This window comes from Halichoeres trimaculatus, unplaced genomic scaffold, assembly GCF_033239565.1.
Source record: "Halichoeres trimaculatus isolate MK-OKI-2021-1 unplaced genomic scaffold, fHalTri1.1 fHalTri1_scaffold_11, whole genome shotgun sequence".
NCBI classification, from domain to species: Eukaryota; Metazoa; Chordata; class Actinopteri; order Labriformes; family Labridae; genus Halichoeres; species Halichoeres trimaculatus.
Window position 1 is genome coordinate 21,411,609 of NW_027437189.1, and position 144,179 is coordinate 21,555,787.

General features: G+C 39.9%; 2 protein-coding genes across 3 annotated transcripts in view; one reads left to right on the forward strand and one right to left on the reverse strand.

Annotated features, from left to right (window-relative positions):
- Nucleotides 1-9,935: 9,935 nt before the first annotated feature.
- cpne5a (copine Va) lies at nt 9,936-108,194 on the reverse strand. Of its 2 annotated transcripts, XM_074681220.1 has the most exons (21): nt 107,647-108,187; nt 96,844-96,884; nt 95,012-95,058; nt 88,109-88,212; nt 86,957-86,996; nt 86,048-86,062; nt 85,801-85,877; nt 64,014-64,077; nt 60,107-60,210; nt 59,756-59,860; nt 53,429-53,470; nt 53,049-53,124; nt 50,062-50,115; nt 48,397-48,458; nt 30,763-30,809; nt 26,968-27,149; nt 24,997-25,124; nt 21,064-21,166; nt 15,601-15,658; nt 15,369-15,442; nt 9,936-13,648 (listed from the first exon to the last, which is right to left on the reverse strand). In XM_074681220.1, the coding sequence occupies exons 1-21, from the start codon at nt 107,754-107,756 to the stop codon at nt 13,460-13,462; spliced, it is 1,722 nt and encodes a 573-aa protein (XP_074537321.1). In that variant the 5' UTR covers nt 107,757-108,187; the 3' UTR covers nt 9,936-13,459. The 2 variants fall into 2 exon arrangements, with proteins under 2 accessions (XP_074537321.1, XP_074537322.1); XM_074681221.1 differs by lacking the exon at nt 86,048-86,062 and having other exon boundaries at nt 107,647-108,194.
- A 34,539-nt stretch (nt 108,195-142,733) lies between these two features.
- lhfpl5b (LHFPL tetraspan subfamily member 5b) overlaps nt 142,734-144,179 on the forward strand; it is a 1,796-nt gene continuing 350 nt past the window's right edge. The window contains exon 1 of the mRNA XM_074682112.1: nt 142,734-143,142. Coding sequence (XP_074538213.1) covers nt 142,734-143,142 — 409 coding nt within the window. The remainder of the gene's footprint in view (nt 143,143-144,179) is intronic.

Genomic DNA, 144,179 nt, shown 5'->3' on the forward strand with positions numbered 1-144,179 from the left:
AACAGTTTAGTAAACAAATATTTGCAATAGTCAAACCAGGTATGCAATGTAATTTTTGCCGACTACACTCTTTTGTTTGAGAGCTTTGATTTTCCTGTTTCAGAGTGAGCTTTAAAATCACCTTATGAATAAATCATACAATGTAAATGTATTGTTTGGTATGACTCACATACCAGCATGGGTGTGATGCTTTTTTTTCCTCTTTGTTACAACTGTGACAGGTAAAGTCTTACTGACTGAACAAGACAACATTATTCTTAGCTGAAATGTGTGCATCCTGGTTTAGTGTGCATGTTTCTTCTGCACTTCTCAAATGCATTATGTCGACTTAGAACAGAATAACTAATCTCAAACAGCTTATAACAAGGTCAGCTGAGAGTTTTGTTTCATTTAGCAGGTGTTTTTGTCCAAAGCGACGTACAACACAAGCCAGAATTTAGACAGAAGGGAAACCTTAGTTAGTGCAACAAAGTGCTATAAGTTATTGGTTTGCAGGTGCTGCCATTAAGGGAAAAAAGTGTTTTTTTTCTCCATGTAGTGTAGCTGTAACTAGCCACAATTAACCACTGCAACAATTTGGTTCAACCTTCAACAGCATTCAATGATCAAAGCTAAATATTCACCAAGAGCAGGGTCTGAGATCTTCTGACTTATTTTAGATTAAGTGCCTAAGTTTTCCCTGAACAGATGAGTCTTCAGGCATCTCTTAAAAATAAAAAGGGACTGATGGATCATATAGTTAGAGTTAGTTAGTTGAGAGAATTAAGCAATCTGTTTATTTTCTCGTCAATTAAACTATGTGAACTTCTCTTCACCTGTTCATCTATTTATAGCGCTGGGTTACCGATAGACTCACACTTTGATCACCGCTCCTGTTATTTAGTGAGATCAGGGTTGGCAAACCTGCAGCTCGTGAGCCACATGTGGCTCTTTGCCTTTCAGTGTGCGGCTCTTCTATCCACTATATAGTTATGAGTAAGGGTGTGATGATAAATCTAAAATACTGATGCCAAAGTTGGGATCACTATTGATCAATACTTGGGAAATGAGATTGATACTTAAGTTTCAGTTTCTCTTCTCTACATGTGCTCCTCTCATGAGCTCATCTATCTATCTCTGATCCGTCTATCTACCAATAGATAGATAGATAGATAGATAGATAGATAGATAGATAGATAGATAGATAGATAGATAGATAGATAGATAGATAGATAGATAGATAGATAGATAGATAGATAGATAGATAGATAGATAGATAGATATAGATTGATAAACCTTTGTCTTTTTGACACTCCAAATACAAATTTAAACACTCTTAAAAACACAATAAATCCCACTTTGAAAATTAGAAATGTATTGATTTTCATTTTATGTCATTTCATATATGTGTGAGAGACCACGTGTGTGATGTGGCTCTTTGTAGTACCACAGTGATTTTTGTGGCTCTTGGTCTCTGACTGGTTGGCATTACGTAATGTGAGCTGTGTTTACAAACAACCAAAATAACATCCTGCTAAAATGAAGTATTCCCTGATGATTTCATAATAATAATAATAATTATAATAATAATAATAACAACAACAACAATAATAATAATACTAATAATAATAATAATAACAATAATAATATTTTATATAACAATGCCCAAATTGTATTTTAACAAATAATAAAAATGAACATTGATGCATGAATAAATAATAGCGATGATAATAATAGGGGCTCCTCTGCTGCTAGACGTGTTTATTCACTCGTCTGTGGAGGCTTTTGTTAAATCTGCTGGTGGTGTGCTTGCAGTATAATAATATCATAACCATTTAAATGTAAGGCTTGAGTTATTGAGGCTTTTACTAAAAGAGGAGCACCCTGTATGGAGCAGAATGTCATGTGACTTTTTTCAGCACCATGGACAGTACCCACTGAACTTTATCACCTCTCTTGAATAGAGATCATTCAATAATAATTTCAGCCTGAGGCAAGATTTCAGATCTATCTTTGAGCAGGGAGAGGAGTGTGTGAAATAAATATTCCAAACATATATGTTTTCCAAAGAGTTTGCTCCAGAACATTCATCCATGATGCAGACAGAGTCCTGACCCACATGTAGCATCTCATCTTAACTGCACCAGTTGAACCAGATGTACAAGTATTACAGACTTATGCTCTTAAAAAAGGTGAAGCCAGCTGGAGCTTTTTTAAGAGGAAGACCAACATGCAACCAAGTACCCATCAAACTCAGGCCTCAGAGAAAACTCTGTTCCTTAATTCATTTTCACTTCAACATCCCAAGAAGTGCAGTCTGTCCGTTTTTAAGGGTTCTTCAAAGACTTTCAACTTTCTGGGAGCTCGACAGCAGCTCTGAGCTTGGTGCAGGTGAAATCAGAAGAGCTGCAGAAGCCGTTCGGCAGGATGAAAAAGACAAAAAAGAAAGCCGTTGGTTCTCTGCACTTTGTAGTGGTTTCTCTCTCGACTAAGATGAGCTGTGTCGCACCCACACAGCAACAGTGGCTGTTATCTTTTTGCTCACATTCTACAGCTATTTCTGCCTCAGCAGACGTCAGAGGAAATGCACACACACTCAAAATGATGTGTTTGTGTCTTCTTGGGGAGCAAGTGCTCAAGCAGTAGAAAAAGTAAATACAAAGGTAATTATTTTGATAAATGTAAAAGTTTCTTTTCTGCTTTTGAATAATGTAATTATTCTCTAAACATCATCATTAAAAACTGGAAATCCCAAATTCCTTGGCCTTGTACTGGAATCTGCCATTAAAGGGTATATTCAAGATTTCTGCATCCATCAAGCTTTAGAGGCTCACAAGAAGCGACAGCTTTGTTGTGTTCTCTACAACTCATTCATCACGTTCCTCCACATCAAAAGAGTCTCAATCAGACAGCCGTGAAAGAGTTTTTTTCCTCTATTTTCTCTTCATCCACGGAACAGTCATTCATCACTTTCTCTTTGTTAATATCCCACAAGACCCAAGGAGGGAGTATCTGCTGGCTCGCTGCTTGTGGATGACTCACAAGACAGTGTATTCCCCCCTCCTACTGTACTCTTCATGCTTTCTCTCCTCCTCGCTCTGCTTTTTCTCCTCACCCCGTTCACTCTCTAATCTGCTTTTCTCCTCGCTCCAGCCTCCCACCATCTCTTTCTGTCCTCCCTCCACCTGCCAGGCCAGCTTTTCTTTCCATCTGATGCCACTCTCTCTTCTAAAAGTCACTGCTCCTCTTCTTCATTGCTCATTCTCTCCGTTATTTTTTGCTCTGACTACCAGCTCCTCTCTTTTTTCCTCCAGCCACAGACTGTGCTCTTGTTCTAAATAACTGAAGAGGTAACCAAGGAGTGCAGTGAACACATGTAGAGAGCAGTTTCTAAAACTGTACTAAATATTCCAAAGCTTTCAGTTTTGATAATTTGAAAAGTCTCTTTTATTCTTTGCATGAGGTAGAACAGGGTGTTGGTTTCATTTTCAGTTTCCTGCTAAATGTCGCGCACCAACCTGGGAATGGGTTATAACAGCTGGCTGCACCAGCTCTTGGAGACATATCAGACATTTAACTTGATGTGTGTGACACTGAGTCAGAGAGGCTGTCCTACAGGAAAATCAGTAGGGCACTGTAATTTATTCTTTTCTATTTTGTAAAGCCATGGAAGTGATGAGATTCTCAATCTTTCCCTCCATACGTCTTAATGTAAGATTATTCAAGCCATTTGCCATCATAAACATAAATATGTTTTCCATGGGAAAAACATGATCGCTATGAAACAGGCGGCCCTAGGTGGCCCTACTCTTACAATAAATATAAAAATTATAGACCAAATCATAATCCAACATGGGAAAGCACTTGGAAAGAGAAAAGACAAACTTCCTTTGAACAGGCAGAAAACTTCATGATTCATGATGAACAGCCATCTGCTGTGGCTGGACCGGCCAGGACAGAGGAGGATGTAGAAAATGAGAGTGGATAGAGACCATCAACAAATAACATGACAACATGAATCACTGTAACGAGAGCGATATAATACAATATCAGGGGTTGTCTCAGTCGCAATCAAGTTGATAGGACTGTCTTTACTGCCCGTTACAATAACCATATCAGACTGACATTGATTTTTAGCTCTGTAAGTTTTACGTCATACCGATAAAAGGCAGAGAGTATATCACTCAGAGAATTCTGTTCAAATATGAGGCTCACCCAGTCCTCACAAAGTAAAAGTTCTTAATAGCACTCTGATTATTTCTCCTTTTGGTCATCTATCACATTAGAAATAGATAAAGTAGTGAAATCACCAGAGTGTTTGAGAGGTTGATGAATCAATCCATCACAAATTATCTCCTTGGTCAATTTTTGCAACAAGTCAGAGAAATCCTCTAGCACGTCTATGTTTGGGTATCCATAAAAATAGGTGAGCTCACAGAATATGGTATGAGCAACTGAAAATCCAAATGATAAGGAGAGGATCAAAAAGATAGGTGAAAGCACAGCGAGCTGAGTCAAAATCTACACCTGGTATTCAGGATGAACAAAGTCTGGCAGTGACACAGTGACATGTTGAGATCAGATGTATACAGGGTAGAAAGTCAGCAAGAGGACTATGAAGTGAAACTGGCAAGAAACAGGGGTGATGATCATGATGTCTTCATGAAATGGTAGTAACATGTTTTGGTCCAACAAGCCAATAAATAAAGCACAGCAGCATTGTTTCCAGGCTCTCATAGCCCCTCTGTTCACAACGCTCTGATTTAGTGGGCGTGACCTTCATATGTAAATGAGCCACCGCTGATACCACCCCGCTCTTCCACGTCACTGAGAGCGGCACCACGAGCTCTGAGTGTGTTGCGGTGTGTTCAGTGTACAGTCAATAAAATCTGCATTAACTTGGTTCAGACATGGTTATTTACTCTCTCAGTGTCCTGTTTTCTGCTGCCATGTAGACTCACATAAAATCTCCAAATTATCTCTGACATTTTCAATTTCTGCGTTGTTTTTGTCCATAATGAGAATGAATTTTTATGTGGAGCAGGCTGGTCCGGCATGCAGCAAACAGTAAATCAGGCTCACTGTGCCAAGATGTGATATTATTCAGCATGCTGGCCTCCTCTCTTTGGAGACAGGGCTATCATATGTGCTTTCCCAGCTCCTCCCCATATCTGATTTGTTGATTTCATCATATGAGCACGGTCAGTGTAACTTTGCCCTGTAACTCTTTTATGTCAGTTCTCATACCTAGCAGGCAGGAGATGCTATATAGCTTGTTGTGATCTATTCCAGCCAGTTTTGTATCTTCACTGTGACGTTAAACTCAAATATTGAATAAATAGGTGAAGAACTGAGGACTTTTTTAGTGACTCTGACACAATAATCAACATGACTGATCATGATTGTTTTCTATATGAACAGTTATCCCAGCTGACTAATCTCCCACACATTATCTTACAGGAGCAGTAATATGAAACCACCCACTGCTCCTCCCTGGCTATATCACTGTGCTCCTTAGACTCATTCATTCCTCCAATACATGTCTTTACTGGGAGCTTAATGAAGATTTATAGCCAATACAAGTGCAGCTAGTAAATTGTGCTGGTAGGTGTATTCATGCTGCAGAGGTAGACCTGAGTTTCAGCCCTGAGGAGAGTGGAGATCATTTTTGAACAGCGCAGCAGAAAGGTAAGAAAGAAATATAAAGTTAAAGGGAGCTGTGGTGGTAGATATGACAGCAAGCTGTCCTTTAGTCCTTTAAACTCAAAGTCTGAGGATTGTCATATATTTCCTGCTGATCTGAGCTGTATAAATTACTGGAGATAGTTCCACCAGCCTGACATCAAACAGCCCACACCGCTGCCGGAAAAACCTGGATTCTGTTTTAATTGGGCAGGGCAGGTAGTGCTGTGACACACCTGGAAAGATCTGGTTCTGGTTGGATTCTAGGTCAATACTGAGTCCGCAGTCCTCCCTGATCTCTGATTAGAGAAGGAGTAGTCTGTGCACATCTCCCCCCTCGCACTATTGGCTGTGGACCTGATTCAGCCACAATGCTGCACACAAACTTTGTAGTTAAAGGAAGAGAGTTTTTATTTCTCTTCAAAAACAAAGCGTTGCAAAACACTGCAAGCAATCCAGATGACTGATATGTGCTGTCTTCTATTCAGTTAATAATTAAGTCCCTGTGTTTTTTAAAAACTAGAGAAATGTGTTTATTCAAGGCAACATGTGGGGAGTTATCTGTAGCAGGGTCAGTTTTTAGTTAGCTTAGCGAAACCATGAAATGTGGACGTAGTGTCTGTAACATCACCTTTTTTCTTTCCTGTTGCAGCTTTGAAGCCTATTGTTGACGGGGCCACAGTGATTAAGAAAACTCAACCCAGCTTTGTGCAAGTTTGGAGGAGGTAAAGAGGCAGGCTTTCAGCCTCTGTGCAGTCTTGTTAATTTGATAACTCAGGAAAGATCTTTGAAAGAGTTTTTAAAAATTCATCCTTGTTCAGTTTGTCCAAAGAGAAATGTGATATTCAGACTCAAGACAATTCTTTTTAACCAGACTGTGAAATTATTGTTTCTACATTTTTTTAAAAAATTTTCTTTCCTTCTTTATTTATTGATTTATTTTCCTCAGTGCACTTTTTTTTCTTGGCCAGCCTCAAGCATTATTTTTAAAAACTGCAGTTTTCAGCTCTTCTGCATGGGTTTCATTTATGAAGTCTAGAGGTTTCCACTTGAGCACGAGCGACGGACAGAAGTCTCTGGTGAAGCCATTCTTCTGTTGGTATGGATATTTGTTTTGGGTTGTTGTCGAGCTGAAACATGAAACTCTTCCTAATCTTTAGCTTTGTAACAGAAACCTGAAGGTTTTGTGTCAACATCAACTGATATCTGGACCTGTTTATAATTCTCTCCACACTGACTAAACATCCAGCTATAGAAAAAATAGCCCCACAGCATGATGCTGCCACCACCATGCTTCACTGTGTGTTCTTTGGTGATTAGCAGTGATGTACTTGCACCAAACATACTGTTTGGAATTATGGCCAAAAAACTCCTTGTATTCCTCAGACCAGAACACATTTTCCCACAGTCTTTACGGAGACTTTCAAATGTGTTATTTCAATATTTAGCCAGGCTTGGATGGTTTTCTTTGTAAGAAAAGGCTACAATTTTGCCACCCTACTCCATGGCCCAGACATATTAAGTGGAGTATATGTACGACTCAGCCAGTACTCGCCAGAAATTTGTGTAACTCCGTAATTTTCAGTGTCGACCTCTCGACAGCCTCCCTGACTAGTTTTCCTTCTGTCTTTAATCAGTTTTGGTAATGCAACTGTTGCCATGCCATATTTTCTACAACTGCCTTCATACCTCTCCTCTGTCTTCACTATGTTCCATGGTAAATATAAGACTGTGGAAATTCATTTGTACTCTTCAATTGACTGGTACCTTTAACAATAAGATCCCTCCAAGGCTTTCTGTGGACTGTGGCTTTTTGTGTATGATGCAACTAAGAAAATATTGAGTTAAGCTGATCAGAGCAGCTGAACTTTATTTTAGTTCTTTACTTTTTAAGATTTCACTTTGTTTCAAAATTGTGTTGAACAGGATATATGTTACATTACAGATGAAAAAAGTTCAGAGTTGGTCTCTCTCTCTCTCTTTTTTTTTACATCATTAACACCTTACATATTAACAGGGGTGTGTAGAATTTGAATATCCACTGGAGGTTGAAAGAAACTGTAAAAGTCTGTGGGTATGATGTAGGAGATGTAGTGGTAGCTTGTCAGCTTCTAACAATTTGCCAGATAATTTATCCATGGATCAAACAGTTGCAGTTAGCTGCTGTGAAATAACGCCTTTATTCTTTTCCTCCTTGATTCGAGTGATTAAACATATGGAGCACAGTCTCATTCAATGAGCTTCAAATAGGCTGGGAAAGGAGATTTTGCCACCTTTTGACTGATCCAGGACACAACAGTTCCCTCAGCTCCAATATTTATACTAGACTAAACTATCTGAGCTGGTCGTGGATTTATGGTTAGTGTAGAGGACTGACAGAGATGTAGTCTTCTAATCTGTCTCTGGATCTGCTTCTTCAACAATCTTTGCCATAAGACCGCTATTGACTCTCTTTGGCTCACTGTTGTGTATCGCTGCCAGATCTTCAGAGTAATTGTTGTAGTTAGTCCCCAGCAGATCTCTGTAATGAATGATTTTTGCATATTGTACATGTGAAATGTTATTTATAAGTAGAGTATAATTCTATATCATTAGCAGTTGATTTTCTTCCTGACTGCCACTCTGAGCTTATTGTTTGAGCAGTTGGTGGGTGGGACAGGGAGGCATTGGATCTCTCCCAGGTTGCTAATTTATGGCTCCAGCTGCCGTCTCCCTCTCTCCAGGTGGACATGTTGCCTCGTCAGCAGTTCATCTCATTAGGGAGAGAAAAACACACTTCTAAAGGAGCCGGTTCTGTGAGAGGACAGCGCTCACAGCTGATTGGACTCCAGTGTCTCTCAGTGGGATAGATGTGTAGACACAAATCAACCATCATGTTCTAAAAAAAAAGGCAGCGATACAACCTCATGCCAGCAACTTTTTTTAATTAACGACCACACAGTGACAGCTGGATTTATTTGGAAAGAGCAGCAGCAAACGTAAGTGAAGGCGACAGCACTTAAGGGGGAATCACACTGATTTTACACTACAGCACCATGAAAGGTTAACTTTTTATCTATAAAATCTACAACAAATTTATCCTCCCCAGTTTCAACAAACATGTGAATTATTACCCAGCTTTATTAATAACTTGATTCTACAATCAAATACAAGTGTTCTCTATTTTAACCTTATAGAGACTCTGTAACAAAAGGGAAAATAATGCCACCAAAATTGCAAAAACTCCCCCCAAAAAACACCAAAAGAGGCAGCCATCTTGAATTTAAAGGTTAAAATAAGGCCAAATCGTAATGTAACCCTGAGATATGTTTTTCTCAACAAAAAAGGTCTGAAAACATGTATTGTCCATCATTGTAGGACGAGCCTTTAAAAAGATTATTTCCACAACAGCCATTTTGGATATTGGACTAAAAAAAATTTTCCCGCCATTTTATAAAAATACACCCCGGCTAAATTGGTTTTTTAGCCCTCCTAGACGACAAATCCACTGAGAAACCAAAATGACCCAACTCTCTGTGTGTGTGTGTGTGAGTGTGTGTGTGTGTGTGTGTGTGTGTGTGTGTGTGTGTGTGTGTGTGTGTGTGTGTGTGTGTGTGTGTGTGTGTGGAGGGGGGGGGGGGGGTTGTACTTCCTCGACCATCGTTAGAGGATAGGCTTCAGAACGCTGCTTGAGAAACAAATAGGTGACTGTAATCCTCTGCAGTGGATTTTCTAAAGTCATCTTCTTCTAAACAGAGTGGTTCCCATGGTGGGACAGTGATCTGTGCTGAATTTATCTTCTGAGGTTCACTCAGTGGTCAGCTGTTGTAACTGCAAGTAAATTTTCTCTGACTCCAAGACGATCGCCAGACAGCCACATGTGTCGACCCCTGCTAGTATATCTATCTCTATATATAAGAAGAAGAAGAAGAAGAAGAAGAAGAAGAAGAAGAAGAAGAAGAAGAAGAAGAAGAAGAAGAAGAAGCAACGTTCGAGTAATATTACTTTATTATTTTTGAAAAAAGGTTGTTTCAAATAAGGAGTAAATTACCATTAACTCTGTGTCTACTTCTACCAAAAACACACACTATTCAAATAATTTTAACATTAAGTTCATCCTGTTAATCGCTCTAGGTCCAGCAGCATCATCTACATACCCTCCCTATAATCCCCTCTCAGCATCCGTCAGTCACACCAGAGGTCACTAATAAAGTTAAATGTCCAAAGTTACTTCTCCCCCACATACATAATCTCTTTAAAAAAAAAAAAACACTCACAGAAATTGCATTCTGCCAAGTATTCAGTATTTATTAATCTTCAGTTAAGGCAATCCATTACAAAGCATTTCACAAACCACAGTATAACGACAATATCATGTCCAACACCTGGTTTGGAAATTTTTCAGCATGCAAGTCAGAGACCAAGAGAGGTATGTAAACAACCTGGGATAAAACAGGAGTAATGGAGAGAAGAACCCATACAGTAAGTGTCTCAGGAACGGGATGGAAAGCAAGCCAGACATGAAACATGCTAGAGGTGACTATTCTTTGAATATCTCCAAATAACATCTCAAGTATGAAACAAAGCCCATGGCTGGTTTACTCATCATGTACAATGAAGGCAGAAAAACAAACTTTCTGCCATTTGGCACTAACATGCACGTTGTCTAGAAAGGCCAAGTTCAACCACTGTTGAACACAGTTTGGCACAGAGTATTCTGTATGGGGTTTATGTACATAAATAGAGTTCAGCCTCAAATAAAAGTTAAATGAAAGAACAAATGAAGCCATTTACAAACACACAAGAAAAAAAATACTATAGTTAAAAGACACCTTTAAGTCATCAAAATAAAGCTTCTAATAAATGTATGTTTCAAAGTTGCATAAGAGTCATCACTGTTGTCGCTTTACATTATTATTTGTTCTTAACTGAGGGGGGTAGATTTTAATTTCTCTGTGGAGGGAATCTCACAGAAAACAGGCCTCCAGGGAAACTAAAAAGCTAAGATCTCTGAGCCATGTCACTGATTTTGATTAATTACATAAATATGTATGAGAAATAAACAAAACATGCAGTTCCAACCAAACTTTACTTTTTAATTTACTTTTTTTTTTTACACATTTGCCGTCAAACTCACAGAACATGAGCAACATTTTGATGCTGACTTGTCGTCAGCCAAGTTGAAGCCTCTTCAACTCAGCTGCTTTCTATTGATTTGGGATTTAAAAAATCAAACAATACTTTGAATAATGCTTATTAAATAGATATATGACATACTAGATATTTTGATCAATAGTGTCTATATATTTTTAATAATAGATGTCTTTCATATATATTTATAATTTCATTTGGTTTAAATGGCTTTTTCAGAGGTATTCTGGTATTTATGTGTCAAATAAATGAACTTAGTAACCTCATTTCACTCCTTGTGACTAATGAATTTGGCTACAAATAAAATGAGCTTCGTCTTCTGAGAAAGAAATGTTACAATTGATACAACAGAAAAAAGAAAAGAAAAAAGGATTTTGGCCTGTTACAGAGGGAGTTCGCTGCCTCTGGACTGAGATTTTGCTCCATCATCAGACTTTCTTCTCTCTGAGCCAATCCTAGCTGGTAAACATTGGATATCTAACAAAGAGCACGAAGCAACATGAAACATGTAAACACTTTGCTCTAAAAGCAAAGCAAGATGCAAAATATTAGGGTTTCACATTCTCGGAGAACAACATGACAGTTCTTTGTAAACGTTAGTCCTGCTGTGTGGTTCAATGAAGCGCTGTAAGTACAAAATAAATGCACAAACATGTCAGATCAGAGTTAAAACCACTTCTCAATGAAATCCATGAATGTTTACTTTTTCCTTGAGGCGATATAATGAGCCACAGTTTAATTGTAAACAAGTCTTGACTTTGAATATTGTACAACAAGGCTTAGCAACACTGTTCACTTTCATTATTTCAAAGGTTGGTAATGACGTATAAAAAATACAGACACAGGTAGAGACAGCAATCAGCCACTGCAGCTGTTAGAGTCCAAATCTTGTGACACTTTACTTTTCTGTGTGTACAAATTTAATATGAGACCTGCTGCTGCTGGCAGAGTAACACCTGGGTAACTGAATTTGGATATGTTTCCATATACGAGGCACATTTGGATCAAGTTAGTGAGTGACTGAGGATCTTCAAATGAAAATGATGGCCTTTATAAAGAGTTCAATGAAGATGCACACACCTGGGCCGAATAGGCTGTAACTGTCTTAAAACAAAGGAGAAAGAAAGAAAAAGGAAAGGAGAATAAAGTTACACCAGTGTCTGGTTTAAATACAATCATAAAATTAAAATGGGACCTTCAGTAATAAATAGTATCCCAATGTTTGTAAGAATGAAAAAATGGACAAAAGTGTGAAACTTCTTTCTTTCTTTCTTTTGAAGCAATCACAATTGGAAAGAGCGGACCACAGTGGGGGAAAAAAAAAGAAAAGTGTATACTCTTAAACAGGTAGTGGTAACTGTTGGTCACTTTGTGCAATCAAAGTTGCTTTAGATGTGCTTGTTCGAAGATTTGTGATTGCTTTGTTGTCATTTTGGATGAATGAGTGTTAAAGAGGAGATAAGAGGTGGGTATTAACTGACATCAGTGTTTCTAAAGTATATTTGTGCGGTCCTCTAAAATCAAACCTAATGAACCGTCACCACAACAACTATAATGGAAAGAAACAAACCACAAGGTTACCAATGAGATACAGCAGCAAGACTGTTGTAGTATTTTTACCTCTGCATACTCAAAGAAAAATCAAGCATGTGCTTTCAATTAGTCTTTGATTGTTTTTAAAACATACACATTTCTTTTTTTTTTAAATTAGTTATGTTGGTACCATCATTTTCTTTTAAACATTCTTCCTGTTGTAATCTTGCATTTAATTGATGTTGGAACACAATGTTGAAACTAAGCTGAGAACATAATGTGAGGTTTTTCATTATCTTTATAACGGTAGCTGTTGAGTCTGTCACAATAGTGGTTTCCAGCTTATTAAACGTCCATCCTTTGTGCTTTCATTTGGAATATAATTAGTGCATTCTGTAAATATAAATATTAGAAACACGTATAAGATGTGATGCTGGAAAATCAGCGTACAGCAGGTCCTCCATGTAACAGCTTGAAATCAAGATTATCAATAACTGAAAATGACTTATGAAGTGACTATTCGGTTTTATCACATGCTCTTATATTACAGTTCTTATTAAAGTAGAAATTGGATTTTTTTTCCTCCACTTTTCACAAAATATCTGAAGGTAAACTACAGGGAAAATATGACTTTAATCCAACCCTCATAACCCCCCTTAAAGGAATGAATTATTTCTGCAATAAAGAAACATAAACATAAATAAATAAACCTGTATACACACGATGCCCTAGTTTAACACACCAATTCCAAAAGGTATCACAAACATGATACACACTGGCACATTCTAATATATGTATGCCTCCAATCAGGCTCTCTCTACAGGTTCACTTGCTATCCATTACATCACCATTTTGACAGGTTTGACAGCAAACAACTAAAGCCTCCTCCCACACCAGGCTCTTCTCCATCCTCCAGTACTCAGAGAGAGAATAAAACTTCCAGATCATCCCACAGGTTCGCCTTGAAGTAGTCTCATTGCTCCAAAACAAATCAGTGTCTCATCACCACTTTATTTAACTGAAGTGTCGCCCCAGGACCTCAAAGCAGTTTCCTGTTTCCCAAAGGGTGTAGTTGTAGATGCAGGTTCACATCAGTCTGGATCCTGCCCCACATTTACCGTAGGCTGTGAGGGGCTCAGACAGGATTGGTCTGGGGGAGGTTGTCGACTGAGTAAACTGGTGGGACGGTGTTGGGTTTAATTGCTCTGCTCTTCATGTACAAGATCAGCTGATCAGGGATCTCAGCCAGTACGTCTTTAGCCAGGCGAGCCATGCTAAGCACATGATTGCCTGTGCGGTCCATGTAGTCTCTGAATGGGACAAACTGTTGACAAGGTAAAGAAATGTGTTACACAATGAAAAGGAAAAAGATGAGTTTATCAACTTCTAGTGGTAACATGGTAGATTGATAGATCGATCAACATGCAGATGATTTTATGATTTATCCACTAAGGGGAAGTCTGGTCCACGGGTTTTAACCCACTGAGGCCAGGTGCGCAGCCAAACTACACTGAGCTTCCACCCCTTTGGTTCATTTTCTAAAGGGGTCAGGTGCAACATCAGCCAGTTAGCATTAGACTGATTTACCTGCTCTACACGACTCGTTCTTGGTTTTTGGCTTATAGAAAATACATTTGGTAGATAGTTGAAAGAATTTATGATGATAACTTTTACACTCGGTCAAGATGCAAGGTACCACAGATAAACTACAAGAGGTCACCAAAAACATATAATTCCTCTCAAGAGAAAATAATCTGAGCTAGATTCAGGAAAAATCCGTGAATGTGAAAGCTCCTGCAGTGAACAAATTGATTGCTTGATTGATTATTTGATTTATTGATAGATTGACTGACTAGAACTGTAGGTGTTCAGATATGTCTTGAGTGGAAAAAATGCCACCAATAAGCACACACACAAAGATAGATTTACAGTTTTTAGCACGGGGGAGGGGGAGGGGGAGCAGTCGCCCCCACCCATTTAGCAATTGTTTAAAAACATGCGCAAAAGTGCCCTCTTGGGATGCAAAACACAGGAAAGTGCCCTTTGGGAGGCTAAATGTAGGGATGGGAATTAAAAACCGGTTCCTGTTGAGAATTGATAAGAAGTGTTTCAATCCATTGATATCGTTAGCCTTTGTGCTTAACGATTCCCTTATCAATTCTTTACATTGTGCCAGAGCCGTTGGCCCTACGTCAACTAGTCTGCTGCAGCTATTGTAGCTTAGCAGTTAGATAACGCTTCCCAAGAAAACTCTGATTCAGGATTTTCAGCTTGAAGTTTTACTGAAGAACTGACTTCATAAAGAAATGTGCATTACTCTCTCTCAGGAGATTCATATTCAGAACATTTAAAATGGTATAAATCACCTTATTAACCAAAATAACAAAATAGTGCAACCTGATGCTAACGTATATGGAAAACTGCATTAATTTGCTAGCAGTTAGCATACATCAGTGTAACTTCAGCTTCAGAATAGAATTTCAGCTTTAATCACAGAAACATATCACATCAACGCTTTGTAAAAAATACTACGAATTTCAAATGTCAAAAGCTAACAGCCAATTGAAAGGCTCATGGCTGACTTCATGACTACGGAAAGCTTCCAAACAACTTAAACCATTGCTATAACCACTTTGAGACACCAGATGGCGTACTTGAATTATTGATATGTTACATCACAGTACATCAACGTCACATTATGTGCAATTTTACCTGTTTTTGTATAATTATGCCCAGAAATATCCAGACTCAGGGACCAATTACATTTTATTCACTTACAGTATAAACTCAATTAAATGTCGTTGACACAGAAAACCTGTAAAGCTACTTTTTGTATCGAGAAAATTCACAACAGGAATTGATAAGGGAATCGATAAGGAATCAGATCGATAAGCAGAATCGATAAGGGCATTGGTATTGACAAAATCTTATCAATTTCCATCCCTCACTAAATGTGCCTTTTTTTGCCCGTGCCCTACAAAAAGTCTATGCACACCACTGGTTTAAAGTGTTTTTAGTGAGATACAACGTTTAAAGTGGCTCACCTGAACAATGTCTCTCTCTGCCAGCTTTCCTCGTGAGGAAATCCTGATGTCGTCTCCGTCAAGCTCAACCATGGCTGAAAAGAAAAGATATTCAAAGAACCATTGTGGATCATTTTTTTTCCCAAAGCTGAACACAAATGCACAGATTAAAGGTTAAGGGCAAATTATCCAACAAAATCCCTGATACAAATAAAAAGCAGATTTCTCTGCAAAAAGTTTGTACTTCACTCACCATCAAACTCAGCTTGTCCAACTCCAACAATGATGATAGACATTGGGAGTTTAGCAGCCTGTCATAAACAAGAACAGTCAGTTATCACATACTTGGAAGATCACTTCAAGTTTAAGCTAATACAAAATTTCACATCTGAGCATATTATCTGGTTTTACTTCCAGTTATTTGTATTTTTCTCATTCTGCAAACTCAATATTTATCAACGAGCAGTCCTCAAGAGATGCTGGTTTAACTTAACTATAACAGACAAGATATAATAACAAAACAATGGAAACGCATAAACACAGAGTCATAACAGTTTCTTGACTGTTTCACTTCACATTATGTCACATAGAACAGGTTCTCCAGGGACAAAGAAGGCACATGAAAAACATTATTCAACCAAGGGGCCCATGGGTCTTTACAAAGCCATACCGCAAAATATTTCCACACCATACTGTACAGTCTAGGGCTACAACTACTGACTATTATAGTATTCGATATTCTACTGAAAATCCCATCGATTAATCAAGTAATCGGATAAAATACATTTTTGTTTAGTTAAAGAGCAGTTATTTTTCAAATGAAAAAAATTCTCTTTAAGAAATAGAATTTTCTGATACAGCATGTCAGTAAGAGCACTTGCTTTGGTAGCTCCAAAATTTGTAAAAACACTTTAACACATTTTTTGTGCCTTTTACATCTCATCAGATGTTGGGGACCCAAATGGCACCCGTTTCGTAGAATGACCCATTAGTCTCCAAACTCCAGAAAAGAAGCTAGATTTGTTGCTAGTTGCTATTTTGTATAAGAGGTAGCTTGAGGGGTCTGAAAACTCTCTTATTATGTCCTCAGCTCTATTTGAAATACCACTCTTTGATCTTTTTAAAAATTAAACGATTCCTCGAGGCGGAGGAAATTACTCGATTAATTTTTGTAATCGAGTACCTCAAATCATTCGAGGAGTCGTTTCAGCTCTAGTACAGTCACTGTGTTTGTGCATTGACTTTACAAGATCTGGAAAAGTTAAGTTTATAAGTCACAATATTACTTCAAAACATCTAACTTGGGCATGAAATTTTAAAATTCATTGTCTTAAACTGTGAATATCAAATACCAGAGAGGCTTTAAGCTCATATGTAAAACTTTTGGATTGGTCAATTTTTGCACTCCCACTGGACAAAAAAACCTTCATCTCTGATCATGAACTGGATTTGAGAGTGGATCATGTCTGCAACACTCCTTGTCAGCAAAGTAATTCTTATGCTTGTCATGTCTTTCTCAAAAAGCAGAGAACAGCAAAGTCCTTGATTCTGCTTTCTGTGTACATGAAACTCTGAGAGCTGAACCTGTGCATATTATGTTGGAGTTGGAGCCTATAATGTTGAGCAGCATTCGATTCATAGAGAGAAGAAAAGAGAGGCGACGCCTGAGGAGATGAATGAATGACTGCTAATTCAGCGTACTTGTCAATACTAGAAATGTTAAAATGCAGAAAATTATGATGCCACCGCGCAGATCAATCCAAGTGTTTACAGTCTGCATTACATCTCTGTGTGGTTTATTTTCTGAGGAGATCCACATTGGAATATGTGTGTAGGCTTCTATAGGGTGATGCAAATCCATGGTGTAGATTTGACACCTCAGTTTAAATCAGGCTGTATCTTACAGACAGTTTGTGGTGTAGACGTTCCCCATGTTGTGAATCTGTACCACAGTCCTGATGTCGAGAATGTGAAAGCTCTGGCATGAATGAATGATATATGCTTGAAGTAGAAGTGCATTTACTGGGGTAAAAGTAGGTCAGCTTCCTGGAAAAACCTCCTGAGGGGGAGGGCATTTCACAGATAGGAGCAAGTAGACAGGAGAGAACCACCCTCTCCATGTTTTTTATCATTATTCTGCACCCATCTCCCCTCTCATGCTATCTTTCCCTCCACCAGGTTCATTCCTCATGACCCCTCACTCACATCCTCAACACACGCACTCTGTTGGCCCCTTTCCAGCAGGAAGAAAGACCCCACATGCAAACTCCTATAAATACCAGATCAGATCTAGTATCCAGAGCTGAATTATTCAGTCTACATCATTTGTTACTTTGACTATAACATAAAGCCACTTTGGTCTGGTATAAATCCATCAATCCCTTCGTGCATACTTCCTTTGTTATTGTACAGACCCACAATAAAGCCACGAACACTGATGGCAGATGATTGTTCTTGTAATAACAGTTAATTGGTTTTAAAGACAAGCTTTTTTTGGCCCCACTAGTCTCATTAACAGAGAGAGGAGAGGATTAGAACCAAATTAGCAGCCACAATGTTCAGTTAATGGATTTTAATACTTGAAACTAATTTCTTTCTCCAGTTCCCATTAAAAAGTTAAAGAAAATAAGCAGCTCTATATTATGTAGCATGATGTAATGCCATGTAAGATGAGAATGTATAATAGGATGCAGAAGATTTAGCAGATATAAAATGTCATAAATCACTTCTTTATGCTTCACTCTACAACTTTATAAGCCAACTTTTTATACTATTGTTTCAAAGTGTCCTAAAACATTTATAGACCATTAATAATGTACAAATATGATCTTGTACACTGTCAGTGAGCAGGGATAGCGTAGTTACTGAGGAGAAACTCTGAGCTGATGTCCAGTTAGTTGTACAAGATGCCAAAGAAGAAAAAGTCATCAGTAAGTGCTTCTGACAAAGAGCCACCAATAAGTACATTAATTTAAGCCTGGTACTGACATTTTTACCCAAATCTCTCAACAAAATCTCCATAGTTCAAATGGGTGATAAGAATGTTCATGAAATTATGACACACTCCTCACATTCATTGCAGTTTAGGATAGATGGTTAGTGTTTACCTTGATATGAGATTTGTGACAGAACCCAAGTCATCTTAATAAATTTATGAGAAACAAAAAGAGAGTGTTGTCTTAAAAGTAGTGGTAGGACTTGATAAAAAAAAAATCGAATTAATTATGCCATTTGTAATTAATTAATCGTAATTAATCGTATTTTAATCATATCAATATACAACATCAGAAGCAACACTTTTCATGCTAAACATATTTTGGTAGAAGACTAAATCATTGAATATTCTCATACACAAGTTTAAACCACAAAATCCTGTTTATTTTGGATAGAAGATGTTTTTTTTGTAGACACTACTTTCAAGTACATTCATCAGCCATAATGTGGTAAATAATACTGTCAGGAGATTAAAAAATAATCAAATTGTTTACAGGATTTGTTATTAATTGATCTAATTAATCACATTTAAATCGTATATCTGCTCAAGGTCCCCACATAAAGAATTTGAACTGTAGGGCATTACAAAATTATAGTGCATGACTAATCAAATGAATTCACGAAAAAGAGAAGATTTGCAAATCCTTTTTTGTTTTTTTCAACCGGACAATATAAATTAAAATGTCTGTGTTCCCTACCATTGACATTGGATTACTGTTTACTGCGTCTATAGAAGTAAATTATATTTTTCAGCGGAGGGGTCTGGTGGAGCTTGTCAATCAAAATCCTGCTCGTAAACTACTGTGGGTGGTGTGCTCTTTGGATGAGAGCTCAGCATGGATATGAGGAGAAATGTGAGATGACAGAGACACAGAGAGACGCTGCAAGTCAGGAAAGTTCAGGCAGCTCACGCTGACACGAAGATGTGTCACGGTAGTTCAGAGAGAAAGAGCGGCGCCATCGTGAGAAAAAACGACAGAGATCATGGAGAGGATCAAAAGATGGAGCGCCCGAGATGAGCACAATCAAAAAGTTTGATATTTCAATTTTTTTGGACCAAAAACAGAAGGAGAGACATAAAAGAAGAGAGTCCACTCTTCTTAAGTAACTTTGGTGTTTACATGGTCAGAGAAAATAAGATTATTTGGGTCTTAAAAGATCATTCAAGATGCTCTGAAAATGGCTGGTAGCTAATGAGTTAATCTTGCGTTGATTTTTATAACGCGTTGATGTGCAGTGTAATTAATTAATCTAATTAACGCGTTACAGTCCCAGCCCTACTTAAAAGGTTGCTCTGAAATGGTTTTATCCACTATACTCATCAGAAATCAATCGACAAATAACTCAGGTTTATTTATTTTAAAGCAAGTTTGGCTCTGCAGCAAGAGTAATGAAAGGGAGACTGCAAAGGTCAGACCAGTGAGAGGAAGAAGAACCTGAAGTGGCCTTTAAGATGAAACTTTGACCATAATATACCTCAAAATATATTGGCCTTCTTAAGACTTCACCAAAAGCTTTCAAAAGTTCAGTGTCAGGTTAAAGCAAGGTATTGAAACATGCTGCTCTTTAAATAAATCTCTTTTAAATAAAAAAGTATCCATGGCTTTTTTTAAGATTGGTGCTTATTTTGAAACAAACTGAAACAGCAAACCAAACCCATCACCTGGGGAACATTTTATTTATAGTTTTGCCTACCAGGTCTTATTGGACCTTTTAATCATTTCAAATCCTAAATAAAATTGGAGCTTAATTTAAACACATCAAAGACGGAGATCGAAGACAGGCCCTAAGGCTGTTCTGTTTATGAGTGGACATATTACTCACTGAGCGAAGAGCTGTGCCAGTTTGGAGGAAAGCAGAATAAACACCACATACACAGTCAGGGGATTCAACCTTCCCACAGATATCTGTGATTTTCTTTAAAGTTATTACCAGAGTGCATCATAAGGCATCAAGAAGAAGAAGAAATTAGTTTTCCTGTTATCCTTAAGTTATGGCACATTTTTCCACGGCAAGGGCGAAATGCCAGGTGGAACAGGTCATGTGGTCTTTCAGTCTGAAGGCAGGTGGATGAGCAGCCAGGTGGTCACAGCAGATCCGGTGTGAGCAGTGCAGAGCAGCAGACAAGATCTTAAAAGGAAGGTGTGGCTGTTCGAATGGTTTGATTAACAGTCGCAAATTCCCTTTAAACCCAGTCTGCTGGGGGTCAGAGCTCCGTGCTGCTGTGAGGGTCGCCCAGGTCCATGATGATGATGGTGATGAGCGCCACTCCTGCAGTTTGTTTGTCTTTTATTTTTACCAGTGCAGACATGTTTCATATTTGACGAAGCTCGATTAAAACGCAGAAAGCAGTCAGGGAAAAAGAGAAACACAAGGATTGACTTGAATCTGAAAAAAAGATGAGGCAGATGGTGGGTTGTAATGAAGTGAACCTGTTGACCTGAGAGTGAAGCTCAGCTGAGTCCATTGGCCTCCAAAGGGACTCAATAAAAAGGAAAAATATTGGACAAACAGTGCCCAACACATGGGGAGAAGCAAGTGGAGCAGAAAACACCACATAAATCCTCAAATCTTCTTTCTCTCGTTTGTAAACCTCTGGAAGTAACAGAAATATCTGTAGAGGTACTGCAGTTAACTAAAGGCACTTTCAGTGTTCGAAGCCTGCAGAGCAAAAGGGAATGCACAGAGAGAGGTGGACATCCTCGAGGGAAGCAGCACTCACATTCACTATGGCTTCCTTAGTCTGAGCCATGTCTGATATGACGCCATCAGTGATGATGAGCAGGACGAAGTACTGAGACCCGTCCTGCACTGCGGCAGCATACCTGAAAGAGAGGAATCAAAAGCACAAAGACACACAGGTTATGTGTGTGTAGATTAAAACAGACGCATGTTCCCTGACAACAGAAAACACAGAGATTGTTTTGCAAACCAGAGGGAACATTTAAGAGCAGCAGGGCAGCAGACACTCTTTCAGAGACAAAAAAGAGAACATTAAAAAAAATCTTAAAAAAACAAGCCCCCCTCTGCCCAGTTGGTGACACAAAGCTCTATAAAGATGTGTTAAGAAGTAAAACATGCTGTATAGCTACTGGTGTCTCGGAGGTCTATCCATGCACCATTACAAAACCCATCAGAGACAGCAGAGAGAGAGTGTCCTAGTTTCAATTGCCCATCACTGGCTGCTCGATGAATAATTTATTGAACTGTTTATGCAAGTGCTGCAGTCTTATTCTTTCAGAGCTGTATTGATTGCCTAGCACTCATCTGACCCAACTTGATGAGCGAGCAAAGAAAAAAAACACGACAGGTAATCGTGGGAGCCAAGGACAGGTCAGAGATCAGCCTTTCATCTCACTTTCAGTTTGTCAAATTTGGCTGTGAGCGGTTGGCATTGTAATCAAAGAGCGTGACCTGTCACTGATGAAAGAGCAGAGGCAGGTGTTCAGGAGACCAAAGAGATATTTATCTTCCTCACCTGCAAGTGTGGGCCACACTCACTGAAGACATCTGACCACATTAGCAGAATAACAGCGGCTCCACTTAGACCCATTTTGTATAATAACCGTGTAGCCGTGGATCAAACAAATGTTCAAAATAAAGATCTAAGAACCAAGAAATAACACATTACATTAAAAATGTCATATCCTACTTCACATATATTAAACACCATGTGGGTTTCTGCTATTGAGGCAGCCACCACATTTAACCACGCAGTAAATGTAAACATTAAAAGACTGACATCTTGTTATGTATGTCATTTGTATAATCTACAGGTTATGAAGCAATCTGTTTCTGTTCTTGTTAATAATTTGCAGCGCTTGAGTTTTACTGCATCTTTAGTTAAACTGCACACTCTGGGCAAGAAGAGCAGGTTTTATAAATTTATACAAATTTCAAATTATCTATCCAGAACACCCAAACCATTATGTGACATAATTCATTGAGCATAAATCCCTAATAAGAATTTTATTCTTTAATCATTTCATTTCTTTTGATCATGTAACACGTCTGCAAAGGACTTGTTTTCATCGAACATTTCTTTCCTATATTTTTTTCTCTTTGAATGTCAGTGCATGAGTTTAGCAGAACAGGGGAGACTGTATGTTTCCTCCTTTTTCAAAAGGTTAGGACATGAAATAAAGATTCATAGTAAAATTTGTTGGTGTAACTTTCTTTTAAAGCATTTAAAGCCAAAATTTCAATACAGATCATTTGTTTCATGGTGAATATGTATGCTCACTTTAAATTTGATGCTAGCAACAGGTTTCAAAACAGCTGTGACAATGGCATTTAACTTTATGTTGCATCAGCTCCTCTTTAACCAACACTCTGTAAACATTTAGAAAAGCGAAAAGAGCAATTTCTGGAGTTTTGACAGTAAACATTGTTTTTTTAGCAGCTCAACAGTTTGTTGTCCCTTTTGTTTATTTACACCATGGTGTTTTTTATTGGGTGACAGGTCAGGGAGGCACACTTGTTGAATGTAATGTGTGAAATTTTAAGTTTGGCAGTGTCTTGCTGTGTTACACAAAGAAATAGATGGCAGGTCTGGATGGCAGAAATATTTCTCATTACATCAGTAAGCTACCCAGGCCTTTGCTTACTGACACAACCCTGTATCATTAAATATGGCGACTTTTGAGCTGTGTTCTTACAACAAGCTGAGTGTTCCCCTAAAAGGTATGACCATTTTTTTGCTTTGCCTCAGTCCATCACAACTGAGCTTGGGCTCAGAGAAGTTGCTGAAGACAGTGGTTTTTGGACTTAGTTTTGAGGCCATGCAGTAAGTTCAAATACGAAGTCATGTCTTCTTTAAATGCAATGCTGTCCAAATATCCAATGAGTACATGTTTCCTCAGATTCTTTAATCTTTAAATGATGAAATCCTAAATATTTCTGCGCTAAGGAACACCATGCTGGAGTTGTTGAACTATGTGCTCACACAGACTCTCAGGGAGTGGTGAACTGTTTCACAGCTTTACCCATCCTTTTTGGAGTGTTTTTTAAAACCAAGTTATGCAGTTAGCCTGTTGAGAATTGATGTAATCAGTTTAAAATTCCTCCAGGTGTCTCTTTTTTAGTATTGCACAACTTGTTCTGAAATAGGCTGTCACAGCAAATGTTATGCATTTATATTTCTCATAAAACCCCAAACATTTTATCTTTTAACCCATGATTTTCTTTTAGTACTACTATGTCATGAACTTGGGGTTTATTTGATTTTCTAACATCACATTCTGTTATTTATAGATATTACTTTACACAGCATCACAGCTCTAATAGGATTATGGCTGGCCATCAAATACAGGTGTGCTTTGATTATCAGATAGAGCTCTGTGTTTCAGTGACCAACATTATCCCATTGTTGAGCAGCTACATCTCTCTCAGTGTATGTTAAGGAATGACTTTGCTAAGGACTGTAACTTCTGCAGTTGACACTCATAGTAAGACCAAGTTAGTGCTATATATCATGACGAATACTTTTGAACTGTGGACATTACTAAACTTGTTCATACAAAAATGTCTGTAAGTATTCTTTTTAATGATGACATGGTGTGTTATAAATCATTTTAACAGTGCAATAATTGTTTTTGAATTTGAGGAGCATGGTTTTCAATAAAGTGTTTCCTTCAGGGAATACTTGTTGACTGAGGTTAATTACGCAGGAAATCTAATCTAAAGTTGAGTTCAGCACTGCAGTGTACAAACCTGATACAAAGGGTGAGTCATCAGTATTCAAGAACAAGCAAAGTCATGAATCATCATTACTGGGAGCAAAGTCCCAGAATGAGTCTTTTGTTCCCAATAATAATTCACAGGTAGGGGCTGGACAGTTTACACCTGCGCCTTATTATAATTTCACTGCTGTTTTAATCTTATGAAGACTGTTTACAACGTGTCTGCTGTGTATTCAGTGTGTTACACCCACGTATGTACCATTAGATAAGCCCTTAATTTCCGCCTATGAACTTCCTCTTCTACAGAAAGTTTGTAACGGAAATTCACATAACATAATGAGTCTTCAGGACAAGACTTAAATCTTAAAGGACACATGACTGCAATTTTTATATGAAAAAAAGGAGTCATAAATTACGTAACAGCGTAACGGTAACGGAAACACAGATCTAAATCATAGTCATGTTGTAAATGAGCGCAGAAAGGTAGTTTTGGTAACTTTTTTAAGTAAAGATTTTAGTAAATATATTCTTTCAATGCAGAAAACACTTATTTTAAGAAATTCAAAACAATTTAGATGTTATTCTTATCCCACAACTTCTTGAAAATAAGCAATGATTTTCAAAAAAATATGTGTCTGTTAAATGAAAGCAGCCATTCTGGAAAGGGATAAAATCAAGGTTAGGAGCCTCTAGATAATTTTCAAGGGGGTTAAATACTTTTTTATACATTTCAATAGGCTTTTAAGGAAACTACTTATCTTGATGATGAGATAGAGGTCTTTGAACTCGTGTTTCAAATAAGATAAGTTCAGCATTATATGGTCAAAGTTACAAAACACACACCTGATTAAATAGATATTAGACAGGAAGCCAGTTTTTTCTCTTCACATTTGATACAGAAAAACCATCACTCTGATGGTTTTTACTGTGTACATGAGAGGAATATACTGGACAGTGACTTCTGGTGTTTTTACCTTGCCACGTGATTCACAACTGGAGCAAAGTTGGTGGGTCCATAGAGCTGAACCGTCTTAAGGCTTTGGTGGTAAGCTTCAAGGATCCCCTCCATGCCGTTACAGTAGGGGTTCTCAATGTTTCCATTCTGAGAAAAACACAGAAAAACATGGCTTTATTGTAGACTGAAATGGTGCTAGAATTTCTCATTCATCTCATGTAGCTCCAACCTCTAAGCATTAGTCTTAGTTGAGCTCATAAGTGTGGTGTCATCACACCCAAAAGTGACATTACAGTGTTTTCTCAACCATTGAGGACACTGCTTCCTCACAACAACAAAACAAAAATAATCCCTCATGCATCAAAGCAATAACACATTTCAGCAACTGATGATGGTGTTAGACACTTCAACATTCACATGTAGTAGGAGGAAACCATAAACTGTATATTTACTGGACGCAGTCTCTGCAACATCACCCGTCTGTTTCTGAATCAGATTTTTGAAGCAAATCTGCTGACACGGCCATATTGGAAGCTTTGAGCCCCCACACTTACAGCTGTAGGGCGCCCGTCAGTCATGTGAGCTGAGCTGTTCCTCTGATTGGGCAAACTCAGGATCTTAATATCTTCTAAGCTGCCAAGGTGGAAAGAAATTCACCTCCCATACAGTGGGCGCCGATAGTGAAATAAGTGATTCAGACAAGAGACTTTTTTTTAAAACTGTGTAATTAGGTTAATTTTTGCTGTGAAAATGACTTTTTTGGCTTGATGTGTATGTGACAGCCTCAAACAGACACTCAAGAAACAGCAGATTTTAGCAGTTCCGTATTGTTGCTGCTTGGCAGAAACTAGCCCTTTCCTATTAAGACATCAGAGTCATCTCAATTTCTTTGCATCAAATTCAGATTCAAATCACGTTGTACCTGAAACAAAAATATCATATTGTATCATGGGCTGTGCAGGGTTTAATGATCATCAGTTGAAAATTATACCTTTTAATGTTAAATGCAATGATCCCACTAACTATCTAAAGCATTTTATGACTGATGCTCTCTAATTAGGAGAAAACTACCATCATGCATTAAGCAGATGCAAAAAAAGGGATAAAAGATGAAAGTAAGGAACGCATATCATGATGAGATCTAACCCGAGACACTGTATTCCTCTTGAATTTCTTAATGTGTGTAAAAAAAGACTTAAAGTAATGAATGTGAATGAAGTGTAACAGCAGGCTAAAGCCTCCAGGCAGAGGGAGGCTTCCAGCATCTGTTCAAATCAAACCCAGTTGAGTTTTATTCACATATATCTGAGTTTATAAGTATGTTATGTCTCTGAAATGAATCCAACACCTACTTTCTGTTTCTAGAGATGGAGACTTTAAATACATAGAGTGATACAAACATAAATGTGATAGCTCTGTGTATTTTCTTTGAGAGGTTTGAACAAGATGTAAAATTTCTTTCCGCTCCTAAAAAGGATGTGTCATCAAATCTTGCCCCAAACATGATGATCACTTCAACCCGGATCATAAACTCTTCCATGACCAAAAGTGTGAAAGAATGAAGCTTCAATTATACACTGAGATGAATCTTAATTTGCTAATTTCAGTGGAAACATGAAGTGATGCAGACGTTACCCAGAAGACAGACTCCTCATTATGCTGTACTATGCAGCAGCAGGAGCACATTAACTGCCGGAGAGGAGCCAAATTGATTTAAGAATCCTTCACCCGAACAGAAGCTGATTTGCACTATAGAAGGTAAATGAAACTGGTTCTGAATTATGCATGTCAGAGGTGTAGCAGCAGTCATCTTGATATACACATATCCATATTGCTCATGAAAATATACTTGTTCACACATGTTGCAGAGAGCATAAACACACACACAGATCTGAGACTCAAAAAATACTTCCCAAAGGATGACCACAACCAAGGTTGATGACTGGTATATAATCTAAAACCCCAAAAGAACCCCCCATAATGGACTTACCAGTGGGAACTCATGGGAGACCCTCCCATCAGGGGGTAGCTTAGCACCAAATCCCAGGGCAGGGAACATCTTATCACTGTCATAGTCCTGGATGATCTCTCCCACGGCCTTCAGAGCCATGGCATAGGCATTCATCTGGTATGGGTTCATGTAGTGCAGTGAAGTGGACTGGGATGGATTTCCTTTCAAGACAAGAGGAGACAGATTCAGTGATGCAAACCTTCAGGCCAAGAGCAAACTGACAGCTGAAGCCAGAGGAACACGCGGGAACCAGGATTAAATTGGGTGTTTTGAATTAGAGATGGAGCCTTATGCTACTGTAGGAGTCATAACCAATACCAGGTTTAAAAGCTTTACTTTTTGTTTGTGGTGTAGAAGTTGAAGCAGTAGATAAATGTTTCCTAATTAATGAATTAATAATAACAAATATGCTCAGTCTCAGAACTTTGCAACAGTCATTATCAATCATTGCCTGACAAAGCTCTGCAATGAGCAATGCAATACTTCCAGGATGATGCAAATGTTCTCAGGAATTGAACAGTAGCCAGAGGCTAATGTTCATAAATCTCATCCAGATATATCCATGTTTCCATGTGGTATCTACAGCCACAACGGAAGCACCAATGTTTCTTTGTCCATTATACTTCCTGCTCATCTGTTTGAAGTAAACATCATTTAAACAGGAGGCAGAACTGTTAAAAAGAGCAATCACTCCGGCTTGATTCAGAAGGATGAGCGCCAAAAAATAAAACAATTTTCTTGTGATTCGCATAGAATCAACAGAATGTATACATCGTTCTTACACGTTTGGCGTTGGCTGCCGTGATACCTGTGGTCAGAATCATTTTAGTATCATCAAGGGACTTTCAGTTGATTGCTTTAAATGGATTTGTGTTTCTCTAAAAAACCTAAACCACCACAAATACTGAGAAATGACATTTAGAAATAATAACCCATTTCTGCTATATAATTGAGCAGGGATGGTTTTTGGAACGGTTTTGGGTATCAGGCCGGTACCAGCCGTATTTCAAGGTATTAGTACTCGGGAAGGCTGCCAACTACAGCAGCCTATGCTCAAGGCAAAAAAACTTATGTCACGTAAGTCCTCCTTGCCAGTAGTTGGCACTACATTGCTGCGGTTTGACAAGACAGCAAATGTGTGCCAGGACCAAGCAGTAACATCAGATTTAGAAAAATGAAGCCTTTGCAGAAGAGCTAAAAGTTGCTGTTCATTGAGAATCTGCTTGAGGCTGATAACAGAAAGACATTTAGTCAAAAAACGGTCTTTTACAGCATTTTAAAGCGTATTTACAGCCTGGTTAAAAAAAAACAGCTTTTGTCTGCAACGCTGATTTCGCTATCGACACACACTGTACAATGGGTGAAACTCTGCGGTTTTGAAGTTATTAGGATCGTTTCATTGTCCAATCAGAGACACAGAGCAGCTCACATGACTGACGGGCACCTCAAAGCCATTAGAAAGGAAGCTCAAAGCCGGTGTCATAACAAATGTGGCTGTGTCCACAGATTGGCTTCATGTCACGGTATCAGGAACAAACAGGTGACTCAGAGACTATGTCCATATTTTACTCAGTCTGTGGCCAGGTCTTTTTCAGATAACACAAATGAACCAGAGAGTTAAACTGTTTGATTTTGCACTTTAATTTTGTTTTAAAAGATACCGAAACTCAGAAAGTTTTTAGTTTTATTTTGAAGTTTTATTTACAAATTAAAAACATTGTAAACTCAAAGCATTGTTTGTGTTTTATTTTGGACTTATTGGCAGAGTGACTGTTCTGTCTTTGTTCATAAAGATCTGTCACCGTTAACTGAAATTTTATGTATCAAAAGTACTCGTAGTATTGGTATTGGTACTTGGTATCGATGAGTACTCAAAAGGGAGTACTCATTGCGGTATCAGTCTGAAAAGAAGCCCCTGTTACTTAGGTACCTTTGGCAAATTCTCCAATGAAGAACAATAAATAGCATGTACTTCCAAGTAAGTAAGTATCAAGTTAGGCACCAAAACAGAAATTGGGATTACTTGGTTCTCTACTTTGTGAAAATGAAAGAAAGAAAGAAAGAAAGAAAGAAAGAAAGAAAGAAAGAAAGAAAGAAAGAAAGAAAGAAAGAAAGAAAGAAAGAAAAAATAAAAGAAAGAAAGAAAGAAAGAAAGAAAGAAAAACAGAAAGAAACAAACAAAGAAAAAGAAAGAAAGAAATAAAGAAAGAAAGACAGAAAGAAAGAAAGAAAAAAGAAAGAAAGACAGAAAGAAAAACAGAAAAAAGAAAGTAAGAAAGAAAGAAAATCAGAAAAAAAGACAGAAGGAAAGAAAGAAAGACAGACAGAAAGAAAGAAACAAACATAGAAAAAGAAAGAAAGAAAGAAAGAAAGAAAGAAAGAAAGAAAGAAAGAAAGAAAGAAAGAAAGAAAGAAAGAAAGGAACAAAGAAACAAAGAAAAAGAAAGAAAGAAAGAAAGAAAGAAAGAAAGAAAGAAAGAAAGAAAGAAAGAAAGAAAAAAAGAAAGAAAGAAAGAAAGGAAGAAAGAAAGAAAGACAGAAAGAAAGAAACAAACAAAAAAAAGAAAGAAAGAAAGAAAGAAAGAAAGAAAAACAGAAAGAAACAAACAAAGAAAAAGATAGAAAGAAAGAAAGAAAGACAGAAAGAAAGAAAGAAAAAAGAAAGAAAGACAGAAAGAAAAACAGAAAAAAAGAAAGTAAGAAAGAAAGAAAAGCAGAAAAAAAGACGGAAGGAAAGAAAGAAAGACGGACAGAAAGAAACAAACAAATCAGGAAAAAGAAAGAAAGAAAGAAAGAAAGAAAGAAAGAGAGAAAGGAACAAAGAAACAAAGAAAAAGAAAGAAAGAAAGAAAGAAAGAAAGAAAGAAAAAAAGAAAGAAAGAAAGGAAGAAAGAAAGAAAGACAGAAAGAAAGAAACAAACAAAAAATGAAAGAAAGAAAGAAACAAACAAAAAAAAGAAAGAAAGAAAGAAAGAAAGAAAGAAAGAAAGAAAGAAAGAAAGAAAGAAAGAAAGAAAGAGAGAAAGAAAGAAACAAAGAAAAAGAAAGAAAGAAAGAAAGAAAGACAAAAAGAAAGAAAGAAAGAAAGAAAGAAAGAAAGAAAGAAAGAAAGAAAGAAAGAAAGAAAGAAAGAAAGAAAGAAAGACAAATTGTGCAAATTGTGCACAAATACACTGGATTAAAAATATATAAATACATAGAATAAAACAGCCTCAAAGAGCATATAAGAGAAGTAACATAAACAGTATGTACTACTGTACATATCTTCACTATTTGAGCAACGCCAATTAATAAACACATCCACTACTGTAATAAAATCAATGTGTGATCACAAGTGGAGGGTTAGAGAAGGACAATGGCATATTAAAGTTGGATTTTCTTTAACATAATATAATATTAAAAAAGTCTGTTTTAAAGTTCTGAATTAATGTGCATTACAAGATTATTGTACTTCTGCTTATTTCATTACATTTGTTAATTTTGTTTCAGGACTAAATGAGCAACCTTGTGCTTTGTAGTCTTTTCAGCCAGATGCTTTTTCTTTCCTCGTTTGGATTCATTTCCTACTTTACTATGTCTTTACTGTAACACTCCCTTACAAACACAACCTGCACCTGCCCCTTTATAAGAAGAAATTTAACGAGACAAGAGAAAGAATATTAGAGGCAGGCAGAAAACTTTGGTTTGATTTGTCTTTGATTCATGAAAACTCCACGGTCGTACATCAGAGGACAAATGGAAGCAAAGCAGAGCGATGGTAGGCGAAACACTCACCATTTGACGCCGTGAAATCAATGGCCACTGTGAAGTGAATCTGAGTCCTGAAACAGATGAATGAGGGATAGGAGGCTGTTAACAACAGAGAGGCAGGAAAGCTTGATGTGGCAGTTTGATGAGGCTCTCCCAGGTTTCACTGTTCTCTCCATCTCTCATCTGAGAGAAGGTGAGACAAAACAAAACCCAGAACACCTGAGATAATCCAGATTTATTATCCATGCAACATTTCATCTTGCTTTTATTATTCAGTGTTAAGATACAGAAACACATACCCTGTGATCAAACAGTATTCACAGCAGCTTTTTTGAATTTTTGTTTGAAATCTAGTAGAAAATCACTCATTCAACAGTTTATAAATGTGGCCTCTTGGAAATCATCCAGGAACACAAGATGAGTTGCTGCAGTTTACATTACGACTTGAAATAGCTGAGAAAGATATTGTTTCTCCCCCCCCCAAAAAAATGAAAATTCTTGACGAGCTATGGAACCTATCTATGGAAACTATTTCTATTCTCTCCATCAATCTGAAAAAGCAGCCTCTGCATTCTTTCCAAAAATCACAGCAGATGCTTTATTCATGAGCCCATAATGGTAGCCAAAACCTTGAAAAGAAGCTAAACATGGCCTAACTAGTCTCTGCTGGATTTTTCCGTTTCCCCCGAGACGGAAACGAAGAGCTCAGGGAGAGAGGAGCTTTAGATCAAAGGTGTGCTCTTTCATTGTGATTAACACTGATTGCCTTTTCTGACTTGGGTTCCAATCTAAATTCCCACAAGTCCAGTATCCAAGATAATGGTGGCTTCCTCCTGGGGAGACTCTGACCCAAGCTCATTAATCAGCATTGAACTGGCCCGCTCGGCTGACAAAGGGGAATTGTTACAATGGCGTACTGCCTCAATTTGGACGTCTCTGCTGATTTCTATAGTTAGCTTCCACTGTTACGCTAGAAAAGCAAGATGGTGAGTTCGAGTAAAGGAAAAGTGCAGGACAAGAGAAAACTGTCAGTCAAACTGCCAATTACAGTCAGGTCATCAGAGCATTACTGGGAGTTTCATCCTCAAGCATTAGCTTAGCTTAGCTCTGCAGTGAGTGGAGCTAGCATGGGCAGTTTCATATTTACAGCATAAACAACCCAAGCTCTTTGTAAAACAGCTGCTTTCAATGACACAGATGGCCAACGTGTCCACGTCATTAGACCCCCATCCAGGTGTTTGCCACCACTGCCCCAAATAAACAGTCTGCAGTTAACTACCAAAACACTTTTTATGTTTCTGAAATGGTTAATCCACCAGGATGTGCTAGCTTATCAAAATGATTTATTTCATGCTAATATATAATTATTGTCATTAAGCCATTACATTTTAAGACTCAAAAATGTTGAACTACAATGAAAAAATGTTGCATTACAAACAATGGAGTAAGACTATGGAACAGACTGAGTGTGGAGCTGAACTGTGTCCAAGCATCAACCAGTTTAAAAACATATATAAACAAATGATTTTCAACAGATATAGGGAACAAGGAATATAACGTGTGTGTATGTATGTATATATATTACTTGTCTATTTATTTTATAGTTTCAACAGATGATAATATGATTTACGTTTATGGAGTTTGTGATGAAAACATAAATCAAGGTAGATTTATCATTAACTAGTAATAAATAGGAGAAGGGGTAGAATTAAATAAGCTGATGCTTCTTCCCACTCCTTTTCGAACAAGTCAAAATTTTTTCAATTGTTTGGGGGGTTCTTTTTGTTGTTGCTGTTGTTTTGTTTTCCCTGTTTTTTTTTGGTTTGTTTTGGGGTTTTTTTGTATTTCATTCTCTAATATTATTAGGGCCCAAGTCCCAGAGAATCGGGGCGAGGCCCTCTTGTATACTTTTGTGTTTTCATTTGTTCTTTTCCCCGATGATTTTCTTTTTTTTTTCTTTTTGTATTATGTTCACAAGTTCGAAATAAAGCATTCATTCATTCATTCATTCAAGCTAAATTCTCAAATGTTTTAAAAAGAAATGCAGAAAAGAAGTGACGCACAATGTTATTCTTTGATTGAAGAATAACTGTTAATTACATAAATTCCTAAAATGCGTTTAAGTGGTTTTATGATATTTTTGATTTCTGACTTCTCAAAAAATTTTAGTTTTCTGGCTCAAATGTGAGTTTAAAAACATCAAAAGTTAAAAAAATGGTGAAGTGAAGAACCAACTCCAGAAAGATTGAGTCAAATCTAAAGCATTTCCTGGTGCTGGATATTTTTTTCTTTCTACGACACGTGGTCTAAAAAAATTGTTAAACACAGCATGTTTATACAAGTTTTACTTTCTGTGAGATGTAACTGATAATGCCAGACAGGTATAATTTACTGACTGACTTCTAAATCAAATGAAATGAAAATCATTATTTGGTAACGTCTAATTACCAACCTCATATTATCTTTTAATTTTGAGGAAACCTGAGCTCCACATCATCCAGCATCAGTACTTGATGAGTGAAAGGACTGTAAGCTTTATAGGGACTTATAAGTAAATCAGTGTTCTCATAAACTGGTTGACAGATCATCTTAACTTTAGCAAACTTATTTTTTCTGGCTTTAAAAAGGGAACACAGCTATCTGGTAACATTTTTGGTAACATTTTGGGGAAAATCTGTGGCTACTGTCCTTCAATCGCACTCTGTAAAGTGCGTTTTCATGAGGATGAGCAGGTTCAGAGATCATGTTATTCTCAGTGGTGCCCCTTTCTATCAGAGAACAGTGCAGCGAAACAAACAGGCGAAAAGCACAGACACACACAGGGGGCAGTGGGGTCAGTATTACATCTTCCATCCCACGAACGTCTGTATTCAGCTCAGTGGCTTGCACAATTTTTTTCATATTTCACTTATAAAGCAGAGTTGGGATTTGTTTAAGAGCTGAGCTCACAAATTCTTTTGAGACTCCAAAATCGATACAGATTGCTTTTGACTGATGCTGCGGTATTGTCTGTTTGACGGGTCCTCAGGCAAAGAACCAGTAGCTGGTGGCTGGTCTAAGGTTATTATCTTTTTCCCTGCAATCCTCAGAAGTAAAGGTCCTTTTGAACAGTTCATTTTTCAGACATCTTTCTTTGGCCATCTATTGCTCTCCGAACAAATTAATAGAGGAGCACTGTTTCCTACATTTTATCAGGAGTTCATAAATCTGACACCTGTCTTCAAATGACCTCCTCTAACCTGATCCAGTATCTCCAGAACACACAGTACAACGTCTCCTTGTGGGTAACACTCTGTCTTTGAGATGATAAAAAACTCATTTATCTCTCAAGTTTTCTCCTGCTCAAATGACAGCCGTTACATCAGCTTAAGTTTCACCTTGAATTACTGCAGTTGTTGAAAATAGGCACAAACCTATCGGTGCCACATTGACTTCCCCTCTCTCAGTAAAACAAACACCATATGGCAGGAGGACTTGTGATGTGAAATCCCTGCAGTCTCTGCAATCTGGGCTGGATGGAATAATGTACGTGATGTAAAACGATGTGACAAAGAAAGCAGCAACGGAAAACCTACAATCTCATCAGCATGTGCTGGAAAACGGCCAACAAAGAAGACATCAATGAACAGGTTGGTGCTTTTCTTCTTCAATGGAGTGCTGACAGCTTTAAGAGTAAAGGATTGGTGTTCTGTGTGGGTTTGTGCTTCAGTCTTTAGGAAGGTGTGTGTGTGTTTATGCATATATTTGTGGGTGGAAAGACTTCCCTTGATAATAATGTGTATTTTTTATTGTAAACAAACAAGTATTTTTAATCAGCTCTGCTGGCTTATCTTTTTACGCTGTTCAAGCCTGGCATCTTTTAAAGACACAGTGTGTAGACAGGGGAATATGTAGCAAAACTTAGCAGTCAGATTCAAGCCTGAAGAGCTCCCTACCTCAACCCTTTAAAGAGACCTGGCCTTCGGTGGACGGGAGCTATTGCGTGGTATGATAAGTGTCTTTTTCCATTCCTCAGCTTTTTACCATCAAAAATATCTATCATTACATATTCTTTTGAGCACCTTTGCATTTCGCATGGTCCTTTACAAATACAAAATCTCATTTGATTCTAGTTTGTCTGTAATGTGCTGCTGTAGAACATAGACTAAAAAATGGATGTCCGCTTGCTCGGATCGAAGTGAGGTCTCCACAAAAACTGCTCCCCCTGGTGGCTGGCTGCAGTAAAGGTTTAAAAATCTGGCTTTCCAGCCATTCCAGATGTGTTGTGGTCAAACTTTAAAAAATTATCATTCTTGTATAAATGTTTCTCACGTCTGATTGTTGTGGTGATTTGAAGATATCATTTGGCAGTATTGAAAACAAGTCCTCTTTTTCTGAAAAGTTTCGTTTCATTAGTTATACAAGGCTAAAAATGAGGCTTTATGTAAGGTTTAACGATGATTGACAGCTGCCATTCTTGTGTATTTTTTTCGGGGATTGTACCATACGTCGGGAGGTAGAGTCAAGAAAGTGATCAGACTCTCGAAAGAAAAAAAAATACATATTATTTTTGTCACCCAGCTCCACTTCGATTCTCCCAGAATCTCTCATCGTCTCTACTGCGCAGAATCTGGCTGCAACTGCTACAATGGCTGCGGTATTTTGGCTTCAAAACCGTGCATTGATAAATGGCGGAGCCACATTGTCCACTCTATATACAGGCTGTTTCCCAAAGCCAAGGTACCTTGCCTTGCCTTTGAAGGCAGTGCCTCTGAAGCCACTTCCTTCTAATCCAAGGCAAGTGTCCTGCCTCTGCTCAAAAGGAGATGCTAATGGAACAGCCTACAAAGGCATATTTTACCATCAGGTTCCTGTCACAAATGTATATGTAATTGGAGTTACATTGTCTCACATTGCACTGTGGACAGTGCTTGAAAAGTTTATACAAACATGGGAGGAGCTCAAGCGGCTAAAATTGTTGTCATGGTTTGCCACTTTGGTACGCTTTTTGCTTTTTTATTGTCACATCATTGACACTCTGCAGGTGCAGCTTCTCAGTAATTATAGTTACGTGAGTGACACACAAAAGAGTTCAGTGGTGGACATGGTAGTTGTTACTTTCAGAGGTGTATTTTGTTACTAACATTTAAATTGGAATTTACCACGCGCCCCCGCTGGAGCGTCTCTCTCTCTGGTGCGTCTTTTCCTCATTTTTTTCCTTTTTTGTAGATTCACCCGTTGCATGTTGGGTATTTATAGCCATGGCAAGGCAGCGAAGGATACACCTGTGTATCCTTGGTCAATTAGCCACATGCTAACCAAACGGAGGACATATGCCTCTGGAGGACATGAACATTGGAACAGCACTTGGGCAGCGACTGATGATGTGGATGACTGCCCACGCCCACCCCACGCCCACATCAGACCAAGGCAAGGCAAGGTACCTGGGCTTTGGGAAACAGCCACAGTCTATGCTGTAGAAACTTGGCTGTGCAAGATGGCTGCCTGCATGGACAGGGGTATATGTAGATATGTAAAGGCTCATTCTAAGGAAACAAAAATGTGAAGTCATACAGGTTTAAATATACTCAGGAATATTATATTTTATTTCTACCACGTGTTTTGTAAAATGCCACGAATTACAGGAACACACTGCACCTTAAATAAGAGTATGAACTGTAAAGGAAAATTAATATCAACCAAATATATATGGGTTTTTTTTTGTTTTTTCCAAGCTGAAAAAGTGTCACGACTTCTCTAAGCTCTGTTTTCTGGAATTTATTTTAAGGCTGCACACAGCTCCCAACAATGGCCATTAAAAGTGAGAGCAGCCTGGGAGGCAAAACACAGGGGACAGAAGTCCAGAAGGCACTTGCTGCAGTTTGCTTGCTGCTCGGCTCCTCTGACCATGTGGTAATAACTGAAGACGACTGACTGAGATCAAGAATATCTTAGATCTTCTCTTATCTTGACTGTGGTGTCTGAAAAAAAGGAATCATATTCAGAGAAAAGTTGGCATAAAAACTAAGCAAAAAGTACTGAAGTGACAGGGATAACAGGGAGGAATAAAAAAGTAAAGGGGTCCTCCAAAACCCCAGTGGAAATACCGCCCTTGGATATTTACATATCAGTAAAGTAGCCATAAAGATGTTCTGGCAGGGCATGCTGTGCAGATGTTTCTAGTTTAACAGTTTCCCTGGATAGTAATGAATACAGCTTTTGTAATAAATTCATCTTGATAGATTTAAATCCATAATTCATTAAAGCGCTCATCCTCTGTAAAGTTATCATGAACAGGACCAAACAATAAAAATCCAAACAGCTTTTAACATAATGGAGACTAGAATCATCTATTTTCTTTCTTTTGCGAGTTCAACAAATTAGATCCTATTACCCAAGCAACCAAACAAAACCGATGGGAAATTATTACAGGTGAGTTATATCTTCCTCTTTCAAGGATGGGTGGATATCATAGATGAGAGAAAGAAAAAGCTGAAAAAAAAGAAGTGCTACTGCACAAACACTGCAGTCTGACCGCTAAGTAAAATATACACCATCAATTCCTCCCTTTTCAGAACAACAGGATATTGTGGGATGAAACTATTAAACCTTAATAAGCTCTCCACACAATAGAGGCTCAACAGAAGCCATTACACGGCTGATCTCTCTGCAGATTTAATTTAAAAAGAAAAAAATTCAACATTTGAAGAAAAGAATATAAATCTTTCATTAGCCTCTGAGACGCAGAGCAGTGTGTGGCTTTTGGACTTTAATTAGCCTATATTTGACTATATCTCTGCTCAATTGAAAGTTAATGAAAATTTATGAAAAACCAACTCACTGTGAAGCTACACAGGATGTGATGGTGCGGCTGGCAAAGAAATTGGTTTCTTACCCAGCACTTCAGAAAGTCCTCTAAAATGCAACATGTTAGTTATCACCTGTCAGAACAGAAGCAGTAAAGAAAACACACATAAAAGGAGAGGAATCAATAGAGGGGATCTGAAATATCCAATTTGGGTCTGGGATCAGATTTATGCAGCTTGATTCATGCTCTGCTTGTATTTATCATCCTGTCTCTGAAGGCGTTTCTGGCAGCCACTCAGTTTCAGTTTTTTTCTTTTTTTCATTTGAATGAGTTGATCATTATTCATCTCTTTTCACCAAACTACAGAGGTACAGATGCCAAATCAAAACTAAGTGATCCATTGGAAAGACAGTGACAGTCCTCTGTGCTAAAAATCATAAATTGCACATTTTGTGTCTGCAGATTAAAATAGAAAAATTCAGAGGAAAAAAAAGATCAGATTCATGGACATTTCGTCTGACCAGAGGGATTAATCTCTTACATCGGTAAGATCCTCTTTTTAGCAGAGGCTGAACACAGAGGATGAAAAGTTATGGATTTTCTGGTAGAAGTGAGATGTAGAGGGTTCAAAGTATTACCAACAACAGTATCTCATTACTGGGAGAAGTGGGAGTGTGTGGACAGAGTCTGTGAAAGACAGTTAGAGATGTCACACAGAGCAGTTACAAGAAGATCTGGGTAGGATGAGTAATGACATTTAGAAAAAAGTCAAAACAAAGATCAGAGAAAGCTGTTCATTTCTTTCTCTCTATGTTTTCTTTAATGCACATATCGACTACTGCTTTAAAAATCAGTTGTCATGAAAACTCTCTCTAAGATCTCACTTTGTCTGTTTTAATATAGTGGGCAGTGAGAATGGAAAACAGTTGTTCCCAGACCCTAAAACTAACATTGTTGTAAGCTTAACTTGGCAAAGCACTTGTGCCCATTCGATGGCCTCTGTTGAAGCGATGGCTCTGCCTGCTCTTCCTTCCACAGTTTTGAGTGTGGGAGCCAAGTGATTGGGTACAGTGTCAGTGTTGTCATCACTCAGTGCTTACAGACCCACACAGAGACTGAGTCTGTTGAAGGTGTTGGTGCTGTTTGGATTGCAGCCATGTAGTAAGCTATGTTTCCTATCAGCAGGAAAAAATAAATTAAAAAAACACAAGGAAGCAGGCACATTTTATGCTTTGTATCAGGGCATAAGTATCTTGTGTTCGTTTTTTTTTTTTTTTTTTTTTTTTTTTTTAAATAAGCCGCAGTTTTAAGAACAACAAAAAATCTTTTTTTCCACAAAAAAGAGAGAGGTTTTCAGGGATTTCTTACAAATGAAGATGAACATCTGATCACAACTGTTCAAAAATGTTTGGGGTTTTTTTGTTTTTTGACTATCATGAGAACACAGCCTCTTGTTTCAGTCAATAACTCCTTGCCAATTAAACAGTACTCTTCTCAAGAAAACATACATTTAATCTCCCCTGCCCCATTCCCACCACCATTATATGTTCGACCTCCCAGTGGGGCAAGTACTTAGTTTTTAATGAGGTTTTTATCATCCTCAGTGGAGGGGTTAAGGATGGGGAGTTTCTCTTCTCAGTGTGGGTGTCGTAGATCCACTTGAGACAGAAAACCAGCCTAGAACTGTTAAGCTGGAAATAGTCTTAGACTGTAAAATAGCAGAAAGACTTTTCAGTCTAATTGACAACAACAGTAGATACTTCTCCTGAACTCTCTTTGGTCTAACACTGTAAGTCTGCTGTTTCATCTTCCATGGATACAGTTAATCTCACCCATCATGGACAGACAGCTCACTCATTATTTCATCCCACCACTGCCAGCACTAGTAATCTTGTTTATTTTCTCCATCAGTCTGTCATGCAATCTGCTCCTAGCAGACAATCTGTTGAATGCAATATCTTTTATTTTGCTTTTGATTGAGGAGAATGGACATGAAATTATATCTCTCCAGCTGCGTCATAAATCTCTTAGCTACTTTACCTTGAATAGATCACAAAGATATACCGAATAGCAGCAGTGCCTAAATAATGTATTGGCCTTATATAGCGAGATTAACATGAAAAATAGACATCTCATGGACATGTGGATAGCCAAACAAACATAATTCAGACACAATCTGTGTAGTCTTTTTTAATATGACTGAGGGCTACAGCTTATATTGGTGTCAGGGAAAATGCAATGCAAATGTGTCGTGTTGTCAGACGAGAAGCCACAGGACATATACATACATACATATATATTTATATATATATATATATATATATATATATATATATATATATATATATATATATATATATATATATATATATATATATATATATATATATATAAATAGAGAGAGAGAGAGAGAGAGAGAGAGAGAAAGCGATAGATAGATAGATAGATAGATAGATAGATAGATAGATAGATAGATAGATAGATAGATAGATAGATAGATAGATAGATAGATAGATAGATAGATAGATAGATGGCTGTTTCTGTTTTTAAATACCATTGGAGCAATCTGCTTTGTGAATAAGACCCTAAGATGGAGCAGATAGTGTGGAGAAATGTTACCAGGCTATTACATGCTGGAATCCATCCTTGCAAAATTCAACTCTTGGAGTATTAAAGGTCCCATATTATGCAAAAAATCACTTTATTAAGTCTTTTGGTGAAGTTTGTGGGTCTTTGGCTTTCCTCCCAGCCCACAAAATGTGATATTTGATGACAAAACCTGTATTTAGTAGTGCTTGTGAATGTAAAATCCTGACCTAAAATGAGCTGTTTGGAATTTTCCGGATCTGCTGATTTCAGCGATTCCCTTTTTTGACCAATCAGGAGCAAGTCTGACCTGATTGGTCCACTAAAGAGATACCCCAAGCAACAGGGAGAAGAGTGTGGCTGTTTTTGGCTGTGAACAGTCACATAGTTCCATGCTCAAGCTTCTAGTGCTGCACGATTTGGGGAAAAGGTGCGATTTGCGATTAGGTGGACAATATTGCGATTGCGATTGCGATTGTGCTTGCGATTTAATAAAAAAAAGTTGTGTCATGATGAGTCTACAGACTTGCTTGGTTATCATGGAGAAAAATCTGTATTGCTTGTGCTGACATTGCGATTGCGATTGCGATTGCGATTGCGATTGCGATTGCGATAATCGTGCAGCCCTACAAGCTTCCCATCTCGGTAGAAGACAAGACTAAGTGGCTAGAGTTCATTTATCAAGGAAATGTGCCAGCTACACTCAGTAAAACTGTGCATGTGTGTGCTAGTCACTTCACAGCCAACTGCTTTTCCAACTTTGGACAGTACAACAGAGGGCTAGTGAATAGACTGGTCCTGAATCCAGGTGCATTACCAACCATCCACCAACAAACCTCGGACCCTGGAAATGTGAGTATTTTAAATGCTGTGTGCTGTGGAGCAGATGTAAGAGCTTTTCCTCAGTGTCCCCGCTGTCTCTGTGTTAGCTTCAGGATGCTAACTTTAGCTGTGGTTAGCCTGTTGTTTTAGCCTGTAATGTTACGGTAAACGAGCTTCGCTGTTTTCTAAACATTGTGCAGTCGGAGCTTGTGGCGCCGCTCTCTGTGATGTTGAAGAGCGGGGCAGTATCAGCGGTGGCTCATTTACATATGAAGGTCACGCCCACTAAATCAGAGCGTTGTGAACAGAGGGGCTATGAGAGCCTGGAAACAATGCTGCTGTGCTTGATTTATTGGCTTTTTGGACCAAAACATGTTACTAGCATCTAATGAAGACATCAATGATCCATATTAAACTGCAGAAAAGGAGCATAATATGGGACCTTTAAACTGACAACAATATACAGACGTGCACCATTCTCTAATGCAAAAACACTCACAGTGAAGTCTTTCTGACTCCCTTAAGAACGTTTCTCTGTGAAGCATTAGATTAACATAGACTTAACAAGTCTCAAAGTCTGCAGAAAATCTCTTGCAATGATTTCCAGACCTAAAAGGGAAAAAAAACTAACAGATAATGGAATACTTTTTTTCTTTTTTTGTAATTTAAGGATTCTTTTTTATATTCATAAAATCCTTGAGTGATTTATAAAGAAGCAGTCTTTGTTATCAAGCCCTCTCCCAGGAACCTATCTAAATCATACAAAAAAGCTGATGAGCTTTTAACATCTCTAAATGTCTGTAACAAAAAGATGAAGTCCCACTCTCCGTAATGCTTCACTCCCTGTGCTCGGTCATATTAATTAAAGTGATAATCTTTCTTTTCTGTCCCAAACAGTTTCATGTGAAGATATTTTAAGCATGAAGGTTACGAAATTATTTCAGGTTTCACTGTGATGCTTTTTTTAAAAGGTTAAATCCCAATCCTATCATGAGTGACAAGACTTTGGTGAGTGCAGCAGTGTAACAGAGAAAGACGCAGGCAACCTGTGCAGCTTCAGACTGGGGCTTCATTGACATTCCTCTGAATACAGAATACTTAGAGTGAGTAGAGCTCTTCCAGAACTGAATATTAAAACCTTTATCTACCCTGAAAACAATGAAAGTGATCTTTGAATTTACTGTTTTTGTTAAAAACCTGCTTGATTACAACATTCTTCTGGATCCTTCTCAGGGGAAGAGTTTCTGGACTTTTTGTGCTGGTTAACTCTAGCAGTTTTAAAGTCTAACCAAACTTTTAATTCAGTGGAAACATACAGCAGGTAGCCAATCAGCGTTATATGGGCTTGATTGGGCTTCAACCTTACGAAATGTTTTTTGTGCTGAATTTTGCCGGCTGCAAATCTAACAGTAAAAGTGTTTTTCCCAGCCCTCTGCAGCTCCGTTTCAAACTTTCAGCGAGAAATGTGGGCAGATGGTTTGACAGTGAAATCTTTGATCACAAGGTTAGTATCATAACTTCTCTTCCTTGTAAATGGAAAATATGATTTTGCCATCTGTAACGAGCGGCCAACACTACGCTTAGTGTACATAGATTTTATCTTTTCTATAACAAGAAAAAAACTCAAGTCTTTAAACACTTGCAGACTGTCTTGTTTTACTCTGTTATGGGGCAGAGTGATTGCACAAAATTGTAACAGCATTGTTATCCCTGGCAGTAAAGAACAGTACATTGTCTCTCAAAAACATCTCTGAGATTCCTTCCTACTGACATCAACTCAGACAAAAACAGTAGAAGGGAAGACATGTCTCAGTATTAGCATGTCCCAATGCTCCTAATTAGGTTACAACAACTTGGATGAGTGTTTATTTGGGTTCTTATACACACAAAATGTGTTAGGGGAACATGACAACATAAAAAAAATAAAAATAAAATGGGGCATCAACATTAGGGGTGGGAAACACAGGTGACTGATGATATGAAAGGATACAGATACCAATACCAAACCATACATTATGGTACCACATGGATACTGGTAAAATACAGATGACAGATACGTGACGTGACATGACGTGACATGACGTGACATGACGTGACATGACGTGACATGACGTGACATGACGTGACATGCCGTGACGATACGTGACGATACGTGACGATACGTGACGTGATGTATGATATGATATGATATGATATGATATGATATGATATGATATGATATGATAGGATACGATACAATATATTATATGATATGATGTGATAGGATACGATACGATACAATATATGATATGATATGATATGATATGCTATGATATATATGATATGATATGATATGATATAATATGATATGATATAATATGATATGATATGATATGATACGATACAATATATGATATGATATAATATGATATGATATATGATATGATATGTTATAATATAATATGATACGATACAATATATGATGATATGTGATATGATATGATATGATATGAAATTATGTGATACGGGATATGATATGATATGATATGATATGATATGATATGATATGATATGATATGATATGATATGATATGATATATCTACAAAGTCACTTTTTTGTCGTTTTACTCTATATACCATAGAGCAGAGCAATCATAGGGAGATTTAGGTCACTTTCCTTTTAAAAAGCAACACCGAAGATGGTGGACTGGCCTCCTCAAGTCCGGACCTCAAACCCATCAAGTAAAATTGGACAAGTTTGAAAATAAACTGGAAAAGATCTATGTAAATTTAAAGGGCAGACGTTGGCTGTAGTTACACTAGACATGGACAATACTAGTGTTGAAGTTCTCAGGAAATATACTGATACTATGCCAGAGACATGTGCTACTGTATTTGCTGCAAAAGACAGACAAACCAAATTTTAAGGTTAAAATTACATTAATACAGTATAATTTATTTCATCTATTTGTTGTGCTCAGAGCAACTATCTATGTGTTTCATGATCATGATTTGGGGAAAAAAGGTCAAAATTTGCAGATCTGCCACTGTTCTTATAATTTTGTCCCCTGCCCCACTGTAATATGAATACAAATACAGATCCCAATACCATACCATACATTGTGATACCATATTAATATGATACAACAGGAAATAGGACAATAGGATTTGGTACAGGACATGGATACCAAAATAAAAAAAATACACAATACAGATACTACTGTGCTATGTTTTGTGCGGCTGCTACAATTCTAGCTGTTTTTTCTGTTTTTCCTGGGATGTCAAAAACTACAGCCCCTTTTTTTCATTTAGCTATCATTACTCTTGAGCCTCAAGTAAAAGTTGTGCATTATCTTGTGCATCATCCTGGTTTTTGGCATGTAGGAATACATTTAAACAGTCAATGTGTAAAATAATGAGAACAAAAGCCACACATAACTCTGTGGCCCTTAAAGTTTACTCATCATGACTGAGTACAACCCTCTTATCTCAGCTTGAATGGCTTTTTCTTTTTTTTTTTTTTATGTTTATACTTTTAAAAGTGGCTAGCATATCTGTTTACTGCTGTTAACCACCGTCAGATAACACTTCCTGTCTTATTCTGCTATTTTGCAACTGACAGCTCCTTCTTGGACCAATTAACTGCCATGTGTGCAGCCCTCTTTCATGCCTCTAACCCTCTTATTAGTGCCACATGGGGAGTCATGAAGTAAAGACACAGTGAGTCATTTGGCACAGTGGTGCAGGGGGTGATAGCAGTGCTGCAAATCAGCAAATCAGAATAAAGCACCTTAATTTTTCGGTTTAAATGTAGATATTTTACTGCAGTACATCAGTAATTGTATCACCCAAGTCAGGACAATATTTTATTATATCAATATCTTGTCCTGCCTCTACTTGGGAGATACTGTGTGTGTAAGTAAATCATAGGTACACTTTGACTATTTGTGTATTTTTGTCTCTTCCCTTTAGTTTTTCTTAAAACTCTCAAGAACTGATCACCTCTGGAGCAGACAGGTAGTATCGTTATAAACACATCATGCCTTTAAGCGTATTTGAGTGAGCATGTGTGGATACAATATGTGTGTCCGTGTGGAGAGCTGGATAGCGAGCAGCAGGACAGATCTGGGACACTCAGCCATCAGTGGCAAAGCAGCAGAGAAGTAAAACCAGGGCAGCCACTGATCCACTGAGAAACATTTCCATATGTGACAGGTTGGCCGCCTTTAATTAAGCTCTCAGATCTCCTCCATATTTTATCACAGTCATTCATATTCATTCAATCTGTTGTGGTGGATATGGACAAGATCCTCTCCTTAAGGAGCAGTCTTTCTCATATGAGGAAAGATTTAAGGCCAGTTGTTAACAACAGTATTATAGATAGCAAAGCCAAACCACTAACCCATGTCTTTTACCAATCACTACAAGCAGGCATATTTCCCAGTCAAATGAAAACAGCCAAAGTTATACCTATGTACAAAAATGAAGACGTTCATTCTTTATCTAACTATAGGCCCCTTTCTTTACTTCCACAAGTCTCAAAAATTTTAGAAAAACTCCTTGTTAATACACTTAATCACTTCATAAAGAAATATACCTTACTGAACAAACATCAATACGGCTTCAGATCAAACCGCCCCACATCAATGGCAGCAACAGATCTAACAGAGTAAATATCCACAACAAAAGACAATAAAGAGTATACAGTTGGTATTTTCTTAGACTTAAAAGAAAAAGCATCCGACACCATAGACCATACATTATCACAGTCTACACTACAGAGATATGGACTCAAGGAATAGAACATAAATGGATCAGCAGTTACCTGGAACAAACAAACACTAACAAGTCTGACATGTCACGGGTCACATGTGGGGTTCAACAAGGACCAGAACTGGGTACTAAGTTTTTCACATTGTACATTCATAAAATTTATAATGTGTCAAAATAGTTTAATTTTATTTTGTTTGCAGATGACACAAACATTTTTTGCTCGAGTATAAACCTGGGTCTACGAATGATGAGTGAGTATTAAGTTATGTTTTTCTTATTGTTATAATCTTATCTATATAATCTAAAGAGAGCTGAGTAAAATATGAGTTTGAAAACAGTAGGTGGAATTAGCAAAGGCTTCAGATTACACCTTTTCAATCCTGTTTTGTAATTCCTTTCTTTTCTGTTGTTGAATGTTTGATGTTAGCGCAGCCTATCTAAACTTATCTGCAAGGAGTGATGAGCCTGGGTGCCAAACATAAATGTATTTGCTGCTAAATGAATAATTCCAACATGAGTTGTCTGACGGAAACAGCATTAACTCAGCATTTGTTCATTTTCACTTCATTGTGCATATGAGTTTTTATGTTTATGAGTTTATTTAGAGGGAAATATGTACAATTGATTTCTGCTGCAGAGGACACCGTCCAGAGAATAAAATGAAGTGTTTAAATCACCTTTATTGAATCTAGACGCATTGATTCTCTTTACAATGCCCACAACACTCATTAAAGTTCTCTGTATTGCCTTTGTAAGTTCTAGAAATCCAGTTAACTCCCAGTATTAACCAGTATTATGTTTTTGTAGGTAAAGAAAATAAAACCACAGAAAAACATTGGAAAAGTTCATTTTGCCCCCTCTTACCCAAGTGCCTTTTGGAAAACATAACCTTTATGTTTTTCTGCCATACATTTTTTATGTGATACTGCTGTAAACAGTTGAGAGGCACGCAAGAAATCTTGATGTTTTATAGCAGAGATCTTTAAGATCTTTATAAGATATGACAGAAAGACAGTTGGTAAACAACTCGACCTGCTCGAAAAATAAATGTTAATGCAGAAAAAAAAAGGAGAGGCTCAAGATGTAGTTACAAAGCAGCAACAATTTTTAAAAGAAATACAAGCAGCAGCAGTATGAGCTCAATAAAAGTGAAATATTTTTCCTTTTGGACTGTCTTTGGGGAATTCTGCAGCCAATGTAAGGAGGTTGAACCCTCTTTAAAAATTAACAGTGTTCTGAAGAAGACAGCGGTCCAACGTGGTGGCCACATTGTACGGCAGGGGTGTTCAACCAGTCAGAGACCAAGAGCCACAAAAATAACCATAGTACTACAAAGAGCCACATCACACACGTGGTCTTACAAATGCACTTCCTCTCACACATGAACAAAATGTCATAAAATCAATACATTTCCAATGTTCAAAGCAAGATTTATTGTTTGTAAGTATGTTTAAATGCTTGGAGCTGTCAAAGACAAATTTCTTTTTTTACTGCAGAAGAGACAAAGTTCTATCCATCCATCTATCTATCTATCTATCTATCTATCTATCTATCTATCTATCTATCTATCTATCTATCTATCTATCTATCTATCTATCTATCTATCTGTCAATGTATCTATATATCTATCTGTCCAGCTATCTGTCTATCTATCTGGACAGATAAATAGCTATGCACATGAGTACATGTAGAGAAGAGAAACTGAAACTTCAGTATCAACCTCAATCTCATCACCCAAGTATTGATCAATACTGATCCCAACGTTGGCATCAATATATTAATATTTTAGATTACTGCTCATACTAGTGGATCAAAGAGCCACACAGCGAAAGGCAAAGAGCCACATGCGGCTCGCGAGCCACAGGTTGGCCACCCCTGTTGCAGGGCATGGATGGTAGAGAAGGGACAGATCCCCTAAATTACTATTCTTATGACCATAAGTGACCTTTGAACTCATCATCTTAATTTCTATATATGACAAAAAAAAAGTGTCATCGAATAAAATTGCTTCAATTTTTATTGCAGATGAAATAGCACACTTATGGTTTGTGCCAACTTTGTCAGTCCCAGCCGACAGAACTGTACCTCCTTTTGGTTTTGTGCATATGAAGAGATTATTCTATGAGAAAAACTGTCAAACTGCACACTTTTCATCTTTTCTTTTAATCTTTTCTGTTGAAAATACCAACAGAGGCTGTTTTCTGCAGGGTACTGTAATTCACTATATCTGACATCCACCCTGTGACAGTGGTTACAATATTTAAAAAGTACCAAACAGAAATTATCGGTGTTGTTTCTGATGGTCTTGTTTGCTTTTGTAGATCAGTATTAATCAAATTTTGTTGTATTATCAGCCAGGATCTCTTTAGGAGACCAAGTGTCTTTTTGACCTTAGGTATCAGCCACCATATCATTAGCTTCTGCAGATATAAAGAGCTCAGAAAAAAATTTAACGAAACAAATCTTATTTTCAGGGCATTGTACACTTGTACAAGTTTTGTACAAGCACAGCCTACTTGTGTCAAACTTTTAGACACCACTTTGCAAAGTGAAGCTCAAACACCCAGGAGCTGTGGATGGGGAATTAATTTACTTTTGTTTCAACCTTCTGTGTCATTGCCCCAAGGGGCAAGCCATAAAGGAAATATTTAAATAAACAGTGGAAATAAAAAATAGCAACAACATAATTATCCGGCAAACTTTCAACTCACCCTCCTTTAATGTAATCCAGAAAGGTGTGCTCTGACTCCACGTTAAATGACAACAAGGACACCTGTGGGATGATAAAAACAGGTCCAGGTTATCTCATGCTTGTTAATTAAGGAAAGCGAAATGTACCTATCTATAAATTAACTCTGACCTCTGTGCTCACCACCCACAAAATGACTTTTCCATGCAGAGTGAGTTTAATGACTGGGCCGCACATTTCTGCTACAGTCACTGAGAAAACATGAGCATGACTGTGCTCTGATGGATGATCAGCGAGATGGATAACTTGCTACCGATTTTAATTAGAGTCAAGCCCAATAAGAGCCGCCAAAGCACCAGACAGTGACAAAGCTGTGCCCAATTTATACGAGTTGACCACTTTTCCTCACAAACACAACACATGGTGGATTAGTTGGGAATCCAGAGTCAAGTCTGCATGAAGATCCCTGTCTTACTGGTTTTTCTGACCCCATACAGGAAAATTTTTTACATGCTTTTTATGCTTTAAAGAAATTGCAGACGTAATTTAAGCAACTGCAGATGAGACTTTTTTAATCAGAAAATAATAAACCAACAATATTTTTAATGCCAAAATAATGTATAATCCTTGAAATGTGTCTGTGCACCTTTTGAAGAAAAGCCCTCCATGCTATGGTTAACACCCAGTCTTCAGCTTGCATGTAACTGACCAGTCACAGCCTGTGGGCAGACTATCATCATCTGGCTTCTCTGTGACTTGTGTTGGCCTAGAGGAGAATATATAACAGGGCCATCCACTCTAAGAAATCTATCAGATTCATTTTATAACAAGTGGTCTTTGAAAACACCTTGTCAGCAGTATTATGTATTTATTATAATCAGCATCTCTCTCTTTTTCCCCTGGCTGGTAGGACACACAGCTTGTTAGCTGAACAGCACTCTGAGTTGTTTCTGTTGACATTTTTTCAAATGCATGTTCATCAGCTGTCAGTGTTTCGGAGACTGCTGTAAGTGTTTCTAAGTCTGACGTGACTAGCTGAGTTGAGCAAACAGCTTGCTGTGACAACAATTGGCAGTCTGGATTTTCAGACAAGCCCAGAAAAATGTGCATGCATGTTCAGAGGTAGAGGCTCAGTGGAGTGTTAGACGGTGGCAGATGAAGATATAGAGGGTTTTTCCATGACAGTGGTTATTTTGCTACCTGCTTATTTTAGTTAGATAGTTGTCCTTGTAGTAAAAAAATGTTGATACTTCATCTTTATTCTTTGTTGTTTCTCAATCATATCCACCTCTATGTTCATTTTATAGTGTCACAACATCGAGGTTGCTGCTCCCAGCAGCACAGTGTGAAGATGGACACTTCAGTCATACCCTAAACATGCCTCCCCATGTGGTAACCACAGGTTGATGGGCTCCATCAGAGGCAGAAATAGACAGTAGCCCCTGCATGCATTTCTACGGAGTTGGTTATTGATCTCGACTGAGGTCAGAAAAATGTTTTCCAATCTACTCACTCACTGTCTGGGTCACAAACCCCAAGACTGTGAACAGAACAAAAACATTTAACAGAGCTGAAGTGTCTCATGCAATCCACTTAGAGGAAACTTTCTGATGAATACTAAAGCACTGGAGGGCATGAGTGTAAGTGCACAGGCAGGGTTTGCTCTTATCTCAGAACTCAGACTCACCGTCCCAGAGTTGATGTATCTCTTCTTCTTTATTTTCTTCTTGGCGTTCACCACCTGGTATGAGGGCAGAATAGAAAAAGGGAGATAATGATAACGTAAACTTACAGCACTATTCTTTTTATCCAGCCTTGGGCGAGCAATAAAGCCATCTTTGTCCTCCTCCTCCTCCTCCTCCATGTATGAGAGGGTAATGGAGCATGGGGACTGAATCCAATAAGGCAGTAGGTGAGAATGAGATAGCATTGATCATGCCCCGCAGTATGATACAGATTATTCAGGGGGTTTTATATAAGTACCTACACTCTGCTGTACATTTGAGATGCACATTATGAAGCTGGGGGATAAATCTCTGTCACAACTGTTTACCTATTAAGGCAAAAAGAAAAACCACATGTCAACTGGATTTCATAGCGAAGGGACAAATCCCGTGTAAATAAAGGTGTGGGTTATGAATGATCATAATAGTCCCTACTTTAAATCAATATTATATTTAGAGCCTGGAGCCAATACAAGTATGCATAAGAATCAGGGTCAGCTATCTTTAAAGCTTATCCCACAGGTCTGCACACAAGCACAAAGTACAGGCCTGGAGGAAACTGTGCTGTATGATAAATATAATAATTCAAAAGGCTTCCAACTCTCTTTCTTTCTCCACCCTCCTGCAGGCTTTTTTCCTGTTTTCTGCCTCCCTGGTTACTTATGCTACACCTCCAACGCAGATAGGCTTTAAGCACAGGTCATCACTCTGTGAAAGGTTCAGCTTACGTCACAGAGACGAAACTCGAATGACAACATCCACAGTATGTTGTTTGAGCCTCATGCATGTCAGGTTAAATTTGCAGGAATCTGCACATTGTAATGCTGTTAATTCAAATTTTTTGATCTATTATTCGTGAAGAGGTGGTGTCAGTGGTAGCATGAAACTGATTCAAGGACAGTGACCTGAGGAAACTGCTGTGTTTCAGTTCAGATTAAAATATAGAAAGGTTTAGTGAAGGGTAATAGATGCACCTTCTTCTGCCGTGTCAGCAGAGTGAAAGGGCATCTCTGCATGTCACTCTGTCTCTCCTTACCTATCCACTTCTTACCACCATCCTCTCCTCCTCCCTCCTCAATGGCCCTGTTCTTTCCCGATGCCACCTCCATGACTAATTCAGTAGCTAATGTAACATGGCAAGTGTTTTAATGAGCAGGGGCCAAGAGAAGCCTCCTAGATCCTTACAGTAATCCCCAATCTGACCCCACAAGGACCATCCAAAAAAAACCCAATCAGCAGCAGACTTCTGCAGTGTTCTCATTTATATTCCACACCCTCTTCAAGTGGTCTACTGCAACACTTCACCTCTCAGATGGCTTATGTCGCGTAGGGTTTAGAGAGGCAGAGGGAACTAGCTGTTAACCACAAACAGCCACAACTTTGGCTTCAGCAGCAGCAAACCACCACAAGACTTTCCAGAGCCCAGGGGTGTACTGATAAGCTCTCAGAGGTTTCCCACTTAGGAAACTTACTTACTTACTTAGGCTTTGAGAAATGAAGCCAGGTTCCTCTGCAATTTGGTCAAATTGTATTTGTTTCACAGGCGCTTCGCTGCTCTTCAATCTGAACATGGTGTCTCTTTTCATTGCTATGCAGATGACTTACAAATCTATCTGTCTTTTAAAACCAATTAATCTATGAATGCATTGTTGTCCGATCTAGAAGATGTCAAATTATGGATGGCATTCAACTTCTTAAGTGTAACTGACAAGAAAACTGATATAATGGATTTTGGTTCTCCTGATCTGCTGGATGGTGTCGACAGTGTTTTCGGTAATCTGGGATCTCACTGCTGTTCCTCAGTCAGGAACCTAGGTGTCATCTTTGACACCTCTTTCACATTTGACAAACAGATCAGTTCTGTTGTAAAAACAAGCTTCTTTCAGCGTAGACTTCTGAGTAAGGTAAAGGCATACCTACCTCCTCACGATCTCGAAAGAGTTATACATATGCTCATAACATCTAGGCTGGACTACTGTAACTCTTTGTACGTGAGTGTTGACCTGTCATCCCTCCGGCACCTCCAGCAGGTTTCGTCCCTTCACTGGCTTCCAGTCAGCTTTAGGATCCAGTATACAGTTGCATTATTGGTTTTTAAAAGTCTTTATGGGTTGGCACCCTCATACCTAAGTGAGTATCTGAACCTGCATGCTCCAGTCAGAGCACTCAGGTCGACACAAAAGGTCCTTCTCGAGGTACCAAGAATGAGGCTTAAAACCAGAGGGGACAAAGCTACTCTCTGGAACAGTCTACCTCTAAATATCAGGACAGCTCAGACCCTTGAGAGCTTTAAGTCCTTACTAAAAACACACCTCTTTGCAGTGGCTTTTAACACTAGTTCAGCAAAACATCCATATTTCTATTTTTTTCTATTCAACATAGGGTCCTTTTCCATTATTTATTGTCCATCTGTTGTTTTTTATTGTTTTTTATTCTCTTTTCACACAATTTTTATTTTTCTTAACACTTGCTTTAATGTTATTGTGTTCTAAGACTGTGCAGCACTTTTGCTTTGATCAGAAGTGGACAGCAATGAAAACAGGCGTAACACACCCACAAAGCAGCTCTGGGATAGATATGACACATTCCTTTGGCGGTGTTTATGTCCATATGTGTGCAGGCAACATCAATGAATCCCCTTTTGTCCATATCTAGTGCAAAAATGTACCAATGGAGCTAGCTGTGCTGAAAACCATTATAACAATTTCTTTCGACATTGATTTATCAATACACAAATGGTAACATTATAACCTAATACCATCTTTAAGACTTCAAAGTGAAACTAAAGAAAAAATATCAGTGAACAAGAAAGAAAAAGAAGAAACATAGACAAAATTTTGTGAAATTAAAAACAGTTTCAAATATAGCTAAATTATGTTTACCTTTATGTAAAAAGATTATAAAAACCAAGAGTTTGATACAAGAACAGAAAGTTTTCCTCTCCACCAACCTCATAGACATTAAGCTGGCTCTGACTTCGACACAGCTCTTTGTAGCTGGTTGTGAATTCTCCAATGAAATCGTGGCTGAAGAAAAGAGACAAAAATTGCATCATACTTCTCATTCAGCTACACCAGGTGCAACCCTGAGAGGTGGGAGATGAAAGAAGCAGGAGGAATTAAACCACAGCTACTCAAGCACAGATGGAGCCGTATTATTAATGAATACAGGGACGTAGAAATGATGGAGAATGTGTTGATGAAAATGAAATTATGGAGTAATTAAAAGGGAAAAAAAGAACATGGAACGTGGGCAAGGCCTTTTAGGAAATTTACAAAATGATACAGAAACAGATATCTGAGTACAACTGACTGTGGGTGCATCCGTTACCTGCCATCCCTGTCCCAGTCATAGACTTCCACCTTGATTGTCCTGGAGCACACAAGAGACAAATAAGTGTTTAGACTCTTCAGAGTTGAGAGAATATTCACAGAGATCCTCTAAAACTCACAAACAAGCAGTTTAAAGCTGTTTTAGTGTCAACAAAGTCTGGATTTAATCAGTTAAAACCTGTTTTCTGTTTTGGATGTAGTTGTAGAAGACAACCTTCTGAGGAGCCAATAAACCACATAAGTGTGTTATCTATTTAAAGCTAGATCGCCCTGAACACTGGGGTTAGTCAGTTATTTCATTCTAACAAATGAACAATCTTTTAACTGCAGCAGTGCGACCCAGTAGATATTTAAAAAGGTTTCCCATCAAGGGTTTTAATGAACTGCTCAATACTAAGTTTTTGTTTCCTACAGAGGAGAGAGAAGAGGTTTATAAATTTGCCAACAGTTGGGGAAAAACATTCCCCCGCACACGCCCAAGATAGAAAACCAACCTCTTGAGAGGGAGCATGTTTTGTAAGCTCCAGAAATAAGTTGGAAGGCGCGAAACCAAATAAACACGCCTGAGAGAATTCGCTGTGGCACAGCAAAGTGCTTTGTCTTTTCTTCTTGATCTGATTGAAAGATCAGTTGCTTCCCCCCCGTCAGCAGCTGTCAGTCATGTGTCAGAGGGTCCAGGAGGAGGCAAGGTGATGGAGGGATCTTCTGCTATCCTGACCTGAACTCATTCTGTCTGCACTGGATGTATTTACCCTCCGAACAAACGATCAATGTCGTGCAGAGACTGATGAAGTGAGAGTAGTGCTGTGAATCTGCCCTGGAATCAGCTGTTTTCTCTTCATACTGATAAAAACAAACAAACCTAGTTTGATATTCAGACGCTCAGTGTAGGTGTGAGGGAACATTCAAACCATCCTGTTACTCTTAACAGAAAAGATAAAAACAAATATGTTTTGACACTGAGCACCAGTGTACCAGTGGACTCTCCAGTGATGCGTCAGTCAACATCAATTTTCTCTAATGTCATTTTCTCACAACTAGCATTCAGAGTCATGACTAGCACCGAGATACATTAAATCCCCTGGTGGACTTGCACCGAATTAGATCCCAGAACAATTTTGCTTTACTTTCTGCACACACTGCATGCAAGACTGAACTGGGAGAGATATCACCTTCTGATCTGTGTTAAAACCAAATCATCACAGGAGATTTACGGACTCACATGAGGCCAAAAGACGTGCCTGAGGAAGGGGAGTGAACACGTTTATTACCTTTAGCTAGAAAACATGAGGATTTTCTGGTTTGGGGCATTGACCATCCTCAGACTTTGTCTCCAACTGTCCTGTAACCTGTTTTGTCTTGATCAGGGTGTAAATCTCTCTATATAAAGATGATTCAATTTGACTTGAAACCTGGTTGGATTTAAAGATGTTTCATACAATGATGAATGCTCTGGAGCTATGCTCTGGCTGAACGACTTTGGAAAGTAATTAAAGGTCCCATATTGTGCAAAAATCACTTTATTAAGACTTTTAGTGAAATTTGTGGGTCTTTGGCTTTCCTCCCAGCCCACAAAATGTGATATTTGATGACAAAACCTGTACTTAGTAGTGCTTGTGAATGTAAAATCCTGACCTAAAATGAGCTGTTTGGATTTTGGGGATTTGCCACCGTCAGCGATTCCCTTTTTTGACCAATCAGGAGCAAGTCTGACCTGATTGGTCCACTAGAGCAGATACCCCCAAACCCCCTCCCCGCCCACTCCCCTTTGGAGATTGCCAAAGTTGAAGAGCCTTCACTGCTCTGTTTTTGGCTGTAAACAGCCACATAGTTCCATGCACAAGCTTCCCATCTCGGAAGAAGACAAGACTAAGTGGCTAGAGTTCATTTATCAAGGAAATGTGCCAGCTACACTCAGTAAAACTGTGCATGTGTGTGCTAGTCACTTCACGGCCCACTGCTTTTCCAACTTTGGACAGTACAACAGAGGGCTAGCAAATAGACTGGTCCTGAATCCAGGCGCATTACCAACCATCCGCCAACAAACCTCAGACCCTGGAAATGTGAGTATTTTAAATGCTGTGTGCTGTGGAGCAGATGGAAGAGCTTTTCCTCAGTGTCCCCCCTGTCTCTGTGTTAGCTTCAGGATGCTAACTTTAGCTGCGGTTAACCTGTCGTTTTAGCCTGTAATGTTAAGGTAAACGAGCTTCGCTGTTTTCTGAACATTGTGCACTCGGAGCTCGTGGCACCGCTCTCAGTGACGTGGAAGAGCGGGGCAGTATCAGCGGTGGCTCATTTACATATGAAGGTCACGCCCACTAAATCAGAGCGTTCTGAACAGAGGGGCTACCATCTCTACCATTTCATGAAGACATCAATGATCCATATTAAACTTCAGAAAAGGAGCATAATATAGGACCTTTAAACTGCAATATTTTTTGACCAATATTGCGATTGCAATTTAGCATGCAATTTTCTTAATCAATTAATTATTTTTTTTTATTTATTTATTTATTTATTCATTTGGGGGGTTGGGTATCCTCTGCATTATTCACTGAACATGAGCAATGAATCGTTATATAAATGCCCAACACAACAAGGCGTACTGTCAACATATAAACAATTCTTCACTTTTTAATTGAAAAACAAAAAGAAACGCTGTGAAATTTTACTGATTTCCATTTGTCAGAAAAAGTAACAAACCATACAGAATAAAGTGAACAAGGAGTATGGATCTGCTATCCACGGTTATTCAACTGTATGGATCTCTGTAGCTCCCAGGTTTTTTTGCCAAATACATGTTGGCAACATTAGCATGTTGACTTTTGTTGTTTTTTTGGAAAAAAGAGTACAGGTTACTTTGTTCCCTCCTGGTCTGTGAACATGAAACTCTTTTTTTTAATTCCAGCCTTTGTGGTTTGAAAATTGCATTCTACCACATCGCAAAGTCAGTTTCAATTCAATCAGTTGTTCAGCCCTATCTGGAGCAATTTGATTAAATCTTAAGTTACGTGGTATATTTAAAAGAACATAACTGAAATTAAAAAATAAATAAATAAGACAGTCTGTTTCAAATGAACATGCCATATTTAAAAAAAAAAAAAAAACTACAAGATTAGACTTACTGTACAAACTGTATAAAAAAACTGAAACTTTAACCACAGGTGTCTTACTATAGCTGGGTTTCCATTACACTTTTTGCAAAATAAAAGCAATATTTCTGAAGTATCGATAAAGAACAATTGTGCCTTGCCGTTGTTTCCATTATGACCAGAATTTCGCACAACTTGAGTAAAGTAAAACATAATGTCCGTCCGGATGCTGCACTCATGATGATGCCGATTCTTAAAAAAACATTAGTTTTTTTATTCACTGCCCAAACTGTCCGTCATGATCACGCTAACTCAAAACAGGCAGAACAAAACACTGAATGAAAATCATCATCTCCAGCTCACAGACCCTCACGCACTCACACACACCTCCGCCCCTCCCTCCTGCTGCTCTCTGACTCTGACCGGCTCACAGCCGTCCTGATGCCTTCACAAGTGTTAGTCAAAAACACAAACAACCCTAACCCTGCATTAAACACATAAATGAGAGCTGGAGTCTGTTTTCTGTGGCAGTGGACACGTACTGCCGTACGTAGGAGGTGAGGGAGGAGCGTTGTTATGACAACGTCCGGAAAAGATGTTTCCTTTGCACTTTTTCGATAAAGTTTTGTATCAAAATGTCTGAAAAACCACCTCATGAGGGCAAAAAAACTTTTTAAAAATTTGAGAGGTTTTTTGAAAATGTGGTGTTTCCATTACCATTTCTTTATTACCATATTTAGGTTTTGTGCAATTCTAGGTATAATGGAAGCCCAGCTATAATGACATTTTGTAGGCAGAAGAAATCTAAACACTTATTATCACTAAGTAACGTCTTGGTTGAACTATATCCCCCTTCAAAAGCTTTGCAAAGCCCTGCAAGAACTTAAATGTATTAGGGATGCACGATATTGGATTTTTGCCGATATCCGATATGCCGCTATATCGAAACCCCAACAAGTTTGTTTGTTTTTTTCACTGTAAAGAAAGCTAAGTCTATCCTGTACTGGAATTTATATGTTACTCTTCAAACTCAAGACATTCAGTATTGAAATAGAGAAAAATAATTTCTTTAGATCACATGAACTTTAAATGTACAATGCATTTTTAAACATAACCAAGTTGCATTTGATTATTTTAGAGCTACTGTAACAACCTGGTGACAGACACAGAGCTCTGCAGTGCAAAGAAATGAAGTGCTTTTATTTAAGGAGCTTATTTTTCAGATGGAAAATAATAATAATCCTAACTGAATAGCACCTTATCGGCTGTGCATATCGCCAGAAATTTTCATATCTTCCAATACCGATATTGTGCCGATAATATCGTGCATCCCTAAAATGTATTCATTTTTTAATCAACAAACACAAAAGTGATTGAAACAATAATAGGAAATAGAAACAAACATTGCATGATAGACTGTTATATAAAGAAAAATGCTATTGTGATAAAATTTCACTTTAACAAAATGGAGACATTGTTTCTCTTCTCCCAGTGTCTCTGTGTCTTTTAAGTACGGTTTGGACCTGACATGTATGAATAGGTTTAGAGCTGTCTGTTTGGCATCTCATAACTCAGATATAAGGCCTTTCATAAAGCCATCACAATCACACAGTTAGATCTAAACCTTACTCATAAAACCAGATAAAAATGTCATGGTAACCTCAGACTTTGCTTTGTTGAGGCTGAGGAAGTGTTTCATTCTGGGGGCTGCTCATGCTGCTGCTTGCTAATGCCAGAATTATATCACAGATTTCATGAGGTAGAAAATGTCTCAGAGCTGATGTACCTAATCACTTTTCTGCAGAGAATACAGATGGGCAGACTTCAGGAAAATGTTCCCTCCTTCATATTAAGTCCACATAACTTGATATCCAAGGTAGAGACTGGAAGAGAGGCTCATCACAGACATTTTTGTTCTCAAACCTAAGCTACGTATCCACTTCCCAACCAGCCAGCTAAGATGCTGAGCACAAATCACAACCTTCTTCAACCAGATGCCAACTTAAAAAGCAGGCCATGATTAGTTTGCATGACATTTAACCCACGTTTTTTCTGTGAAAGTTTTCACATATGTCTGACACGATCTATCATGGATTCTGTTTTTCCGGTCTAGCTCACTGGAGTTGCTCTTTAAAGCTTTCTCTGTTTTCCCTTTCTTTAGTCGAGAGTATGAGGACAGAGCGGTTTATATACTGTAGAGTTTGTGAAGCCCCTTGAGGAAAATTGTGTCCTAAATAAATTTAATTGACTCGACCTAAAAACATTTAAAGAACACAAGCAAAAGGCCTGTGGCTTAATCAAATCCACATAATGCATAAAGAAGAAAGTGCCTGTGTATTTGACAGATGCCTGAGTCAAAGAAATGCACAGTCTCAGAAACACTGCCAGTGCTGTGGGTCAAATTCAGGCTAGCTGAAATTATTAAAAAGCGTTTATAATTCAAAGATAATTCAAAATTTGATACACTGAGAAGTGGTTAATCAAAAATAAGAAACTGCAGAGGCACTGCTGTGCAAATCTTGGAAAAGAGCTTGTTAAAAAAACACAGAACAGCAAACTTTGGATATCCCTGGCAAATCACCAGGGGACCCCTAAATTGGCATTAATTCCTTTTGCGATGAAAATCCTCAAAGGGAATCAGGCCCCTTTCATGCTTCCACTCCATCTGGCTGACCCAATTAGCTTCCCCATGCAGGTGAGCAGAGATGGGATCGAAGAGAAGAACCTCTGCTGACACCCAGTGCGTTAGAGAGGGAAGGCTTTGACATGTTTTTTGACAACCGCTACACACTCACGCTGCTATCTGGGTCTAGACTCACACATACACACATATAACGGAGGGCTTCCTAATATCTACGGATCAAGAGGCCCAGCTATTCTTCCTCCCTGGTTTCAGGCAAGCCCTTTCCTTTGATTCAGATAAGATAGAAGATGTGTCTAAAAACACTTAAAATTCTTTGAAAAGCTTTCACTGGTTGTGGGCGAATCAATAAACATTCAGGCAAGGTGGCATATAGGTGGAGACAGGACCATAAGAACACTGCAGCAGATGGAACAACAGTGAGAAAAATCAATGCTGTCCAAGTTTGATGCACCAAACCCATTCTGAAAAATGTACACCACATACTGAAACTCTGCATGGCTTTCATTTCCAGAGGAAAATCACACTCTATCAGAGCGAGTGTGGGTGTGGGTGTGCAGAACATTTTATTGTACATCATCTATCATCTTACCTGTCGTAGTCTCCATTGCAGAGCGCTCTGACAGGGATGGAGAAGGGCTGCCACACAGGGTTCAGTGTGTTCTTCACCACTTCAGTTTTGTGGCAGATGGTGAACCTGGAGATGCAGGTTGACGGGATTAGATACTGAGTACATGTCTTCATACAAAAAGCCTCACTCTGCTATCTCTTCATCATACTCTCAGCTGTGAGCTGTGTCTGCATTAATGTATCTATATGCGGCAGATCAAGGGACCTCTATCAAATACTCTCGACCTTGGATGCCTCCATCTTTGATGTCCACGCCCTCCTGGCTGTCTTTGAAAAGCTGGAATGAAAGCTCAGAAGTGGCAGACAAACTTACGTGCCATCCTCATTGCTTCTGTAGAAGACCATGAAGGGGTCTGACTTTCCAAAGAAGTCCTTTTTATCCAGTTTGTTGGCACAGAATTGCATGGTGGCATAATCCTACAGACAGAGGGGGAAAAAACAAAAGAGAAATGAAAAGACAAAAAAAGCAAAGGACATTGTGAATCCATGCTCCTGCCTCTGTTTGCCTTCTGTTGTTTGTTTATACATGCTGTGTGCCAAGATATAAAAGCACTGAAGCACCAAATAAAGGCAAAGTGCTGAGTGAATCCTAATAAGAGCAGGTTGAAACAAGCCACTAGCTCCCAAAAACTGAAATACATTTCTTTATTATGTAACTCCTGCATAACAGCGGTGGATGGGCTAAGGGATATTAAAATTGAAAATACGTAGTTGTGCTGAATATACTCATAGTGACAGCATGAGGGACCCTGCAGAGGCACAGAAATGGATTTTAAAGCCCTGCATCAGAGGGGAGAGGAGGGGCTGTGTACAAAAAGGATGCAGAGGGTGTGAGTGCAGCTAATGATACATTAGAAAGGCTGGTATTACCATAATTACACTCATTTAGGCAGCATTTCAATGTGCGCTGCCATTACAAGGACAATGAACATGCCCCATAATGCTCTTTGTTCCAGATATTTTCCCTGTGGTCAAGGTATTAGTCTGCATTGTATTACACTGAAAATACATAGAGGGCACTGAGTGTTCAGGTAAAACTGAGAACAAACTTTGCAAAGTGTTCCACATTGCTGCCAGTCTTTACCCCAATGCTGCACAAAATCTACAAACTTGTGTGCACCGCTTTGTTCTGCATGCTGCTGCCTCTGCAAGAAGAGTATTTACATATCACATTGTTAAGAGCCAGCTGGGATACCAAAAGATTCTGTGAGGCTCCAAAGAGAGAAGCTGTTTTTTTTCTGTTAGTCTCCCAAGCTGTAGGGTTTTGAAGGGCAGCTATTAGATCTGAATCAGTGTTGTGCTGGACAGGGCCTCTATCGATTGCTCTGACCCACATCACTGTGGAGGGCTCTGCCTTTGACCGGCCTCTCACGGACCCGCCACTTTTTGTCTCAGAAGAAGACAGGACAAAGAGCAGAGCAGCTTGGAAACAGCAGAGAAAAAGAGGCACCGTGAAACAAATATACAGCACACTGAAACAATTGTTAGATTGGTCCTTTGCACATGTGGCTTATTCTATTATGACTGTTGTTTATAATTTGAATGAGGGAAATACAAAGCTGATTACAGCAGATAATAAAGCAGGACTCCTCCTTTATGTTTCCCATCATCACTGCCTTTTATTATCCCAGTTTCTGCTAGTTCTACAATGTTCTTGGCAGACGTATTTGTTAAGAAATTATTTCTCTAATGTGTATACTGAGATACATACAAGGGTAATTCTACAACTTCCTACTGTGCAGCTTGTACCTGAACAGTGTCAAGCTCTCCCCAGACAGCTTTTTCACAAGAAAAACCCAATTTCCCAGCTTCCCACTGTGGCTCATTTTGTGGATTTTAAAGAAAAGAAACATATTATGTTAGAGCAGTTTGCTTAGGTCAGTTAACCAAGCCCTAAAAGAGAGTAGCATCTTATAACTGTCCTTTTTGGCCCTGACACAGCCTCTACAATTACACTATCATGGCAACACGACGGCTTAAGCCTTCATTAGGCAGAGATAACACGTACTCTCCCTGTGCCTCGCAGTGTTCTCTCATTAAGTGGGTAAAAAAGGCAGAACACTCATTCCAGCCACAGAGGTTCACGAGCAGCAGGGGAATACTGAGTGTAGTGTGCGTCCCTTCTATTTCTCTGCTCTGGCAAGATATCGCTGCATGGGGTAAGTGGCAGAGGAATTCCTACTGTCACTTTCAGAAAGTGGGACTGTAGGTCTTTCAAAGGAACACGAGGCAATGCAGACAATGCTTGAGTACTGGTTACATAAGCTGGTGACATCCTCAGGATGGCACTCTGTTGTGCAGAACCAAATGGATTCCCAGCCAGGGGATAGCATGAGCCCAGATCATTTGTATGCCTCACACATCACTTCATCCGTTTTGTGAGCCTCAGGTGAAGGGCTTTTTGTCAGAATGAGGAACGTTTTAAAAAAGAACAGAAAAGACAGGGTTTGGTAGAAATGGTGACAAAGCTAAAATGTGTTCTCTGATTACGGTGATAAACTGAAGAACACTTTCCCTAAAGATGTGGATTGAACAAAATTAAAAAGAAGAGTGTTATTGGAGGATATAGGAATGGAGCGTTATAATCTGAGCAAATGGGAAAACTCTTCTTGGTTAACTGCTGTAATATTTAAAATGCTGTGTGGTTTACTTAGTTTTCAATCGTCCAGAGTTGTGGCTGGACTGTGAGGATCAGAGAGAGCAAGCCGCTGTTCAGCATGTCCTCTGCGCCAGAGATAACTACAGCCAAGAGGAAGCCTTTGATCCATGCAGAGGCGGTAACTCTGTCTAATGATACCTGGCAACTCCTTCACCAAGGTGAGAGCCAACCTGCCTCTCAGCTAATCGTCCCCGCAGAACTTCCCCACATCAATTCCCTCTCTCCTGATTTCAGTTTCCCCAAACAAGAGTTGCGGTGTTTACCTCAGGCAATGCAGTAACTCTGCAGCCTTCATTTATTGGTCACAGGTGGATTAGAGAATAAACAGCGTCCAGATGGATGCTGGCAAATCCAAACGGCCTTAATTCACAGGTGGGGGACTTGTTCTGACAACAGGGCCTTCAGTCTGTTTCACAGCATTAATGCCCTTTTCTTCCTCTTTCCTGTTCTTTACTCACGCCTAAGGCATCTTGATTTAGGGTCAAATCATAAGTAAACAGCTCGTGAGTGAAGTGACCCACCAAGTCTGTGTCTCACTAATCGAGTCTGGGACAAAGTAAATGGTCATCTTTACTGGTAACGATCATTTGCATATATATTACAAGGTGCTTCTTGAAGAGGTGCTTTGCACTGATAATGCTTACTGCTATCAATGCAGATCCAATGCACCTGATGACTCACAGCAGCCCTTCAGTGACTACGAGTGCTGACACTTCAATCTAGCCAGGGCCAAATCAGTAACGGTTAACATGGCAGTTTTATTATCAGCATGTCTTTTCTGTCACCCTCTAATCGACGACTGCGTATCTCTCAGGGAATAAAAAATGCTCTTGGTAAAAAATACAACTTCTTATAAAGTAGGTACTTTTTCTTAGACATGCTCCAAAACTTATAAAGCTTAATCATTAGATGCTTACATGCATTAGGGTGTAATAAAACATTGGTACAATAGTTGCAGCTCAATGGTTTGCTTTATAGCCTCTGAGGGAGGCGGGTGGTTCTGGTCAATAAGTCTTGCTCCTGCTCCGGTGGAGGCAGTGTAATGTGATTATTCACTATCTTCATTTAGCAGTGTGGAGAGAAAGCCAATGTGCATTAGTGGACACAGGTTATTAATGCAGACTCATGGATTAACACAACACACATGGGAGGAAGTGCCGGGTTCAATGATTGGAATGAAGGGGAGCACATTAAACGACCATTCAAACTCATGGCATTTCCTCTATGTACACTATTTCTAAATGGCAAACACAGTTGCACAGTGACATGGCTTATACTGCGACTTTAATGAGGACAGTTATGATGCAATATATTTTATGAAAGTCGAGCCTGTTAAACAACCCGTCTCACTTCAGCTGGCTTGAGACTGTTGCTTGAGTGAGACACCACGCACAATTTCTCCTCACTGACAAATTTACAGTGACATGCAGAAATCTATCAGCTACATTGAACATGCGTAAGCAGCCACTTCAAACTAGATCATTGCTAAACATTCACCATTAAAAACACATTAAGGGCAGATAACACCAGCATTAAAGCAGTTTAAACTACCAAGACTTACTCTGCAGTTTCCCAGCTCCTCAGCTGACAGAATAATGGTCCCACATTTCTTCCCAGGTATGCCTCTGTGAAAACAATCAGATATCTTTCACACCTTCAGTGTCACAGTATCACAGTTAATTGTCAGCTTAGACAGACTGTAGTTAGATAGAGTGTCATGCAGTGTGGCAAATGCTGTATAACTTAACAAAGTTTCTCAGTAATTGAAGATGTGCGGTTTGTAGCTAAAGTGTTTGGCAGCAGTTTAATTTATAATGATGAGGCAGTTAGCATATAAAGAAGATGTATAGTACATTCGAGGAACAGGGGCTCAACTCTTACACCACTGTTTGATGTCTCACTTCCTCTATACCAGGGGTGGCCAACCAGTCACAGACCAAGAGCCACCAAAATTACTGTGGTACAAAGAGCCACATCGCACATGTGGTCTTACAAACAAACTTCCTCTCACACATAAACAAAATGACATAAAGTTAAAAAAAAAAAACCTTGAAATTTTTCAAAGCATGATTTACTTTGTGTGTTCAAAACCTTACTTGGAGCTGAGTCTAAAACTATCTATCTATCTATCTATCTATCTATCTATCTATCTATCTATCTATCTATCTATCTATCTATCTATCTATCTATCTATCTATCTAGCTATGAGCGATTGAGAGGAGCACATGCAGTGAAGAGAAACTGAAACTTAAGTTTCAATCTCATCACCCAAGTATATACTGATCTCGACATTGGCATCAGTATATCAATAGTTTAGAATGATCTGCACACCACTATATATATATATATATATATATAATTTCTTTTTGTTTGTTTGTTTGTTTTTTAATGAATGGATTGAAGAGCCGGGGCTGCACGGTGGTGCAACGGTTAGCGCTGCAGCCTCACAGCAAGAAGGTCACCGGTTCAAATCCCCACCTCGGCCGGTTGGTCTTTCTGTGTGGAGTTTGCATGTTCTCCCCATGCATGCGTGGGTTCTCTCCGGGTACTCCGGCTTCCTCCCACAGTCCAAAAACATGCTTACCAGGTTAATTGGTCACACCAAATTGTCCCTAGGTGTGAGTGTGTGCGTGCATGGTTGTCTGTCTATGTGTCAGCCCTGCGATTGACTGGCGACCAGTCCAGGGTGTACCCTGCCTCTCGCCCAATGATTGCTGGGATAGGCTCCAGCCACCCGCGACCCTGTAACAGGATAAGCGGTATAGAAAATGGATGGATGGATGGATTGAAGAGCCGCACACCGAAAGGCAAAGAGTCACATGCGGCTCGCGAGACACAGGTTGGCCACCTCTGCTGTATACCATTTCAACAATGTAGGGCACTTAAATGACAGTAAACACAGCCATTAGTACTAACATGGCTTCGTCTATCATCACAGTTTTCTGCCAATACAAATTTTCTACCTTTAAAGACACTTTTAATCCTAAGATGCTTTATAAATAGCAAAGTGGCATTAAAGTGGCAGCTCAACAGCAAGGACGAGCACATCTTTTGTTCACCGCTGTAACTAAATTTCAACCAAGTTAAAAATACTGACTCTTGAGTTTTATCTGCACAATGTGGAAATAAGCTGCTGAGACACAAACTCTTCTGATCCATGTTTGGGAGCACCACACTGGGAGTTAAAAGCTCTGTGGGTCTGCAGTTGTTTACCACAGATTCCTGCTCCAGCAGATGATAAAGACACACAGCAGCACACACAAGGTTCCCTGTGTGACTGTGTTTCTGTGCCTCACCTTCTTTGTAGAATGCCGACACGTTGGTGGTAACAAAAATAGAAAAACTGTGACACTAAAGTTTGTCCTCAGAGATACTTGGTTGTATTTTCCAAAGCAGGACAAAAAGGGATTTTTTTAACCACTATCTTATCAGCATCCAATGAGCCTGAGTCCTTTCCATCAAGCTTAGCACAAGACAGCGTATCTACTTTCCAATCATACAGTGTGGACTCTCTTGTCATTTTTAGGGATAAGAAGGACAGATTACACCAGAGCTCCCAGCTGGAGACCGATCATTAGAAGGTCAGACCTGCTGCAGATCCTCGTCAAACTGTGGGAGTTGATCAGAGATGCAGTGATGTGAGACTCCATACATTTAGATGGAGAGAGTCTTTGAATACAGCAGCAGTGTTTTTCATTATTTACAAAGATAATCTAAAGACCTGCAACAGTACTGAGAAAGTCAGGGGACCTATTAAGAGATAGGGGGTTTTCTGGTTCTTATCTGTGTGCGCATATCTGTGTGAGCTTTGCACACAGTGCAAAGCTCAATAAAGCAGCTTTGCAAACCTATGTGCAAACTTCGATCAATATCTTAATATACAGTAAATTCGCTGACCAAAAGTAAGTAGTTACACATCCAACACTGAGCCCAAAAACAACCATTGCCTCAGCATTAAGTGAGGCAAAATGTGACAAAAAGCTGTCACACTCTTCATTTAATAACTCAAAACACAATGGAGACCAATCTCTAATTAACTGTCCTTGAATTATTGACATTTCACTCCAGGTTGTAATCATGCAGTATGATGGCATCTCCAAGAGCCAGTAAACCAATGATGCCTGCACACTCTGCAGATCACCTTATCTCCCTCCTGTCAAAAAAGGGACGGATGTTCCCTTTAAGATGAGAAATGAGATCCAGTGATTGTCAAAATATCAGCTCCAGACACGTTAAGATGCACTACTCTGCTATGATCTCTGCCGCTGAGACAAGAGCCGCTGCCAAAAGGGCAATGGACTTTGAAATCAGACATGCATTATTGAGCGTGGCATTTTCTCTGACAATGATTCGTTAACTTGAGGGGCAAGCGCACACTGAATGGATAAATACAGTTCCTGTGATTCATTTGCGGTTTCCTGTTCATGGCAGTGACTGACATTTTTTTCTGCCACTTCAGTGACTGAAATGTGAGAGCTGGTGATATGAAGGGTCCAGCATCAAGAGGCCTCATTCGCTCAGCAATCATTCGCGGAGGGTTCCTCACCGGGGATAAGCTTTGATGATGAAATTATGTGAAATGCACTGCTGTGGTCCTCCTTGCTCTACAATCTGCTGAGAACAAGGTCTGCAGTCTGACTGCTGTGAGGAGCTGACAGACTTTAATCAGCTGGACGTGTAATTATGTTTCATATTTGTCTCCAGTGATGCTTCTGGTGCTGCACGGTCATCCAAATATTCAAATTACAACACCAGCAGGATATCTACTGATGTTTAACAATTCAAATTCCCAGCTAGCCAACTTGTGTCAACATGAGGTATTAATGTGCCGGTTTGCATCACCAAGCACATACATACAGTTTGTTTACATGCTTCATGATGCACTTTGTGGCAATAGATCTTTTCTCTTTTCTGCATTTATTATGCTAGCTCTGTAATACAGTTAGGAGGGATGGGATGCATTACTTTGATGTCAAATACTTAATACTGTGTCAGCAATGTTTCAGTTTTCACAGGATTGGGCAAGTCAAGGGCACTTTGACCCTTTGTTTCTGTTTTTGGTGCTTCCTTACCATTAGTTGCCAGGCACCACCCTGTTGGCTATGGCTGCCTTTTGCAGCAGCTCTCTCTTCTTTGTGCATGTCTTGTAATTTTTTTGTCTGTTTTTCGTAATCTTTGTATTTGGAGTGGATCATTACTTTGTATGGCTCATTTGTTGGTCATGGACACCAAACTTTTTGTGGCTTCAGTGATATTTTTACTACTTTTTCTCCTGTGTTTTTCTAGAAATCCAACATGTAACCATGGCTGCATTGTTTACATGTGAACTCAGCTGTTAGCAGCCTGTAGCATGTCAATGCTAACTGGTGTAAGGCCTGATGTCTTCCCACAAGGTGAGGAGAAGGAGGTGAGGGCGATGTGCTGGTTCTCAGGTGTGAGCTAAGAAGTAACGACATGGACCTGTCCTTCCATCCATCGTTATCAGGAACGTAAGATCTATCTCCAATAAGATGGATGAGCTAGCTGTGCTAACAGAGATGGAGCATGACTGAAGAAGCTCAGTCCTGGACCCTGTGGAGGTGGAGGCTGGCTGAACTGGACAATGATGGACAAGCTGTCATCATCTATTTTCTTATGGACCTTTTTGCACTTTCTATACACTTTCTTTTTTTTGTTTTCTTGATTGCTGCTGTGACTTCAATTTCTTTGTACTTGTTACAATGACAATAAAGTTCTATTCTATTCTATGTCTTTGTTCCCTTTTAGGTAAGTTATTACTCTATGATAAATATAAACACAAGCAGCTTGAAATGTGTTTGATTTTTGCTACACAGTAAGCCATTGCTCACTCATTCTGTAAAAAATAATTTCCATGTTGGATATTTAAACTTTTATCTGATGCTAGAGATAAACTGCCTTACTTTACCAAACAGTACTGACAGGGGGCACTGGCTTAGCTAAGTAGTTAAAGCAAGTGCCACATATCCAGAGCTTTTAGTAGCTACACTGGTTGTAGGATCAACACCTGGTCCCAGCAGTATTTGCCCCCGCCCTCCACTCATTTTCTGTCTCTGTAAAGCTATCCTATCATGTAAAAAAAAGTTTTAGAATAAATAAACATCTAATTGACTTATTCTGTTGAACAACCATCCTCCAGCTCTGAAATAAGAACAACATTTTTTCACATGTGTGGAAAATGATTGGTTAGAAAGTTTAAAGTAAATGTAGTTGGACTCTGTTTTAGGCTGCAGGACCTGCTCAGCTCTGAACGGGTCTAATCCAGGCTGAACTATTGATTGCTATATTAACCTTGAGCTTATTTGGAGAATAGAAATGTCAAAGCTTGCAATTCTGTTACTTAACATCTTTGTGATTTAACACAGCCTATGGTTAAGTGGAATAATACAAAAGGACAGCCAATTTTGCAGAAGAAATAATTACATCAGAATTCAGCAAATGTAGAACAGCAGTGGAAAAGAGTTTTGATGAGGTGGTTTCATTCTGAAAAGATGACTGCAGCCTGTTATCCTTTGTGGCTTGCAGTGCTGCAGTGAATGATTAATGTGATATAATAAAGGCATTACGGCTTCCTGAAGCTCAGCGACACAGGTGAGAAGTGACTGCACTAACCACGTAGTGAGTAGCTCTGATTCTTTACACAATTCACATCGTTCAGTAATTCATTCTGTCATTTACAGGTTTCCCTTGGCACCCAACCCACACCATGCCATATGGTCCTGACCAATCCAATGTCAGTCCATGATGTGCACTGCTGCTAACCCAAAACCTCACTGGGCCACATGTTTACAGTCAAATGAATACCATGGCAGAGAGGCTACGATGTTTACTGCTCCTGCTTTTATAGAGAGACGCAACAGATCAAACAAAATTGACTAAAGACGACAAAAAGTTTAGACAGATAAAAATCATTAATGTAGGGTGAAAAGCCGCGTTTCCACCAAGCAGTCTGGTTCGGTTCAGTACGGTTTGGCACGGTTTGGTAGAGTTAAGCCTGATCTTGTTTACGTTGCCACAGCAAACTGTTCCCTCTCGTGGTAGGCGGCGTGTAAGCTGGATGCAGAAAGCCTCAGCTGTCAAACAATAGCATGACGCCGTAGTAGTGTGACACAGTTTACCCCGCAAATAAAAGAAAAGAAGAAAACATGACACAGTAAACAAAGAGCATAGATGGAAGACATGCAGTATTTTGTCCTCTCTGTGATTGGCATGTAGCTCTCTGTTACAAAGTGCAGTCAAGCTTTGTTTCAGAGAAGACTGTGTGCCACCAGGAGAAATGCAGCCGCTGTCGGGGTAAGTGACGTTTTTTTTGACCAATCAACGGTCTGCAGTGTTGTAGCTCCACATTCCAAGAGCGGATCAGTTCAGTCTGGCACCCATATGGAAGGGTCCCAAAAAAGTTGGTCGGTTCGTATAGGTTTTTGGGGATCTGTCCCGGGATAAGTCAGTGGAAAAGCCACAAAATGCGCGCTGTACCGAGATGATCCGAACCGTTCTGCTTGGTGGAAACGTGGCTTGACTGACGCTGAGTACCTTAACTTGTCTCCGTGTCTGGTGAAGTCCTGCCTATTTATTTATTTATTGCATACACTGATCCTGCAGCATGTTTTTAATGGTCGCATCATCTTAAACTTAGCACTCTGTAATCTCTGTTGTAGTTTTAGAGGCCGAATCGAGAACAGCAGCTCTAAATTAGCCACAGATAGACACCTGTAAGGCATCCACTCAATATGCATTATGAAGACACATTTTATGCATTTTTCCTTGTCAAATAAACTTGTAAATAAGACAATCTCCGCCAAAAACAAGAATTTAGACAAAATCCCCTCTACAAAAAGCAGTGACACGTGGTGATGATGATAGCGTTTGGAGCCAGAGTCTGCACAGAGGAGATGGCACGTAAAGCCACAATTTCATTGTTCTGTACCTCACACTCACCGCATACACATTTAACCCCACTAATATCATGACAGAGAACTTTAAGATCTGTATGATCTAGACAAGTTCAGCAGGCTCAGCATGACTCCAGATCTGCTCAAAGTGTCTGCCTGGTTAGAAGAAGCCTTTGCTCATAACACTTACGGTGAGCTCAGAGAAGATTTGATTTATACCTTTCCAATCCTGACTTTGGATTTTGGTGAAATATATAGCACTCAGACCTGCTCTTGGAGAAAACTTTTGAGATCAAATTTGTTATAAATCAGTGTGACATAAATGAAGATTGCTTTGCCTTTTCTCCTTTCACTTCCTTAAAGCACATTTTGCATTCAATAACTGAATAAATACAAACCTTTTGGAAAAACTAGAACTTTGTGATGTTTCAGCAGATAAGAACCGAGTTCAATGAGAAAAAAAATGTTTTTGGGGAAAAATGGCTTTGAGTTAATTTTAAAGTTCAATTCGTGTCCCATGACAATCATTAACTGGAGCTCCAAACATTTTGGCTTTACTTTGCAGAGGTGTCGTGTCGTCCTTGTTATTAAACCCTCTATGGTGGTGACAGATCCCTTCTTTGATCAACTGAATGGAAAGAGATCAAGCAGCATATTTCAGCAACACTACAATTATTTTGCCAAAGTTTCAGATGCAGCTGCTCTGCAGAATACCGATGAGAGTGAGTTTGTCTCTGTTCAAAAGACTCATTTAGTCCTCTGAAAAACAAGCATCAAAGATTATTGTTCCTGACATATAATATCATTCATATTCAAACCAAATGAGTGGCCACTGTATTTCCCATTTAGTGGCAAATGCTGTCATCGAAGAGTGATTCACAATGCCTGTTTCCTCCATTACCTATCAGTGGCAAGATGTGGGGGTCTGTAGTTGCTGAGATTAAAGTCCAAAGAGAAAGAAGGAAGCAATTGTTGATGCTGTTCACATGGGGTCATTAGGATGAGGAATGGTCTTGATATTTAACAATGCTGCGACGTGTCGTGCATATAAGAGGTGGGGGAGGGTCCAAAAAGAGAGAAATGTTTTTTTCACACTGCAGCTGCTGCAGATTGTGTCTATATATTCTCTAAGCAGACAAATGACTGCAGTGTCATCATGCTTAGAAGATTGTCACTTTGTAATTTCACACCAAGGAACAGGCAGATTATAACACTGAATCTTTAAGGTAGAGTGTGATAAATCAAGAAGTAGGGTAGTTTTTATTGAGCAAAAGAAAGATTTTGGTCACCAAAGTTTGTGAATCCAATGAATTTCTCTAGATCACAGAATTTCAAAAGGCAGCTGAACAAACTTAATAGTTTTAAATTTAGTCAATGACCAACAGAGATGGGAGCAGGCACATAATCTGGATTTGTGCCACTGTAAACATTTGGGGCAGTGGGTAGATCATAGTTGAAAAGAATTAGACACGGTTGACAAAACTGTACGTGGGTTCAAACGGGATTATAACTTTAATCCCCTGATCTTTATACAGAGATAAGCATCCATAATCCCTCACCTAACCTGGATTAAAAAAAAAAACATATGAAAAGAGCATTAGCTCATTCAAAAGGAAACCTGAGTGCAGTCCTCAGTGAGGAGGGAGAGAGCCGTTTCAGGCCAGTGCTGGTGTTTGTGTTTAAAGCAGGTAGCTACAGGCAACCTGTGCTAAGCTCTTTGAAGCTTTGTTAGAATGAGCACAAAGCAGGAAAATAGGGCAAGAAATGTGCCAGAGAAAATGTCAGATGGGTGTACAAAACAACCAAGAGTAAGAAATGAGTTTGTTTTTGTGTTATTGGAAAAGAGGAGCAGGTATGAAACCACATTGTCCGCCATGTGTCAGCCTTTTTGCCTTTATGTTGCAGTTATGTTGTTACTTTACTCTATTTTTGTGAATTCTTCAGGTCTCTCAGTGATTCGTGTTGACCCAATGAAGAAATCAACCCTGTCACCCGTGAGAAGTGATGTTTGATCTGTGTGCAAAATCTTGTGTTTTTTAACTGTGTATGCAATGATGTAACAAGATTTGAAGTTTTGATTTGAAAATAATAAGACACTTTAATGACTATAATAATGTTTAATTTCTTGTTATCTGAAATAAATGAGGCACTCATCAACCACCTGCAAGCTGAAAATTGCTTGTTTTAACTGTGAATGAGGAGATGAGACGAAAACTGTCAATCAGACAGAAACTTTCTTTCTCTCTGGGTTTCGAGGGAAAAACTGCACAAAGTCATGACAGCCAGAATGTGCCGCTCCCCGTGTTACTGCTGCCAACTCAAGAGACACTTCTCTGCAGAACATAACAAGCCCATTTCAATTTCCCCTCGGGCAAGAACAGAACATCCCTCTCTGTCAGAAGCCAAAAGAGATGCCCACTTCTTTTTGTTATTCCACATACGTTTTAAGTAGCATTTTATGTGCCTGCTTGACATCCAATCACAGCTGATTCTCCTTTTCTTTCCTCCCCACGGTGTCACAATGCCACGCCACCTTTAACCTCCTCTCCTGAGTGTAATGGAATTCATATCATGTAGCACAGATCTGTAATGACCTCCTCTAAGGTGGTTACTGCAGGATATAGATTGAAATCTGTGTGGCCACAGATCGTTTTCAGCTGCTGAATAGATTAATGACATGGAAGTGTTTAACAGGGGCAGGAGAGTGCTTCTTTAAAAGGCTTTCATGGGGTTTCTCACCTTTGTAGTAGCAGACGACAAGACCGGGCTATAAAAGAAATGAACACTTTCTCCTCTGAGTGCAAAACAAATTAGCCTATCTTCTCCACCGAGTAGAAACCTACACTGCCCTTGCCTGCCCTTGCACCTGAGGTCTTCATTATTAGTGAAGTCAAGAATCTGTTCTGTCATTATCAACTGAGCTCAAGGCCCTACTTAAGCAAACTGTAGCGTACACTGTGAGGTGTGTGGTGCACTGAACTGAGGGCTTGCTGGTTAATCCGCACGTGATCTGTTCACTAAGTCTAACAAAGCATTAACAGGTTTTAATAAGCATCATTATTTTTTTACAGGTGTATTTCTAGATACAGAATAAGTGAGTCATCTCCCATCCATTCCCTTTAAGATCAAGGTTTGCCTGCACATTGCTCTGTACATTCGACACGGTGGATTTCATCCTATTTCTAAAAAAAACAGAGAGGGCCCAGGCCATCCAGGTTCATTACCACCTCTTTCACCGATGCCCGTGTAGACTCCGGTTATAGCCACTGCAGAGATAAAAGCACAAGCTGTCTTCCTTTGGTGAAATAATTTAAGTTTGCCATCTCTCAGTTCTCCATCCATTGAAAAACCTCCACTTGACTGAAATTTACTGAATGTAAAGACGCTCAACGAAAGGGAGAGTAAGAGGCTCTGCTGTGTCTAAGAAGCAGATACACTGCTGTTTGTGAACCTTCTTATCTTACCTTCTACATTCTTTCTAGTGCTGCAGCTATTGAATATTTTAGTATTCGAGTATTCTACTGAAAATCCCATCGATTAATCGAGTAATCGGATAAAATACATTTTAGTTTAGTTAAAGAGCAGTTATTTTTCTAATGAAAATTTTTCTCTTTAAGAAAAAGAAGTTTCTGATACAGCATGTCAATAAGAGCACTTGCTTTGGTAGCTCCAAAATTTGTAAACACACTTAGACACATTTTTTGTGCCTTGTACATCTCATCAAATGTTGCGGACCCAAATGGCACCCGTTTAGTAGAATGACCCATTAGTCTCCAAACTCCAGAAAAGAAGCTAGATTTGTTGCTAGTTGCAATTTTGTATAAGAGTTAGCTTGAGGGGTCTGAAAACTCTCTTAATATGGCCTCAGCTCTATTTGAAATACCACTCTTTGATCTTTTTTAAAATTAAACGATTCCTCCAGGCAGAGAAAATTACTCGAGTATTTTTTGTAATCGAGTACCTTGAATCATTCGAGGAATCGTTTCAGCTCTAATTCTTTCTTTTCGTTGAATTAAAATAATAACTCTTAAGGAGCAGACAATATTAAGCCATAGACTATAGATACATTTTTTATTCTGCCTATGTTGTAGTTGCTTTCTGCTGCCTTGAAACAGCAATGTGCTACCAATGTGCAAATTTATCAGAGGGAAGAACTATCTTGCCTCGGCTGCGGTGTCTGTCCCTTTGCAATAAATATGAGATGGAGCCTCTAGGGGTGCAGTCACACAAGCAAACCGTACCGTGCTTACTGTAGGTACACTTCAACCCTGAAGTCCAGTGTAACTGAAATCCAGCCATGCTTGAGTACAACTGACTTTCTGCTTTGGCACACTTCAGAGAGGTGGCCTTCAGCACAATTCACTTCATGCACAAACACAAGCACGCAGACATGTGATATGATACATGACGTATGATTGCGGCGGCCGCTCCTCTAAACAATCATTTCAAACAATAACGGAGGTGTTAGAGGGCTGTGTCAGACCAAAGCGGTTAACGTAGGCCAAAAAGTCTCTAAAGCTGTAGCAGTGCTCTCTGGCGCTCATGGTACTGACTCTGATGAGATCGTGCTTCGTGTAAACAGATGCTTCTCGACAGTGGCGAGTGGTGACCTGTTACAGTCGTCATGCTGAAGTGTTAACTACAGCGAGCACCCATTTTTTAGCTACTTATTTATCAACAAAAACATGTAAATGTTTTTCACGGAGCCACGGAGGTGTCAGGTGACAGAATATTTTATTAAGGCGAGGGAACGCCTTGCATGCGTTAATAAAGCGTTCCCTCCACTCTATAGTATAGTTATAGTAAGTTATTAGTGTTGTTTCTTTAATTGTTTTTGTTTCTTGTTTTTTTTATTATTATTATTATTTCTGCTTCAACACATTGTGCATCTTATTTATCTTTGTTCTGTTTTTTGTTGTGTTTTGATATGTCTTTAAACTATTCGAATAAACAAACTAAATGAAATGAAATGAAATAAAAAAGTATAGTGAGAGAACGGGATAAATAAAGCGTTTCCTCACTATATCATAGTGAGACACCTCCGGGGCTCCGTAGTTTTTTTAATTACTATACCAATTCGATTTTATTAGACACTCTCACACTCACACTTGCCCATGTTACCAACGACAATGTGTTGGAATTTACAGTACAAAGTATGTGCGGAGATGCGCGCTCATTCTTGCTCATAATAGTGTGAAGGTTGTTTAAATCACCATAACCTGTCGTAGTCCAGACTGTGTGATGGGTGGAAAAAAGGAGACATGGCCAACAGAACGATTTGCTAACCTGTGGACAGCCAGCTAGCCATTTATGTTTGTCATAAGTGCTAGCTTGAAAGTGACGGACAAAATTCTTTGCCGTTTTTGTGGTGACTAATTCAGGAGTAGGAGTATTCTTCTTCTACTCAAAAGCTCTCCGGGAAAACGGCACTGAACGATAAGACTAAATTGAATTGATTTAACTCATTTTGACCCAGCTACTGTGGCATCATCGTGTCGTAAAAGCTGGCTACGAGGCGCTCGCCACTTAGTGTATCAGTCCGCGTGCACGGCGTGCCAGATATGAACAAACGCAGGTAGCCTGCCAGGACGAAGAGACACGATGAGAACTAGAGCCTTATTTAGCGGTGTTTTTGTGTGAAAGTAACGCGCTGAAAATTCTCTACGTAAAGCGTGAATGCAGACCGATATCAGAGTTTTTCGATGGGAGTCCGTTTATTTGAGTTTTTGGTCAAGTAAAATATGGCCCCGTCTGAGTGCAGAGGAAACCGTCAGAGGAGCAGGGAGGGGGTGTTTGGTGCGAGCGCTCTGGGCTTCTGCTGCACAAAAACACTGCTGTAGGGGTAATTTCTGCACTAAACCTTGTGATAGGACCCAACTTGTTCCATCCCGGAGTATCACTTTAAGTCTAGTTCATATTGGAGTAGTGTGACTGTACTCTCTAATGGCCTGTGGGGGCACAATTGTGCTCAATTACAACAAGGTTCCAATGGCCGGTGTGACTGCGCCCTAAGACCTTCAACAGCCACAGTATGTATCAAATGAGTAGTTTTTTATTTAACGGCAAGAAACAAAAGGGAAGGACCTTGGGATACCACATGGATTACAGAAGTTCTGGAGAATGACGAGAAAATAAATTTAATTGGATGTAGGAGGATCAGCTGAAAACAAATCTATCAGATAGTACCTGATAAATCCCACTTTTAGTGAGACAAACAGGGATCTTGTGCATCAGCACAGTTGGTATGAGCAGGACCACACATCAACACAGAGTCCTACTTAGTGCTCAGCCTTGGAGCCTAAATTGGCATTTAGAGAGGCAGCAGAGTGCTTTAATTGTGTGCAATGTCCTGAGGCAGAAGATGCTGATTACCTTCAGCCTTCCAAAACACTTAACCTCTTGGTAAAGTAAAACAGGAGAAACACAAAGCCAAACAGGCAAATGAGCATCTGCACCACTCTCTGGATTTACAGTATCAGCAGGACTCAGATTAAGGGTTTTTTAGTTTCACCAAAAAATGAACTTCTCTTACTCCCACTCATATTTAAATCTGCCGCACAAGCCCTATTTTTCATCTCAGAGGAGCTGTGGCTGCGTAGCCCCAAGTCAGCCAGCCAACCACATTAACCAACAACTTTAAAAGAATTGTGAGTCTCTGAAGTGGAGATGAGACGAGTGATGCCCCCTGCCTCAGTTTTCTCTGAGTAAACTTCTGGTGAGTCATAGAGCTCTGCTTCTTTGCACTGTTATTTGACATCTTATACCATGAAATTGTAAAGATATATTTGATCGTTTATCCCTCCATTTTCTGATTATTCATTCTGGTGGCAGCAAATCAAGTTATATAAAACAAATCTATCAAAAAAATGTATTTCATCTTAGTTTTTGTGAAGTTGTAAATGATCCAAGAGCAAAAACATTATTTCAAAGTGGATTATGAACTTGCAGGAACCCTGGGCTCTGTATTTTCTACTGAATCGTGCAAGTTATGAGGAACGAGACATTCTTCTTCAAAGTATTCTTATTAAAACAGAAATCTGCCAGACAAGTCAGCAAACATTTACAAAAATAAGCAGCTCCAGGTGATAAAATCTCCATGAAAAAGCATCAATTATTATCCAGCTTTGTTATTTGATACAAGGCCGTGTACAATTCTTGACCCTGACTGAGACAAACCCAACAACAACAACAACAACGGTGATTCATCCTCAGCATCAAATGAAAGGCAAGGTCCAACCTGACCTGAGGAGGTTTTTGCACATTTCACCTGTTAGCACGTTGGCAAAGATTTTTACAGACAGGTCTGAGAGTCAGCTGATTATAACAGTTACCAGGCAGAGGAGCAGCACAGGTTTGGGCCCCAAACGTCTCTACTAAGGGAAGCTAAAGCAAGATGAAGTCCTGCGATCCTGGCAAAGGCAGCAGAGCTGGTGTGGTTATCATTAACCCTTTAACACCCAACTTATCATATCTGATATGTATGCATACGTAGTATGAGAGACCCGTATTTCATACTCATGATAAAAAAAATGTCCTAAAAACCTCTTTGAAAATAATAAAAAATGAAGTCTACTCCCTTGAGGATTATCACTCCACTACAGGCAGCTGAAACTGTGTTTTGACTCTTTTTAAATGTCTGCTACTAAAACTTTACCATAAAAAAAAGTTGCCAAAACCACCCAATGTGTCAATTGTGACACAAAAAATGTATACCATACATAAAATGATATAGGGACATACACAACCTGGCCAAAAAGAAAGTAGCCACCAGAAAAAAGGTCACACACACTAATATTTTGTTGGACTGCCTTTAGTTTTGATTAAGGCATCCATTGATTCAATAAGCTTCTGCAATGTTTAAAGATTTATCTCCACTCAGTGTTGCATTAATTTTTCACCAAGATCTTGCGTTGATGATGGTAGAGTCTGACCGCTGCACAAAGTCTTCTCCAGCACATCCTAAAGATTCTCAGTGGGGTTAAGGTCTGGACTCTGTGGAGGCCAATCCATGTGTGAAAACGATGTCTCATGCTCCCTGAACCACTCTTTCACAATCTGAGCCCAATGAATTCTGGCATTATCATCTTAGAGTATGGCCGTGCCATCAAGGAAGAAAAACTCCATTGATGGAATAATCTGGTCATTCAGAATATTCAGGTAGTCAGCTGACCTCATTCTTTGAGCTCAGACTGTTGCTGAACCTAGACCTGACCAACCCCAGCAACCCCAGATCATAGCACTGCCCCCACAGGCTCAGACGGATGTTTTCACCTTTCTCAAACAGACTAATATCTTTTCCACAACCACGAGATGTGCCTTTCATCATGTTTGTTTAAGAAATGAGAAACAACTCATTGCACCAGTTGGGGTTCAATAACTTGTTGCCAGCTGAAAGATAATCGCCCATGCAATAATTATCCAATAGGAGGCTTGTACCTATTTGCTCAGTTAAATCCAGGTGGCGACTTTTTTGGGGGTCAAGCAGTGTAGTTTTTTATAGATTTTGTTAAAATGGTTAGTAAACATCTCAGTTTTTAGTTATTTTTCGTGGGTCTGGCTTTACAGGGTTCAGACACTGATCTCTTCAAAGTAACATAAACTATGTGCACTTGTGATAATAGCAACGGCATGTAACACAGAGGAGTTTGCCTCCTTCATTGTAAATGAACTGGGTTTATTAAGTGCTTTCTCTTGTCCTCTGAACACTCCAAGCACTTACACACTGCGTGTCGCATTCACCCATTCACTTCATATTCACACAGAGATGAAATGAGCAAGATACAATAAACAGGCAAACACAACTCCTCCCGTTCAGTCTTCTTTTATTTCTCAAACTACCTGATTACTATACATAATCCTTTAATTTTAGTTTTTTATGAGAAATGACTATGTCTTCTAAAAAAAAATTACCTGTATCCTGTAAATCATTTGAGGGAAATTCATTGAGTCAGTGATGTGCTCCTCTCTTGTCATGATAGCACAGACAGAAAAGTGAGGATATTTTACATGATAAAGTCACATCAGTTAAAAACTAAAACTAATTTTGCATTTTTCTTGCCCTTCTGTCAGTCATTCTTTCAACTTTTGTGCTCAGAAAGGCAGAAAGAGGGGGCAGAGGAAGACAACAGCACAAGATGTCAAAGTTTCAGTGCTCCACAGCAGAGCTGCAAGTGCAGCTGAAACTAATACAAAGCAAAATATACAATGCTGCTCCAAAAATAACCACAGAGCTGAATCAATGTGTCTGGCTGACAACAATATCAAACACTAGAGGTTCAAGAATACGGTTTTTACAACAGCCCAATCATGTTGGATTGAAGTATAGCAGTGGTGTTGTTTTAAATCTTTGCGCAAAATCAATCATGGAGTCTAAAAAATAATATAGGAAGATGTGTATGAAAACAGAAATCTGAAATTTGGCACCAGGAAACAAATCATACTTTAAGTCTATATTCTTATATTCTTTTTTCTTAGTCTATAATCTTATATTCAAGCGCCGCCCTGTTCGCTAAGGCTGCCTTTTGCAGCAGCTCTTTCTTCTTTGTCCGTTTCTTGTAATTTTTTTGTCTCTTTTTCGTAATCTTTGTATTTGGAGTGGATCATTACTTTGTATGGTTCATTGTTGGTCATGGACACCAAACTTTTTGTGGCTTCAGTGATATTTTTACTATTTTTTCTCCTGTGTTTGTCTGGAGATCCTACATGTAACCACAGCAGCATTGTTTACATGTGAAATCAGCTGTTAGCAGCCTGTAGCATGTCAATGCTAACTGGTGTGAGGCCTGATGTTTCCCCACAAGGTGAGGACGACGTGCTGGTTCTCAGGTGTAAGCTAAGAAGTGGCGACATGGACCTGTCCTTCCATCCATCGTTATTGGGAACGTAAGATCTATGTCCAATAAGATGGACGAGCTAGCTGTGCTAACCCAGCAACAGAGGGAATACCAGAGGGCAGAGTAGCATCATGCTATTCACAGACATGGCTAACAGAGCTAACATCAGACACCAACGCCACATTGGAAGAGCTTCACCTGCTGTGAGCAGACAGGATCCAGGAGACAGAGATGGAGCATGACTGAGGAAGCTCAGTCCTGGACCCTGTGGAGGTGGAGGCTGGCTGAACTGGACAATGATGAACAAGCTGTCAGCATCTATTTTCTTATGGACCTTTTTGCACTTTCTATTCACTTTCTTACTTTTGTTTTCTTGGTTGCTCCTGTGACTTCAATTTTGTTGTACTTCTTACAATGACAAAAAAGTTCTATTCTATTCTATTATACTCAACTTTTTTTGAAAGGGAACTCTTTAGTTCAGAAGATAGAAAAGCTGCGCTTTGCGTGACTTTGGATTGAGATGACCCAGTCAAATAATGAAGAAATGATCTGATAAAAACAGAAACATGGCCATTTAGGGACTCTTTCAGGCTGTTTTACACAAACCGTCTACAAAGCAGTTATCAGTCATTAGACAGCTACACTTTCCAATCAATCAATAAATCAATCAAACTGAAGCTGGGAGCTTGCTGGGAACCATGAGAAGCAGTTTCAGATGCAGATTTTTAAACTTTACTAAAGTTGGCACATTGAACATAAGTAAAACAACAAATAAAAAGTGGCAGTCCCAACTGATATATTTCACTATAGCGCTCACAGAAAACAGTATTAATCGTTAATTATTATCATCAAAAAGAGGTCTGGATGTGAATGAAGGCTGTGGAGATAGGAAGTAATAAATTCAAGCAGAGAAAACATCCTATTTTAAGCAAAGCTATGATAATAATTCTGACTTTCATCAAATCTAGCTACAGTGATTTTAATCAAATGTTCTGCTCTGTTTTTTTTCATTTTAATCAAATCTAGAATGTTTATCAGCTTATTTCTTGATCAAAGCCAGCACAGATTTTATCACTTTAACTACACTTTAGCTCTGTATTTATTCATTTCTGACTTCAACCCCCTTGGTGCTCTTAAATATAATTTCTACTTGGCCGGTGACTTTGAAGTTTGGCTTTAAGAGCAGCACTGTGGTTCAGGCTCTGCTGACCTAAAAAAAGACAAGATAAAACTCCTCATGAAAAAAATCAAAGAAAAGATTTTGTGTTTTAAAATCCGCCACATATTTAAACAGATCAAATAACACTTAACTTCATGATATCTTCAAACAAAGTGGTTTTAGTCTACAGACTCTATAAGTCATAAGCTAGTGGTATGGCTGGAGTTTTCCTAAATGATTCCTCCTTACTGTTGGAGTCAGGAGGTGATCTGTTAGTATCCAAAGGGAAAATTGTGTAAAGTGCAGCAGAAATTACATCTTGTAATTTAAATTAGCATTTGTACAAGTCTTATCCACCTCCACAATCGCAACCTAGAGTGAAGCGAAGTTTAAAAGGCAACACCGTGCCTCTTGATGGTTTCCTCCCCACAGGTGAGGTACAGCAAGCGTGTTATGTTCTATATTTCCTCAGCTCCCACAGGAGCAGCCAGCACACCCACGTCAGTCATTGTAATTTCGCTTCTGGTGTATTTCCTGCTTCAAGCATGCAGCCGTAGGGCACAGTCACAGTAGGCTAATGGGTTTAACATGCTAATGTTTTGCTGTATTCAGTGTGAGGTATAATTTACCGTACCAACATAAAAGGTTACCGTCGTTTGTAAAATGAACTCTATTATCATGTTACGCACACATATTGTGATTCCTTCCCACAGGCTACTCTCGTAATCACAACCGCGAGAGTTGTGTCACCACTGAAATGATTTTCAGTAAAAGATGCCACTCACCTGCATCAGTCAATCACTTAGCATTGCATTCCCTCAGCTACTGCTAACTTTGATACATGCCTCTCATTAAAACAAGATTACACACAGAATGGGTTTGCTACACTGTGTCACTTCAGCGCTTCATGACTCTCATTCCTCCCACCGGCAAATGTTTCTGTCTTAATAAAAATGTGTGAGGGAAAAGCCATACATCTTATCTGACCGCTTATTTTCCCAAAGAAACGCATGTGAGTGAAAATTTGCTGCGACAGGAGAGGCAGAAAATTAAATTTATCCCTGTGTGGACGTGAAGAAAAGAAATGTAGAAATCACAGAGGGCAGTTATTTATCCAAATATGAGGAGCAGGTTCAGTTTCTGCTTATATGAAAAAAAAGATTATAAGTGCGTGTGTGTGTGTGTGTGTGTGTGTGTGTGTGTGTGTGTGTGTGTGTGTGTGTGTGTGTGTGTGTGTGTGTGTGTGTGTGTGTGTGTGTGTGTGCATGTGTATGTGTGTGAGTGAATGCATTATATTTTCATTACAATATGGATATAAACCCCACAGCATGACAAATACTCCAAAAATTTAGTCTTGTTTCAGACTGAGCTCTATCAAGAGGTAAAAATATGTTGCAATAACATGTTACCCAAGCAATACATAGTATGTTTATTTTAAAGTAGAAAAAGGATGGGGATCTTCCATGTGGCTTAAAGATCTCATGTTATACTTAGACCTGGAAAAAATAAGTATAATCGAAAGGGATCACCTGAAAAATTCATACTGTTTGGGGCTGTGTGATTATTTACAAAGCTAAACTAGAAAAGCAGTCAGGGAGCGCAGACCTCCACCAGCTATATTGTGATGAGCACTTTAGTCCTACTTTAATCTTATACTCCCTTTCAGCAGACTGTCTGCTACAATTTGGTGTTAGTTGCAGGTTTTTACGATAATTTGTTTCCTGACAGTGATGAAAATCATGATGACTCTGTACATATTTCATATTCCGGATCTTAGTATCCAGAATGTTGCCAGGATCTGGATCGTACTTTTACATCTGTCAGAAATTGTGGTGACCTTGTCTTGTATTGTTTTGCAAAGCAATCCGACCATTTATTGTGAAGTCATATACACATACGGTGAAAACGGCTCTGTCTCATAATGATAAAGATTCTTTAAAAAAGTCCTGGATCCAGCCGGTGATCCAGATCACCTCCCAAATATAATCACTTCTTATTTATCCCATTTTGAACATTTCCTGAAAATTTCATTGTGATCCGTTCGTTACTTTTTGAGTTATGTTGGTCACATACAAACAAACAGACGGTAAAACTACCCTAAAACCATAACCTACTTGGTGGAGGTAATAAAAGACTCTAGAGTCTGGACATATGTAATGCTTATCTCAGACGATCATCTTGCTATGATATCTCATTTTCTTCTGCTGTTGTCTTTTTTATTTTATTCTATTTATTATCATTATTTTAAATCTTTTTATCTCTTCACCTGCACATGACAAGAAGAAATGGTATTTTTTTTTTTTTTTACCTTTACTGATTTGTAGCAAGCTTATGTTGGACCGGGAGTTGGGGTGGGGTTCAATGTTTATATGTTACTGTTTCTAAAAAAAAAAGGTAAAAAGTTTCTATTTGTCACTGTATTTTACTTTTGCCTGCCAAATGATAAATAATGTATTTTTTTTAAATGGCGATCTTGGCTCATTGAGTATCTCAGCAGTGGCTTGTAACACGTGGGGGAACAGATGAGTCTTACAGCTGAAACCAAGTAATGTCAAAAGCTTCAGTGCTGCTGTCTGGCGTTAATGTTGTCAACCTTGTATTTTTCTGCAGTATAAGAATTTAGAGATAACACACTTTATGCTATATGGAAAAGATGCCTTTCATCTCAAACAATACTACGTTCTCTTAGATGCAGTTGAAAAAGCAAATAACCTCTGGTAGTTTTTTTTTGTAGCTATAAATGAAACACAAATCTACACACGCTTTGATATCTGCAGATGGAAAATCTGGTTGAAGCAGGGTAAAAAATTGAATAATAAAATTTTGCAGATAGGTTAAGGTTGGAATATGTAGATGGTTAACAGACAAGGGTTTAGTGGGTGTGTGGTTAAAGAAAATACTCTCACAATTACACATGCGTGCATGTTTGTGTGTGTTTGCTGCTCAAGGAAAAAAAGCTTAAGTGAGGCAGAACACAAGAGGGTGAGAGGTTTGGGAGAAGAACAGAAAGAGAAAACATAATGAGGAAAAGGGGGTCAAGCTAGCAAAGACAGAATCTGCTAGATGGAAGGAGGGGGAATAGGGGCGGTGGTGCTGATGTGCCTCTTTGGCTGGTCGTTGGATGCAGTGTGCCTCAGGAGGACTTGTTGGAGCATGGTAAACAGATTTCCTCAGTCTCTGCTGAGGCTGTTCTTGAAAGCTCGGGTGCAGGGAGAAACCATCACTTCTGGGGGTGCATGATTTGGAAATGGAGCAAAGAGCCATTAAACAAAATCTGAGCTATCGTCTATCATATGAGGGGTGAGAAACTCCATTAACCACGGATACAGTTCAGCTTTTCTGAAAGGCAGGGGTGAATTAAACACCTCTAACTGAATGTCCCCGGGAACAGAGAATAAAAAGAAACGTCTGTTTCTCCTGAGTATCTACATCTGCACTTCGGGACACAAATATGTCTGGAACATTCAGTAACACAAATATGTTGATTACTCCTCTTTCCTTCAGCTTGTGAGCGACTGTGTCATCACCCTCTACAGCTGCAGCTACACTGGGTGCTGTATCAGAGGAGCTCTCAGTGGGGATGAAGGTGCCCTGCTGAGGCTTCAGAATCAATACTTTTGTCCATCATGTCTGGGGGCTCCTGAGCCTCCTTCTGTCTCTGATGTGCAGAGTGAAGCCTGGTTTACAGCACACTGTCTCTTGATCCTGTTCATCCTCTTATTCAGCACTGAAGGGCAACAAGCTCTGTAATCCACAGCCACCAGTCCCTGACAGGGTTCATGGTCGACACCAAAGCCCTGTTGTTCACACAAACCCCCCACTGCTGGTGTTAACTCTGCCTCATTCTTCACAAAATCTGCACTTCACAGACAAAACACAAACACACAAACAGCAGCTTCGTAGTTTGTCAAAAAAAAAAAGCGAGACACATATAACTTAAAGGGAGATGAACACATCTGTGGGCGCCAGCAGCTTCAGGGTGTCATAATTCCCAATTTACGTAGAGGTGGAGCTGATATCGCCATGTGTCCCTTGCTGACTTAAACCCACTCTTCATGCCAGATTGCCTCCCTAATGACTGTAATTGTGTTGAGGAAGCCCCTGGTCGTGTTCAATTACCCGTCCCCATCGAAGCACGCGGGTCTAATCTTGCAGTATAATGTAGGATACAGATGGCTCTAGAGGGCAGACATTTCCATCATCGCCTCATCTTTGCTTGGACTTGTGAAATCTTGCAGGAGCGATGTCACATTCAAGCCAGCTGAGAGGTGGCACTCAGTTTTTATTAACTGATACCATCTAAAAATGTGTGTTTGCATTCTTAGAACTGGTGTATTTGTCGTCCAGACAGGCTAAATGCAGAAAAGTGTCCTACAGTCTCTGAATAGCCCTCCTCCTTTCCAGCAGAATAACAAAAGCAAAGAACAAAGCCAAATGAAAACTCACCCTAAAGGTTTCTCCAGGCGACTAGCAGGTGAGCCTACAATCTCTCCCAGAGTGCAGTAGACCTGTCCCAGGAAGTCCTGCCGTGGAGGGGAGCATAAATTGGGATATAGAGAGAGAAGTGTTGGGGGCAAAGGATGGGGGCGTTCCAGCAGTTCATAGAGGGGTGACAAGGAGAGACGGTAAGGAGTTCAGTTATGTTGTATGAATTGTACGGTTATAAATAAGGACATCTGAGGCAGACACGTACGTTAAAGTCGGTTGGCTTCCGGGGTGGAGAAGGAGGAAGAGGAAGAGAGAGATACCAGGCAGCAGCGGTGACACAACAGAGCATATCATGGAACAGAAGGCACACGACTCAAATACCAGACTGTCATCAACAGAGTGCACGAAGGGAGAGCAAAAGTAGGGTAGATATGTGAAAGAGCAGGTAGGTAGAATGGTAACAGCAGAGGGTGGAGAGTCTGAGACTCTCAGAGGGAGAGAGAATGAAAGAAAAAGAGAATAAAAAGGACAGGAGAGGGTTTCCAAAGCATGCAGCACAATGCAGAAACACAACACTTAAAGCTTCAGAGTGAGAGAAGAATTACAGAGGATGGAGATTCAGCAGTATGCAAACCCAGCTCCGCAGGTCATTGCTCCATATGTCTGTGTGTTTGTGTTTAGTAAGTGCTTACCTGATTGTTTATCTGACAATAAAGAGCCGCCTCTTTCTAAAAATTAGCCATTTAAGTAAAGTGAACTTTTCTGAAAAATGCCTCCTGTCTTGCAAATGACCATTTTAAACTGCAAACGGCTTCAGAGCGCATACAGGGAAATGTGTTGAGAGGCTTTGATAATGATGTGCAATGCTTCATTTCTCGTCTAAATTAAGAGGTAACAAGAAAATGCTGGATGCAAATGAAACTGGCTCTGGAGAAATAAAACACCTCATTTACAAACCCCAGCATTTGGATTTAAAAGAAAAATGGACAATCTTTGCTGGTGAAGCGTCATTTTTTCTAATTAACTAAAAGTATATTTGAATGTGAAGACACCATCTTTGTTGGTTTGCATAAAACCTTAATGTTGGAGGCGTGCACTTGAAACAGTTCAAGCAAATACTGAGAGAAAATGTGATGTCAAACTCACAGATAAAAAGAGAAAGTTTTTTACTTACATGTTTTGCAAGATCTGGACTTTTTGAGTCAATATCATATCTGGAATCAAACAGAAGCAACAAGTCAAATAGATAAAGACATGGGAAATATACTGTAAGGTCTTCTTAGTACAGTAGCTTATAAAGAAACACACGGCTGCTGTGGGGGCATCCTCTGCCTGTCAATCACACGCCAGGACTAACGCGGAGGGAAAAAAAAGGAAAGACCAGGGAAAGAAAGAAACAGGTAAGCGATAATGAAGGTTAATTAAAGAAATCACTCTACAGTTTACTAATGTAATTTCCATCCTTTGCCAGAGGGATCATGTTGAAACCATCAACTAAAGCGAGAAAAGTCTGAAACACCTGCCAGTCAAATTCAATGTGAAAGTAATTAAACCTGTGAATGCCCTGGCTCCCACCTCTGTCATTAAGAGGAGATGTAAATTAGTAAGAATAATTGTGAGGGGATGCACTTCCTCTGCTGCTGTTTCAGTGTTGTATTATAGTAATACACAAAATGAATTCATTAAGTGTCTGAAAATCCTCAGAGACTTGCAGCGCTGTGAAAACTAGTCCACTAGAGACCTCGCGCTTGAAGGGAGAGGAATAAAGGGACAGGTTTTTGGAGGCATATCTGTGCTCCTTAAGGAAAGGGGGGTGGGGGCTGAGAAAATGATCCTGACACTGTTCCCTGAGATCTCAAAATGAAGCTGCACCTCCCTGACCCTCTCACTAGTCTGGCCTTTTCAAAAAAAAGGAAGACAGTAATATGTGATAGGGGGGAGGACGAGAGGTCTTTGTGCGTTTTTATGGGACTTGGGTTTTTCAGACATTTGCTCTGCTTAGCAGCAGGGAGATTAAGGATAAAACTTTATATGAAATATTTATCACCCTTATACCAATCTCCCTTCAACGGATGACTATTGAGCGACTATGCCAATGAATAATTCCTCAGGAGGGAGCCGAGCTGGTGATGAGGGGAGGAGGAGAGAAAAGGTGAGAGAAAATGAGTGCCGGGGAAAGAAGAAGGGGGATGAAAGAGTGGAGAGTGCATAGGGGAGAGATTTAAATTTTGTGATGGGAACAAAGAGGAGGAATGGAGGACAGGGTTAAGGGAGGGTGAATGTGGAGTGTGTTTTCTCGGTGAACCAGATCAAACACATAACTCACACGTCAAAGCGCAGGTTCTGCTTCTCCTCAAAGAAGTAGTCCAGGATGTACTTCCTGACGAAGTCTGGGTTTAGCGTGTTGTCTATCACTTCTGTTCTCCCAAACTAGATCATCACCAGGAGAGAGGAAAAAAAAAACACAGTTGAGGAAGATATGAGAGCAGAGCACTGAGACAGCACATCATGCAGTCACACAGAAACTACATCTACTGCTCTATTACCTCAACCCACCCCCTCCATTCTCCCCCGGCAACTGTGTGAACTCACGACTTTGGATAAGCTCAGATTTGATTAACAGGAGTCAGCGATCACACAGTGTCAGCTCTTCCTTTCCACTTTTTTTTCCTCCATGTGCTGGGGTTGAGTGAGCCTGAGGAAAGCACTTTATTGAGTCCAATTACACTAATTCAATTAATACCACATTTGCGCCACCGTCGCTCTCTGAGCCACTTCAAAACAAGAGGCTGAGGGTGTGGGACAGGAGGCTACGGCAGAGAAAAACATTAGCTTTCACATTTTTCTTTAGAGAAAGGAAGTGTCACAAATGACAGAAAGATGGTGAGCTATCTCCTGTTCCCTGGTGTTAAGAGGAAAATGGAAAACTGCCAGCACAGACAGTAAAAAGTGATTTATCAGTGCGACACAGCGAGCCCCTGTGATGAGATGATGTGCTGATAAACAAATCAACAGACACTGAAAGTGTTGCAGCCCCTAGCACAAGCACGGGCATGTTAATTGTATCCAAAATGAATAATTCAAAGTCAGAGAAGTGATGCTGAGCTGCATTAATAAAGCATCTGCAGTAGAAAGGGTTACCATAAACTGACACATCGAATTAATAATAGCAGTGCGAGGGCTTAATGAGGAGATGAAACAGCAGGATTACAGGCTCACACCTCTGTGATTACATCAGGTGGGGGTAAGACTCAAAGCGGGGCTCTACAGGAGAGGAGGTGTGTTACAGCAGAGGGGTACTTTCAATCCAAGGACGACGAGGACTATTCCAGCAGAGCTAGATTCTGCGTTACATACAACAGTCTGGGAATTTTTTTGCCTGAGTGTCACCAGCCAGTGGATATAAAAGTGTGTCAAAACTCATAAAAGTTTAACTGCTGCATGGCTCTTCCTCCTCCACCCCGTCAGACAGTGTGAGAGCTGCCTTCCAGCTGCACATGCGAAGGAGGTGAAAGCTCCACAGAGCGGACAGGAGTCTATTTCAATGATACGAGCGGCAGCAGGGGGGCTGATAGCTTATTCAGTTTGGTCTCAGGCCAAACTAAACAAAGGAAGAAGCAGCACCAGAGCAAAGAATAGCCACCCCGAGGAAATAACAGATCTCCCAATGCACACATTATTCCTACCTAGGCGAGTGCACTGTCAGCCTGCAAAGCCAAAGTTGCAAAGCACCACAATTAACTGTCAACCATCCCAAAAAAGAGAGCCTGTTGTGATTTATCTCAGAGCTGGCACTTTTTCCCTTCCAATAACCCTAAATAAGAAACATTGAGAGCTTCAATGTCAGAAAATTCATCATGGTTAAAAAGATACACGTCTTGAAGTTCGACTGGAAGAGGGAAGGCAGGGGTTTGCTGAATTTAGAGCAGTGATATTGTGTCAACTGCTCAGTAAAGTGAAAGCCGTTAAATGAGGAAAGACCTGTCATGCAGTCGCAGCAATAAATGATGAAGGAGTTTAAGATCATGACTTTAAACTGTGTGTAACAGAAAGACTGACAGCAGCCACACTTCTACATATTTGATAAAGGGCACTAGTCTCAAGAGGAGCTGATGAAGGCATCATTCGAGAATCAAAACCTGATTTATCTTTGAGCGTTTGATGTAGAAGCTGTTGGAGGTGAGAGTTTGCCCAGCTGAAGATAAATAAATTACAGACGGTGGGTGTAGCAGTGAAAGGGGCTCCAATCAACTATTTCCAGTCTCTGAGGAACAAAAACGCTCCAACATGACAGAGGGGCAAAAGAGGCGCTTAGCTTTATCAATACTGCACAGCTTGACTCTGCAGCTCAACAAAGTCAGCTGTCAACTGCACCGGAAACACACGCCTTCATCTCTTACAAGGAGATGTGTTCAGGCTGCACCCACAGTGTCAGCTCGAGGTGGGGCAGTGTAAGTGGAGGTGACAGGTAGGAGGCTCTTCCAGCTTATGCTTGTCAACATTTGCATTTTCATCCCTGGCTCTCGTAAAAGGAATGAAGCTGTTTAATCTAGGTTCTGTGTCAAGCAGAGGACAGCTGACCTCTCCTGGAACATGTAGGTTTAGAAATGACAACGTTTAAGCAGCACTTCCTTGGAGCGAGTACCACTGCAAAAAGGCGAGCAGTGAAGCACTCAGCCCACTCACTTAATCAGGAAATCCATTCAACAATTGATCAAACACCCAGCAGATTCGTTATTAAGTCAATTATTGGTGTTAATTACTTCTTCTGGGAATTCATTGTGCAGTCCACTTAGTAGAAATGACAATCAGACACATCACAAGTAATGACAAGCACACAAACCTAAAGAAAAGAGTATAAGTAATAAAATAAGATTCTACGTATAAGTAAAAAACCCTGATACTTCATAAAACAGCCTCTTCCAGTTTATTTTTATAAGCAGTAATCTACATCAGTTTTTCTAAAGGTTCAAAGATTTCTGATGGTTTCTCAAAGTTTAAAACCCCTGAGGGTGAGTGTACTGCTTACAAGGGAGACATCTTGTTTTGGCCTCAATTCTTCATATGAGGGTGAGAACAGCATTTCCAGAAACACCCTGCACTGTTTTGTTGTTATTGACTGGTTGACAGGGAGCCAACAGGGATTTCACGATGTTACTGCACTGGACCGAGAAACAGACCAACAAATAACCCCAATAAAGCTCTGACATCTAGATTTTACACTGGTGGTTTAATAGGAAACAATGAAACATAACACGACACCAGATGAGCTGTAAGGATGCCGGTGGCTAGTATAGGAACCCTCTACTGCGTGTTAACATGCAGGCGAGGAGAGATGACCCTGCTTGGTTGTTGTAGATATACCAGCTAGTTAAATGCCATGTTTGCCCTTCATCTTTTTGTTGATATTTCAAAGAGTGCCACATAGAAACCTTTGAGGTCCACATTTTAGAGCACTGTGTTTATCAGAAACTTGTACTAATGCTTTTTTTTTAGTGCTGGGCAAGTTAACGCGTTATTTTCGCTTTAACCCGTCAATCTATTAACCCCGTTGAATATTTTATCGCACATTAGTGCATGTTGCTCACGTGCTTTTATTTTGTAAATGTCTGTTGCTGACCGTGGTGGAACCGGAAGTGAAATTGGCGGAAAAACACGATGAGTAACCAAAACAAGCATGTAGAAGAGGGGCAACGCCACGGAACTTAAAGGCGCTTGCCGCTTAGTGTATCAGTCCGCGCGCACGGCGTGCCAGATATGAACAAACGCAGGTAGTCTGCCAGGACGAAGAGACATGATGAGAACTAGAGCCTTATTTAGTGGTGTTTTCAGTGAAAGTAATGCAGTGAAAATTCTCTAAATAAAGAGTGAATGCAGACCGATATCAGACTTTTTCGGTGGGAGTCCGTTTATTTGTGTTTTTGGTCAAGTAAAATATGGCCCCGTCTGAGTGCAGAGGAAACCGGCAGAGGAGCAGGGAGGGGGTGTTTGGTGCGTGCGCTCTGGGCTTCTGCTGCACAAAAACACTGCTGTAGGGGTAATTTCTGCCCTAAACCTTGTGATAGGACCCAACTTGTTCCATCCCGGAGTATCACTTTAATGCTCTGACAGTGGCAATAAGCTTTAATTTTGTATTTACATTTTGTAAATTTGATTTGCACTAAATATGTGATTTAACTATTACTGTATAACAAGTACTGATTTAGTGTTTGAATGACAGATGTTATGGCACTTTCACAATGCGATTAATTATGATTAATCAGGGAAATCATGCGATTAATTACGGTTAAAAGTTTTAATCATTGCCCAGCCCTATTTTTTTTATTTTATTGCTTATCAGCAAACAGCTTTCAAATGAGGAACAATTGAAAAATACACTTTTTAAGTCTGAATAAAAGTGAACCATTTTGTCATTTCTCTTTTAATCATTTTATTTAAAATGCATCATTAAATAAGTGATTATTTGTGTCTCAGTCCAAATATGTGCGAAAATCAGATCCCATTCCTAACTGCTGCTTGGCTGATCTTTTAACTGTTAACATTATAAACCCTCCTGAGACCTGGGCTTTTGTCTGGTGTTCATTATTAATTTCTTATTTCTATGTGGGATAAGTAAGAACAAGTAAGTGTAATCACTAAACTTGATCTTAGTACGGAAGTTACGGTCAAAAGTGTTTCATTGAGCCCTACTTTGTTTGCAATCATTATCGAGCCACTGGCACAAATGATCAGGCAGAGTAACACTTTGAAAGGGATAAATATTGGAGGCCAAGAACACATCATTGAACTTTTTGCGGATGACGTTATTGTTATTCTCCAAAATCCTGAGGACACATTTCCTAACCTTATGGCTATATTAGAGGATTTTGGTCAATATTCAGGCTAGAAATTAAATATGACAAAGACCCAAATCTTCCCGCTAAATTTCTATCCAAGTCAAGTAATAAAAGATAAATACACAATTAACTGGGGGGCAAAAACAATTAAGTATCTTGGTGTGATAATTGCAAAAGAACTCCAGAAAACTTTTGAGATCAACTACAACCTATTAAATGTTAGCATTTCAAGAGACATTAGGCGTAGGTCTGCATTTGGCCTGGATTTTGTTACACGAATAGAGATAATCAAGATGATATTGTTGCCGAGACTTTTAAATCTTTTCCAATCAATTCCACATATAATTCCAGAGTCACAATTTAGATCTTGGGATAAGTTGATTTCTAGGTTTATTTGGGCAGGTAAGAGACCGAGGATCAGATATAAAACCCTCCTGCTAAATAAAGAGGATGGTGGTATGTCCTTACCTGACTTGAGGCAATATTTTTATGCAGCCCAGGTGAGATATCTTCTTTGCCTGTGCTGTCCTTTTTACCAGGCCAAATGGGAAATTATTGAACTGAATATAGAAAACTTCCAGCTTCATACAACATTGGGTGATAAGGTGAACAATTTTTATCAAAGAAGCAACAATGAAATTATCAAACAAAGCCTGATCATAGTAAAGTTGTAAAAGAATATAATTTGGCAGGTGTTGTGAAATATTAAGATGGCCTACCCTGGACCCAAAGTTTCAGCCTGGATTGAATGATTCTGGTTTTAAACAGTGGTGGGATAAAGACTTCAAGGGACAATTTTTACCAAGAGATGGGAGAAATGGATACTCTTCACAACAGCAGAAAAAGACGCTACATCTTCATGATTTTCATTTTTCAACAACGGACCCAGATATGATACATAAATATTCAAGTTGTTTAAGCCAAGATGTACCCCACATTTTCTGTTCTGTGTCTTGTATGTCTCTGTTTTTGTTTTCAATGTTAAATGAAAAAAAGGACTAAATAAAAAGTATTTGAAAAAAAGTGTTATCATTAAGTGATAAGGCAGAAATGTAATATTCACATATGTGTAACACAGGGTCTTAGGATGGTAACCCTTTAACCTTTCACCGTTTGGTAGAGCACTTCTGGAGTCACTACATCTCATTGAAAATGTAATGCATGCAGTAAAACTTTATTGGGATTTTTGTGGTTTCTGAGCTTGGTGTTCTAACTATATAAAAAAATAAAAATTTAATTTTTAGTTTTTTTTCTTGAATGGAATATTAAAGTGTTCAAAATTAAACAGACTTCATACTCCTTTCATTTAAAAGTGAAAGTTAAAGGGTCGAGGCTACCTGTTTCAGGTTTTTATGCCAAGTTACACATCTCCTGGCTCTGACTATGCCTTTAAAGCATAAAATATGTGCTGTTTTTCTCACGAGTGCAAGGACAAAAAAAGCATAGAAGCACCTTTTCACCCACAAACCCAGTTTGTGGTGCTATTGCTTTAGATTTGAGCTTTGAGTTGGATGTAGTAGTGAAATGCGTTACACCTGTGACAGTCCTCACAAGTACAGCAGGTCAACATAACTGTGGGGGTGTGTGTAGCCTCACCATTTAATAGTAAGATCTATCTTTTCTCATTTATTTTTGAAATTCATGTCATCCACTTGTGTTGTGAGGTTGACACCTTCATGTTTATCTCTCCTCTCTTCTAAGATCATAACCCTAACCTTTGACATCTTGGAGGCGAGTGTTTTCAATTTTTTAATCTGTTGTGTCACACCACAGAGCACCAGCATGACACTGAAGTCTCTGAGGAGGTAACACACAAAGCGTTCCTATTCAGTCAAACAGGATTTCAGAATGGAAAAACTATCCGCCTCACAGCCGCTGGCAGCATGTATGTACATTATTGACCAAGTTGTTTATGATGAATCTGTTTACTTCAACCCCCTGGCTCAAAGAAGCTCTATCTAAAGGGGGAATTAATTTTTGGTTTAACTCCTCTTCTTGATGATTTCTCTGTATGGCTCCCTTTTAAGAATAAAGGGCTAAAATAATCCCAGAATGATCCCTTACCACAGTCTGCCTCCCTCTACTCTGTCTGACTCCAGCCTCATCTAAGCCGACTGGTCAACAGCTAGAGGGGGCTGTACCACAAAGGTAAATCTTTATCAATACAAGTAGCTGTCACCTTAATCAGCCCATCAGTCACAGTGAACACAGTGCTGACCAGCATATGGACATTCACAGGGTCAATCAATGTCAACGATTAGCACTCACAGCATTTACCTTGAGAAAGAGAAGGGGGGTGAGGACGCTGGGGTGTAAACATAGTAGGAGCTGTCATGATGATGAGACCAGACTGATGGAGATTTGTTGACAGAATTAAAGCGAGGATCTCTTACCTCTCTCCATTGTTTACACTCCACACCCTGAGTGTATAACACCACCACTGAGAAGAGATGAGAGAGAAGTGGGTTGTTACTAAAGCATTTCAATCAAGCATCCAGCCTCTAAATGTTGTTTGTTTTGTTCCTTCTTTGCTGACATTTATCATTAATTATCCTCCCCGCCTTGGCAGCAGAGTGAACGTCTTGCTAGATGATGCTGTGCCACATCAAATTCTGGGCGTGATGTCCACATGAAAGCAAAGCTCTAAAGCAGGGTAGAGGATTCATATAGCACTATTTAAGCCATGCAATCAAAACACAATTTCTTGACCGTGAGATTCTCCTGATTCCTTTTTGATTTTAAATGAAGCTGAGGCGGCCGAACAGGAGGACGTGACCTGTCATATATTCTGAGCTTCATCTTCAGGGGAATACAAAACAGTGCCAGTGTGATATTTTCCCACCAGCTTATTTACACAAGGGCTTGAACCTCCTCCCTATTATGTTAAATGCCTCCTACTGGCTCTATCCTTCTGGGAGTAACAAAGAAAATGCCTTCACAGAGGAACCCGATGTGTCTCACCAAATGACACCCATTGGTATTCAAAGGCTGGTGTGTACAACCTGCGCACATTACGGAACTTTCTGTGGCTCTCAGGGAGGAGAGGATGTCACATTACTGTGCAAATGATATGCACGTATTAAGGGAACAATTTGGAAAAGCAGAGTAAACTGAATCAAAGCTTAAGTCAGCAAAAGATAAAAGTAAGGGCCTGTGTACACTAACGTTTTTGGGGGGTTTTTTTTGTTTTTTTGCACTGGCAGCACCAAAACAGTTCAGTATTGTGGATGCCTACATCAGCAAAGCAAAATCACCTCACTAGCCACGTATACATGGACCCGAATATTCCGCTTTCATTCGGTTTATTTGCTCAAACGGAAAGAATTTAACCTTTGTATACACCTCATTCCGAAAGAAAAGTGCCAATCCGAATGGACATTTAATCGGTTTCACAGGGGTGGAATATTTCTTTCCCGAACCGATTGAGGTATCATGTTTCCACTCAAATGGAAAGTTGTCAGGGTGCGTTCTTTCAGCGCATGCTCAGATATGACGTAAGACGCAACTAGAGACGTTCCTCAATTTTAAAAATGGCGGCGAGCCGTCAGCACTGGAGGAAAGTTTGCTTTTGATCCAAACTTTGAAGAACTGAACATAATTTCAAGACTGGACGGACACTCGCAATACGGAGTATTGCAATACCGTGATAAAAAAAAAACTGTCGTCCTCCGGCTTTGATAAATCACGTGATGTGCACATGCCCCATTAAGTATTCTGTTTGATTATAGCGGTGCATGTAGACCAGAGATTGTAATATTCCTTTCCATGTATACTATTGTTTTCGGAAAAGTCATTCAGAAAGACAAAAAACTCCTCATGTAAACGTGGCTACTGTAAGGCATCCTTACTCATGAACTCATAGGGATGTCAATGGAGAAATTGGCGACATCCCTTTTTTCGAGGGGACAATTTTGGAGTAACTGCGAATGCTACATCACAATTTCTTTTTTTTAACTGCTCTTTGAAAAAATTATTTACAATCTGACACAAAAGAGCAATTTTAAAGAGATTCAATCTTTTCTGCTGGACAGGATAGCAGATGTGCTTTGGTAACCGTGAAACTGTTGCAGGTGAGGTAAGGAGCGCTCTGAAATTGAGGTTGAGTGCTACAAGAGCAAAAGATATCCATACTGCACACAGGCCCTAAAGCTTTATAAAGAAGAGGACGTGTCTATGAATTGGACTCTTTGCTTAAAAAAGCATCATATTAAAGCTGTGTACTCACGTGGATCAGATTTGGAGAAAGTGTCTCGGTCCAAAAGGTTCCTGAAAAAGAGAGAAACAGCCCAAATGAAAAGAAGAAAACCTGGCTTTTTTCTGTTGTTAGAATAAATTTCCCTCAAACCTGTGTAACAATTCAGAGGCCCCATTCTCTTTCATGCACATGTAAGAGCCTCCTTTCAGAATATGCCACACAAAAGCAACAATATAATAGCATGGTTATTCAGAAACACAGAGATCTCAGTAAACCACACAGTCCTTGAGTTTTTTTTTTTTGCCTGTGAGCTGTACAGCACACTGGAGTTCAGTAAAAGGACAGACAGAACCTCCAGGCAGAGGGGCCCATAGAAATAAAAGTACGATCCCAAACCTTTAGAATGCATACTGTTACTGGAGCTGCACATGTCTTTACCCTTTACCATGTAAAGGCAGGAGGAAAAGTTGCATTTATATCACATCATTAAAAGAAACTACATAGAAGACAATCGTGACATACACGCTACAAGTCTTCAAGGGTAGTGTCTGAGTACAGTGCAAAAAAATGTCCCTTAAAATGAAACCTTCTTCAAAGTGTCCTTCACCTCAGCTTTCACCAAAATTAATTAAAAATCTTTCCCAATTTCTTGTTTCAGAAAAACACTTAGAATAAATTGGACAAACAAAAAGCACAAAAGAACATTTCTTTGTATTTAATCAGTAGATGATTTTTATTAATCATAAGAGCAAATATCAACACTTTCTAATGCAAGGAAACAAAACTGCTTTGAGTTTAGTGTTTTTGAGGGTGGCTTTGCTGTTTCATTCGAATATGACTTGTCATATATCTGAGTTCTTTGTCTTTATAAGATAAATCAGCTGGAGAGAGACAGAAAATGGGGGCAGAGAGTAAGCACACACATGCAGCCAGGAGCTGAACTGGAACTATTGAGGTTCATAGTCTGTGTTTCAACAGCACTGCAAACAGCATCCTGCTGTTTTATTTCTTATTTGTCGAGGCTTTACATGATTTTTCGATTGCCTATGCATATCAGAGTAAAAGACGGTTTCTGCAGCAACAATTTTGGAGAAGTGGCTGCAATAAAAAGAAGAGATGTATTAAACATACTGGCACAACACTTTTAGAGTCAATTTTAGCTTTTTTCTCTACAATAACACATACACAGGGCACCAAGCAATACGCTATCTTTCCATGATCTATGTGTCCCACATTTAGAATAGTCTGAAACAGGAGGCTCTCTAATTTCAGAATCTATCCACCTCCCTTTGTTCTTTGTGAGTTCCTTGGCTTACCCTAACTTTGATAGAACTGAATGGAGGATATCCAGTCCTGTTTTGGATGACAACACAGTGGAGAGTGTGACATTTAACACATCGAGCTCTATCACAGCTTCGCAATGCTGCAGAATAAGGAGGTGAGGAGTCACGCTGTTTGACTCTGTCCTCGGGGCAGAAAGCAACAAGCCATAACACAGAGGACATACACAATGAGTCTACCACTCACAGCAACATGTTTCTCAGCACATTAAACAGGTTCATATTCAGCCAGGGGCTCAGTAAGAAACAAACCTCATGTAGCATCCTGGTGTCACTGCAGAGGATGTCACATACGTGTAAACAGCTGATCAAGTTCTCACTACGCGTGCCACCCTCATTAGACCAGGCCCCTTTCAAGCTCCCTCAGTCTGAAATCAGGCTACGACTGCAAATCAAATGACTTACAATCCTCCAAACCTTAAAATAAGCATAGTATGACTCGCTCTAGGGGGACAATCCAGTTCTCTTCATCAGACACCTTTTCAAGCTGCGCTGCTCTCTGATTGGCCCATTGACTCATTTCAGATGCAATCAGCATTAGTATTATTCATTTGAACATTATTTAAAGCCAATTCAAGGCGTGATTTGTGTGTTTTTCTTAGAGATGGAGGATTTTTTGATTTCCCTGAAAATTCATTGCCTGCAGTATCTCTTTCTGTCACTGTATGGGAGCCACAAAAGCAAGACATAACCTTTAAAACTGAAGTTTGTGCAGCCATAAATCCCTCCATTCAACGTTTCAGTTGAAAGACTCTTTTCCAGATGGTTACAGTGATCTCATTTGCACATCAGTTTGATGCTAAAGCCTATAAATACTTCTTTTTCCTGTTTCCTGATTATGAGCAGAGTCGATAAATAACTAGCTCGCAGTTCAGAACAATCCCTGTCCCTGTAGGGCACCTCGGGATTTCAATGAATATAGATGAGATTTCAGTACTGAATTCCTGCAACGGGGACATCATTCATGTGCACACAATTCAACATTCCTGGACACAAAACTCTCCACCACAGAGGTACACGGAGGAGGGGATAATACATGCAGCTTTAAGCTGAGAGTTACCTTTAGGCTGACCTGACTACAGTTAAAACATTGACAGTGTAATTATCAGTAGAGATAACAGAGTCATCCATGACTAAATGGCTCTTTGTATTCACCTGTTATTGTTTGGCATCCATTATCCTTAAGCAAGCTGCCTGAACATGACCTGTCCTATATTTAAGCCCAAAAGAGAAAAATGCAGCACAAGAAAGAGGCTGATTGTTTCTCTTTTTCTGAGTGTTACTGCAGAAAAAAAAGCTCATTCCTTTGATTTGCTAAAACTCACTTTGCTTGTAGAAATACAAAACTACAATAGCCGCAGCCAGCATTAAACAAAAAAGATGTTTGGTAATGTCAATTCAACATGCATTTGATTGGATCAGATACAGCTTCTCACCACATTCGGCCCAGCCCAGAGAACAATTCCAAAATCACATTTCCAAAAAAAGTCTTTCAAAAATGTGTCTTTTCCAAAACCCCTCACTACGCACAGCAAATATATAGCCATAACAAATCCTCCGGGGTTAACATCCATCTCAACAATAACACCTGTAGTTACTCCAGAACAAAGTGACATGGCCCTCAAATAAAAAAGTTGTGGGACCCCTGGCAACATTAAACACATTATCACATGCAAAACCTGATGGGTCAAAGCCGCTTTTTGTTTTTAGTGGTAACAAAAGTGATTTTGGAGAGATTTGTTAACTGTAGCGAATTTATGCACATGTATCTTTTTTTACCAAATCTCTGCCTTTCTCCCCCTAATATATGCATAACGTTTATATTTTAAAAAACAAAAATAGTAAAATAAAACTTAAAAATTGCTTGAATAATAAGTAAACATACCGGTATTGAAAATTATGGAGCCAAAAAGATGACTTAAATGTTTGGTTTTGAAAATAAAATTTGGCATTGAAACATGTCCTGAAAGAAGCAACACTGGCACTGAAAAATTTGTATTATAAAAATTTGTTATGGCATCAAAAATGGCATTGATAACGTTTTGGTGAAGTTAAAATACAGACATGAAATGTTTCATATCATTTCATTATTATACATTTTTGCATTTTGATGTTTTTGAATTAAAATCGTATTTCATTTATTTGATGTCACTGAACATAGAAATTTCCTTTTAGTTTTAGAACCAATGCATCACCATCTCACAGTGCGTTTGGTCAGTGAACACACCACAGTGTCACAGGATGATTATCAACATCCCAGATAGTCCATGTGCCTTCACTGAAACAATGCTGCCTTGGGTAACTCCATCACATGTCAAATCTCAGAGGGATAACAGAAGATCATTATCCTGGAAACCAGTGGAGACAAGTTTTATTGAAAGTAGGACAAAAGTAATTAGAGCCACTTTTTGAGCAAAGTTTCCCACTCTCCATGTTTCACACTCCAGTACTGTCATTACGACTACGTAATTTGAAAAACATCAATAAAAAATGGCAACAAAAAAAATCCTATTCCTCTTGATCTCCCACCTTCATTACTCTGAGTATAATAATCTCCTCTTGTCACTTGTGCATTCAGTATTTCATTACATGAAGAGCAAGAGTCTGGAGTGCAATACAAAAAAAACAAAACAAAACAAGAAGTTTAATTTCATTTCACTTGAGAAATCAAGTCAAGCAGCTTTTTTGTGTAATGATCTCAAGGAAAGTAATAAAGAGGAAGTTAAATGGTAAGTGAATAAAGCTAGTGATTGGTTGTGCACACTTAAATAAATGAAACTGTACCAGGAACATCTTCAAGTCCTGGCTTAGCTGTACCCCAAAAAGCATGTGCTCTTAAAGGAAACAGTCGCTTGTTTTAGTGAGTCAAAAAAAGCATTTCATTTGGCTGAAACATAGAAAATGTTTCCTCTACAGCAAATGTGACGGAGCCTTGACCTCTAAATGTGACTGACTGCCAAACTCTTATTCAAAAGAACACATTAGGAGTGCGTGCTACCACTTGGTCTACTCCCTTGGGATATTTTAGGAGCTCCCTGGTCCGTGTGGCTGATCATTAAACTTAGAAACATGGGAATTAATTTCTGCACCTGCAGTGCCGTACTGTCAGGCAGCTCCTTAATTCCCCTCCACTTTCTAAGACTTGTCAAAATCATAATTGGCACCTTGGAGAAATAGCATCTAATTCAGAGGGAAGGGGTTTTTAAATAGTCTTGAAGCACACTGGTCTATTCCAGCATGAGCTGCCGCCTCATTGGTTCTTCAGAGGACACAACACACAGACTGAAAGTCAAGTCCCTGGCACGGTCAGAGGAAGAAATGTCTTTGTATTACATTGGAGACAAAGGGGGAGGCTTGGGGAGGAAGTGAAGGATGTTTTAAATGTTCAAGGCTACAGAGTCACGTCACTCGCTCCTCCCTCCTCTGTATTTGAACAGAGGGCAGACATTCTCTTTCCACTCACACGCCAAGAGGTCGGCAGGGCTACGTTTTGTCTAAGCCTCACTTAAGCAGCTGTTCAGGGGTCAAAGAGCCAGGAAAACAAACAAGGGGAGTATATGCTATTGTAAAGGTCTGCTGAGCCTTTACAGAAACCCATTATTTACACTGAAAAATTCATTTATGCTTGAGGGTATTTTTTTCAGTCATGAAAAACGAATATATGCATTATGCAGGAGAGGTCACCTGATGTATGCTTTCAAGGCACATTACAGCAACATGAACCAAATGGAATAACTGACTAAATATCTGCCCATGTTGCATAACTAACCCTTAAGAAAAACGTGACGGTTTCTTCTGTCTGAGTCTTACAAACTCACATTTTTATTATTCCACATGCAGCCCTGTCCCTTTATTAGTTACATACAGACACATCTGCTGACCTTCACTTTGATGGCACCAGGTGTCTTCTTCTCATCCATCTGTTTAATTATTCAGTTTCTGTTCAACCTGGGATCTCCAGGTCGACAGTGCCTGCAGCAGAGCACTCCCCAGGCGGCCGTCTTGTGGGCACCGACACAATCTCAGTCACAAAACTGCTCCTCTGGTAGTAAGAATGCAGATAGGTTTTGACTTCCTGTTTGAGATCGGCTTTTGGTGTGTGACTAACATCCAACAAGGGGATAACTCCAGTGCTAATTGCTTGATGTAACAGCTCGAGGTTTGTGCAGAGAAAAGTGTTTTTTTTCACACAGGCAGCTAAGGGAGATGCACCCACTGATACTATACAGTATGGCTGTTATAACCCTGGCAGAGCACTTTGCACTTCACCATCTGTGAATTCACGCCAATTTCCCATCATCTGTGTGATTCATGACAAAACCCATGCTGCACATATCTTTGGAAGAACACATTAACCACGTTCTTCACAGGATGTAGATGGAGAACATATCAGGCTGAGTGGAGCGTATATGCAATAACTGATATTAAAGAGCAGATGGAAAAGTGGGAATTCAGTCGAGTGCAATCTCAATAGTGGATGTCATCACAAAGTATACTCAGCACTCACAAAAAAATGACACACTGATTGATGCAAGTTTGGATAGATGGATGTATTATCAAGAACGGGGCTTTCTGACTGGTGGTTAGTGGAAGTTGAGTCTCGATAGGAAATGGAAGAAGTTTGGATTTTATTCTTTTACGATTTGTGGAGCGCCAATTCTTTCAGATGGATTCCTTTTGCTTATTAATCTGTGCTTATTTAGTTATCTATTTATTATTCTTTGCCCTTTATGTCAATTTTAATCGTTTTTCCTCCAGTGAAAATTGTTTTGTATTCATCCTTTTCAACACCACACACCAATTCTCACCCACAGTGGAAAAAATGTCCCCTTCAGCTACAGTTTCACATATTCATTTTAATTTATCTAACAGAAACATTTTTAATTCACATAGGACAGTGTGTTGACAAAATAGAGTTTGTCAAGGCCCAAGGCTACAACCGTCAGCACGTTAGAGACCTTCAACATACTGTATGCAACAAGAGTGGAGAGGTTTTTACAAAGCAACCTGTCACACTTTTACAAATCTGTCACCAGCTTTCACATTTCCAAGACAAGCTGTGACACTGGGTCAAATATCCCCCAACACATAAAACCAATAACATACTCTGCTGACCCTCGAGGTCCACTGAAAATAGCGACAAAGGCCGCTTGATACTTTTGAGCCCAGAGGGGCTGCTTTGAGTTCTCATAGCTACACTACACCCATGACTTTTCCCGTCTTTCCAATCAACACTTTTAGATGACACAGGCAACACGCAGAGTGTTATTATCCACCTACACGGCACCACAACTGTGTTTCCATGGGATCCCCCTCTGCCATTGATCCCAAATGAGGATATATTAATAACACCGACACCACCCTAAGCCAAGTGCCCGGGATCCAAACTCATTTTCACTGTGTCAGGGGTTCATGCATAATTATCTGCTTCGTCAACCTGTGAAGCTCCACTGCTGCAATCTTAACATCCCCGAAATTGGAGGAAATAAAAAAAGAAACTGCCTCCTCTTGGCACCTTTGTGTCTCTCAGCCCGGATTCCCAAAACAGATGCGACACATCACTCACTCACATACATAAGCCTCCCTGCAAGACAAAAGCTGCCAGCTCGCCCCAGGTCAGTCTTAACCCAGAACACGATATGAAAAGAGTTTCACAGCAGAAACACTGCAAATTGAAATTTCTCTCTCACTTCAGAGATCTTTTATGAATATTTTATCCTCTTGCACAATGCAAATTAGCCCAATTCAAACTGTCCCAGTGCAAAACAAAAAGATGTTAAACCTCAAAATGGGGTCACAGGATTTGATTAAGAGATTTGACAATGACTGAATGGCATCAAGAGCTACAACCACAATTAACACCACAACAGCAGCTGGGTTAAAGCCTTCAAATAAACAATAGGTTGTATCACAGCTTGAATCCAAATTGCTCTGCTGAAGCAATTGTTTTTGACAGATCGAGCAGAGCTGCCACACATCCTAATCGTCCTGATGATTTCATTAGGCCTCCCCCCGAGGCTGCAATGATTGCCACAGGAAGAGCTCAGATCAAGAGGCATACCCAAGTTTTCAGAGTGACCCCAGGGAACAGCAATCAGAGACCTCATTCACCCGAGATCCTCTGCTGCAGATATTTGTCACGGGATGCTGGCAGCCATGTGACCTGTTGTGAATTTCACCTGGTAATGAATCCCTCGGGAGGGGAGGGACCTGGTAGGGTTAGATCCCCCCAGCCATGGAATGCATCGATTGGATGCAGTGCTACTCTAACCAATCTATCACAGCAGATGAATGGTTACATGGAGCTCCAGAGGGGCACCAGATGCACTGAATTCATTCTGATGAAATAGGGCAATGGGGGCTGATAAAGTTTCCATGTTCAAGCTGCCAGGTGGGAAGCTGAAGGCAGCTGAGAGGAGGCGGCTTTGTCAGCTGATTTCACTTCTAACAACATTCATGGGGCATGTTGTGGAACCTTGCGAAGCACCAATAAATTTCTATATTGCGCTCTCTGTTATCAAATTGGACCAGAATAAAACCCAATCTGTGTCCTTGTATATCCTTATGTAGGACTAGAGAGTAAATCATGTCCTCACCTCACGTTGATGCAGGGTACAGCTCTGGGCACATCAATATCCTTATTTCCCTTCCCTTTGCTCTGCTCAGGATAGAAACTACCAAATGAGACACCAAAAAGCAATCTTCAAGAGCAAGAACTTTTTTGTCCTTTGTCTTGTTCTGATAAGCATTGTACACTTCTGTCAGGGGTGTCAATTTTATCAACAAAGCTCCTTCATTGTGATGTACACACGTTAAACAAATCATTATTCAAATCCAGTTCATGGATTTCTGCTATGATGAACCAATAAGAAACACAGTTCAAGCGATCTGTTCATTGATTATGGAGCCCCATGTCCATTGGCAAATATTTGTCAGTGAGCGTGTTTGTTCAGCTCAACAGATTTTTTTTCTGTGGGAGCCTTTCCCTGACGTCTTTGTACATATCAACTCTGGGACAGTCTCATATGCTGAGACATAAAGAGAGCACAATTTACAATCCAGCAGGATTCATACTTCACACTTTCTTCATCATTAAGGCGCGTCGTTGCAAACCCCATATCTTCTGAATTATTCATAAGAGCTACTTAAATATTAATTAATGTGCACTCTTTATTGGTGCTATGTAAGAACCTGGAATCATGGCCCACCATGGGGCCACTGGCTCAACCCACTGAACTGTATTCAATGGCACGACTTTGGCGAGCAGATGTCAGCATACAGAGGCCTCTTGAGTTTTAAGGGACATCTTGGTGCTGCGTGTGAGTGTACCCTTCACAGATTAGACGCACAAACTCTGAACACAGCTAACTGGCTGACCTGTGGGCAAAAACCAATCAGACTCACAGATGGGGAACATTGTGCCATCACAGCATTACGGAGTTGTCTTGAAACAGGGTTGTATGCTTCAATCCCTCCAGTTTTTCAGGAAGCTCCCTGCGATATTGGCACAGGGTTATGAGAATGCCTGTAGGGCGGCACAGCGCCATTCAACTCCATGTGCGCTGCAACCTCAGAGCTTTCAGGCTTACCAAATCAATTACACAGAGTTGTGGAGCTTGTGCTTGCCACAATGTAACACCGTGTGTTTCTTTTTATTTCTCTTGGATGCTCCAAACACACAGTTTAAACGGTGAAAGAAGCTGCTTCGTGCTCGGCTGTGTATTTCTGGCTATTATGGCCCTGACTTTTCAGGTGTCCAGTTTTTTATCTTTGGTGCGGTCCGCAGAGGTCCACATGGGCGATTGTAGCAATCTCTGGAAACAATGTTTTGAGGTCTGTTGAAAGCTGAAATTATTTTCTCTTTTCTATCAAACTGTCTCCTGGAGCAATTCATTGTTTGGAGTGGCATTAATGACAGACAAGGGAGCAGCAGAGCGACACAGCCAGAGGCATCGTCACAGAGCATGGTTTAAAGTTCAAAGGTGTAAGTGCAAAAAACATGACCCCCTCCACCCACCACACACACACACACACACACACACACACACACACACACACAAACGCACAGGCATCAAGCACATTTCAGCAAAATTAAACAATTGTTACGTAACAGCAGATCTGGCAGTAGACCTAATAAAGGCACAATGATGCTTATCTCCTTTAACCCGCCTACCCTCCTTGAAAAGCTGCACCATCTCTTCAATCTGTGCTCTCTGTTTAGGTTAACAAACCTGTTTTAAAAACTGATTAATTTGTTAATATCCTTCATCTGTTTTTATTGCTCATGTTTAAACAACGCCATGGGGTTTCAGCTACACAATTTTAACGGGATAACAAAGCAGTGTTTGCAACAAGAATGACAACAAAACAGTCTCACCTTCATATAACAGCAAGAAATAGAGAAAGCGTGAAGGGAACAGAAGACACAGGGGTGAAGACAGCAATTGCAGCAGGGTGTTTGGTTAATAAATCTCCCTTGCCAGCAGCTTTACTTTACATTAATTTCTGAAATCTCTCTGGAATCAGTTTCAGTAGCAACAGATATGAATTTACATACATATTACACAGATGCAGCTCCAGGCTACATGGAGCTAAACACTGTAGGTTATGGTAAAATGAAGCACAACATGGGAAGCCCAGAAACCGGGGATTAACACCAATTTCCATGAGCTATGTTAATTAAAAGTGCATCAAGTGTTCTTGTCGACCTACATGGAGCCACTTTACGACATCTGCAGCTGCATACAGTAGACACTACCTGCATCAAGCACTGCCCCACCCATCCAGCTGAGGCACTTGCCGTCTTAATTGCATTTTGGTGGATTTGGGGAAGGGTACAGGGTGTCTATTAAATATAATAATGAACGACTGCGGAAATATTAACCAGTGTTTTATACTTTTTTGCCCCCTGCCCTAAAGAGTGATGTTTTTCAGAACCTACCAGGCGATAAAACCTCTTCACGTGTCACACAGCCTCAGGGGGAAACCTCTCAGGCACGCCAACAAACTCAACGACGGTCGATATGCCTGTGCCACGCGACAAGCGCGCGCAAACACAAACAAAGCGCTGTGGACTCTACGGCAGAGATAGGAATTCACCGAAATAAACATCAAAGCCTTCGAAAAAAGCACAACACAAGCCCAAATGAATATAAGTTTTAGCAGCGAGGAACGACTTCTTCACTTTCTTTTTTAAGGTTTATTTTTCAGTTTTCACAAAACTGTCAAAAATACCTCCACTTGTCAGAGATATAAAGCGGACTTCTGCATTGGTTTTATCTATTAGACTTTGTTTAGTCTATGTTTATCATTCAAAGGGTAAAAGCGCTTTATTTCTTTTGAGACTTTACGTGGGCGACTGTGAGGCAATGTTCTCCAAAACGAAATGAAAAGCGACACGTTACAGCTTAAAGTTACCCAACGAAACCAAAGCGCGGGGAGCTCCACAAACCGTGCTGCAGAGACGGCTGCACCAGCATCGGACTGCGCTTACCTGCACGATACGGTGATCTCCACTTTGGTCGCTGGGATACTCCCACTGATAGGGTCGAAGTCACAGACTGGCGCCGTGGCCTCAACTTTGTCCATAACGTCTCCCTCCATGCGTGCAGGAGACCCGGGCCAGCTCCCCGGGCCGTGTGAGTCCCTCTGAACCTGGAGAGCCGACGATGGAGGAGAGCTGGAGCGCAGCGGGCGAGCAAGCAAGAGCTAATACGGTCCAGACAAACCTCCTAAGTGCTGTCCATTGGACGGGCAACAGCATGGAAAGTTTAATGGGAGGCTGCAGCAGCGGGGGAATTGATTTAACCAAAGTGGGATCACATGCCAGAACGCATCAGCGCCAACTCCGCTGTTTCCCTGCAAAGAATGAGCTCTTCTGCCAGAGCAGCGTTTGAAAAGTCAAAGCTGTGAACTCCACCCCTCCTGTCTGCATTCTCCCACATATGAGGCTGCGACTGACACTCGTTGCAGATTCAGGCTTTTGATCTGTGGCTAGATAGATCGTTATTCCGCTCCAAATTAGCGTTAAAAGCCTCTCAGAGAAAATAAATAAGCACCGAGGGAGTGCTGCATTAGTCCGTGTTAGGTGAAACAGGTGAAATCCGAATGAATAGAACTAGCTCTTTAAGCACTGGATCAGAATTGATAAAGCAGCTAGATGTGAAATTCCTGCCTCAAGTTGACAGCTCATAAAAATAAGGAGATGTCACAGGCTATGGATGAACAGTTTATTTCCCCTGGTTATACTGGTTCCTCCAGAGCCACTGACTCACATTACTAACAGAGAGGCTCCCTGATGCTCTTTCAGCATCTGGACAGCTCCTCAGACTTGAGCAGGCTGTATGGAAGCCTGTGCTCTCTCTGGGGAGCCTCATTTCCATTTCATTATTTTCCCGATTGAGCAACCCACTGAAATGTGGAGAAATCCTACCCCTTAAACAAATAATTCACGAGTAAACTGGTGTGGAGATCTGTGAGCATCCATGTAGTGTGGGCGCAGTGTGTGTTTGTAAGGCAGGTAAGTCCCATCTGTCACAGCAGGCAGCTACTGGGAAATCTCAGAGGACAGGATCACTGCGCTGAATGATTGCCGTTGTCTTGCAAATGCTCTTTAAGAAATCTCTCTAAATCAATCCACAGGCATCCCAAAGTATTCCCTAGATATAAACGGTCAATACAGTACACAGAAATCACATCAGTCTCACCAAATCATTGGTTTAAAACAAGTGTAAAACTGACATCAAATCACACTGTAACTTATTCTACAAATTGATACTCCTATGTTTAAGATACTGGACTGCCTCGCCACCTGATGGTTCGGAGACTCTTCACACTATTGTAAATCCTTTTTAGCAAGACGTGTGTTTGTTTTGGGATTAAATGGAGATTGGATCGAAACACATTTTCTTTGCTCAAGACAACTTTTTATTGGATACAAGTAGCAGCCGGCTATATGTAGTGCTGTCGGCAGCCCAGTGCTCCAACATTTCTGTAGGCTAACATCACAATAAGTAGCCTAAACACCGTCAGTTTGTATGTAGTTTAATAGCTGTCTATATTTAGCGTAGCTGGCAGTCTGGTACTCTAGGACATGTCCGTAATGTGTAACATTAGTAAATCCTGGTTATGTCCTGCCAGTCATCCACCAATCAGAGCTAACGTAACCTCACTCTTCATTTTATTGATAGACTCTCAAGTTTGAACAGACCACTGCAGAATAACTGCTGACTGTGGGTTGGAATGAACATTATCACTAAAAGTTTAGCCCATGTGTTAGCCTTTAGCTTGGGCTGTATCTAGGGCTAAACAATTCATCAAATTTAAACCAATATTGTAATGTAAGAGAATGTAATTTTCAAACCGCAAAGACTGTAATTTAAAAAAAAGAAAAAGTTTAGAAGTGCATTTTAAAAGTGCATCCACATGTTAACGTATTTCAGTGGTTGAGCCAGAGATCAGGTCTTATTTACATTTCTGCAGTTTATTTAGCGTGGGATTCACAGAGGAGAGGAATCGTGGTTATTTTTCATTCAAGTTATTGTTCATAGCAGGCCTGTTGTTCTGCAGTGCTTTGTTCCTTTCTCTGATTTTATTTAAGGTATTTAATGATAATTATGTCATACGTCTACAAGGTTTGAAGTCAAATCAATCAGTCAATATTCTGCTGTAATTGTTAAGCTAAGTAAAGATGTTGTTCGTATCAATTCATCTCATTACATCTTAATATGTAGACCTGGCCTACAGGAAAGACTTGAATGTTGACAGTTTCTTTTATTGCGTTGGTCTTACCAGGGCTTGAAGCAGGAAAAAATCCTGTGCCTGAAAGCGGGGGGGGGTTTACTGCGTTTAATATTGTTTTTATAAATAATAATAATAATAATAATAATAATAATAATAATAATAATAATAATAAAAACAACATTAAACACAGCAACACTAATTTTTTGTTCACACAAACGGTCAGTCAGCGATACAGCATAAGTACCTGTGGCCATCGCTTCTGGTAGGGTCAACAATTTTGTTGTTGGATAATTATGTTTGATATGATCAAGGCGGATGATGAAATGCTAAAGTTTACTTGTAATAGATTAACAACCTTTTTAAATATAAATGACCCCTGTGCACACTCAAATAAAGACTACCTAAATCAGGTATTCAGCTCTGAAATGGTTGTGCTCCTCAAATATGAAAATATGCAGACTATTGAAACAAAGTAATTAAAGGAGGAGCATAATATTGCATTCAATGAAAGTTGTGAAGGCTGAAGATTAATTGAAAAAATAAAAACTAAACTGAAAAAGCTTTTTAGAAACACTGTCTACTTTAATATTTATTTACAACAGCAATTTTTCACTAATAAACTAGTACCATACTTTCTGGACTACAAGTCACTTCGTAGTACTATCATACATTTTTTGAGGTCGTATCAGTCAAAAAATGCGTCATGAAGACGAAAACAACGTACATAAGTCACACTGGACCATAAGTTTCATTTATTTAGAATGATTTGGTTTGTTTACACTATTTCCAGAGTGAACTTTTTACATAAAACTTTTAAAATGTTTGTTTATTAGGAGGTTTAAATACTGTTCCTACGGCTTCTCATATCTATGGTCAGTTTCACTTCTCTACGTGTCCTCCTGTCTTCTCCTCCTCCCCTGCTCTAGGTGAGTGTTACTGGTGAGAACGGAGCACTGTGAGCTTAAATGAGCTCCATCTGATAAACGTCCTTACTTTTAACAAGTTACGGAATATTTGGCGCTAGATTGTGACTTAAATCCCGGAATCCGTTTACCATAGATGGCAAGCAAGACGCGAGGAAGTTTTAAAACACGTTATCAGGCGCTAAACACCGGGAGCTGTCACAGTGTCCGAGACGAAGGCTGAAGACCAGCGCGTCTGGGGCGCCTGTCAGTAGAAGACTTTGCGAGGGGACCAATGAGCAAACACTGTGTGCAGGCAGTGCTCGTGGGAGTTGTGGTGTCGTCGTCTCATACTGCAATGGGTTTAGTATTTCAGATGCCGTTTCAGAAAACTACAATTAAATAATTCAACCCGCCGAAGTCGCTAGTAGGAGTGACGGTTTTACTGAAATTCGCATGGATGAAAAATACATCCATGCGCGCCCGATTGCGTGATGACAGACTCGCTGGCGGCGCAGTTTTCGAGCGGGTATCCCGCTTACGTGGTAAACTTGCTCTCTGAAGCCAAGCTTCTTTGTTGTCCAAAAACATCTCTCAATATCACTGCTTCATTATAAGGGGTTGCTACTCCGCTTCTGCTCTCCGCCTCCGTCATTAATTGCTCTCTTCACGAAGCACATTTATCTGACAAATTAGACGGACAGTGCCATATTGGACGATCGTTCTGCCAGTCACACTCATCATAGACCAATACGCATCAAGCCACGGTATGACGTAGCGGATTTGGGCCGCTGCTGCTTGTTTGTCAAAGAGAGGCGGGAGCTGCTCTCTGCAGCTCCCGCCTCTCTTTTCTGACTGGTTCAGTCGGAACTCGATCGAGTGAAATCAACGGAGGGCAGCCAGACCGACCTGCAGGATTTCACAATCTGGCAGGTTTGTCTACGCCGGATTTCCGGCACTATGCCGGAGGTCTTCAAGCCCTGTCTTACTATAGAATGATTTATTGCTTGTGTTTAGTGAATAATGCAGAAGATAAACATCCACCCAAAAAAATCACATGCTAAATCGCAATATTGGTCCCAAAAATCGCAATTAGATTATTTTCCAAAATTGTTCAGCCCTAGCTGTATCAGTCTTCCGTTTAGCTTTCTTCTGCTCTTCAGTCCTTTTCTGTCTGACAGTTAGGCTCCTGTGTCCACTATCGCTACAAAATTAATCTCAGAAATCATTTTCAGCAGACAAAAACACAGATCTCTCTTCTCACTACTTAACATCTTAAGCTGACATGGTGTTGTCATAGAGACCTATACGTGGCAAAAATCTATCCGCTCCTGCTCAACCCAATCTGGAAGTTAAGAAGTAGCAATTTAATAACCTGTAACTTGTAATAGTGGCGCTGATAATCTAATTCTAAAGTGTGGATTACAATCAGGCTAGAAGGGAGACTTTTTCAAGATCACTTAGAGACTGCTCACAGCCCCTTTAAAAGAATACTTTTCATCGCTCTCCTAGCAACAGATCTGGTATTTAAATCTTATGGGAGGTCAGTATGCAGCTGTAACACACTGCTATAGCTACATCTGTGCACCTAAGGTTGAGAAAGTAGTGGGGGCTGCGCACTTCGGCCACAGCCCCACCAGAGCACAGCTTCATCATTAGTCATGTTCACACTGTAATTAGGCCGCGTGGTGGCCCTTGGTTGGTTGATTTCTGACTCCATTCAGTGCTACTGTTCCCCACCACCCGCTGTGAAGCTTTCCACTGTTCCCCACCCGCAGCCTTCCCACTTCCTATAGCTGGAAAAGAAGTGTAATTATGACTGTATGAACCATCTCTGCAGGGTGTGAATGTGTGTGTGTCTGTGTGAGTGCGGGTGTGTGAGAAGTTGTACCTCCCAGCAGACCAGCTCAGCATCAGCAGCCGGCCTCAGCATCAGCAGGGGGTGGAGGCCAGATGATTGCTCAGTAGTGAGGAAGAGCCTTTAGCAGAGAACAAAGCAGAGACCTTAAAGTACATTAGCTTAAATATCTTAAAGTATTCTCAGAGGTACAGCCACTGCATCTACATCAAACCACAGAAATGAACCAGTATATTTATACTGGTGACTGCTACATCAGTGTTCCCTTTAAATATGAATTACTGTTGTTGCAAAAATTGGGTTCAGCCTTTTGGCTAATCCAAGCAGAAATATTTACTCCCTCTGCGACCGTTTCCTTCTGGTCTCTAGTTTCTGCTTCTCCGTCCCCTCAGCATTGAAAAACAGTCTGCATGTACTGATCCTATTCTTAACTTGATTTTATTCCTGTTTAATGTTTCTACTCTTATTTTATGCATTTGTCTATAGCACTTTGAGATTTGTTCTTAATATAAAGTATGTTATGACTAAAAATGTATTATTTGTGTAAGGGATTGACGGGAGGAGCTATGGAAAGCCCAGAGGTACAGAAGCCACAAGTGCTAAGAATAATGTTCAAAGGAAACATCAATGTAAATTAACCGTAGAGTAACTCATTGTGTATGGTTGTGCCTGTATGTTGTTATTTTGGCTGTATCAGGACATTTCTGGCAGGAGAGTAAGCGTGGTAACCTCAGCCAATCACAGCGCCCAGTGCAAAAGTGACTTTGTGTGCTGATTAGCGAGTGGAAGAAGCTATCCTGAGCAGGACTGATCCAAGGAGGTGATAGTCTGAGAGATGGTCCCTTTCAGTAGTTTTCTCAAGAACTCCCTTCAGGTTTACATGATTGTGACATCTTGTATGCACCCCCTCAGAGTTGCACAAGCAGAAGACAAACAGAAATATGCCCAATGTATCTCATTATGGACAATGGCAGCACTGCACATCCAGGTCCAGCACCTCATGGTGACAAGCCTTGTGTTTGTTTTGTGCATCGCTTTCCAAATGTCCCAGCATTTGATGGAAAACCAAGCTTTGTTACCCAGTGATAACGAGGAAAAAGTTCAGATCGTGGGGGAAAAAAAATCAGATTAATAAATTTTCCTGGGAAGACAAAGTGATAGGATGTATGTGAATGTACACTGATGGCCTGATGGTCTGGGGTTGTAAAACAAACTCACTCATTAATAAAACTTATCTTACAATGCCCAAAAAAGTTTCCCTGAGATTTAAATCGCTGCAGTGCAGTGTTGTGGTTGTCAACATTCATGACTTTAGCAGCACTCTGTCGCTGATTGTTCCCCTGATGATGCGGTCACATTGAATTTTGGTAACTAGCAATCTCACAGCAGTTGGAGCTACGCAGCTTTTGACAGAATGTTGATTAGGACCAATGCTACATTTTAATCCATTATTCAACAGACCGTGTTGCTCCTCTCTGCTCTTCTTCTGGGACTTCTGTTGGGTTCATTTGGCAGCAGTGGGCTGTGTACAACTTCAGTGCATTCTGGGAAAGATCAGATTCACACTGTAGACTAAGGCCGTTTTTGAATTCGCATACTATACTAGCAATGCCTACTGATTCGACCAAATTGTCGTATGCAGTATGCAGTATGCATTATGCGAACAAATGTCAGAGCTGTAGAATGAGAAAAACACCCGGATGATGTACTGAATCAGGAAAAATCCACACTATGCATCGGACCAGTCTGCTTCGCCTACTGTTACCCACAATGCATCGTCCCACAAATGCAACCCACAAAGTTAATATAAAATGCTCTCTCTGGCAATATATTTGCAGATAAGTTACTCATTGTTTGTTTATTTTGTACATTTTCAATTAAGTTTTTTGGGGAAAAAAAGTCAGCCGTAGCCAACTTCAGTTTTCTTCGAACTGAAGACCAGCGTAGCATACTACAAAATTATCCCACCTGAACAGTCACACTACATACTGCTTATGAAAGTAGTATGTCGTAGGCAGTGCCTTCTACATACTACTTTCATTAGCAGTATGAAGTAGGCAAATTCGAAAACAGCCTGAGTAAACACAACACAGCATTGCATAATCATGTGTGAACCAATGAAGGACTAACCATATACCTGTGGAGACCAGTGGCGTGGGGATTTTTTTTTTAGGAAGCCAAGTGAGACAAAGCCTCTAATCTGTATGATTTTTATGGAGTGGGGTAGATAAAAGACTATGTTGCAGTTTGTATATCGCTTTTTCATGTAATGGAATGACCTGTTGGAGCGCCCAGAGAGCGCTCATTTTACTTACTTTGAACACCGACACACACCCTTCACTCTCCCACCCTCACTCACTCATTCACACACGTACATTGTCCTCTTGACTTAGCATAAACGTCTTATTAATTCATTCAACTGCCCACTTAAACACACAACCGGCCACTTCATGCACACTGCTAATGTGCTAATCTCCCTGATTTCATTCAGTGGCTTGATGATGATGACGATACTGTGATTTGATTGGTTTGAGGCCAAAGACGGGGTGGCTTCCCTTGACACAGTCTTGGCCAATCACAGGTGAGCAGTGTCATGACCGCGGCCTCATCTGATTGGTTAATCATTCTTTTTTTTTTCACCTAGGGACGCCAACTCGGCTTGGTTTCCTTGCGGACAACAGTATGCAGTATCATACTTTCACCACACATTCGCCACAGAACATTTAGGAGGGCGCTGTTTTACACATTTTAAAAAGCTCAATAACTAGAGGAGAGAAATAAGGAAGAGATGACAGTGACCAAACACAGAGGAATTATCGAAACTGTTAAAAAGGAGTATTCTAATTAAATCACAGCCACAGTCTAAAAAAAGAGAGGAGGCATGGCTTCCCTTGGCCTCCAGGAGAAAACACCACTGGTGGAGACTCAAACCCATGCTGGATGGTCTACAGTAGGATTGTAAAGTTAAATTGGCAAACCAACAAACTGACCACCCAACAGAGACACAGTACATTTACATTCATTAGCAGCTGTGCTTCAACCCACCAGACAAATTAAAGTCTAATATTTACTCTTCCTTTTGGCTCAGGTCTCTATAAACTTTCAGAGAGTGTAAAGCCCTGTAAGGTTACACACACACACACACACACACACACACGCGCAAAACACTGTTTTAATAACACGTGTACAGGCCTGTGGATAACTGTTTGTTTTTTTCCTTCTTCTTTGACTCTTAATCTAAATATATGCAGATGCTTTGGGACTGTCTCCATAACACTTATGCAAATGAACTACCTTATTTAGATTTAGTACCAAGACTACAAAAGAAGCCACATTAAAAATAATAAAGAATTCTGAGTTTGTCAGAATCTCAATGTCTCCCTTTCCTACGTAACATGCTGTAACCTGACTGTAACTAGTTAATGATGAGCATAAGACTTGAGTCTTTAAAGCTGCAGAATGTTGCTGCAGATTTTGGTGATCACTGCAGAGCTCTCATTACAAGTGTAATTTAAATGCAGGGCTCCTTGTATTTTTCTGCTGTGGCACTCAACCATTTAATTGAATACGATCCAAATACTAAGTATGAAGGTTATGTTGTAACGAGAAGCATCACATGAGGGAGAAACCATATCTACATCTGCATGCTGCACTTCCTGTTCTTCAGAAAAGTGTAGAAACCTCAAGTCTGAGATATTCATTTTTCTGTGGAGCCAAAAAGCTTATCACACATCTATGAGACATATGTGAATCATCATGTTGCTCCACAGAATGAAAACCAGACACGAATTCTCCAGATTTTTGCTGCTTGTTTGAATTTTGTTTATGCAGTTCTACATTTTGTTTCCAGCTTTTAGTCTCTGTTGAAAGCAGACACATTTCAAGGTCTAATATTTCATCTGTGGTGAAGCCTGTTGAGATCCAAACATGAATCAACTGGTTTCTGAATGGACTGAAATATTTTTTCCTCTCCCCTGAAAACATACCGTGTTCTTGAGCTGACAGGGTTCAAGTGAAGGCACAGATTTGGAGTCTGCTGGTTTTTAAAACAGCAGTACAAGATGGCAAGGAAAACAATGACAGTGGGACCTTTTACATTTTGTGTTCCAAGCTGTGGTTGTGTTAAAATGTGCTGATGCAAAATGTTTCTGTCTTTTTTGAGCTTTTGTTGCTGTTGTTCTACAGTTGTTCTTATTTTCCATGTTTGGAGAGGTCTGCCATTACTTTTCTCACTCTGTCACCCAAACTCTCCTGTGTCTGAAATTCTGTGAGACATTTTAGGACCCTTTTCACGACTGATAAAACTTTCTCTGTGTTTGTTTTTTTCTTGTCTAGCTGTAACTTTTTTGCTGACTTTTAAGTTCAGCTATAAAGGCTTATAGACGAAGTGCCTCATGTGAGATTCAGGATTTACCAGCGCATCAGCAAACTTGGGACTTTAATAGTTTCTCTGCATAATATCAAATCAGATAAGCCACTGCTCTGAGGAAAGAGGGTTTTTATGTTCCAGAAACTATCAAACCAAGGTTGCAGGACTGATCATAACTTTTTGGTAACGTCTGTCATGAAACTCCAACTTGCTCTTGAATTATTTTACAAGATAAAGAAGGAAACACAAAAGGATGGTTTGACAGCAAAGTAAAGATTTGGAGCAGCAGTATTAAAAAGCGTGTTATCTGCACATAAGCATTATTGCCTGAAAAAGTTTCCATTCTCCTCCTTTCATATCATAAATCTACAAAACCCCTGTGCCGGGCTGGGAACACATTTGTCATTTTTGAATACAGACAATCGGATCAGTTTCTCATCCCAGTGGTTTCTCTAGAAAGGCGGCAGGAGAGAGTGTTGAAACCCTCCAACGCGATAAGGTTGAGAGGATAATGAGGTGATCAGTCTATGTGTGTGTGTGTGTGTGTGTGTGTGTCCTCTGTCATACTTACAGCACAGAGAACAACTGACTCCTAAACTCAGGTGTAAGCATCTGCTGCAGTGCACAGTCCAATTGAGCTGCATGGTTATGAGGCATGCAGGGAAGTAAAACTGTAAGTTTTAGCACACGTCCCTCCTGTGTGATGGATAGCACAGAGGGACACACTCCTTGATGTGTGTCAGTGTGCGTACGAGCACTTTGCATGTGTGTATGAGCATCACTGTCTGCAGCAGAGACCCATCCGTTACACTGATCGAGCAGCAGGAAATGTGATGCCAGCCGCTGCTCTCCTTCACCATCACTAAAACTGTGGAGCGTGTCTGTTTGTAGCGGTGGTGACAGGAAATGGCGTGTTTTACTGTGGCGAAGCTTCACCACGTCCTTGTCTGGTAGTTCATTATGTTGAGAGAGACAGAGATTCACTGTCCTGTAAAAGTGGAGGCATTTCTTCTTACAGAGTACAGTGGGGGTATTTCAAATTGACACTTGTATGTTTCTAGTGCACAGCTGAAACCCTCTGGCTGTAAATAACAGACATATTCTCTGATTATTGGTTAAGAATTGTACTTGCAGGAACAGTCGGTTACGCAAGTGTGCTCTGAAAGGCTGAGGAGCTCAAATTTCTCTTTGTGGTGCTGCTTTCAAATGCTGCATATGTAACATGTGTATTCATTCAATCATTTTCCCTCTAAAAGAAAATTGAAAAAAAATATTGCTTTTATTGAGGGCTGTCATGCGTGCTGGAGTCATATCACCTTTCAAAACTCCCAAATGTGTTTGCAATGGTTCAGAAACAAAGCCTGCACATTTTAATAAGAGATAATAATATTTGGGGGCTTTTCTCATATCCTCTGACTGATCTGTTGGTTAGGCACTGGTGACAGCAGGGAGGACTCAGCTGTGTGGTGGGCTGCATGTAACAGACAGGTCTTTTTCTCTCCCACGTCCTACCCAGAGCGAAATTTAACTTTGAATCCAGCCAGTCAGCTTATTTGTATTATTAATGCGAATGTGATGTAAGCCAAAATCCATGAGTGTTGAATTTGTCAGCAGTTGTAATTTCCGTTGTGATCATGGTGGAGAGAAACTGGAGGGATCATTAACAAGCCTGGGCTCTCTGCGCCTCATGGAAGAATGACTGTGACACTGAGGTGGCTGAATATTAGCTCGTTTTTAAATTAACCCTCCACTCATCACTCTTCATTGTCTCGAGCTAACTCCATCTTCTGGCAACACACAACAACCTCCTGATTCTTTGTGAAACCATCTGATTTACATTTTATCTGAGTGAGAAGATGGACCAATCAACGCGTCCCGTTTCTTAAATGCCAAGCAAGAAGTGCTCCCTAGAGAAGTCATTTAGGGACCTCTCCACTGCAGGAGCCGCTTCTCCCTGAAGGCCAGGAGCCTGTAAATTTGTTCAAGACACAATGTGGAAAAGTTAAGGTCCCCTCAGATCGACAAGCCTCTCGAGGGTTCTTTGAACAGCGTGGTGTTGCCGAACGTCTCCTCGCTTCACTTCACAAGCAACTCATCATCCACCAGCAGCCTGACCTAGATCCAGCTATCCCTTTGCTCACATCTAATGCATATTCATTGGGCTCTCTTAATCATAAAACAGCCCTACGTACGGAGGAGAAAACTCTCTAATTAGATGCTAACATTCAATGGCAGCTCGTTGGGTTTTGTTTGTTTGTGAAACACGTCTCTATGTGCTGCTGCAGGTGTTGTCATATCTGTAGTCACCTGTAAAACAGGGGTTGTGATGAGCTCCTGTGTCCTGCTCAGTGGTTAAAAAATCACGTGTGTGTGACTGACAGAGGTGTGTTGCTGCTAACTCTCAAGAAATGATAAACAGATGAATACTCGCCTCTCTCTGTTGTATGGCTGTAATCCTCTCAGTCTGATATTTGCTGTTTTATCATGAAATCTCTTTCATATAAAAGACTTAATTGGGGTCAGATTAATAACAGCTACTTTTCTCCTTATCGTTCAAAATGACTGATTGCAGTTTCAGTTTGACCTGAAAGCTGCTATCAGTGATCAGTATCCGACACCTCCCCCGCTGCATCACCACATCTTTTCTGTGTGGACCTCCTCGTCTGCTAAACTCCCATTGCTGACAAATGCCGTATCGAGCCTGCTCTCATTCCTAAGTGGTTAAATACTAACTCGGTGTAACACACGGATGCATGAGGGATGCTTCAACCTCGGTTTGAGACACACCAGGCAGTCAGCTAACTTCAGTGTATACCTATTAACGGCAGTAATGGGCGCTCAGAGAGCTACTGTCCAATAATTACATTTCTACTGGTGCAATTTTTTTCTGATTTCTCTGGACGGTATGTCTTCTAATGTGCCATGTGTTTTATTTTATTTTCACTCAGCAATTTAAGAGATCTGCTGTGAAATGCACATTTCTTCTGTGCAGTATACATTTTAACTACGCATTGTACCTAATCTTACTTTAATGTTTTTTGATTGACTGGTTGTTATGCAATCAGGATTATGAGTTTTTAATTTAGACATGACGATTTCCTTAATTTTGGGGGATCGTGGATTGGTGTTTAGTGATCAGCCCATCTTTACATATGAAACTGATCCTATATACCTCTGGAAAGGTCTGACAGCCAGCCATTGTTGCTTTTTGCTCTGAGAGCTAAAACTCAGGACACTTTATTGGTTGTTTGAGTTAAAACATAAAGATTTTATTGTTTCAAAGGTATTGTTCAATGATTTTCAATAAAATATGATCAGCCAGAGCATAGTGATTGGTGCACCCCTATTTTAACTGCTTTGTACACTTTCTAAGGATTGTCAAAGGATCATTTTAAAGGGGACATATCGTACTGATCCCTGATTTAATACCTACATATAAAATAATAAAGTCGAAAACAAGACCTTTCACCCCCTAAATTTTCAAAAAATGAGAAGTTGTATTTTTTCTGATATCCTAGAAGGAGATTTGATGCCTCTGAAAATAGGTCATTAACAGTTGGCTTCGAGATTTCGACCGTCGTGAGGACGAGGATCCTCTCATTTTATTGGAGTAATCTGATGAAGCAGCTCCTCCTCTGTGATGTCAGTTAGTCACACAACCGCCACCGAGGGATACACCCACCAAGAGCAGAGTATAAACGTATAAACTATACATGTTACAGTACCGGTTTGACTCACCACACTGAAGCGTCCTGAGATGATCTGTGTCCAGGTGGATTTTCTTCCTCCTGAGCTGCAGAACCGTCCGGGTCTGACTCGGGGTCCAATACAAAAGGACGTATCCTACACTCTGCCATTTTATTACTGCTATCAATGCCTTACGGTGAAGTTTTGGCAAACAGCAAACTTGCTCTGTCTGCTCCATTCAATGTGGCGATTTTGTAAATACTGCCATGCTGCAAAAACCACCCCCTGGCTCTACCCCCTCCATCCCCCTGATAGAACTGACCAATCAGAGCACAAAGGGCTGTGACGTTGCGAGGTTACTGGAGGTCATTCTGGAAATGGAGCGTTTCAACGAGATCTTCAGAATGGCCTAAAATGAGGATATTGAGAACGCTATTGTGGGGAAATGAAGGAACTAAATGACTTGTACTGAGGGCAGAAATGCTTTACAGGCATCCTAGTCTGGCATAGTGAAAAGGAGAAACAAGCATGATATGTCCCCTTTAAGGTAGCTGAAAGATTGAGCTGAAAGTCTGCGGGGGCTTAGGGTCTAATGACTCAGGATTAAAGTCCCATTTTAAATATAACATCAGTTTGGAATTGTTTGAACTAACACACAATGTTTTTTCACTATCTGAACCATGTTTTTTATTAACCGTAACGCAAAGGGGCAGCAGAAAAATGAAGTGCATCTATTTGAAATGAAAAATACACCTCCTTTTGCATCTGTGTGAGTTTGATGAGTTAACTCAGGATCCTTGTTTTAGTGATGTGATAAAACATGTGTTTGACCACCAGGAGCAGGAATTTGTTGGAAATTTCAGTTGAAGCTTCGACTCAGCCTTATTTGACATATTGGAAGAGGCCCATTGAGTAAATCAAATGCAAATAACCGTTGAGAGCCAAAGAAATCAGTTTAAACTTTTCATTTCACAGAAACCCACATGCTTGATTTAATCATTGGCAAAATGTGTATATTGCAATAAAACAGAACAGTTTGGTTAGGCTTAGATAATTCATGAAATCCCTCCAGGGTTTTTCAGAAACATATAATTATTGAAACTCTTACCTGGTGAAATCACTGAGTGCGCTGTTCAACAGGAAAATTGACTTTGACATGAAATTGGTTGAGCACCTCTTTAAAATCACTTTTTCAGTTGTAAGGTCAAGCATTCCCTTCTCACAAACTCAAACCCAGCAAGCTTTGGGCAACTGAGGTTAAATATAATGAGCTTTGAAGCTGAGGCGTGCTGTTAAAGATCACGAGAGGAAAGAGACGGTCTCGAAAAGAACGATTCCACGACTTTCAAAACCCAGAGAAAAAGCTGACAACAGCTCAGAAAGAGCCACGCTGTCTTCTAAAGAATAAGATGCAAAACAAAAGAGAGCAACTTTTCTTCAAATCTGGAGCCAGAGACACTTGTGCTGGAGGGTCTGAAAAAGCTCAAATATCTTCAAAACAGAGTTTCAAACTGAATTTTATTAAGATGTGGTTTGTCTTAACTTTTGGGAAAGTCTGCAGTGCTTCATAAGAGATTACTTTTTCTTTGCTCTCTTCAGATGTGTTGTGCTGTGTCGTCTCTCAGCTCTTTGTTTCGATGGTTTTGGCTCACTACTCTTTAACAGATGTTGTTCAAATAAAACATCTTTTATTTGAAAGTTATTGTTTTATGATCAGATAATAAAGTTGGGGAATGTTGTGGGAGAGATTAAAACTTTTTGCAGTGTACTGAGCTTAAATGTGACTGTGTGTTGATAAACAGGTTGTGTGTACCGACATAAAGTGGGCAAAAAATTGGTCACCACCACTTTCACCTCACTTTCCTCCATTAAAGTAATACTCTGGGATGGAACAAGTTGGGTCCTAACACAAGGTTTAGGGCAGAAATTACCCCTACAGCAGTGTTTTTGTGCAGCAGAAGCCCAGAGCGCACACACCAAACACCCCCTCCCTGCTCTTCTGCCGGTTTCCTCTGCACTCAGACGGGGCCATATCCTGACCAAAAACACAAATAAACGGACCCCCACCGAAAAACTCTGATATCGGTCTGCATTCATGCTTTATTTAGAGAACTTTCAGTGCATTACTTTCACTGAAAACACCGTTAAATAAGGCTCTAGTTCTCATTGTGTTGTAAAACGGCGCTACCTCTGCTGCAGAGCCACAGCTGGCTACCAGGCCGCTTACTGTATCAGTCCGCGCTCGCAGCCTGCCAGATATAAACAAACGCAGGTAGTCTGCCAGGACGAAGAGACACAATGACAACTAGAGCCGTATTTAGTTTTTGTGTGAAAGTAATATGCTGAAAATTCTCTAAATAAAGCGTGAATGCAGACCGATATCAGACTTTTTCGGTGGGAGTCCGTTTATTTGTGTTTTTGGTCAAGTAAAATATGGCCCCGTCTGAGTGCAGAGGAAACCAGCAGAGGAGCAGGGAGGGGATGTTTGGTGCAAGCGCTCTGGGCTTCTGCTGCACAAAAACACTGCTGTAGGGGTAATTACTGCCCTAAACCTTGTGATAGGACCCAACTTGTTCCATCCCGGAGTATCACTTTAATGCTAAAACCCTAAAACAGCCATCTACAGGTGTGAACACCTGACTACAACTGATCTCTGTCACATGGGAAAAACAAAACTAAGACAAAACTAAGATAACTTCTACCAAAATTCAAAAAAACGTATTTGAATGGAAAAAAGACTCACAAGGAAAATTCACAAGGAAAATTCACAAAAGTATGATGACAAACTGACCAAGAAGCAAGAAAACACACAAGCTAAATACACAGAAGGTAATCTAACACACAGATACACAGCTGAAACTGAAGAGGGAGCAATCCAACAAGAGGGAAACACACAAGGGCAAGAGTTAGAACTAAACCTCTCACAGAAAGTAAAATAAACTAATTAAAACAGGAAACACAAAAGACTAAAAGGTAGGGTAGGAATTTTTTCTGTACTTGTTAGTAAACACAACATTTATACTGGGCTCCTCCTCCTTGGATCAGTGCCAGCAGCAGCGCACACTCACAGCCTCTGACCGTGACTACATGAACACACTCACCAACCCAGAAACTAGCTGTAGCATCACCTTTCTATGTGGCAGAGACTCCAGAGCCGTGCACCTGAATTGGCATGTTAGCGCAAGCTAAACACGGGTATTTAACAGATACTGACTCACATCGCTCTTTGTCCCGTGCTGCTCTCAAGTGAAACTGGAGCCAAGCTTCACCCACATTTAGGAAAAAGCTTTATCTGTGCAGTGTTTTGTTTCACTTAGGTTGTGTTTCTCTTTCTTTGTGTTACATCCTCTATAGTAGCTGTTCAAGATAGCTTCTTCCACTCGCTAATCAACAATCAACAGCAAGTTGCAGTCACTTTTGCACTAGGCATGATATGAATGGCTGATGTAACTGTGCTTACTCTCCACCCAGAAATGTCCTAAAAAGACCAAAACAGAGGGTTGAAGCAGACAGACACTGAAACACATGTATAAAGGCCCATAAGAGACGGCTGAGCTGGATTATTCTTGTATTCTTGTATTTTTAGGTAAATCCTGCAGACTCCTAACCTGACACACCAGACGAACAGTTTCATATATCGGCCTCGGAAATATTTCACTAGTCCATCTTGGTAGCAGCTCTTTGGATTTGTTTTCAGAAGCGGGACCTTAAAAAAAAATCAGCAGGTGGTGATTGGACGACTGTTCTAATCGACACACTCACCACAGACCAATTCACATCAAGCCACGGTATGACGTAGCTTATGTGCGCCACTGCTGAGAAACAATAGACGAACAACTACAGGAACTGAAGAAAAAGCTGTGATAATGGCGTAAGACGACTGCTGCCATTTTTGTAAAGTTAACTTTAGAATCAAAGGAACGCTGACAAGTACAAAAGTCTGCTGACGTCACGTCTGCTCCCACAGCTCCCGCCTCTCTTCCTTGATTGGGCCGGTCAGAATTTAGCCGAGTGAAATCATTGGTCATTGGAGCCTGACAAGATGGATCTGCAGGATTTCAGAAACTGAATCAGGCAGGTCCATCTGCTCTGCAAGGTTAGAAGACTGCCCCTTAAATTTGAAACACAAGATAAACAACACAAGACAGATCACAAATTATCAACGAGGGAGATGTAAGGATAACGAATTTCAGTACAAAGGAACAATCCAAAAAACTAAGGATAAATCTTCAAAGAGAAATGAGAAATCAATGACGGATAACAGAAAATGCAGAACAAAACTCAAGAACAACTGGTAAAAAATCTCCAGAACAAAACAACACATTGATAGCAAATGTGAAGTGAAGTTTGTGGGGCTTCAGTCAGAACCAAGAAGCCACAGCGTCACAGTTTATTTTTGGGAAATGGATTGCGAGTAATTCCTTCATTACTGCTGCCTGCTTGCATGAACCGTAAACATCACAGTGTCCGGTGTCAATCAATTAATCGTGAATTGAATTACCCCGGAGGAAGAGAGCCCGAGAGAAACACATCATCTGGTCTGGTACTCAGTCTCAGGCCACAGTTTCATCTGAATTTTTCATTTCAGCTTCTACGAGCAAAAAGCAACGCAACCGCAAAATCAATCTACCTCAGAATGTTAACTGAAGCAATTTACTTTGTGTTGACTGAAATCAGCTGCTCCACTGCTCATCTTTAATGAACAAGGGATGAGTTAGATGAGTAATAAAATAAAAACACTTTTAGAGGCGGGGGACTAGTTTGTGAGTTAGTCTGCATTGTTTACAATCTGTAGGGAGTAGAGAAGACACCCCCCCTCCTCATCTATCTGTTCAACAAGCAGTAGGTGAGATCTTAAACACTGCACCCCTGTATCCTCCTGCTCCTACCATGCCAGAAGTCATGGACACATCTCCCTCCTGCCCCTGATTAAAGTTTGCTTTCCACTGTGGGCGGGAGGGACTTTCATCTCAGTGTTTTCTCAAGGCTATATCCATGCAAATCATTGCATTTATCCCCTGTGAGCATAATAAGGGGAAATGAATACACAGACAGTGATATGTGAAAATTACCATGGTGAGACTCTCAGCAGGCACAGTGCAACACCGATGGCTCAGTGGGGAGAAATAGCAGGCTTCCTCCCACACAGAGATCAGATGCAGGTGCAGGGAAGCACCACTGTGTCTGAGCTGTAAAGTAGGTCTATCATTACGGTGCAGCATATCCCCAAACATTATTAAAAGTGATCTGCCAGCAAAGTAGGGAAATATGGAGGAGCAGAGACTCATGGTAGATACTCTGGTTGCCACTCTCAGAGCATTAACATGTGAGGTCATGAACCCCTGTCTCCTGAGTGGACCTGTACAAGTGTGACAGTATGATTAATGTGACTACACACCCTCTGTGTTATCCCACCCTCATGGCGCTCACATCCAGATAATGAGGGAAGCCTTCTGGCCAGCTGAAGCACCCCCTGCTTGCCCTCCAGAGCAGCCATCACAACCAAAGCATGCTCCAACCAGGATCTGCCATTATGGTTTTGCTCATTACAGGAGCAGCGGGATCTCTGGTGTTGATGGGCATCCACATGCTCTCATCGGGGCCCCAGGAAGTCATCACTGTCTGAAAGAGAGTTTTGAAAAAAAAAGCTCGTCATTGGCATACGCTGGGCACATTGCGAGCATGCTGTGGTGTTTACGGCAGCAGTCTTAACCCCCTTGAGCTATTCCTTACCACCAGCAGCTGCCACTTGACAATTCAGATTAGACAGTCTCCTTTATTCTCCATAATCAAAGCAGTAAAAGGATGATGAAACCATGAATACAGGGAAGAATATTCAATTGTGTTGTCATCTTTCTCTACATCTACAACCATGATATTTATTAAACCTTTGTGAGCAGGTGTTTAATTATAAATACCTTCAAATCACAAGTAAATGTTTCCAAAAGCAAGCAACAGACCAGGTGACCTTTGAAAACACGGTCTGTAAAGCTTTGGGGGTCAGGATTTTTGATTTTAGACTCTGCTGATAGGGAGCAGGGCAGGGTAAACACTGGTTCTCTGGACAATCTGACTAGAAACCACAACATCAACATGAAATCAGACTGTGCTCCAACATGAAGCTTTAAAGGAGCTGTGAGGAGTTTCCATAGACTGTATATAGAGCGGACAGCGTGGCTCCGCCATTTATCATTGTACTGTTTTGAAGCCAAAATACCAACGTTTGGAGCCAGAGTCTGCGCAGTAGAGACTGAGTTTAATCACTTCTTGACTCTACCTTCTGACATATTTTACAATCCCTAAAAAAAAAATACACGAGAATGGCAGCTGTAAATCATCGTTAAACCTTACGTAAGGCCTTGTTTTTAACCTCGTATAACTAATGAAAACGAAACTTTTCAGAAAAAAGAGGAATCCAATATAAGACAGCCAAATGATATCTTCAAATCACCACAACAATTGAATGTGAGACACTTTTCTAAGGTGTATTAACTTTTTAAAGTTTGACCACAGCCCATCTGGAATGGCTGGAAAGCTGGATTTTTTAACCTATACTGCAGCCAGCCACCAGGAGGAGCAGTTTTTGTGGAGACCTCACTTTGAGCCAAGCAAGCAGACATCCATTTTTTTTTACAGTCTATGGGAGTTTCTAAGTGACCTCAAAGAAGTCCAACTTCTAGATTTATTTAACTGATCACAACCCACACTTTAAAATCAGATTATCAGCGCCAAAGCAGGTTATCCCTAAATGTTTTTTTTTCAGCCTCCTAATGGGGTCAAGCAGGACCAGACTGATTTACAGGACGTCAAAGTTGAGCAGTAAGAAGAGAAATCTGTGTTTTTCCCCCCTGTGATCAATTTGTAGTGATGGTGGACAGAGGAGCTAAACTATCAGACAGAAAAAGGACAGAAAAAGCAGAAGAAAGCTAAACAGGAGAGTGATAGACCTCGAGCTAGAAGCTAAAATACGGGTTAGGCTGTTTTTGATTATGTTCATTCAGGATTTGCTAACGTTACATGTTACAGACTAGGGATGCACGGATACTGATCAGTGGTATCAGTGATCGGTGTATTGGTGCCCCTCAAAGCTGGATCGGTATTGGTGGGAAGAGACTCATGTTGCTGATTCAGTCAAACGGCTCTATGTCTTTTTTTTTTACCCAGCGCTGTTTGCTATTTGATTTAAAATCTTGTCTCTGATGCCTTTGCTTTGTTTTTACTGCATAACCAGTCAACAGAATATAAAAGTTTTCATTTGAAAATAACGTGTACACACTGAAGCTTTTTTGCTGGTAAACATTTAAATATTTCATTTTTTCAATAAACTTTAATTTCAGTAATGCCAAATACTTATTTTTTACCCTTTTACCCAAAATATTACCAGTATTATCCCACAGTAGGGCATGCAGGTTATTATTTAACACTGGTACTGGATCGGTATCAGTTGATACCAAAGCCCAGATTTCGCTATCAAAACCACAACAGTTGGATCGGTGCATCCCTATTACAGACACATTTCAGAGCATCGGGTGAGAGAAGGGCTTAAAACAGACGGCTGCTAAACTACGGTACAAACTTATGAAGTTTGCTTCCTGTCATGTTTCAAACAACAGCACGACTTAACTGCTGACCTTGCGTTGTATTCTCTAAAAAAGTTGTCTTGAACACAGAAAAGTGGCGTTAAAAGAAGATCTGCTCTTTTCTCATTTTTCAAAAACATCATGGAGCTTGTTAAGAGTCAGGTCATTAAGACAGTGTGTGTGATTCCAGCCAAAGGTGTTGCTGTTATCCACTTCAAACACATAATCCTCACAGCCTCTTTAAGTAGGAAATGTTTCAACGATGTCCCTGTTTCTTTTAAATAATAAAACATATAAAACATGTCTGATACATTACTACCAATGATCAGAGAAAGCAAAATTATTGGGCCTAAATTGTGTATAAATGTATTTCAGGGATGTATGTTTGATGCACACACCACCTTGGGCAAATTTGCTTCTCTATATCAGCTCCATGATAGTGCACTAATTAAGTCCATAGATGTTCATTTACATTGTCCAATACTCAGCCATAAGTGCTGCAGTTCAGTGCTCTCTTTTGCTTCGAGGTAAAAAGAGATGCAGTTAAAACTGGAGTGATTTGAAACTGCAGGTTTTTGTGCTCCTCTGCTTGTGCCTCAATTACTGCTATACATCAACCCACAAGCAAACACAGGCTGTAACTCAAGGGTACGGGCTCCTCTAGTAGAGATTAAATACACTAGCAAGGGATGATAGCAGCAGCAAATGCTGTGCTCTTAACAGTATAAGGGAAAAAAGAGCCGACATTTCTTTACATTCCTCACATCAATCTCTGAAGCTACACCAAAGTCTTTCTCATCCCGGTTTACAGGAGCTGGCATCATCACTCGTCAGTGTTTCATCAGTGTCAGAAGTAGCTTATTTAGATACAGCTCCCATGAAAAATGTAAGCGTGTGTGAAGAAGAGAGCATTACTGTACAACAACCCATCTACACACTAACACCACCAGGGTTTTGTTTGTGTGTGATCACACAGGGACACAAAGTATACACTTCAGTTTTAAGTGTGCCATTTGCAGGAACTATTGTCTCACTGTGCCAAGCACAAAGGACACAGAGGAGCATCTGGCACATGTAGCACTTAAAAACTTACTGCAGAAGGTGTCGAGACAGCTTCAGAAAAACTAAAGTCTCACAAAATCTAGGGATAACATTGTGCCTCCTTTTAAAGGACCATTCATTTAGTGTATAATGCATGCCTAGTGATCATTACCTCTTTTAAGCCTGCCTGAGAAAAATAAATGAGACCCTGCAGCTGGTTAGAGTAACTGACTGTAAACATTAGAAGCAGGGCTCTTTGGTTCCCAGACTGTCATCACAAGTGGCCCTACAAAAGCAGGAAGTACTCCCAATTATCCAAAACAGAAATAGATTTTTAAAGCCAGGGTGCTTCCTCAGAGGCACTACAAGTACAAAGTGGATGCCCCAGGGTTCCTCTCTCATTATTAATCAGAGCAGAATTATGGAATAACAGGATTTTCATATCTGATGACAGCGTCATTTAGGGCTGGGACGATATGCTATCACTGCGATTAGATTCTATTACGATTTTTGGGGGGACGATTCAATTTAAATTGCAATTCTACAATATTTATGATATTTGCGATTTTTGGTTTGGTTTTTAACACCAGACCATGTGAAAAAGTTAAATGATGATGATAACGTCTACAGACTATATCAGGAGCCATATTTTCTAGGGATGCACGATATTATCGGCACAATATTGGTATCGGCTGATAAAAGCTTAAAAACATGTTTATCGGTATCAGCAGATGTGAAAATTTCTGCCGATATGCACAGCCGATAAGGTGCTATTCAGTTAGGATTATTATTATTTTCCATCTGAAAAATAAGCTCCTTAAATAAAATGTAGCACTTGATTTATTTGCACTGCAGAGCTCTGTGTCTGTCACCAGGTTGTTACAGTAGCTCTAAAATTATCAAATGCAACTTGGTTATGTTTAAAAATGCATTGTACATTTAAATTTCATGTGATCTAAAGAAATTATTTTTCTGTATTTCAATCACAGGAGGCACAGGAACATTAAACCTGGACCACGCAAAAATGAGGGGAAGTGGCCCAGAAAACCGTTTCATTTTGTCTCCAAGTGCTCCTGCTCTCAATCCAGTGTAGTCCAAGCGATGAAGGAAACAACTCACATTTCATGGGGCTTGAAGGATCTGCTGGAATACACGGAGTGAAAGATATGAAGTGGGCATAATGTTATGGTTAATCAGTGTATGGGTTAGCAACAAATTGAGCACACAAACATTCTCGTTAGAGATTATTTCCGTGTAACTTTCAATTGAAAAAGGAAAAGAAGTGTTACAGCAGTACCAAGAGATGTTTTTACACATGAACACTACTGCGTGGTTTGTGTCTAAAATGAAGAGTGAAAAAGGGGATGTTCTGTAAGCTGAAACCCTTTTACAATCCATAAAATGAGCTACAAGACTCATCTGAATCTGCGGTAGAAATCCTTCTCAGTCCAATTAACAGCAAGAATTTCCCCACAGCTCTCACAGTGACGCCTCGCCAAATTTTACTGTCAAGGATGGGGGGGGGACTCCTTCCTATCACTTCTGCGACAAGGTTATATAACTACTGGAGCATCACTTACACTTGCACTACCACAAAGCAGGATGGCTCACAAACAGATTCAGTGACAATGTTAGAGCGAGTACATTTACTGTGACAAACGATGCCAATGATGGCCCGCTAGAATATAAGGAAAAAAAACACTCATCTCTGTGTGGCCGCTCTCGCCTCTGCACAGGGCACTCGACAAACATTGATGATGACATTTGAAAAGGGCACCGCACATCATGATTGAAATTATAGGTGTGTTTTCTTTAATCATTAGAGGGCCTCTGATATTACGCACGCAAGGGAAAAAAACACTTGCAATCAAAGTCTAGAGCCTCAGGTCTTTGCACACCAGCGAGCCAACCAGGGGGAGGGTGGAGAGAAAAGAGTAACGATGAGGTTCAACCCCCTGAGAAAAAAAAAAAAAAAGCCTCCTTCTCACGCGTGCCCTTGCATAACTGCACCCCTACCTGGTATCTCATGCAGCGTGTGTGCGGGCTCAGAGATGGAGCACCATCAGCAGCTGTGTTTTCAGAGGGATTCAGTCCTGTCAGGCAAAGTGAGTGATGACCCCCCGCTCACACTCGATATCATGTTCACACACACACACACACTCACACGCACACTGGGCGTCAATCCCAGAGAACAAAGAGATGCATCTGTGAGACATCTAGAGAATAAACACATTATTCTCAAAAACAAATGAGGACAGAAGACAAGGAGTGATGTAGGAGGGGAGGCATTTTTAAAAAGGTGCTTTAGATTTTGTGCTTTAGCACTCTGGAGGATTCAAAGATCCTCTAGAACAACACAACTCAAAGGACTTTATGTAAAATACACTCTACCTTTCAACATCAAAAGATAGCACAGGGATAGCCTGTAAGAGGGGAAAACAAAGGGTTTGTCAACATTAATGCCTCCAGTCTGCTATAAATGACTCTGATTTTGCACCTCAGAGGAACATGTGTGGACAGCCTGTTTTCCTGTTTGAATGAGAGGTTTACACCTTAAATCTATCCTCTGTGTATACACTATAGGTCCTCACTCATTACACTTAATGAAACACTGCCCCCTGTTGGACAGCTGGGCTAATAAAGGATTTCTTCATCAGTACAGAGACAGGAAAAGCGCTTTGTGTATGTCTACAGTTTCTGTGTTTTTAAATTGATTTTTCGCATAAATCCAGAGCATCCAAGATAGAAAGGAACTCAAAAGTGAGACAACAAACACACTTTCCAAGAAGTTGAACAAATGAAGTGTGCGTCTATTTGACTGCACGATTAACATCTCCCTTGCTGGTTGGATACAGACTTACCAGATGGTGAATTTAATAAACAAATGAAGGATTGAGTTATTGTAGACTCAAAATGCTGCAGTGTCACAGCTGTAGTGCAACCACCCTCTGCTAGCCAGGGCTTCAGCTATATCACTGTACTACTGGATGTAAACAAGCACAGATGGCATCTCATAATCAGGCAGGGTGTGGCAGTATCTTGATCTAGAAATTGGGGACAAAGCTGCACGCAGACTGTGTCTGGTTAAAGTTGTCGTATGCCTATCTGACTGGAGCAGAAGAAAACACTGGTGGTGCTAGCTCTGCTAACTGTTGCCACATTCGACAATCAACAAGACATGTTTAACCAAAGGTACTTTCATTTTATGTTACGCTGTGTGAAACATGCTGCGAGGAGGACATGTCTGAATTGGAAAGCAGCGCCACCTTTTGGCCATTAGTCTCACACAAGCTGTCATGAAGATGTAACTTTTAAAAAGTGTGTGTTTGTTCTGGAACTGAATGGAGATTGGATCAAAACAAATTGTCTTTGTTCAAGACAACTTTTTACCAGATACAACACAATGAGGTATTTATTAACAGTTATGTAGCGCTGTTGTTAGAAACAAGCAAGCGTTAGTTTGTACTAGAGCCCGACCGATCAATTGGTCGGGCCGATTATAGCCTGTCACCAATTAATCAACATCGGCCAAAATGTAACCATTATAAAATTTTTGCTCTGCGGAGATTCTGTGGCTCCTGCTCCTGTGTGTCCACAATTATCTAATATAAGACTATAGAACAACTTTTAAACGTTGTGTTAGTTGCTTTTTTGTGAGATAAACAGAGATAAATGCTACCGTTAATTCACACGTCCACCATTATCTAATGTAACACTATAATATGCCGTTTTAACGTTGTGTAAGTTGCTCATTGTGTGTTTACAGTTTGACTTTTTTTTCTACTTACTGTGTTTAAAGTTTGACTTCTTTATTTATTATTGTGTTTACAGCTTGTTCTTATTTATTACTGGTTTAAACAACAGTTCTTGTGTTGACAGTTTTATAATTTAAGTTCCTTGTTTCAATTTAATAGTATTCTGTCTCCGTCTTGAATCATATGTATATTACAATGGTTTGTGATTACATACAGTATATATCCTGTGTATATCAATGAATTTATTAAATCAGCCAATATATCCGATATCTGCTTTTTTTTTTGCCCCCAGTATCGGCATCGGCCCCAAAAATCCAATATCAGTCGGGCTCTAGTTTGTACTGTAGTTTAGTATCGGTCTAGATTTAGCGCTACTGGCAGCCTGGTGCGCTGAGACATATCTGTAACTAGGCCTGGGACAATAGTCAGTAAATCATTCAATCGTGCAATAAATAACACAAACTCAATACTTTTGTCAGTCTCAATATATCGCCATGTGCATGCGTAGTTTTTTTTGTCTTACTACACTGAATGTTTAGGATGAAGCTGATGAGGCTGATGTTGCCTCATGGATGAGAGTTGATAACTTCACAAACTCTGAAAAGTCCAGTTGCCTGGTTTAGAGCATTCAGAATAACTCTGACTTGGGTGAGTGAGAATTTACATGGACACAGGAAGTTTAGTGTGCTACATGGCAGAAGAAATACTGCACTTTAACATGTTTTTTTTATTCAAGTGCAGTTTTTGACTGAGAGCCTTTTTCTATTGTTTTTTTTTTTTTTTGGTATCTTCAGGATATTTTAAAGTTACTGATATTCCAATTACAGCAGTAAAAAAAACTCATGGGAATAACATTTTATTGCATTTGAAAGGGTGTACTTGCATTATTGTGATTATTATCATTACATTGGTGGTTGATTTGGCCTGAAAATAATATTGTCAATAAAATCATTTATCGTCAATAATCGTGGAACAATCTATTTGTTATTGGCCCAGGCCTATCCATAACATTTAACGTGTAAATCCTGGTTATGTCCTGACAGTCATCTACCAAGCAGAGCTAACTTAACATCACTCTTCATTTTATTGACAGACTCTCAAGTTTGAACAGACCACTGCAGAATAACTGCTGACTGTGGGTTGAAATGAACATTATCACAAACAGCTTAGCAGCCTTCAGCTCAGGCTACATTATTTCAAAATAATATAATAAACAATTATTTTAAAAAAGATTGCTTTTCAACTGAGGATAACACAGCTCTCTCTTCACACTACTTTACTTCGTCAGCCAGTGTGGTGCTGTCATATAGACTACGATGTGCTGTGAATCAATCTGGTCCTACTAGACCAAATGGGGAAACTGAGAAATAGCATTTAGGATTGACCTGTATTGGTGCTAATAATCCAGCTTCAAAGTGTGGATTACGATCAGGTGGGAGACTATTTCAAGATCACTTAGAAACTCCTCACAGCCCCTTTAAGTAAACTGTGCTCAATTTGACTGTTTTCTGAGTTATCTTACCTATGGGCTAGTTGGCTAATCAGATTTTAAGTTCCACATAAACGACCCGGACATTGTTTCTATACTTCGGAACATCCCTGGTTGTCAATGTTGCACTATGAAACCTCACTGTGCTTCTACCTCTCTTTGAAATAAAAAGGTACAGTCAGTCTGGCTGAAGTCATGACCAGCTCTTTTTCTCTGCTGCCAAACCAGGCGGATTCAAACAGTGATGGTATAAAAGGGGAAAAAAAAGGAAATTCAGATTGGCCTGCAAAAAACATCTCTGATGCTGAGGTTCTGATGTAAAATAGGAGTGTCATTGGCAGGAGGTAAGGCATCAGGGAGAGGTGGATAGTTTTGGCTGTTTCCTGAACACAAAGCTGGAGCACAAAAATGCTAATGCTCGCGTCTCATCCTCGTCTGCTGCAACCATTACACCACCTGCACTAAACTCACACAGCTCATTATCTTCACACGTTGTTGCTGCCTGGGAAAAAAATACTCACAATGCAGATGAAGGTCAAGGGTATTGATGCAACACAAGGGGCTGTTTAGAGAGATATTACAAAATGCACGAGGCCAGTGTGATTAAAACAATAAAAATGAAGGCATAGTAGAAAAGGAGACAGCTTGCCCTCCTGCAACATCCTCCCTGAATACTGAGTGAAGTGCTCCATTCAACGGAATACCAAGCAGAGGAGAGTAACTTTATCTTGTGTTTCCGCTCAATCTGGCATGCTCCTCCGGGCCTCTACAAAAAGGGATCAGTGGCTGTTCTTAATCGGCTGTTAACTTTCAAATAAAATGTTTCTTCGAGTATAATTTGCACAGGGGATGTGGTGTGAAATGTGTTTTTACTATGAATCTAAAGCCTGAGAAAGCATCTTTAAGGAACTGCCAGCTGCCTTGGTGGAAATGAAGATAAGTCACGTAACATTAGACAATAACCCAGCCAAAATAACAAATGGTGATAGAATACCTGCGGCATACTCAGAAAAACATCATGATGTATACTCGGCAGCAGACTGTAATCACATCAAGGAATAAGCAGGTCGTTCATTTGATGAAAGTTAGCCATAAATGTAATAAAGCTGCCATGGTTATTAGAAGTGCCACAGGCCATTTTACAACAGCTCACACACCTCAGATTGGATTATGGAGAGAAATATGATGAGCCCAGGAAGTGGAACTCCCCCATTTACTAAAGGACCAGGGGAGGTTTAATAGTGTGTGACTGGATCCATTCATACACATTAATTCTTATAGCAGTGGCAGTCTGCAGAGGTATGACTCTGTCCAGTGTTTGGTTTAAACTAAACCAAACAAAACCTCAAAGAGTAAGATGGAGAACATCAACCCTAACATCAACTTTTTAGCATTATTTCACAGCACCATATCGTTAATCAAAGACAGCAGCTCAAAACACCAGTGAAGAGGTGAAGCCTCAGACCTGTTAGCATGGCTGCAGTCTCACTGTGTTGATTTTCATTACACTGTTGTTGCTTTGGAATTTCAACCAAAAAAACGATACTTCAAAGGTAGACTCTGCAGGAATTTCCGTTATTTGTTTGTTAACACAACATTCAAACTGGGCTCTTCCTCCTTGGCCCAGTGCAAGATGTGGTGCAAATCATCTGCATCTGACCATGACTAGTCAACACATTTACCAGCCTGGCAACCACCTACTGAAGGCTGTGTTGTGCTTTCCCCGCAAACGTGGCGCGTGGAAATGAGATGCACGAGATCCATGCGAGAGAACGCGTGAGGCTTTTGTGCTGCAGGGGGCGGTGTATCACAAATGTACGTCTACCCGACTACTAAACAAGAGTCGAAAAAGTTTGTTTACAGCATGACATATCTGTCTAAGAGATTTTTCTAGGTTATTTTATCCGATTTTTCTTCTCCACTGAGAGTGGCAAAATTTCACGCCATGCATCATACCACTCAGTTATCACGGTGATCTCTGTGAGAACAGTCACACAGTACCTGTCTTTCTGTACTTCGACCACTTGGCCCATCTTGTCCATGCGTCTCAGCCTGGAAGCGAGATTTTCTTCCCTAGGATGAAATCGGGAAATCCATGTCCCCAACCCATGTGATTGGTTCCTGCAGCATCTTTTTTTTTTCTGTGTAATCCTGCCGATTTGACATCGAGTGCATTAAATGCGCCACCATCGGTCTCCGAGGGAAATGAGGCGCCTCACAGGTAGTTTACATTTACCTATGAGAATGATGTATAAAATCAGAACAAGAAGAAACGCGCAGATTTTGAATATTTTCCTGTTGCAATGGCTATCTTTTGTCAGCATTGCGAGCGGCCAGGAGGCGAAGACTCGAAAAGTCCGCTTTTGGAGGTGAGAAATTATGTTAAAGTAAAATATTCTGCACTTAAATTACGTTCGGTAACAGCGTCATCTGCTATTTTGCATCTAGTGGAAATGTGCGCCTACCTTCCAAAGCTAATGCGGTTTTCCTTCAAAACGTTTCGGTTACATATAGTTCTGACTGATGGAGTGTTGGTGGTCCAACTTCAAGGAAGCTATGTAGTATCCTATTAACTGAAGATCTATGCATTATTATGTAGTTACTCAATTTGGGTAAGTAGTTATGGTGGTGATAATCGTGATGATGAAGTGTACATATTTTTAATAAAACTAGCCCTGTTTGTAGAACACTTTTAATGAGATGAAATGCAGCTCAAAGTGCTTCAGAGTTTAACAGAAAAAAATAAATTATTAACCAAGCTGATTTTTTTTAAATGAAAAGTAAAAGCATCAAACTTAAAAAAGCGTCAAAGATTAATAACATTTAAAATTTCACACTACTATAGAATTACCACCTGTTAAATTTCAATTCAAGAACTAAACACTTTCAACACGGTGTGGTGGGAGCGGCGATGTAACTGCAGTGAAAACTTATAAACCATTCGAGCATTCGAGGTAGAAGTGTGTGGAAGTGAGAGACTTTGCAGGAACCAATCATATGGGTTGGGAGCGTGGATTTCCCGATTTCATCCTCGGGGAAAAAAAAACCTAGGGGGCGTAGGGGCGCAAATGACGTCATTCTTCCGCGAGACACTGCGCGGACCCCGTTGACGCGTCAAGCACAAATCAGCTTCGGCTTCGACTTGACATGTTAGCACAAGCTAATCTCGGGTATTTGACTCATACCTGTTCAGCAGAAAGCCAGCTCCTTTCACTCTTCATCCCGGGCTGTTCTCCAAGTGTCCGAAATAGAGTAAAACCCCCTCGTTTAGGAAAAAGCTTTATCCACTTGGCGTTTCGCTTCACTTAAACTGTGTTTTTCTTCTTCCGTGAAACGTCCTCTATCGTAGCCGCACAGGATAGCGTCTCTACTGGCTAATCAACTTGCAAAGTCACCTGCGCACTGGACGTGCTGTGATTGGCTGATGTAACCACGGCTTCTCTCCGCCCAGAAACGTCCTGAAACAACCAAAACATCAAAATGCAGAGATTCTGACACTCTTTTGTAACGGGCTAGAAGTGACAATCGAGCATGGGTATTCCTGTAAAAATTGATATTTTATTTATTTACATATTTTAGGAAAATCCTGCAGACTCTTCTAAGTTTTAGGGTTTTTCTTATTTTTCAGAGAACCACGGCCATTAGTGCAGCATGTATGGGCAGATATTTTTACTGGGGCACTGACTCCATTAGAGGTGTTGGTATAGCTTTTAAATAAAGTTTATAGAAACAGCTGGCTCAGGCCTGGACCAGCTCATAGTTTCGCTGTTTTAGACTCAGGCTGCTTGGGAAAAGGTGTCTGACACTCCTGTTTCCTTTTTGCCTCTATCTGTCTGTCACTAACTTTAGCATTTATTGTCCCATTAAAGTGACTCACGATGGATCTTTCTAGGGTCCCTGAGCTCCTTTGTTTCACAGGTTGCTGGCCTGCTGCTGTGGACCCTCCAAACTTCAGCTGCAGTCTCGCTGTTTTCACTGTTAAAATGCTAATGTTTAATTTAAACCATCCAAGTTTATTGTTACTATTGAAACTTTCGTTCCTATTCCTATCATCATCAGCGTTGTGTTATAATAATTATAAGACCTAAGTTTTCAGATCAGCCTATTTGAAGGCTGACTTGGAAGTTCCTGTAGATTCTTCACTTTCTCCAACCTCTATTGTGTGTATTGGATTGATGTCACTGTCATTTGTCTCTGTACACCTCTCTCTCTTTCCCCCTCTATCCTTCTCTGACCCCGACATGGTCCAGTAATGTGGCTCACATGAGTCTGATTCAGCTCAAAGGACGTTTCTTTACAATTTTAACCTGCTGAATTCTGCAAAAGCTTCTACTCATGGAGGATTAGAATTGAGGTGATGAACCAAATCTTAAGGAGGGCATTCCCACCCCTTGCCATCTCCTGGAATCATCCAGTACCCAACATGGCCCCTGAACTAGCAACATGTTTAAAATCTGTACAACCCATCAGGTTTGACTGTCTGGTGTTTGTTTAAAGCAGGTGTTAATTTATGTGCAGAACTGAATGCAGCTGTGAATTCTTCACTGTGGGGGGCAAAAGATGGCCCATGACTGATAGGGGCATAAAAAGGGAATTATGATTAACGATTTTCATTGGAGAAAAATAACTACCTCTGCTAAAACACTTGCTTAAATATGACAGGCAGAAGAGGCAAAGCGTTTAAAACAACATGAAATGTTTTTTTTTCTTTCTTTTTTTTTTTTTGCTTCTGTTGAAGTATTAGTCACCACCGAGTGTTTGTCTGCTAGTTATATCTTCTAATATTCACTCAGCAGCCTCACTGCATGAGTCTTTTATTCAATTATAAGTTTTCAATCATAATATTAGAGAGTTATTAACTAAGATCAGCAGGGTTTCACAGTAATCATTTTACAAGGAGAGACGATTTAAATGAGCTCTTTTTCTTTTTCTTATGCCCTAAAGCATTGGCTGTCAAACTTCCTTCAATATCAAACCCCCTATGGCAGTTTTCAACCTGTTACCCTCTGACCTGCACTTGTGTATTAATGAAGTATTCAGTTTTTTGAATATTAAAGATTAGTCTCAGCTGATTTGGCTTTTTCTCCTCTTTACCACGGTGATGCTGTTCTGTTTCCACTGCTGATTATTTCCCTCGCGTCAGATTTAGTTTTTCTCAGACTTAAATTATTTTGATAAACTGATTAAAGTTGAAAATCAAAGTCAAATTAAATAAGAATAAAAATTAAGAATATTCCACCTTTGAGAGTGTTGAACAGCTGCTCTGCTCTGTGACCGGGATTTATCCTTTGATTTATAAGCAGGAGATCTGGACCCAACATAAGTGGATTTTGGATTTCACTCATTTCCTCATATCTCTACAGGCTTTCATTAACAAGGCTGGATAAAGGTTTATATCAGGACAAAATATAAGAGGATATTTCCCCCATATTGCCAAGTAATTGAAGTCTGTGATTGTGTTTCTAAAACCTCAGTGTGATGAAGAGGAGATACACTTCTCCTCTTTCAGGGGAGACTGAAGAATAATCAGGCTTAAACAGACTCTTTAGAGGCTGGCTCTTGTATCAGGGATCAGGCCTCATTAGAGCAACGATTTGAAGCAGCTCCTCCTCACTTTTCTTCCCTCCACCAGGAGTGATTAGTCTTCTTTATCTCAAACTTTCACTTCACACCTCCTCTCTCTGTCAGTCTAGAGGAGATCTTGTGTTTTTCACTTCCCTTATGCCCCCTCCACTAACACCACCACTACAACACACATCTTGTGAGCTCCAGGGAGCCGTCAGAAATCCCCTGAAGATGTGGGACAGCCACTCATCCCTCAGCACTTTCCCCTACAGGTGGCACAGTGTTGTGTAGGAGGCCCTCAGGCTGCTTGTTATGAACGTTTGACTGGTGGGTGATGGGTACACACAGTCCAGCTGCACACAGGCACAGAAACACACTAACCTGAGGAATAAAATCAATGTGATTTTGTTATTCCAATGAAACAGTTTTTTAAAGCCCTTTACATAAAACATGAACATTTGAAAAATGAAAATTCAGGCTGCAGCAAATAAGATTCTGGGTTCTGGTGTTGAAGCTGGTCGCTTTTAAAACCCACAGAGGGGCAATTAAATGGAAAAGAACAGTCTCCCAAACAGAAGTGACTGAGCAGAAAAAAATGAACACTCACAAGCTTTAGACAGCTCTGCTGGGGAAGCCAGCAACACAGAGCAGCTGCCTGGGCTGGCATAAGATAGCAATATGATTTCCAGATGTTGTCTGCAGCGTCAGGTTCTTCTCATCTGCTCAATTTAGAAATCATCGGAGACTAATCTGAACTCTTGTTACCCTCAAAGAATAACCAACAAAATATTCAAACCAATGCTTTTTTTGTTCATTGTTTTTTTCATACACAATCAAAACGTAATTTACATCTCATCATTTGGGTTGAGACTGGAGTTATATTTATGATATATCAGCAGATGATATTAACAGCTTCATGTTTATCAGGCTAAGCAAACAGTCAGAGAGCCACTGAATATCATGTTTTGTACAAAGACACTGTGCAAAGAGTTGCAGCGTGAATACAACAGTATTGTTATTCCTGAAAAATGTTAAAAGCTTTCTTGGTTATCAATTTTTAACCTTTTTAACCTTTTAATCAAACTGTGTAACCTTTAAGCTTCTTAGATGAAGTTAATATTATTTGTCTAATGATGACTAGGGGAGACTGGGAACAGTTGCAACAAGGGACGGTTGCAACAAGCCTTATTTCTCCAATCAGAAACATGTTAGAGTGATGACACTCACACTGCACATGCTCAGTTAGACCCTCTACCCACCAAGAAGAGAGAGGCCATATTGAGCATCTGGTCCTGCTTCTATCAAGTAAAGTTGTTTTGGAGGTATGAAAGTAGCTTTTTTCATGAGCTGTTTTTTGTCATACTGTCCTGACCTTATGTATGAATGAATCCAAACCTATCGAGTTTGAATCACTGTTTGTTGACTATTAAATGACATGGTGAGCATGTGTCAGTGTCAATGTGGCTAGCTAGCACATGGCGTTTTGTCATGACTGATACCATGGGGACAGTTGCAATTGTTGCAACTGTCCCCATGCTATTAGGTTAGTCATATTAGAAGAGACCACACAAACATATTTTTTAAAAATTTTAGTTTAAAATAGGCAAAATTAATATATTTTATTGCTCATGATGAACAGAACAGGCAATCATATGGAGAAAGTAACACTAATGATAAACAGAATAATTTCCCAAATAACTTGTTAAGAAAAAATAGTTATTGTTGTATGTTGTATGTGTCATATAAACTTGTCATATAGTGGATGAATCGTCTAAATAGAGAAATTATAAAATAATAATAATAATAATAATAATAATTATTCCATTCTTTTTGTCCCAAAATGCAATATTGAGTTTTTATAGCTTCAGTAATATCTGCACATTGACTCAAGGTAGGCCATTTTTTAAACAAAACTAAGCTAATTAAATACCTTAAAGCTGTACAGAAAAGAAAATTGAATTTGAGCCCACTCTGGGTCATAACATTAGTATTTGTCCTATTTAGACAAAACACTGAGGATAATTAGTGAAAATTTAATGTTTTTTTTATATGTTGCAACCGTCCCTGATCTGTGTTGCAACTGTCCCCAGGTTTGGGGTTAGTTGCAACGTCTGAATTCCTCTATTCAAATGAATATTGTGATTAATATGAGAGTAGTCCAAATATTCTCTGAGTAACTGAGAGTAATGTAAAAAGTGTTGCAACTGTCCCCAGTCTCCCCTATATAGCTGTGGGACGCAGAATAGGATGCAACAAGGACCAATCTGAGTTACTCTTCTCTGAATGAATACCTGTGTCTGGAGTGTCCATTGCTCAAACAGCTGTCATGACATCAGAGTCACGTCATTAGCTAGAGAAGAGGAGGAGGAGGGTGCTGTCCAGGGTGCTGAATCCTGGACCAGGTCTGTCATTGCTCAGCAGCCACAGACTCAACAGGTGACATTGAGTAATGTGGCGTTTAAAAACCTAAAGACATCTGGATTTTTTTACAGAAACTGTGAAGAATACTAACGTTTGACGCGTGTAGAGGAAACACTAAAGGGAAACTGCTTTCTTCTTCAAGTTGTTAAAGTCAGTCTTGGTTCAGGTAACATGGACCTACTCCCGGCTCAGGAGGCTGCGAAAATCTACCACACAAACTACGTGAGAAACTCGCGTGCCATCGGGGTCATGTGGGCCGTGTTCACCATCTGCTTCGTCATCATCACCGTGGTGGTCTTCATCCAGCCGTTCTGGATCGGGGACAGCGTCAACACCCCGCAGGCCGGTTACTTCGGCCTCTTCCACTACTGCATCGGGAACGCGCTCACCTCGGAGCTCACCTGTAAGGGCAGCGTGTTCGACTTCAACTCCATCCCGTCTCCGGCCTTCAGGACCGCGATGTTCTTCGTGGGGACCTCCATGCTGCTCATCGTGGGCACCATGGTGTGCTTCAGCCTATTCTTCTTCTGCAACGCCGGGGCCGTGTACAAGATCTGTGCCTGGATGCAGCTGGCCGCTGGTGAGCTGATGGGCTCCTTCTTCTACAGTAACTTCATGCACTTCAAGCTTCTTTGAACTTCTTCTTTATTTCTGTCAGCTGCTGAAAGTTTGTTGGTTCAGTTTGATATTCTTTAATTTTAATATTTTTTACACGTATTGAATGAAATAATCACAAGCATACAGAGTGATCTGAAACAGCTCAAACTACACTGACCTTCTGTGGACATGCAGGCATCATTTCTCATATATTTGCATTAAGGTCTTGTGCTCAGATCACTGCTTTGGTTGATTTCTTTCAGTAACTTAAAATCATGCAGTCACTTTGTCAACAAACAGCAAATGGGGTTAAAGGTGAAGATCGTTTTTTATTTATGAACCACGTTTTGAATCTTGGCCAAGGTTAAGGTCACAGTCCACAGTGCCTCAAAGTAGACATGTGACTCTGACACTTATAAATCTATCTTGTAAAAAAATCTTTTCCCATTTTTAGGACCAAGCCTTTACATTTCATCATGATTGTGCACATTACACATGTTTTTTCAAACCCTAACTTAACTCAAGCATCTAAAACTCTGAAGTACAGCATCAGGTCTGAACACATAGTGAGATCTGTGTCTCTGCTGTGAGTGTGGGGTGTTAAACTCATACTGTCATGCGCCTTCTCACCTCTCTGGTTTCAGGTGTGATGGCTTTGAGCTGAACGTGTTGTTCTCCACTGTGGGAGCCAATAAGGGATCTGGTTTCAGCTAAAACCTCTGACACCTCTGATGGTGGATTATTTACATGTAACACAATCAGGTGTTGCTGTGTTGTTAACTGATCTAGTCTCTACCTGACACATAACAAGGCTGACAAAAAACAGCCGTGTAATACAGGCCTGTATGAGAAAGGGTGGAGAATATCTTCAGATCCTGTAAACTATGCAGGATAAAGTTGAGTCTGAAAGTCAAAAAATAAAGTTGAAAATTTTGCTCCATTGAATTGATTTATGATCTCACTTTCGTTGACATTTACAACAGTATATTACGCAAACATCACTGTTCATCCTTTCCCTTT

Excerpts from the sequence above, each read along its gene's own strand:
- cpne5a (XM_074681220.1), bottom strand. The coding sequence starts at position 107,756 with ATGGAGGGAGACGTTATGGACAAAGTTGAGGCCACGGCGCCAGTCTGT. Across the intron at positions 96,885-107,646 it reads GAGATCACCGTATCGTGCAG|GAACCTTTTGGACCGAGACA; the intron begins GTAAGCGCAGTC and ends TCTCTTTTTCAG. Across the intron at positions 59,861-60,106 it reads AGAAGCAATGAGGATGGCAC|GTTCACCATCTGCCACAAAA; the intron begins GTAAGTTTGTCT and ends CTGCATCTCCAG.